The sequence below is a fragment of the Capricornis sumatraensis genome, chromosome 8 (genome assembly GCF_032405125.1).
Source record: "Capricornis sumatraensis isolate serow.1 chromosome 8, serow.2, whole genome shotgun sequence".
NCBI lineage: Eukaryota > Metazoa > Chordata > Mammalia > Artiodactyla > Bovidae > Capricornis > Capricornis sumatraensis.
The window spans coordinates 103,406,128-103,521,610 of NC_091076.1; the positions used below are offsets into that span (position 1 = coordinate 103,406,128).

Here is a 115,483-nt window from a genome sequence, read left to right on the forward strand (position 1 = left end):
ACAGGGTCCAGTGTCCACCGTTCCCACGTTCCCAGCCGTGCCTCATCCATGAACAGCCATGGCTCCAGGTCCCCCCAAGCTCCAGGGGAGTCTTCTTGGTGGTTAACTCTCCGTCTGCCTCCTGGACCAATGATGGTTCCTCAGTGACCACTTGAAGGCCTCCATCCCTTGGAGCACCCCAGGAACCTCTCAAGCCCTCCTTGGACACATCACCACCTGTGTCCGTCTCACCCCTATGAAGCTGCCCCGAGGTCTAGGTTAGGATCAAGTAGGACAACCCTGTGTGGACTTCAGGGCCCTCTGGCAGAGGGACTCTGGAGAGACATGGCCGGAAGCAAGAGCTTCCAGTGCACGCTTCCAGAGAGAGACAGCAGAGAACTCTTGGTACGGGTTGGTGCATGTTGGGACTTGGTGCACACTGAGTTGGGAAATAACTGACCCAAGACCAAGGGTAGAAAGGTCAGAAAAGCAAAATGGCAGATCTGGGGTCAATATTAGTACTCTCTTGAGTCAGAATGTTCCAGAAATCAAGAAGGCTGCCTCCCCCAGCAACAGGCTCCCTGTGGATGGACACTCAAGGAGAGACTGGCTCCTCCTGGGAATACGGAGCCTGCTAGGATGCTTTGGACTGCAGGGACACGAAAAGCCAAGTCCTCCTAGCTTAAACCTTGAGGGGCAGCGATCCACAGTTCTGGGAAGGCTCCTCCACCAGGGGGGCAGCCCTGATAGGTGCCCGCTTGCTGGGAACCCGCTCCATCCTGCCAGGCTCTCCCGTGTGATGGAAAGAGGCCTTTAAGCTGCTCCCCAGGACTTGTGCTGCTAGGTCCAAACCCAACAGAAAAGGAACACATCTGGTGCCAGCCGAAGAAAAAGTCCAGGATCTACATCTCATGGGGCCCGTCTGGCCAGAGTTGGGATCTCTGTCCTGAGTTACTGTGGCCAAGGGGCTGAGGCATTAGTAAACCAATCAAGGCTCACGCCCGGGGGTAGAGCTGGGTCCACGGGGGAAGTGGACAGTGGGGAGGAAAGCAAGAAATGTCCACTCTAAGAGGCGGCTGGGGGGCCACTCTTCCAGGAGTACTCTGCGTCCATAGGCTAAGTTGCTTCAGTCGTGTCTGACTCTCTGTGACCCTTCGGACTGTAGCCCGCCAGGCTCCTCCGTCCATGGGAATCTCCAGGCAAGAATACTGGAGTGAGTTGCCATTCCCTTCCCCAGGGGATCTTCCCAACAGGGACTGAAGCTGCATCTCATCTCCAGCATTGGCAGGTGGGTTCTTTACCACTATTGCCACCTGTGTCTGTATAATAGAAGTTTAATGAACGGTTGTTGAATGAATAAATGAAAGAAACGAAGTACAGAGGGAGCAAGGAAGCAAAGAAGCGGGGGGAAGAGAGGGAAGACAGGGCAGAGCCCAGGGCGTGCAGCTGATGCAGGCCGATTAAGAGCAGAGAGTCCCTGGGACTTCCCTGGTGGTCCAGTGGCTAAGACTCTGTGTTCCCAAGGCAGGGGCCCAGGTTCGATCCCTCGTCAGGGAACGAGACCCCATATGCCGCAACTAAGAGTTCAAATGCCGCAATGAAAAGATTCTGCATGGCATCACTAAAGACCTGACAGCCAAATAAACAAATATTAAAAAAAAAAAATTAGTGGAGGTTCCCAGGGACAAGGAGAGAGTTCCTCCTGAGCAGCGGCTGAAGCCTGCTCTTCCCTGGGGGAAACCAAGCCAAAGGCGGAGAATGAAGCAGGAAGGTGGCAGCCGCGGAAGGCAACTGCTCAGACCACCGAGCTGTGGTGCGGGGCCCAGGCGGAGCGGGCAGAAGCGACCTGCAGATGAGGTGCACTGACCGGGGCTACTCTTGGGAGCCGTGGCCCGACATTCCTCTGACTTCCTTCCTGGCAAACTTGGCAGACGGGAGGTGGACTCTTGAATCAGAGACGGGTGGGGCAGGTGTGAGAGACACCCCGGCCAGGCTGCTGTGTGGGGAGACCAGGTGGGGGATGGGCTCCATTCCCTCTTAGCCCGTGACCGCAGCGCCCCCTGCCCGGACCCCCACCCCTCCGGGCAGGCCTGTAACAGGCGAGGACCCGTGGCACCTGAGGAGGCCTCAGGGACCCCGGGTGGACCTCAGAGAGTCTCCCGCTCCGGCCGCTCTCCTGGCCAGGACACGGCCTGTTCCCAGAACACCGCCTGCCCCAGAGGCCATTCACCCTGGGCGGTCAGGCTCAAGGGCAGGGGCCCAGCCTAGGCGCCAGGGGTGAGGACTGAAAGGTGCCAGCTGGAAGGCCCCGCGTGCCCACTCGGGCTGCCGGAGGGGGATGCCGAGGGTGCTCAGGGACACGGGCCTGCATGCGAGTGAACTGACTGAGGGGAGCACTCAGGCGGTGGCACTGCACGTTGGCCTCGGGGGACCCCCAGGGTGAACTAGGGGGGTCTGGGAGAACGGAGATCCCTGCTAACGACTTAGGGTGGACGAGTGTGAGCTCAGAAATGGCACCGCTGTGACTGGGGGACCCAGAAGTCTTCCACTTCCAGCTCTGGTTTAGGGGGAGCAACTGGCCGGGACGCCGGGTCGCGTGCGTGCCTGAGAAAGGAGGCAGGGAGCTCGCAAAGCCTGGCGAGGACCCGCTCCCCTGTGCCATTCCGTGCGTCCTCTTCTCACGAAGCTGGCTCCTTGCCTGCTGAACTTGATGACACAGGGACGGAGACAGGCGCGCCTGCCCGGCTGCCACATGTGCAGGGCCCTGGGGTCAGAGAGGATTGAGAATTTCAGGGGGTGACAGCAAAGCGTTAAGCCTGGCACAGGGTCCTTCTGGGCACAGGCAGAGGGAACAAGAGGAGAAAATCCATGGTGGGGGAGCAAGGACGGGACCGTGGGCAACTCAGGGCCACACGTGACACAGAGCGAGGCCCTGAGGCCACACGCCAAGGGGCCTAGCAAGCCCTGGAGTCTGCCTCCCTGCACATCCTGTGTCTCAGTTCAGCCTCTGAATCACGCCCTTCCCACACCAGAGAGCTATCATTAGTCCCATCTCTCGGAGGGGAAGCCAGGCTTGGAGGTGCAGAGACTTGCGGAAGGGGCTAAGAGCTGTCTCGGGCCTGTCCCTCCCCAGAGCTGTGGGGTCCAAGCCCTGACTCCCATGCTCTAGATTCAAACATCAGCTCTGGCCTCTCCATAGCTCTTATGGCAAGTTACTTGGGCTCTCTGGGCCTCAGTTTCTTCATCTGAAAAACGGATCTTATATGAGGAGCTCCTACTCTCCATAGGGTTATTTCTCATCATACACAGAACGCTTAGCACGGCACAGGCAGATTCGTTGCCATCTGAGCCACCAGGGAAGCTTTATTATACAGGAAAGGACATGAAAGGACACAGATGGACAGCAAACAGAGAGACACACAGAGGCTGAGGTCAGGGAGGGTCGTGAGCACTGTCACCCTTGGGGTGGTCACAGCCTAGAAGCTCTCCAGACCCTGCACTTTGAGGATTTTTCTGGAGGCTCGCTCACGCAGCCATGAGGGATCATTAACTCCATTCCCAGCCCCTCTTCCCTTCCCGGGGGATGGAAAAGCGCATGGGCATGGAAAAGGCCCCCGTACGTGTCCTCCATTCGACCCATTGTGGTTCTTATCTACTGAACTTCCTGCCCGGGTGCTGGCTCCCACCACACCCCCTAGCTTCTAAGTAGGTCCCGCTGCCATCCAGTAAACAGACCTCCACCTGCAGGAAGCCAGGCCACTGCCTACCACCCAGGTAGGACACACACACACACACACACACACACACACACACACACTTTCTCCTGTGCCGGGCAGCTGCACCCAGTGGCTTTGGAGGAGCCGAAGCTGGGCCATGAAGGTCTCCCTCTAGCGGCCCCAGAAACAATAGCTGCTTGCTTGTGCCTGCCGCCGGTCCCTCAGCAGAGGCAGCAGGAACCGGGCTTGACCCTGGCGCTGCAGCGGGAGGGACCCCAGCTCCCTCCCAGTGCCCAGTCCAGTCTGGCCGGATGTCTGCCTTCTGTGCGTTCATTCATCTGCATGGCGGGAACCTACACTTTCCAGCAGCAGCCCAAGCCCAGACTCAAATCTCAGAGCAAAGCACAAGCTGGAGTCCCAGGCTGGGTGGAGAGGCGGGGAGTGGGGTGGGGGGAGGAAGGGGCAGAACAGGCTGCTAGCAGATGCGGAGGGCCACCCCAGGATCACGCCAGATCTGGAGCATCAGAAGGAGGAGTGCGGTGGCGGTGGCGGGGTGGCGGGGTGGGGGACGGGGGTGGGGGGGAATGGCGTCCCACAGCCCGACATGAGAGAAGAAAAGAGGGAAAAGCCGGCAGCCCCTGGAGGCCAGAAAGAGGAGTGTTGGGGTCTCTCGGCAGCTGGACTTTGCTGGAATGGAAAGGAGGCTGGGGGCGCAGGGCAGGCTGGAGGAGCAGAGTTGCTGCCACACCGAGTGGGCACAGCGTGGACAAGTGAATGAAAACGAGTGACCGGTGGGCTTTGCCATCCTTGTATCACACAAGTGCCTCCACCCTTCCTGACAACAGATTCCTAGGCACCTTCTCCCAACCTGCTGACTCAGACTCAACAGGAAAGAAGGCCATGTGATAACCAGCAGACCAGGGAACTCAGAGATCAAATCTGGAAATCATCTGGTTCCCCGAGGCACCGTTGAATTGCCTGGGCCGGCCCTAGGCCCGAGATGCTAAGACCTCCAGATTCCAGGGCAGAAGGTCCGGCGGTACTGAGGGAACTAATCCAGGCTCTGGTGACCTCAGCCGCTCCCACATTCTCTGGGCCTCTGGTCCCGTTCGGGAGAGAAGGCACTCTGTCTCCAGTCTGCTCCAAAGGTGCTGGTGGACACAGACTGGGGCCCAGGCCGGGGACCTGCAGCTCCTGCCTCCAGCACATAGCAGTCACTTGTCCAGACAGCCCTCCTTGCCTCTCTGAGACTTGGCTTCTGCACAGCCGCATGTGACCGTAAAAGCCTACAGGCTCTTGTGAGCAATTTTTCCCCTCTTCTTTTAAGAAAACTGTGGTAAAATACACATCCCATAAAAGTTGCCGTTCGAATTCAGTAGCATTACATGCCTTCACAATGTTGTGCAAACATCACCACCATTAATTTCCAGAACTTTTGCAACTTCCCAAACGAAATCTCTATCCCCATTTAATACTAACTCTCCATTGCCCCCCTCTCTCAGCCCCTGCCATCCCCCCATCCAGTCTACTTCCTGTCTCTATGAATGGGACTGTTCTAGATGCCTCCTTTTGTTAGAGGCAGATTTCACTGGGTACAATGCCCTCAAGGTTTGTCCATGTTGCAGCCCGTGTCAGAATGTCTATCCTTTTCAAGGCCAGATAGCATCCCATTGTACGGAGGGACCACATGGTCCTCCAAGGTCATCTCTTATTTGATCCCATCCATGGGGCTGGTGCTTCTCAATGTTTCCATCTTACATCCTGGCTGGCAATAATAATGATGATGATGGGACTCCCCTGATGGTCCAGTGGCTAAGACTCTGAGCTCCCAGTGCACAGGGACCAGGTTCAATCCCTGGTCAGGGAGCTACATCCTTCATGCTGCAACCTGGTCTCCAGGTGGCCTAGGAAATAGTTGCTTCATCCCTTTGAAGTCCCCTGGGGAACCCTAACTGCTAGGCTGGGTCCTGACCCTGCCAGTCCCATCAGGGGAGACACAGAGAGACCACTTCTTCTGAGAAACAGATCCCGTGTGCTGCAACTAAGACCCCACACAGCCAAATAAATAAATAAATTTTTAAATGATGATGATGATATTTCTTGAGTTGACCCCTCAAACTATGTCTACCCAGAAGCTGTGAAAGTGACCTTATTTGGACAAAGGGTCTTTGAGGATGCAGTTAAGTCAAGGATCTTGAATGAGGTCATCTGGACTAGGGTGCACCCTACATGCAGTGACAGGCATCGTAAGAGAGGGATGGGGTGGCGGAGTAGAAGGGCCTTGAGCTTACCTCCTCTCATGAGTGTACCCCAATCACAACTACCTGCTGAACCACTACTGAGAAAAAAAAGACTGTAACCTACCAAAAAAGATATTCTACATCCAAAGACAAAGAAGAAAGCACAATGACAAGTATCCTTCAAAGAGACAGAAAAGAAGAAACTCCTCTGGTGATCCAGCGGCTGCGACCCTGTCCTCCCAATGCAGGCGGCCCAGATTCGATCCCTAGTCAAGGAACTAAGGTCCTGCATGCCAAAAAAATAGGAAAAAAAAAAAAAAAAGGAGAAACCGTAATGAAACTCACAATCCTTCTAAGAGACAGAAGGGGAGACAGAAGACGCAGAGGCAGAGACCTGAGACCGCAGAAGGGGCACAGAAGAGGGACGTGGCCACCAGCAAAGCAACCCCTGTGACACCAGGGGCTGGGAGAGATGAGGCAGGATGCTCGCCTGGAGCCTTCGGAGGGAGCACAACGCTGCTGACACCTTGATTTCGGACTTCTGGCCTCCACAACCATGGAGAATCAATTTCCATTGATAAAAGCTGCGCAATTTGTGGTAGTTTTTTCCGACAGCCCCAGCAAACCAATACAGGGATTGTCCAAAGAGAGGCCATTACATGCCCTCAAGACCAACCCTTCTATTTAATAAGCCAGTGTTTTTGTTCCCATTTCACAGGCCGTTGAGGCTCTGAAATGTTAAGTAACTTGCTCTCCAGGCGGCCTGGGAAGAAGTTGCTTCATTCATCCTTTTGAAGTCATCCTGGGAACACTGGGAACGTCCTAACTACTAGGCCCAGCCCTGACCCTGCCAGTCCCATCCAGGGAGACACACAGACACCACTTCTTCCGAGAAGGATGTCTTATGTGTTTTACAAGCATTCTGTTATTATGTTTACTATTTACGGCCAGCTTTGGGGACATAAAATTGCAGCTGTATTGCGGGGAGTAAATTTTATTTCCAGGGCTTTAAAACACAAACAGTAACCTCATTAGTAGCTGAATATTGTCATAATTCTGAAGCATATAAATTTTACTGCAATAATAACTGTGAAATACCAAGAACCCAATTGCATCAAACTTTGGGGGGAATAAATGTTACTTCTGGGTCCCCAAAATGAACAAATAATTCCACTCTGGATGCAAAGGCGCCTCATACCAGAGAGTAGAAAATGTGCTCGGTAGGTAACTATAAAGCACCAACACCAGGGGAATATTTAAAAACTGCAGTGGTGTGACTGGGAATCCATTTTATGCCTCTGACACAAATATAACAAATGATTCCCTTTGTAGTTAAATTTTCAATCATCCTTCTGACAAGAATTTTTTTTTACTGCTGCCATTGTGAAGCTATAAAAGGCAAAAAGAAAAAGTCATTTCAGCTCCGGGAAAGGGAGAATGATAAAAATGCAGCCTCCCTGCAAGAAATCTATGGGGTGGATGGGATTAGGGTTGCAAGATAAAAGACAAGAAGCTCAGGGGTTTCCCTGGTGGCCCAGTGGTTAAGAATACTTCTGCCAATGCAGGGGACACCGGTTCGATTCCTGGTCCGGGAACTAAGATCCCACAAGCTGTGAGGCGACTAAGCCTGTACACCGCAGCCACTGAAGCCTGTGTGCTCCAGAGCCCATGCTCTGCACCGAGAGAAGCCGCTGCATCGAGAGAAACTAGAGAAACGAGTTGCAACTTGAAAACGCCTGCGCATTTCAGGTGGAGAATGAATAACTATCAGCATAAGTATATTCCACACACCCCATACACTTATCCTACAAAATGCTGTTTATCTGAAATTCACATTTACCGACACACTCGGTCTCTTGGTTTATTTTACTAAATCTGGCAACTTTGGGTGAGACCAAAGAACAAGGGTGAATCTCTACCCCCCCGAGCGAATTCTTCTTTAAAAATTATTTTACTTTTTTACTTCGGCTGCACTGGCTCTTCATTGCAGCACACAAATGTGGGACCTTAGTTCCCCGACCAGGGATCAAACCCCAGCCATTTCTGCATTGGGAGTGCAGAGTCTTAATCACTGGACTATCAGAGAAGTCCTCATAAGTGGATTCTTAATGTGAATAAATGCTCCGATGCCAGAAAACACTCATAGGAGCAGCTGTTCGAAGGTGGCCGAGCAGGCGTTCTTGGTCTCAGTGGGTTTAACCGTGTCCCCAAGCTTTGAGTGAGGAGGAGTCAGGGGCGCTCAGGGGGCATCAACATAGCCTTGGCACTGATCATTTAGGTACAAAGGTAAATGGTAAAGAGAAGGTTGGATGGCATCACCGACTCAATGGACATGAGCAGACTCCAGGGGATGGTGAAGGACAGGGAAGCCTGGGGTGCTGCAGTCCACTGGGTCGCAAAGAGTCGGACGTGACTGAGCGACTGAATGACTGAACAATGAAGAGAAGAGGTGTGACCTTGACCAGGATTTAGAGACAGATTTCATTCAGGCCTCCCAACTCTGATGGGGAGTTGGGGGTGTGCTGACTGCTGTTTCACAAGAGGAGAGTCCCACAGGGGACCTCTCCCCTCAACTGCAGGGTGAGGCTTCGTGATGAGTGCTGCAGAGCCTGGTAACTTGGGAGGTTGTACCCTCAGTCCTGAAAGGCTTTGCAACCAGACTTCAGAGCCACTTGAGAAAACCAGCCGCAGGATTTTCAGAGCAGGGGCTGCTTTGGGGTCAAAAGTTGCATGATCCAGTTTTGATCAGTCACTCATTCCCCAAGCCCAGTAGCAAGTGGTTGCTGCAAAAAAAATCCACTTTCAGAGGCAGCCAGCTTTTCCCCCTCCAACAGGTGGAAGTTAGGAGAGGTGAACCCCAGGGACCCCAGAAAAGGCTCCCCCACAAGGGGGCTCCAGGGTCAAGTTCCCGGGCCACTCTTCCCTGTGAGGGCCTGACTTGTGGTTCTGCTTAGTTTGGCCGTGGTGTGTCCAGCAGTGTGCGGATGTCAGCAATGAAGGAAAGCCACGGTCCGCAGAGCCCAGCGACGGTACCCTCCCTCCCCCGGGACCTCTCACGTCCCCACTTTCCATTTCAGCTTGCACGCACAGGCTCGTGTGCTTCTGTGGCACCCATGTCACTGGACACACAGGTCTGTTTCTGCTTTGGGGTTTTGTTCAATGTAAATAACGGGGAAATGTAACATACCCCCAATGCACCCAGAAGCCAGCTGCTTCTCAGCACCTCCACTGGCACCCTTGCATACCACTGCATCTCTGCCCAGGTGACCACTGTCTCTATTCAATGCCCCCCAACCCCCATCAGGACCTCCCCGTGGCTCCCAGGTGACCTACTAGGCCAAATCCCACCTTCCTGCTGGGTCCTCAGGTGTCCTGCAGTTCTGGGAACACACGCCCAGCACATCCTCCAGGGCCATTGTTCCCCAGGGCCCTTGCTCCAGCTGCCCCCCAGGTTTCCTATGTGGCTCAGCCCTCTCTGCCTCAAGGCCTGGCTCAATCACTGGGTCAGGTGCCATTCCAGACGACCCTGGAACTTTATAACCCTGGCCCAACCCCCTTCCTCGTCCATTTAATCTGCTCTCCTTTTCCCTTCAAACACACTGGAATCCTTACTTCCTGGTGGCACAGTGGGTAAGAATCCACCTGCCAGTGGCTTAAATCCCTGGTCCGGGAAGATCCCACATGCTGTGGAGCAACTGAGCCCGTGTGCCACAACGTCTGAGCCCGCTCTCTAGAGCCCACGGGCCGCGACTACGGAAGCCTGTGTGCCTAGAGCCTGTGCTCCACAATCAGAGGAGCCACCACAGCGCGAGGTCCACAGGCTGCAACTAGAGTGGGTCCCCCCCCCGACCCCGCCTTTCTGCAACTAGAGAAAGCCCGCATGCAGCAACAAAGGCTCCTGCAACCAGCCAAAACAAAAAGAATCCTTTGAAAGCTGCCAGCACACTTCCCCTCCGGCCTGGAAGCCCCTGCATCTCTGCTGCCACTGCTGCTGTTGACAAGCCCACAGCTGCAGGTGGGGTGGGGGTGGGGGTGGGGGGCTCTCCATGTCCTTTGCATAAACACTGCCCTGGTGGGAGTTTAAAGTCTGGAGCAGTCAGAGGAAGGGCCTTTTCTTCATCCCCAGCAGGGGTGGCAGGGGGTGGGAGGCGGCTGTGGCCAAGGTGAGCGTCCTCAGGGCAGCCTGCTCCCTGGGGCTGGGAAAGGCTTGCAAAGCCAGCCCGAGGACAGAGGGCCACTGCAGGGCCCTGGAGAAGGGGGACAGCGCAGACCCCCACGCTGGGCCTGGGAAGGTGGGCCAGAGGAGATTGGCCCCTGAAACACAGAGGACAAATGCCCTCCCTGGGAGTGGGGGGGTCCTAGGGGACCGACTCCACCCCAGAGCTGGCCCGTCTCCCAGAGGCCAGGTCACAGGGTGAACTGAAGCTTCAGGCCAGGGAGGGTGGGGATGGAGGCTTTGTCCCCAGATGCAGGGACCTTCCTTCCTCTTTCTGGAAAAGGAGGGGCTGCCCTGCAGGCCCTGGGAACCTGCCCAGAAGTCTCCCCCGAGACCACTCCCTGCACCTGAGTGGCTGGCCGTGGCGGGGGGGGGAGCGGTGGAGTGGGCAGGGGCAAGCAGCACCCACCTCTCAGGGTGAGCCCCAGATCCCAGGGAGTGGGACAGGGAGGGCGTCAGCTCAGTGGGCAGCCCTGCAACCTCGGCCGTGTCCCCTCTGCCGTGTCCCCACAGGGTGGAGGTGAGAGGCCCGGGTTCCCCAGAGTGGAAGTCACAGGGAGCTCCTGTGAAAATCCCTGACCGCCTGTCTGGGAAACACTCTCTCCCCCTTTTATGCCCGACAGACCCTTGGAGGGCGACCTCCCAAGGAGCACCTCCCGCTCAAGGAACACTGGCCCCCCCCACTCCCAGGGCAGGTGGGGAGCTGATTCATGGAGCTGAGCCCAGGCTGCTGGGCCACGTGGGGCAGAGGGGCTAGTAGGTGCTGAGTTCAGGCCTGGCCGGGAAGGCATCTGGGAGGGCAGGGAGGTTGGGAAAGGGGTTCACGGGGCCACTCCTCAGCAGGCTGCACCCACCCGGGCAGCATCCTCCACAGGCCCCTGCTTTTCTCCCCGGTTGTCATGAGAATAGTCTTGCTATACCTGACTAAGCATCACCTTAAAAGCAGGAGTAGCCTGGGACTCAACCACAAGAGGAGGGGGAGGACTGAGAGGAGGAGGAGAGGAGCCAGGCTGGGAGGGGAGCAGGTGGAGACAGGCGAGGGGAGGGGGTGGCCCCAGGCGGGCAGAAGCTGGCACCCCACCCCATGTTCTGTTTTTACCGGAATCGAGGAGGGCCCCTGGGGTCTCAGCAGAGCTGCCTGCCGGTAAGTCCCTTCCCCAGAGGCCCCTCCACCCCTCCCACAGGCCCAGCTGTGCCCGGCGCCCCAGCCCGGTGGGCCCCAGCCGCCGCCCCTCTCCTGGCTCCGCTGCAGGTGGTCTCCCACGGCCCTGAGGCCCAGGGTGGGCATCCACGCCAGCTGGCTCTGGCCACTCATTTTACCACCACCTCGGTTTCCAGGAAGCCAGACACTGATGCCCAGGCTTACGGGACACATGGCAAGCAGTAAAGACCCCAACTGAAGCCTGGGTGGGGCCAGGGGCACTGAGCAGGTGGGACCCAGGGGCCCTGCCTGGCCTGCCTCCTGCGGAACCCCCAGCAGGCAGGCTCTCTTTCCCATCACTTTGGCCCACCAGACCCACACAGCAAGCCCATTCCACAAGGAGTTCAAGAGTATGCTAAGGCTCTATGGGCCAGGCCAAGGAGCCAGGTGTTAACTGCAATTGAGCAATTCATCTGAACACAGGCAGCTTACTGGTGAGCGGGGGGAGGGCAGCTTCCTTCTCAATCCCCCTTCCTGGAAGGAAGGAAGCCCATATCGTTAGATGCCACAGCAGCTCTTTCAGGCAATGAGCTCCTTTTCTCCAGATGTTCTCAGCCTCCAAACTCCTCATCCTGGGAGAGCAGCAAGGAGTCTCAGCGCCCTCTCTCTCTTCCCAGTCTCTCCTGCACCCTGGTGCTGTCCAGGTCTTGGGGTCTCCCTTACCCCAACACCAGTTCTCCAAGTCTGGGCCAAGGTAACAGGCAGGCCTCCTCTGGCAGTGCCCTGGCAATGTCTACCCTACCCTGAGGACCCCAAGGTCACGGCTCAGGTGTAGGCTTGCCTTTGAACCGCAGCTCTGTGCCTCTGGGCAAGTCACCTGTCCACCCCAGCCTCACCCCTACACTGGGCTTCATAAGCAGCCCCCACCTCACTGGGCTGTTGGGGTCTTGAATTGGGACAGTGCTTGGGAGTGAAGAGCCTGGCTTGCAGCACACATTAGCTAGAACCACAGGACACTTGCTGCTGAACCCACCCAAACTAGTCCCAGTTACAAGAAATAGAAACCCATCTCAAAAGAGAGCTGAAGTCAAAAGGAGATAGAAACACAAATCAAAACCACAATGAGGGGACTTCCCCGGTGGTTCAGTGGCTAAGACTCTGTGTTCCCAATGCAAGGGGGCCCGGGTTCGATTCCTGGTCAGGGAACTAGATCCCAGATGTCTTCTCATGCTGCAACTAAAGATCTTGCAAGCTGCAATAAAGACTGAAGATCCCTCATGCTGCAACTAAGACCCGGCACAGCCAAATAAATAAATATTAAAGGAAAACAAAACTATGAGACACTTCTTCATACCCTTTAAGATGGCAATGATGAAGAAAGAAGGAAGGAAGAGAGGGAGAAAGGAAGGGAGGGAAGGAGAGAGGAAGAAAGAAGGAAAGAAAGGAAAAAAGAAAAAATAACAAGTGTTGGTGAGGATATGGAGAGACTGGACCCTTGCGTTTTGCAAACAGGAATGTGAAATGGTGCCAGCACTGTGGAGGGCAGAATGGCAACTCCTCTAAGAGTGAAACGCGGGATTATTACACGGCCCAGCAATTCCACTTCTGGGCATACACTCCAAAGAACTGAAAGCAGAGTCTCAAGCAGATACTTGTACACTCAGGTTCATGGCAGTATTATTCAACACAGTCAAAAGGTAGAAGCAACCCAAATGTCCATCAGTGGATGAATGAATAAACAAAGTGTGGTCTACGCATGCAACGCAATATTAGTTGACCTTAAAAAAAAGAAATTCTGACACACACTACAATATGGGTGGACCTCGAAAACGTCACGCTGTGCAAAATAAGACAGGCACAGAAGGACAAATATTGTGTAATTTCTCCCAGATAAGATACCTAGAATAGTCAGATTTATAGCGACAGAAACATAGTGGTGGTTGCCAGGGGCTGGGGGAGGAGAGAATGAAGGGTTAGTGTCTCATGGGGACAGCGTTTCAGTTTAGGATGACAAAAATGTTCTGGAGGTGGATACTGGTGATAGCCGCAGAGCTGTGGGAATATATCTAATGCCACTGAGCTGCACACTTAAAAATGGTTAAAATGGTAAATTTCATGTTATGTGTATTTTAACTTCAATTTTTAAAAAGCTTTAAGAATACCTTACCAAGAAAAAAAAAAAAGGCAGATCAGGGAAAATATAGGAAGATATTAACAGCTACGGAATCTGGGTGATGTTCCGAAGAGAGTCACTGCTATGCCCCCCTGCCTAGTTTTGCTTTCTGATTAAAAAAAAAAAACTTTTCTCATAATAAAACTAAAGCTAAAAAGAGGGGATTGGGTTATCAACCCTGCCACTTCACTCCCTTCTGCAGTTACGCATCCGTATCCTTGACATTGGGCACTACCCCCCACCCCGCCTCACCCCGCCCCGTATCAGTCTATACAAAGTACCATAGTCTCAGGGCTTATAAACAACAGAAATGTCTCAGATTTGAAGGTTGAAAATCCAAAATCAAGGGTCCAATACGGCCAGGCTCTGGTGAGAACCCTCTTCCTGGTTCCCAGAGGGCAACTTCTCACTGTGCTCACATGGGGAAAGGGGCAGGGGAGCTCTGGGGGACTCTTTTATAAAAACACTAATCTCATTCATGAGGCTGGAGCCCTCATCACCTACCAAAGGCCCTACCTCCTAACACCATCACCTTTGAGGGTCAGGATTTCAACATCTGAATTTTCAGGGGACACAGGCCTTCAGAACAGAGCGCCATATGACTTGCTTTGATCAATGGGATGGCAGTGATATGCAGCGAGCAGAAACTTGAAATGCCTCGCACAACAAACCTGCTCTCCTGCCTGCTGACACAGACCAGGAAAGAACACACCTCGGGTCGCCTGCGGGTCCAAGGAGAACAAGAAACACGTGGAACAAACCTGGACCCAACCCACAACGCGGAGGCAAGCCCAGTCTGGATCTACTGAACCCCAACAAGCCTATTTACATGACAGCAAAAAAGCAATGTTTACTGTGGAACGCCGCTGAGATTGTGGGGCTGTTTGTTAGGGGGCCTGATTATGGCAGTAGCTGACTGATACAGGGAACAAGGGAAGTCACTAGTCCGAACTGCATCTGACAGAGAGTTGCTCTCTGGTTAAGACAAGGAGAATAAGCAGCTTACGGGTGTAAAGGTTAGCATGGAACGGCCTGCATAGAACTGCTGGACCCTCATTGCATGCTGTCTGACCCAACCGTAGCCCCTGGGAAAGCTGTTTGGACACCAAGCAGCCCAAAGCGCAGATGTCTACCACCAGCAGGACTGAGGGGAGGGGCTGGAGGAGGCTCGGGCTCTCAGCTTGGCCCCTGCCCCTGCCTGGGATGCAGACATCATCACGAAGGGCTCCTCCTCCCCTCCTGAGCCCTGAGCACCAGCTTCCCCGGATTCAGCCACCTCAAGGGAGACCTACTTCTCTGCCTCAGTTCAGCATGCTGGCCAAGTGCTCCCAACACTGGGACATGTCCTGGCCCTAGTCCTTGGGGACAGGGAGGTCCCTACTTGCCTCTTGGAAGATACCCGAAGCAGAGCCGGGGCTGAGGGGCAGAACCTGGCAGCAAGGGGCAGGCAGGTGGGGGAGCTCGCAGTCTGCACCCCTCTGGGGCGAAAGGCAAAGGCTGAGCCCTGGTGGTGCCCAGGGAACCCCGAGTACAAATGCCACGTCGAGCCATGGGTCGGTGGCAGGCACGGCGGCTGAGCCTTCCCTTTATCATCTGCAGCAAAGCATTTACAGTCAATAAACGGGCTAATTAATTCTCTTCAAAGACCTCTCAATTATTCATCCTGGGCTACAGAGAGAACAATTAGAGCCCACTGACGGCTCTGAAAGTGGAAGCAGGCTGGGCCGCAGAGCTGAGCCCCCTGGGTCTGCACAGTCTTAGGGGTCCCCAGGGGCCCCTCCCCTGATAGAGACAAAGCAGGCTTTATCCCTGGCACCCCTCCCCCCACCCCCGCAGGATGGAATATCTCTTCTTCCTCAAACTTGCAAGCAGCCTAGATCATTCCCCTCACTTCTCAGGGAAGAAAGCCAAGACCCCAAGTGGTCAGAGACTTCTTTTGTCCAGTAGCCCACCAGAGCAGACCTATGGACACAAAGCCAGGCTGAGGGGCGTGTGGCTTCCCTTGAGGGGCTGCCGGTGCTGGCAGTGGGGCTGCCGGACTTGAGCCGAGCCCTCTCTGCCTCCAGAAAGAGGTCTGCGCTGGAGGAGAGGGACAGAAGGGAGAGGGGAGAGCTGATCCATCAGCAACTGCAGGCCAGGCTGGGGAGACCTGCTACCCCACCGACAGCGGAAGGCACTGTGGGGCGGCTGGCCAGAGCCCAGAGGGGACAGTCGGCTTCCACCGGGAGCAGTCCTGGCACCCCGGCAAGAATCCTCCAGAGTCGGTGGCAGTGGGGCGCTAGCTTCCTTTCTCTCCTCGAACTTCCTGGAGTCCCATCCTGGGGCTGCGAGGGAAACAGCAGCTGGCCTGTCCCCTGTTCACTTTCTCCTCTCCAGCCCCAGGTCCCCCACGGCCAGCTCTCACTCCCCTGACTTCCCCCTACAGTGCCGGCCAGCCGGCAGGCAGAGGGTTAACTCCTGGCCGCTCCCTACCGCGCAGAGTGGGGGGTGGGGGGTCGGGGGCGTGCCTGTCGGGAAGTATGGATTTCTGCAGTGGTTTTACTGGAAAAGCTGTAGCTGAAGGTGGGAGGGGGTCACCATGGCAACTTCTGGCTATGGGAACAGGTTGGCTGGTGGGAACCAATTCTTCCAGGGGCCCAAGGGGGCCCGGCTGGCGTTTGGCACCCGGGGGGCCCCTCGGAGGATCCTCAGCGTTCTACGGAGGCGCAGAGACCCTCCCCAACCTGGAATTGCCGCCTTCCCCGCCTCCCACCCGCAACACTTCGCTGGGCTGGGCCCCAGATTCAACAGCCCCGCCCCCTGTTGAAGCACCCCCCACACCCAAGCTGTTAATCGATGAGCTGATTATCCAGGGCCGTCCGGAGCTCTCGGGAATCTCCCACTCAGAGACAGCCTCGACTCCATGACCTGGGGTGAGACACCCCCCTCTCTGGCCCTACCCCAACCAAGGGAATCTAGATTCCAGGGGGCCCAAGAGCTTGCCCCAACCCGGCCCCCACCCAGCCCCAACCAGGAAGACTCCTCCCGCCCGCAGCGGCAAATTGAAGGAAGTCCTCCCCACCGCCAGCACAAACATGCACACTCTCCCAGCAAGGGGCCAGCCCCCCAGCTCTCCGGAAGACCCCGGTGGGGAGGGGGAAGGCGGCCGGGCTAGGAGGCTCTTGGGTTCACCTCTGTCCCTGTGGAATTCCAAGCAGCTGGGGTAGAGCCCACCCAGGGCCCCATGCCCCACCCCATCTCAGGGGCCCCCTATCCCCAGCCAGACCTCCCGGTGGGACACTGCGAGCCTTCCCCGGGCGCCAATTTCGGCCCCAGAAGGCCTCCTGGGTGCGGGCAGGACAGGGGTTAGGCCAGAGCGCGCTGAGCCCTGCCGGTGGGAGGAGTGGGGCACTCCTGGGCCCTCCAGGCTCAGCTTCCTGGCCCCCTACCCCAGGATTTCAGAGCCCCCTGCAAATCCTGCAAGCACAGGGTGGGCGGGTGCAAGGAGGGGTTTGTGCCTGGGAGGCGCTTCCAGGAATCTCCCGCCTGCGCTGCCCAAACGTCCAGGAAAAGAGGGCATATACAGGGCATATGCAGCTAGGGGGACGTTGGAATTCTGGGGGCCAAGTGAGGGGGCAGGCCCGGCCCACTACCCTCCCCTTGCTCCAGGAAAGACCACCTGCCTGAGTCCACATGGGCACCAATCCCTGCTCTGCTGGAGGTCCCTAGCCCGGTGACTCTCCTGAACCTCAGTTTCCTGGTCTGTAAAATGGACAGGAAATGTCTCCAGGGGGTGGTGAGCATAAAGAAGACATAACGCCCCTGCACGTTAACAGGTGAGGGATCCCAAGGTCAGGCCCAATCTCTCCTCTGGCCACTTCCACCAGGAAAGAGCAGGGAGCCTTCTTAAGGCTTCCTGGGTTGCTGCTGCCAGAGGTCGTTCTCCATCTTCCTTCGCATCCACCAGGGACGCTCGGGGGAGAAGTGGCCCCCCGCGTGGCGCCCCCTGTCGGCGGGACCCACACAGGCCGCCCCAGGTGTTAACTCCCGCAGGCCGGATACCCGCTGCGGTTTCCCAACTTTCATCAGGGCCTGAAAGACTTAAACCGACCCACCGCGATTGGGGTCCTTCCTTCCCTCACCCCCGGGCTGATTTAGGGACGCCTAACCTAGCTCCCTTCACCCCCCCCCCCCCCCGGCTCCCTACTGCTTCCCCTACAGTCTCCTCCCCGCCCCCGCTCCTGCACGGGGCTTCCATCTCTCGGATCTGCCGAATCCCGATAAAACATTTGGGGGAGATAAGTGCTGCGTATAAATAATTAAGACCACATGCATATGCGCCAACAAAAAAAAAAGTTTAAAACCCCCATTCCGGGAACAGCTGCCTGTGTGGGGCCGGGCAGGGCTGCCGGAGGCCCCCACCCCACCCTGCTTGCTCCTTGGGGAGGGTCTGCCAGGGGCTCGCCACCCCCAGAGCCCCTTCCCCCACCCCAGGGGGACTGTCTCCCGGCTTGGCCCAGAGTGGGCGGGGATAGGGTGGCAGAGGAGCCCACCGGTGCGGTGAGGGGGGCTGGCACCACCGTGGGAGTGGCCCTCACACCCCCCCAGAGGCCAGAGTCCAACTCCAAGACAGAGCAGGGTCTAGCCAATCAGGAGTGCCCAATAAACATTTACTGCATAAGCACAAGAATGAGCTGACGAAGTAACTGATCCCGAGCTCCAGGGGAGTGTTGCCCTCAGCTCTGCCACCATGAGGACCTGCTTTCTCTGATGCCAGTGTCCTGTCAACTGCTGGGGAGTCAGGTCCAGGGTGCCCAGCCCTCCCCCCAACAAAGGGCCATCCCCCATCCTCTGCAGGAATGCCAGGGGAAGAGAAATTCGACTAGCTCATCGCCCACCATTCCTGACCAGCTGCTGGCAGACACCGTTCCCAGGTGCAGCTTGAGGGCTTTAGGTGAGAAAGCTGGAAGAACTTCAGGAGTCAGGTCGCAGGCCTGGAGAGTGCAGCTCTTGCCCCTCCCCACTGCAGGAGGGTCAGCATGGGGTGGCACAGGGATATGGGGAGGCTTGCCCTGCCGTGCCCCTGCTCAAGAACCTGCCAGGGCTCCCTCCTGGCAGTGCTGTCTGATGCCCAGGTTGGAGTCGTCCCCTGGCAGACTCTCCCCCCAGTGCATGCAAATCCTGCTCCTCTCTCCGGGGCCATGTCCCATCTTTGGAAGGAAGGCCCTCGCACCCTCTACTCTTGCTTTCCTCATTCATTCGTTTATTCCCTTAACAGCTACCATGTCCTAAGCCAGATGGATGCTAGGATGCTGAGAACAAAGGACGCAGGCCTTGCCCTCAAGTGGCCCGCAGCCCAGTGAGAGGTATCCCGAGTGGCTGGTGTCAAGGGCTGCTCTGAGGTGAGCTAGGTGCAGAGGGGACAGGGGGAAAAGGGTGTGTCTTGGCAGAGTGTTGCAGGGTATCATGGAAAGCTTCCTGGAGGAGAAGGCAAGCTAAACTCCTGGAAGATACACAGGATTCCTCCAAGCGCAGAAGGGGAGCCTCCAGGCGCTTCCAGCACTGCCCCCTGCTGGCTGTCCACACACCTGTGGCTCTCACAGCCAGACCTGGGAGATACGGGTTCCAATCCTGACTCTTCTATTTACCCTCAAGTTAGTCTACTTCCTGGACCTCAGTTTCCTTATCTGTAAAATGGGGATCAGGGTCCCGCCGTGCAGAGCTCCTTGTGATCCATCCTTGGCCCTCCGTCCTCGGCGGGAGGCAAAGCCCCCTACCCCAGCACCCAGAACTGGCTGGTTAAACCTAATAGGTGCCCGGTAGATACTGACTGGTAGATGGACCGACGACTTGGCGTTTTCTTGCTGAGCTTCCTTCCCCGGGAGCAACAAACCCCAACAGGGAGCACTAGCTTCCGCTCACCCAGGACTCTGGAAATGTACTCCCACCCCGGATCGCTGGCATCTTGTACCGCTGCCTGCACACCTGACCAGATGCGTGACGGCACAAGCTGTGTCCTGCCCTTGCCCGGGGCCCCACAGGAGCATGACAAATACTTTGTGGAGTTAAGTGCTCCAGTAACAAAGCTCCTCCCAGGGACCCAGGACTGGAGAGACAGGTGGGTGTGCTCAGAAGGTGCCAGTCCTGGGTGCTGCCCTCAACCCTGAGCAAGGGGGTCTTGGGTTCCTGAGCAGAGGCCCAGCCATGGCTGCCTTTCCCTCACCCCACGCAGGGCAAGCTCAGTCTTGCCTCTTTCCCGATGAGAGCAGGTGCCCACCAGAGACAGCCCGGAGCCCCATCTATGCCCGCGTCACCTGCAGGTCCTCAGACCCCTCCATCATCCCCGTCAAGCCAGCTCAAGACTTTTTGCTGATGCCAGCCCTTCAAGTGCCTGAATGTGGGACCTTCCTTCATCCTGCCATCCTGGACTTCAAACTCAGTAGGAAGGTGCCCAGGATTTAAAATAAAAATCATAAGCGCTAAGAAAGAGTGACCTTCAAACCCTCTCATTGCTTGGGTCATGCACTCTCTCATAAGAAATGCTTGCGCTCATAACTCCATATGAACTCATAACTATATATGTATAGTTATTTATAGATTTCAAGTTTCCGTGACTGTATGAATCTATTACTTGCGTTATAAAATATTCACAAAAGAGAGACATTTTAAAAGGATGAAATGTAAATACTAAGCATAAAAGTCTCCTCCCCACCCTAGTGGATTATTCTGTGTTTGGAGCCCAAAGTCAGACCCCTTGGCCTCCCCAGCTAGGATGGAGTCCCTGGCAGCTCCCCTACTTTGGCCCATGCTCCAGCCTCAGACTCTGACCTTCTTCCTTCCCAAAGATCCCCTCTGAACTCTGCCACCGTGAAGACCTGCTTTCCCTGACACCAGCCATCCGGTCAGCAGCTGGGAAGCCAAACCCAAGGTGTCCTCTCCCCCCCCAAAAAAACACGGGTGTCTCCTATCCTCTGCAGGACTGCCAGGGGAAGAGAAATGAGATGAGTCTGTGGCACAGAGGAGAGAAACAGGCCCACTGCGGACAAAATAAAGGATTGTTGTGCTAAGTGGCTTCAGCTGTGTCTGACTCTTTGCAACGCTATGGACTGTAGCCTGCCAGGCTCCTCTGTCCATGAGATTTCTCAGGCAAGAATACTGGAGTGGGTTGACCATGCCCTCCTCCAGGGGATCTTCCCGACCCAGGGATTGAACACACGTCTCTTATGTCTCCTGCATTGGCAGGCGGGTTCTTTACCACTAGCACCACCTGGGAAGCCCAAAGAAGGATTAGGTAGGGTTCCTTATAAGACAAAATTCCTGCAGCTGGGCACAGAGGGAGGCACTGTTCAGGACTAGACACCTGGGTCCCATCTGGCTACATGACTGATGCAGAAGCTAGGGCTCAAGAACAGATGCGCCATTACTAGGAATACCTTTCCTAGACAAGGTAGGATCCGTGCCCAGGGTGCCTGATGTCTGTTCCTGTGTTCAGAGTCCAGTGGAGGCAGGGCAGCCTTTCTTGCCCCCACCTTACCCTGCGACCTTGCGATTCCTCTGGGGTAGCTAGGGAGGCCCACCCAAGGTGCATAACCCTGGAATTGTGCAGCGAAACCCTTTCCCCTTCTGCAGCGGAAGCTCTTGCCCCTGCAGATAAGGCCGAAGGCCCGATTCTTTCTGTCCCTGTGTGTTCCATCCAGGTCTGCTCTCCAGAACCTGTGTGCCCTCCCTTCTCACACAGGCTCGGGCCCCAGTGCAGGCACAGGGGACCGGGAGGCAGAGGAGGTCAGAGGGGAAGGGCGCCCTTCGTGGATGCTCTGCCCAGCGGAGGGCAAGCAGAGGAGCCTCAGCCACCCACCGTGCAGGACCCAGAGCCGCAGCCTAGGAGCCCATGCCCCCCACATCCTGGGGTCCTGTACCCCCAGCATAGGGTCAGCATCTGCAGAGCTGGTCCCACCCCAGACGGCTCGCCAAGCCCATGAATGGCATCTGACCCCTGTGTGCTCCCTGCCGGGTGGACTGAAGAGCCTGGGCAGAGGCCCTGGGAACAGCCGGGGCCCGGCCAGCTCGAAGCTGACCCCACGCCTCGGCCGGGGCTGAGTAACAGGAAGCGAGAGGCTGATGCCGGTAAGAGAGCAGATTCGAGAGATTAGAGGTCTGCTGCCTGATCAGAAGCTGCCTGGAGCTGGAGGACAAGTTACTGGAAGGAGGAGGAAGCTGCTGCAGTAAATAATGCCAGGCCCTCAACGCTGGCCTGACATGGCTGATGGGGCCCAGCTGGGGCCTGGGGCCAGCAGGTGGGGCAGAAAGTATAAGGGTCTGCTCTCATTGCAGCCAGAGCTGGGGGGGCCTGGGAATGTGGGGTGCCCAGAGGGTTCCCTGGCCCCAGCTGCTGGAGCCTGAAATTCAGAAGGTCTCTAAGGCTATGTCCCCCGCTGTCCCCACGTCTCCTGCCCCTACTGCCTGCACACACCCAGCCCCCCGCCCAGGGGAGACCCTTGAAGTGGGGACCCAGCCCTGGGCTTGCTTGGCCCCCCCACAATCCTCCATGCCCCCACCCCAAAGCAATTCCTGGAAGGCTGGCTACTTCCTCGCAGAATGGAAGGCACCCTGGGTGTACCGTTCCAGCGGATTTCTTTGGACTCCAGCGTTCCGCCCGTCCACCTGCCAGGCTTCACCCTGGGCTGTTCTGCCCCTGACCACATGGACTCCCCAGACCCCTGAAGAGCCCTTAAGACCCAGAGTTCCTTGTGACCCGACCCCGGGATCCCACAGCGTGGGTGCTTCTGTGGAAGGGGTCAGACGCTGACCCAGCACCTCCAATCCCAAGAGGCTGAGCCCCCAGCTTTGCACACTCTGGGGAGGCCTGAGAGGCAGCAGAGGCCACCCACCCCCATGAGGGTCACAGAGCTGAAAGGCCTGTCCAAGGCCACCTCTGTTCTCAAAGCCTTGGTGGCACGTGCCTCCCATCCTCTCTTTCACTTCTGAATAAGACCTTCCCCAGCCTCGCCCAGTCAGGACACTCTGATTCCCACTGTGACCCGGGTAGCCCCCTATTGCCAGCCTGGGCCACCCCGGGGTGGAGAGCACGGAGCCCCCATGTCACACAGGCACCTTTTCTCCGAAGTGCAGTTTCGACATCACAGCGCCAGCAAGTGGTTAAATTTAATGAGACAGCAGAACTCCCATATTTCAGAAGACAGTGAGGAGAGTGTCATCACGACCTTGAGGAAAGGAAAGCGATCTTAAACAAGACATCAATCATAAGGTTGGGGGGCGGATTTAACTACAGAAAACAAAGAGCCTGTGATCGAGCAAGAATTCCATAAAAGTGAAAAGACAGGCCATAAAAGGGGGACTTTTTTTTTTCCCAGCATATAACCCAGCATATGGAAATAACTCTGACAAAGCAGCTAGAGAACTTTATCAAGCTCCTCATAGGAGCAGAATCTGAATGGTTAAGACCTAAGAAAAAGTGCTCAAGTTCGTCACTTATCAGAAAGAGCAGATTAAAATCACAAGAAACTGCCACATGTCCACCAGAATGACTAAAGTTTTGAAGTCTGATGATGCAGAGGATGGCGAGAATAGCAAGCAATGAGAACAATGGCATGTAAATCATGTTGGCCACTTTGGGGAAGGCTCAGGAGGGTCTAGTGAGGAGATAAGGATCGCAGCCTCAGCAGTTCCTCCCCAAGCGTGTGCCCAACAGAAATGTGCACATTTGTGCCCCAAGCAACACCAGGGTGAATGTGCCTGCTCACAGCAGGGCTGTCTGGAAACGACGTCTGAAAACAGCCAAAGGTCCCCAAACAGCAGAGTGGAGAAATCAACCGTGGCACACAGTGGAAAAACCACACAGCTGTGGCAAGAGTGAGTTACAGCTGCAACACGGATGAATTTGACAGTTGGAGCATCAAAAAAGGCATGCGTGCATGCTTAGTCGTGTCTGGCTCTGTGTGACCCCGCTGGGCTCCTCTGTCCATGGGGATTCTCCAGGCAAGAATACTGGAGTGGGTTGCCATACCCTCCTCCAGGGGATCTTCCCAACCCAGGGATCAAACCCAGGTCTCCCGTATTACAGGCAGATTCTTTACTGTCTGAGCCACCAGGGAAGCCCAAGAAAATGGGAGTGGGTAGCCTATCGCGTTTCCAGGGATTTAAGGCATCCATTACCCAAAATTCACAGCAAATCCAAAAGCTAGCAGCGCTAGCTATTAACAAGGAAATATGGTGATGGCAAAACGATAGAGCAAAGCAGGTAATGAGCATAAAAGTCAGGCTGCAGCAAAACTTCTGGCAGAGGGTTGCGCATGGCAAGGAAGCTTCTGGAATCCTGGCTATGTTCTATTTCTTGATCTAAGTGGCAATAATATGAGAGATCATTTTATATGCATTTGTAAAACTGTGCATATATGCTTCATGCACTTTTCTGTATTAGGTTGTGTGGGTGGCTCATTATTTTTTCAAAAACACAAGTGTATCTGAGCACCCGCTGTGCCGGGCACTGGGACTCCTCACACAGACTTGCACCCGGCCTTGTTCCTGGCGCTCATGGTCCAGGAGTTCGTGGAATGAGGATGCAAGTTCTATGGGTTCCCCTTGGCCAGCAGAGTGTGGGGTCTCCCGGCTACCGTAACCTCAAGCTCACTGTGGGCTGTCGGCTGAGCCCGCCTGCTGACTGGTAGGGTGCAGCCTCCCATGGCTCTCAATCTCTCCTGGTCCCACCCTGTTTGGAAATGCAGAGACAGCTCTGAAGGGGACCCCTCTGACGCATGCCACATTTCCTTCCCCAGTGGGGGAGGCACAGGGCTTGAACTGGCTCCTCCCATCCCCCTACCCTCCCTCCCAAAAGCAAACATGACCTTGGCCCCCAGGCCCAGCGCTCTGTCCCTTGCCACCCCCCCAGTCTTCAGAGATGATGGTACAAAGAGCCTTCCCTGGACTCCCAGGCTGTGGGGCTGGACCCAGGCCAGCGCCCTATGGATCATGCAGGCTCAAGGCCAGGGGGATGCGATGGGAAGGACATCTCCCCAACCTGTTTACAGGCCCCGGCCGCTATCTCCAGCTCCAATCTGCGGCCTCCCTTTATCTCAGCAGGGCCAGCCCCGGGTTCCCAGCAGCGGCCTCCCCACTGCTCACTTCCTGCCAGCGGCCCAGCGTTACAGGAATATGCACACTGAACTTGGCTCACGTGCATGTGTGTGTGTGTGTGTGTGTACGCACAAGTGTGTGCCCACACCCCAGAGAGCCTGTCCTTGGAGGGGGGCCAGGGAGCCTGGGGGTGCCTCAAGAGGCAGCCACCCCAGGACTCATATCTCACTCCCCTGAACACCTGCCCACCATCCTCATCCTGCTCGCGGGACAGACACCTCCAGAAGGCCGGGAAGGGGCTGCCTTGGAGACCCTCAGCTTTCCCCAGCATGTGTTCCTCACCCACTCCTGCCTCTTCCTGCACGGGGGCCCTCTAGCCCTCCACGGTCAGAGCTCCCGACAAGGCTCCCTGCTTCCCACGACAGTGTCCATATTGCATGGGGGTCCCCCGGGTCAGGGAATTGGGTCACTGCCCCCCTCATCATCCATTCAACTGAAATCACGGAGTACTGGGGGGCTGCTGCTGGTCTGGGCACACAGGACACTTTGAAGGCCAAGAGTGTCCCCATCTCTCCCCAAACCTGCAGGCAGTGAGAAGAGACCCTACTGACACCCCAGAGGAGAACCACCTCCCTTTCCTGCTGGAAGGGGGTCAGGGTGCTTTCCAGAAGGAGCGTCTCAGCTGAGACAAGAAAACAAAGAAGGTGGTAACCAGAGACACGTGCCACTGGCTGGGGGGCGGGGGTGGCTTCCGGGCAGAAGGCATGCAGGTGCAAAGATCTCCGGGTGAGAGTGAGGCCAGTGCATTTGGGGAATCAGCAAGGGCTGCAGCAGTGTGAGGGAGACAGCTGTGAGGATGCGATGGGGTCGGGGGGGTGGGTGGTGAGTGGGGCTGGTGGTGGGCGGGGTGGGCTGCATCCCGGGGGTGGAGGCAGGGGCAGGAGCCCAATGTGGCCTGACCTAGGGCAGTGGCTGTGGGGTGGGCGGGTCTGCATGGAGGCAGGAGAGGACCCCAGGCCTCCAGGTTCACAGTAGAGGAGGGGACTGAGGAGGAGAGAAGGGGATCAGCCCAGTGACCTGGGGTGCTGGGGAGGGACAAGCAATGCTGGCTGCACCAGGGGCTTCTGGCTTCTCATCCTAGTCTGGGAGCTGTGGACTGTCCTCAGCTTACCAACAGGGTGACTGGACCTCACACACTCCAGGGACACACACATATATACATGCATACAGACATATATATGTATACACCAGTACACACACACGGGCATATATAAACGTGCGTGTGTGTGTGCTAAGTTGCTTCAGTCGTGTCTGAGTCTTTGAGACCCTATGGACTGTAGCTTGCCAGGCCCCTCTGTCGATGGGATTCTCCAGGCAAGAATACTGGAGTGGGTTGCCATGCCCTCCTCCAGGGGATCTTCCAGAGGCAGGGATCAAATCTGTGTCTCTTACAGTGGCAGACAGTTTCTTCACCACTAGCGCCACCTGGGATGCCCATACACACACATACCCACACACAAACATACACACAAATGGACAGGCACACCTTGTTTCATCGAGCTTCGAAGATATTCCTTTTATCTTTTCTTTTTTTTAAACAAATTGAAGGTTTGCAGCAACCCTACATCGAGCAAGTCTGTTAGCCCCATTGTTCCAAGACCACACTCTAACTTTGCATCTCAGCGTCACATTTGGGTAATTCTCGAAATGTTTCGAATTGTCCACCAACAAAAATATTACAACTCACTGGGACTTCCCTGGCGGTCCAGTGGTTAATTAAGACTCCACACTTCTACAGGTTCGGTCCCTGACCGGAAACTAAGATCCCGCATGCTGTGCAGCCAAAAAGGCTCAGATGATGGTTAGCAATTTTAGCAATAAAATATTTTAAATTAAGGTATGTACATTGTTTTTAGACATAATGCTATTGCACACTTAAAAGACTACAGTGTAGTGTAAGCATAACTTATGTGCACCGGGAAACCAAAAAATTCATGCGACACACTTTGCGATTCCTAATTGCAGTGGTCTGGAAGCAAACCGGCAATATCTCTTGAGGTGTGCTTATACACATGCATAACAAACACCAGTACAGTTACATATATCCACAAGTATACACATGTGTGCACAGTGCACACATACCTGGGTGGGCATGCCAACATGCGTGCACACACAAATTTATACACATACATACGCAGACACATTCACACACACGCATGTGCCCACACAACTCCCTGAGACCAAGTCTTGGTCGGAGGGTCTCTGAAGCGCCAATGCTTTGGCCACCTGATGCAAAGAGCCGACTCACTGGAAAGGACCCTGATGCTGGGAAAGATTGAGGGCGAGAGGAGAAGGGGAAGACAGAGAGGACAAGATGGTTGGATGGCATCACTGACTCAATGGACACAAGTTTGAGCAAACTCTGGGAGATGGTGAAGGACAGGGAAGCCGGGCGTGCTGCAGTCCATGGGGTTGCAAAGAGTCGGACACAACTTAACAACTGAACAACAGCAAGCCCCCTGATGAGGCCTCAGAAACAGGCCATGGAGGGCTCCCAGCCTTCTTCCATGGTAGCCCAAGCTTCCTGCTCCCTTCATGCTGGAGAAGCCACCACTGGGCAAGGAGGGGGTGGCCCAGGTGCCCTGGGACAAGACAGGCGGTGATAAGCAGCCACCTGGCAGAAGCAACTTTTGTTGGGGCCAACTTTCCCCAGGAAGAGCCCAGCTCACTGAGGAAACAGCTCTTCCCTGGGAGGAGAAAGGCCCAGTTTGGTGACCAGCTGTTTCACCTTGGTGGCATTTTCGGGTAGCCCTGAGGCCCCTGCCTAATCCCTCTCCCCCAGGGTTGCAGTGAGGATTAGCAGGGAGGTTGTCAGTGGGAAGGTGAAGTGCCTGCAAACAGAAGGCCATTCTGTGGCTCTGCCATGGCTGGGAGGTGCCTGGGGATCCAGCTGTTTGCCCCCTTCTCCCTGCTCCCCCTAAAGTCACCATCGCTGCCCCAGCCCCTCCCTTCCTTCCCACAGAGGCCTCTACTCCCTGCCTCCCTCCCCCACTTCCCAGCAGAAGGGCTGGAGCCAGACACTGAGATAAGGGGCTTGTTTTCTCAGGGCCCGGAATTCAGTGGAGATTGTGGGTCAGGGCCGCAGGGCACCAAGGGGGGAGTTGCGGAGGGCAGAGTGGGCCTTTCCTTCAGATGGGTGTCCTCGGGGCCCCAGATCCTACAGGGACTTGCGATTTCTGCCCTTTCACGATGGCTCTGCAGGCACAGGGAGAGGACTCCATCTCTGCCCCTGCTCCCTTCTCTTCCAGGCCTCAAGTGTTCCAGCTGCCTCTGACCACAAGCCTTTGCTGAAGCTGTTCCCACTGCATGGAACACTCTCCCTCTGCCTTTGTCTGATTAACACCTTGTTCTACCTTCAAAGCTCAACCAGTCACTGCTTCCTCCAGGAAGCCTGCCCTGATGCTTCAGCCAGGCCTGTTGCAACTTTTCCCAGAGCCAACAGGCAGCATCCTATCCCCATCCCAAAGAACTGAACTCCAAGGGCAAGCTGCTTTGCTCTCCTGTATCCCCAGACCTGACCCGGAGCAGACACACGTCAGAGCTCCGATGAAGGTCAGTGTCAGAGTCCTCTTTGCTGAGGGCTGCCCTGATCAGAGCTGTGGGTGCCTCTTCTGGTCACGTTCAGCCCTTAGGGTCCGGTCTCCTCCTGTGAGGAAGAGACATCTGTGGCCCACACTTGGGGAAGGGGAGCTGCTAGTGGAGCTGGGCACCCAGAGAGAGGCCTGTCCTTCCCGGCCGAGGGACAGTCAACCCTGCAGGAGATCCAGTCCAGGCCGAGTCGGGCTGCACCCCACAGCAGCAGCACCAAACCCCAGCGCCCTGGGCTGTGACCAGTAACCACAATAAAACAGCAGCAGTAAGACAGAAAACACTCATCTGTAGCATTTACTACCAGCCAGGCGACAGACTCAGCACAAAAAACCCCTTAAGTCATCAAATCCTGAAAACAGCCCATTTTGCATTTAAGGAGACTGAGGTGCAGAGAGGTTAATTGACTTGTCCAAAACCACCTGCCTGCTAAGCGGGGACTTGAGTCAGTCAGGGCCCTTCACCACTCCCCACCCCCAACGCGACACTGGCCCGGGGTGGAGGCAGCACCCTCTCCCCCACCAAGGGCCAGTGGGTACGGAGGAGGGGACTCTTTGTCACCCCCCCCCCCAATTCCACCTCCATTATGGCCCCGAAGTCGGATGCTCAGACTTCGGGATCATCTTTGTATCCCTCTGCCTGGCACCCAGACAATGCCTGGCACCAAAAGGCGCTCAATAAATCTGTACTGAAAAAAGTAGATGATGGAAAGCTACTTTTTTAGGGGCAACATAGCACAGTCCATTTAGAGCTGGACGCTCCCGGTCAAGCGACCTTAGGCACGTTCATTGGCTCTGTGCGTCTCAGTTTCCCCATCTGTAAAATGGGGTGATAATAATGCTTGTCTACTGAGAGCTGTTGGGGGGCTTAGCTGCTTTAACACTTGTAAAGTGTCTGCGACAGTCCTGGACACACGGTAAAAAGGCACATGAGCGGCTTTGTTTCTTCATGGGTAAGCGCAACCCTTCCTCCCTCTCCCTCAGCCCAAGTTCGCTCGGAGCCGAACTCGGTGAAAGCGGAACTACAACTCCCAGGATGCCTCGGGAGTGCGCTCAGTGTCCGCCGCGACGAAAGCTGAACTACAACTCCCAGCATGCCGCGGGGGCCCTCCGGCTAGCCCGGGTCAATCGCGGCCGAAGTCTGGAAAGCCCTGCCGCTCCGATCCAGCCGAGGAAGATCGGGGCTGGAGGGCCCGGCACTATCCCCGCCATGCTCCGCAGACTGGCCCGAGCCGCGACTCCGCGGCAGCGGGTCTTCTGGGCGCGGAGGTCTGGGAGCCTGGCGGAGATTCCGACGTACGTGGTGGACCTGCGCAGCGACACGGTGACCAAGCCCGGGCCGGCCATGAGGCGCGCCATGGCCGAGGCCGTCGTGGGGGACGACGACTACGGCGAGGACCCCACCGTCCGCGGTGAGCCCGGCGTGCAGGCCAGAGCCGGGGGTCCTCGCGGCGACCCCAGGGCGCTGTCCGTGGTGCTGGCGGGAGCGGCGGCCCGGGGCTCGGGGTGGCGGCTCAGCTGCAGGCCGTGCATTGCGCTCGGTTTCTTTGCAGCTCAGTCTGACCCATCACTCGAGAGCCTGTTAGAAATGCAGAGTCTCGGGTCCCACACCGGCCCTCCGGAGCCAGAATCTGCAAGTTAACAGGATCGCAGGGTGATCTGTGTGCTCACTGAAGTGTGGCCCCAAGACACGATGAGAATGGGTGTTATCTCATCTTGCTGAGGAGGGCTTTGAGAAGCTAGGCCAGGTGCTCTAAGTCCCATGTCGAGTAAACGACAAAACAGGACTCGAACTCAGGTCTTCTCACTCTGGAACCCTTGGCTATTGTCCTGCACCCACCACCTTCCCACAAGAAGACAACAGAAAACCCATCTAGAAAAGGGTTTCTCCACAGGCTGCTCCTCCAGAGGAATGAGTTCTAGAAACCTCAAAAGTGTTTTCAAGATGGTTGAGAGTTGCTGCCCCCCACCCTGGTTTGAGGGTTGGTGCCATAGTGAGCCATTACTATTGCTGGGGTGTGTACAAACCGTCAGCTGTGCCAGGGACAGGTCGCAGGGTCGTGACTTTAGCCCTGAGGGTCTGGATGTGGGGTCAGGTAATGATGGGGCCGATCAAGCATCCAGCAGACACCCGCCGTTGGCCTGGAACTTCAAAGATGTTGACCCACTGCTCAGCATAGACAGTCATCCCCACTGGGTGAGGGAGGTGCTGGGGTTAAAGCATCCACAGAGAGCGCCTTGGGGACTAGGGGTGGGTGAGGAGAAACATGGGACGCACAGGAAAGGGGGACTTGGTGGAGGAACCTCTTCAAAGATGAATGGAATGCTCTACCCCCAGTCCCAGGCAGGGAAGAGAGTGCTGGCTCACCAGGGCAGAAGCAGAGTGGTGAGAAAGGTGTTCAGGATATGCATGGGGAATGTGGCTGGAGCTGGGATGTAGGACAGCACCCTTGTTCCTGGAGGGGAGGCAGAGGCCAGATCCCACTGGTCTTGAATGTCACGGCAAAGGGAGGGGAGCTTTAAAGCAGGAGCCGGAAGCCTTGCCCCCTTCCAGCCCCCCAGAGTCTCCTTCTGAGGGCTCCTGTCCTTGTGTTCTGGGAGAGGAAGTCAGCAGAGAAACCACAGGGCCCCACCTGCAAGGGACTGATGGGAAAGGAAGTCAGACAGGTGTGAGGTCTGGGTGGGACAGGAGGGTTCAAACCACAGAGTTTCAATGTTGAGGGGGGAGGGGTGGAGAACACGGCCCAGGAGGAGGCGGGGGTGGGGGGAGAAGGCGGTCAGAGGGTTGACTGAGGGGCCCCTGAACCCAGATGTGCAGCCACCAAGACCGCAGACTGCAGCTGGAAGACTGGAAGACTGGCGTCCCGACTGGCCACTCACCACAGCCTTGGGCAAGATGTCCTTATGCGGACAAGGGGCTCACGGGGTGAGTTAGGAGAGGACTTTGAAAAGTGCCATTGTTAATGGGGCCCCCACCCCCATCCCTTCCCGCTTCAGACCTGCAGGCCACAGCTGCGGAGCTGCTTGGGGTGGAGCGGACTCTGTTTGTGCCCACAAACACCATGGCCAACCTCATCTCTGGTGAGCGCGGGGCGACCTCCACTTGCCCTCCAGGACCTCCTTCCACACTTCTCCCTTTTGTGGTGGGGGCTGTGACAACATCAGTGGGGCTCTGAGCCATCTGGAACCCGTAGCCACACCCTTCTCTCACCCCTTCCTGCCTGGGGGTCTTGCCCCCAACCTCGAACCTCGTGACTTCCCTGCAGGCTGCCACACCTTTGTAAATTGCCTCTTTATCAAGCAGTCTGGTTTCCCAGTGGGTGCCCTCTGTTTCCTCCTTGTGCCTGACTGATACTGTGCCCTGGGCTGCTGGGGCCTCAAAGGGGAGCATTGTGGCTGGCCTCCCCTTGCAGGAGGTGCTCTGCAGGGGGCTGCAGAGAATGGGAGGGAGGAACAGAATGTGCAGGGCCCAATGATCCACAGGCCTAGACTTGTGGACTTAGTAGGATGCTTTCCAGCACATGGCAGGAAGGTGTCTTAAAGGGGCGCTCTCTCCTCATTGGCATAAGGCACTTGGGAGCTGGCTGTGGCCCTGAGGGTCAGCCTGGCTGAGCTGGGTGGGGACAGATTGGGGGAGGACATGGCCCTGGAGGAGGTGGGGTGCAGAGGGTTGACCGAGGGCCCCCTGGACCCGCATGTGCGGCCACCGAGACCACAGGCTGCAGCTGGCAGATGCAGTCTGCCAACACTTGACGCCAACACTGCCCCCACCCCATCTACCTTAGTGATGTGTCACTGCCGGCGCCGGGGCTCCCAGCTCCTCCTGGGGCGTGAATGCCACCTCCATGTCTATGAGCAGGGCGGGGTGGCTCAGGTAAGCACTCAGCACCTCTCACCCTGGGGCCAGCACAGGATGCTCAACACTTGTGGTGGGAACCTGCTTCCCAGGCACCAGGCTGGGACCTGCAGAGGGAAAAATGGCTGGGCCGGTGGCCTCTCTGGGGGAGGCAGGAAGGAGAGCCATTCCCAGATTGACCACGCAGGGGCAGGCTAGGCTCAGTCCAGCAGCCTGTATGCTGGCTGTATGCCTGCTGCCCCCTAGTGGGCACTCAGTGCACTGGGCGCTCAGGCTGGAAGGACAAGCAAACATGGTGTCTTCCATCCTCCCCAGCTGGGATGTCTGTGCCCAGGTCTACAGCTCAGGCGGAGCCTCCATGGCCCAGAGCTGGGGAGGAGCAGACAAGACAGGGGTAGGAGGTCCTTTTGGACCCCTGGACCTTATCCTCTGCACCCCCACACCTGCAGATTGCAGGGGTGCACTCCCACCCCCTCCCAGACCTGCCCCACGGCACCCTGGACCTGGCTGAGCTGGAGAGGCTGGTCAAACGGGGCCTTGGGAGCCCCTACCACCCGGTCTGTGAGCTCATTTGCCTGGAGAACACCCACAGCAGCTCGGGGGGCCGGGTCCTCCCCATGGAATACCTACGCCAGGTAGGCCCAGCCCCATCACTGTGCCCCCACCACTAGCCAGCTACTGGCTTTCTGTCCCCTGGGTCCCCTGCTGGGGTTTAGTCTCCTCTGAAACATGTGTAGGTGCCCATCAGTGGCCAGAACTGCTCTGGGAGACACGGGTGTGATTCTAGGTGCAGCTGTAAAGGGAATGATGGCCCAGTGTAGACCACCCCCTCAGGGCCCCAACCTTCCTCCAAAGAGCAGAGACCCACCCTTTGGGGCGATTCCCCAGGCAGCACCAGCTTGGCCAGGTCTTACGGCCAGAGTGCGAGGGCTGAGCGCTGTCCCTCTCCCCGCGAGAACCTGAGGGCCAGCTCGCTCTCACCTGGGAAACAGGGCTGAGGGCTTCCCTCCGATGGGACTGTGGCGCTGCTTAGACAGGACGAAGCATCCATAGCCTGGCCTACAGTGAGCCCGCCATAAACAGGAGATAAAGCCCTTATCGTCGACTCCCTTTCACAGAGGACGGCCCAGGCCCAGACCGAGTGACTGCTCGGGTTCCAGATGGCCAAGCTGGTCACCAACTATGCAGGCCCTTGGTGCTCTCTCCAGGAGACAAGCCCGGTGACTCTCTAGTGACCTTTTGGAGACCCATCCTCCCCCCAGCTCCGCCCCTCTGACCCCACCTGCATCTTGCCCGCAGGTGCACTTGCTGGCCCGACGCTATGGGGTCCGTGTCCACTTGGACGGGGCGCGGTTGATGAATGCCGCAGTGGCTCTGGGCATGCCCCCTGCCCGCATCGTGGAGCACTGTGACTCTGTGTCTCTCTGTTTTTCCAAGGTAGGGAAGCTACAGGAGGGTGGAGGTGCCCACTGCAGGGCTGAGCTGTGTCCTGGGGCTCCTGGGCAGGCAGCTGCTCACCCTGGGTCCTCTAACCCCCTCCCCTAACGAGGCCACTGTGTCTGCCCCTCCACATCCCTCTTGCCCCCTCCAGAGCCCCGAGAATGGAGATGCACACCCATGGGCAGGCAGGCAGGACTCCTCTCTTCCTTCAGGGCCTCGGAGCACCAGTGGGGGCCCTGGTTGGGGGACCCAAGGACTTCATCGAAGAAGCCTGGCGCCTCCGGAAAGCCCTGGGTGGAGGGATGCGCCAGGCAGGGGTGCTGGCCGCAGCTGCCCTGGTGGGACTGGCTGACGCCGAGGAGATGCTGCAGAGAGACCACCAGAACGCCCAGAGATTCGCCAGAGGTGCCTGACACCCCGCCACTCCCCTTTGGCCCCAGGGTGGTTCTTGAGGGTCCCCTGTAGCAGGGCCCAAGTCCCCAGCAGGTGTGTCCCTCCAACTCGAGTAGGTGAAGGGCAGCCACCGACCCAGGAGGGCTGGGATCCAGGGAACTCGAGGGCTTTACCAGACCACACCTCATGCAGGGCCTGGACTAGTCGGCACCCAGTGGGGGTCAGGAACTCTCTGCAGGATCCAGCAGAATGTAGCCTTTGACCTAGGCTGAATCCTCACAACAGCCCCACAGTGTCCCCACTTTACAGATGAAGAAACTGAGAGGTTAATTGATTTGTCTAAAGAAAATGTTCGTCACTCTGTTGTGTCCGACTCTCTGCGGCCCATGGACAGTAGCCCACCAGGCTCCTCTGTCCATGGAATTCTCCAGACAAGAATACTGGTGTGGGTTGCCATGCCCTTCTCCAGGGGACCTTCCCAACTCAGAGACTGAATCCGAGTCTCCCACATTGCAGGCAGATTCTTTGGTCACAGCTAAAAAGTGGCAGGGCCAGGTCTGCCCAGGTCAGGACTAAGGCTCCCTCCTTTCTTCCCTCTCCAGTTGGGCTGCCCTCTGCCTTTCCTGGGTGACAAGGCCAGGGTGGTAGGGGTAGCCGTAGAGTCCTGGGGTTGGGCTCAACTCACCGCAGGACTTGGGCCCAGGGCTCCAGGAACTGGCGTCCCCCGTCTGCTCCGTGGATCCCACCGCCGTGGAGACCAACATGGTGATGGTAAGGGTAGATGGGCTGCCGCCTGAGGAGCTGTGCCGGCGCCTGCAGGCCGTGAGCGCTGACGAGGTGGCGCAGACCGGCCACGCGGTGCGCCTGCTGCTCTTCCCCTGGACTGAGCACTCAGTGCGCGCCGTGTGGCACCGGGACGTCTCTGCGCAGGACACGGAGCTGGCGCTGAGAAAGTGGGCGTTCGTGCTGAGGACCCTGCGGACGGGGTGATGGACCCTGTGCCTTGGCTAGGATGGATGCAGGTGACGAGGGCAGGTATCTCCAGCGAGCAGGCGGAAGGAGAGGTGTAAAACGACACCCCTGTTATCTGCTGGCCTCCTGGGACCCCCTCACTTCCGTGACACGTGGGGTGATGCCTTCCACCTGTTCATTCAGCAGACCCCGCGTGGTGCTGTGTCTGGGATGGGGTCCCAAGCATGCCGGGACAGGTGGGACACCCACCACAGCCGGGGGGCATGAGAGCATTTCGGGGACCAGCAGGAGGAAGAACGAGAAGACATGGAAAGGGACGCTGGTGTCGGGTGGCCTGGTGGGGGGCTGGGGCTTGACCTTGCAATCGTCTGACTTTTTAAACAATAAATTTACCTTTTAAAACAGTAAGTTTCTGTTTGCTTACAAAATAATGTCATTACTGCCCATAATTTGGGATTGGATCTCCTTTCCAGTGGTTCCTGGGGTGATTTAGACTCGGTGGTTAAGACCACCTTCCTCTGAGTCCCTCTGCTGTCCACCTGAAACTACCACATTGCCAATCGGCTACATGCCAATATAAAATCAAAAAGAATATATCTATACCACGCTCCTGCCAAGGTTAACCAGAAGACCTGGACAAAATATACTTTTGAAAACTACCTAAGCATAAATACTATTACTATTTTTTTGCATATTTCATTCTGGGTATGTATGTATGTATATATACATTTATATGAAGCTGCATGGGGATTTTTTAAAATAGGGGAGATGGGCCATCACATCAGTGTTTTAGAAAACCCTTGATAGGAATCGTAGGAGGAGGAATAGCTTTGTGAGGGTAGGGGATACTTCAGTTTAAGAACATTGTTTTAGCCCCATGCATGAGTAGTTAGAAGCTGCCAGCAGCAGAAGTGTAGGCATGGCGCTTAGGAGAGGGCCTGGACTGGAGGTACGGAGGTGAGGTGAGCGACAGGAGAAAAGGCATCCGTGGTGGGCCAAGGAAGCCTGAAGCTGAGGACTGGCCTTCTTTGCCTCCCTCCCTTATTTTTATTTATTTATTTATTGGCCATACTGAGTGGCATGTGGGATCTTAGTTCTTCGACCAGGGAATGAACCCAGGCCCCCTGCAATAGAAGCTTGGAGTCTTAATCACTGGACCATCAGGGAGGTCCCTGCCTCCCTCCTTAGAAGAATCTAGATGTGGCTATATTCTGGGAAATGCAGCATCCGGGACTCCCCAAGGCCCCAGAATCACTCTCCTGTGTGAGAAGGTGACAATAACAGAGAATCCGAAGAAAATCAGCACCTCTACACCTCTTCCCTGCCCTGCCCTGCCCTGCAAAAGTGCACTGTAATAGTAATCAACTGAACTGAACTGAATGGGAATCCATTGCTTGGTAACAAATTACTCCCCCACAGCAATAATCCTTTTATTATCATTTGGTTTCTGTGGTCCAGGAATTAGGGAGTGGAGTTCTGGGAGCTTCTCAGGAAGCTGCAGTGGAGACTGGACTAGGGTCCAGGGCCAGCATGAGGCACCCGCTGTGGACTTTCACCAGTCCGAGACTGAGGCCCACCTGGGCGGGCGCCTCTGAATCCCGGCCAGATCTATTCTCGAGGGGGAAGGGGCAAGTGCCCCCCGCCAACCCTAGGGAGTTCTGGGATCTGAGGTTCACCCATGTGTCTGGTTCACCCAGGGTTAACCCCTCACACTGCTGAGCCCTAGCTGCGGTGGGAGAGGAGGGAGAGATCAGGTGAGAGCCTCCCAAGCTGAGAGGACCTGCCCACAGAGCCAGCCCCTGGAACCAGTGTGAGGCCCCGGGGGTCCTCCCTGCCTGTGCCGGCCAGAAATAAGAAAGAGCTCATCGAGTCTGCCAAAGACGACTCTGGATGGACAGACACACAGAGCACGCACAGGATGTCTCTGGATGCACAGACACACACATGGACCTGGTGACAGGGTTTCCCCTGCACTGTTTGTAAGCCATGGGCATGTATTATCTATTCTGAAAGTTTTTAAGTGAATGAAGATTTAACTGCATACAGAACAAGCTGATTTATTTATGGACACATTGGCACAATGTTAAACACTGAAACACAGGTGGGAAGGAAAGCCCACATTTAACACCCTGTTCCCCACCCCGCCCCCGCTCTTTGTCCCTCAGGGGGACTCCCCAGATGGAACCAGCCCCTGATGGCCCCGAGCTTCCTGTAACCACCCCGCCTCCAGCCATAAAGGGAGACTGGGGAAGGGGAAAGACCAAGGTAAGAGAGGCTGCCATGGACCCCCGCACATGCCTCAGACTCAAGAGGGCCCTGAGCCTGAAACAAACGCTGAGTAGGTCTTCAGGTCCTGCTCAGAGTGGAAGGAGCCTCAGTCTTCACAGACCACGATGACACCCACGTGTCACAGGCAGGCCACCCACCTTCCTGTCTGTCTAGCCCTTAGAGGCACACTGGGTCTGGGTCTGCCTCCATTCAACAAGCCTGCGGCCAAAACTCCAGGCTCTGGCCTCTGCGGCCCCCGGCAGCGGCCCTCCTGGTAGAGAAGCCCCTCACTCTCCACCCTGGCATGGCTCCCCCACCCCACAGGACTTCCACACCTGCTTGCCCAGGGGCCCACATGGGATCACAGACATCCCTCTGGGAACTATAGAGGAGGGTGGGGTCCCGGTGCGCCAGCCCCAGGACAAGGAAGAGACCTGAAAACAAGGCAGGCAGAGATATGCCCGACCTCCTCTGCCCCCCTGCACCTGGAAATCCAAGAGGCGCCCCCCGTCCTCAGTCTCCTCCCCACCAACAGCTGCCCTGGGGAGGGGTGGGGGGAGGACAGAACATGGCATGGAAGGCCTGGTGAGGGCCTGGCCGAGTGTTTGACGGATATCTGCTTCTCTTGAACTGCCACCTCCGAGGACTGGGGCAGCTTTTCCGCCTGACGCAGGTCCCTAGGACTGGGGGCAGCTGTGGCCCACCAGGACGGGTGGGGAGGGGCGGGCACAGGCCACAGCCTCGAGGGGCAAGGGGACCCACTGACCAGCCAAGAGCCTGCAGCGCCCCGCCCCCACGACTACCACAGCCGTCCCTGGTCCCTTCGTGCCCACTTTCTGGGTCTCGCCTTTCTCATCTCTAAAAAGAGGCTAAACCAGTTAGTCCCTGAAGGCACAATGGGCAGAGGAGTTCCCCTGAACATCAAGCAACAGGAGCCTGGATTCTCAGCTCTACCCCACCCCCCACCCCCGCCCCGCGCACCCTAGGGCCCGCTCCCAGCCAGGACTCCAGCCCGGCAGAACAGTCAGAACAGGGCTCCCAGCCTCCTTCCCACGGCCTTTCAGGCTTGGCCGCCCCAAACCCCAGGAGGTGCAAAGGGAAATGGAGCCCCTCTCCCCCCACCTGCCTGCCTGGGACTCAGATGACCACAGAGTGGGGGGCGCCCGGCTGCCCGCCCAGGCTGAGGGCTCGGGCCACTGCGAGCAGGAGGACGCCGCTGAGTGACTCCGCAGCGCAGGAGCCCCAGGCCAGGGCCAGGGACCAGCCGAAGCTGATGCGGACGTCCTGCACGTGCTGGGGGCCGTACTGGCGGGCCGTCTCTGCGAAGGCCAGCTGTGAGTAGCTGATGTAGGTGATGAGCCCCGCCAGGGTCAGGGCGCCTGGGGAGGGGGTGCAGAGTGACCACTCAATGCATCTGCCTGCCGAGGGCACCTGCCCCACCGGGGACCCTGGCGCGGTGGTCCTGTAGACATGGCCTCTGCCCACTGGCCTTTGGTAGGATGGAGGTTCCAATTCAGTCCTCAAACCTCAGGACCTCACCCTACAGAAACCCCTTGCAAAGAGCACTACCTACACCCCCAAAACCTACTCACATAGATGTCCCCAAATACACAGCCCCCTCCCATCGCCCCCGGAGTCACACACATACACGCACACACACACACACACAGAGCCAGTGGCCTCTACTGGCAGCCAGGAAGCACGGGCAGAGCTCTGGAGCTCTGGCCAGACATCCTGAGCCAGGCTCCTGGGCTGCTCCTCCGGCCCCCTTTTCCTCGCAGTCCTCCCCCCACTTCACTGGCCCACAGCCTCCCCTCCTGATCATTGCTCAGTGTCCCTCTTCCAGAGGCCCTGTCCCCTCCCCAGGTCTGAGTTTCAGGCCTTCCTACAGATCCCATGACCCCAGTCTGTCCCCAAACGAGGACACCCTCCTCCCTCCAACCCTGCATCTCTGCAGGAAGAAGACTGGCTTTGCACCTAGAGCATGGTGACCCTGGAGGGTCAGGTGCAAGCAAAGAGCTGGGCGCCGGGACATTTGCCTGTCCACCCAGGTTCAGGGGGATCAGCCCAGAGAGCCACCCTCTGTCCCACCGCTCAGGCTGATGTTGAGGCCTGCCTTGGTGCCAGCTGCAGGGAATGTAGGTGGGGTCTTGGGACCCCCAAAGGCACTTCCTGGGTGCATGGTGCTCCCTCTGTACACTGCCCAGTTAAGGCCCGAGGCAGACCTTCGGGGCTGGGTCTGCATCTCACTGGGACCCAGAGAAGGGGGAGACCCTGGGTTCCCCACACTGCCTGCCTCTTACTCAGGTCCTCTGGGATTCCTCACTTGACCAAAGATGGGGAGGACGGACTGGCCTCCACCAGCCTAGGGCTGGGTGGAGCCACCACAGAAGTTATGGGTTTAATTTTGGGAAGCTGTGAAGCCGAATCAACTGCAGGGCTCTGGGACTGGGGTCAGTGCCCAGTTGGGGAGAGGGCGCTGAACACATCTCTCAGGCTTCTTCAGGGAACTCTGTGCAGCTGAGGCCCCAGAAACAGAGGTTCTGTCTTAGCCTACAGCAGTCAGAGCTCCCAGCCAAGTCCTCCTGTCCTACCCCCACCACCCCCACCCAGGCTGCCCCACCAGCTGAGCTCGCCTCCTCAAGCTGCCAGCTACTTCCGTCCAGCCTGGCTCTGGGCAGAACCCACTGCTCTGCCAGAGTAAGCTCCCAAGCTGGACCCTGACCTGGAACACCTGACTCTTCCTGGGGACTGAGGCGCCCAGGTCTGCCTCCTGCCAGACCGCTTCTGAACCTCAGACCTCCTGAGATGACTCAGGCCTCTCCCCTGGCTGGCTCTGGAGCCTCGAGCCAGGTGATGGCCATGGAACTCATCACCCCAGGCTCCATATGCCCCGAGGCCCCTAGCTCAGGGCCCAGCTGGTGGCGACCTAGAACCCTCTGTGTCCCTCCCCCTTCTGCAGTGACAATGGGGGGATTGGGGTGATCTGGCCTCACGAAGGTCCCCTTGGTGTGACAGTCCTGACTCTGAGCCCCTAAAGCTGGGACCCGGGCCCCACTGCAGCCCCCCGGGCAGGCTCCTGACAGTGAGGTCAGGGGATCTGCTTTAGCCAGGAGCCTGCCATGCAAGGAAAGCAGAGGTGTGGCCAGTCTGGCCCGGCGCAGGGGAGCAGACGGGGTGCTCCTGGAGCCCGGCCCACTGCTGGCCCTCCCTGGAGCAGGGGAGTGGCCCTGGCGCTGCCTCCAGGCTCTCCCGCCGCCCACTGGCCCGGTGCCTGGGATCCAAGCGCAATGCCGAGGTTTCCTGTCACTGCCAGGTTACAATCCCACCCGATTACTCCTCTCAGTGGCTTCCCAAGGTCCTCTTAATTGGATTTTGGACACACACAGTCCCTGGGGTCAGGCTAGGGCTGATGTTTCGCTTCTTCCTGTTATTCTCTGAACCACACACCTAGGCGGCTCGGCCCCCTGGCAGCTGGCACCTACTCCCTCCTGAGCAAGCCTCCCAAAGGGCCCAGCAGCCCCTGGGGAGGAAGCAGGCCTGTCCAGGAGGGGGCCCCGGCCAGTGTGGTCTAGCCCTCCTGCCGCAGCCCTGGCAGGAGAGCCAGCCCAAGATGCCAGACTCGGCTCAGGCCTCGGCCCTGGATGGGGGGGGCCCCTGAGGACTGAGCCGAGGCGCCTCCAGCCCACGGTCAATGGTGGCCAGCCTTGGGCAGCTGGGGACACCAGGTGGCTGGCTGGGACAGATGGCCCCGAAAGGCAGAGATGGGGATTCCAGGACCAGCTTCCTGCGGAGCCCGGGGAATCCTCAGACATCTCAGCAGGAAGCTGTGACCCGAGGGTCTGTGTCTGTCGCTGCATCCCTGAGGGAGGGCTGGGCCCAGGGCCTGCGGGCTAGGCGACTGTCAGCGCACGCACTGTCACTAGCCAAAGTCTGGACCCGGCTCAGCTGGGGTCACTGCCAAGGAATCCAAGGCCCTGTGTCACCCTGTCTTAATGCTCAGCCCTGCCCATGTTGCCCCCTCCCCGGGACGGTCTTGGAAGAAAAGGGGAATGGATAGGGGCTGGTGCCACCCTCTTCAGGTCCAGCAGGGCATGTCCTGGGCTCACCTCGGAGATCCTTGTGCCTCCTGCTCCTGGCAGCTCAACTCAGGGCTCCTGACCCCCGTCCCTGGCTCTGGCCCCACAGTCAGCATCCCTGCCCCTCCAAAGGCCCCAGTGCCACCCAGGGCGCCTCACCTGCTACAGCTCAATCCCCAGGGTGGGCCTAGGCTCAGAGCAGCCAGGGGCTGGGGCAGTGAGACAGGCAGCACCCCACTCCCACTACCTGCAGCCCCACAGCCCCCGGACTCACCCCCCAGCAAGAAGTAGCAGCCAGTGAAGAGCAGCAGAGGGATGCTCTGGGCCAGGGAGCTGAGGAGGCCACAGATCCAGCCGCACACAATGAGGACGAGGCTCACGGGCAGGACCACCAAGACGGCTCGGTGCAGCGCTGCCAGGAGAGGGGGCTCAGGGGACAGGCAGGGAACCAGACTGGGTCCCCAAGGGAGGTTCAGCAGAGCACTTCAGAGCCCTGCGTGTCTGGACGTCCTCCTTCGTAGCACACATGGGACTGTTCTGGCCCTGGCCGGAGGAGGAGCTGGACCATCTGATTCCCTGTGATGTCTCCATGGTAACCACCCGACCCTCCCAGGGGCCGCCCCTGGTCCTGGCACAGGGGCAGCAGACACATGCCCCTCAGTTCACCAGGTGGGAGATGCCCACTGAGGAGACCCTTTAGGAACATAAAAGAGAATTCAGAAGATGCACAGGGAGGGCGAGACAGGCTGGGGGTCCAGCATCCGTGGTTATAAGCTAACAGCAGAGCCTGGGCGGGCAGGGGGCTAAGGCCAGTCAGGAGAAGTCCTCAAGCAACTATGGAAATGTCCTCTGGGCAACACAGGGTCTAGCTGGAAGCAGTTCTGTGGGTCTAGGAGGAGGGATTCTGAGCCTTGCCTGCAGGTCAAGGAAGGAGGGCGTGACTCCCACCCTAGCACTCACAGATGAGGTGCTGCACCGAAGTAGAGGCGTCCAGGCTCTCACTGGCAAAGGGGTCGATCAGGGGGATGCAGCTGTTGTGCCCTAAAAAGTAGAAAGAACGCACAGCCTGGTGGGCTGTACATTGCTGGGTATACCCCACCCCCCGTGCTTCTCAGAGATGGGTGGGCTGCCGGCTCTCACCACCCTCCACTGGGCCAAGGGCCCTGTCAGTTTCTCCCCTGGAACTCAGAGTTGGGGCTCAAATGGGTTTGGAGGGCTCAAGACCTTTCATTTTGCTTATATGATGTGCAAATATCTACATGGAGGCCTGCTGAAAAATTTCAAACACTGCAGAGAGAATGCCCTCAGGCCCTCCTTGGGCCTGCTCACCCATGGAGGCTAGGCTATGCCTGCATGAAAAAGGGGCATGCAATATGGGGTCTCCGGCTCTCGTACACTAGGGCTCACACACATGCACAAGCTGTGAACGCTTAGAGCCTTAGGCTGTCTGTGGGGCGGTTGAATCAACTATTCTTCCTCCCCGGTAGCTCTGAGGAAGGCTCTGTCTCTCTCTCTCTCTCTCTCTCTCTCTCTCTCTCTCTCTCTCTCTCTCTCTCTCTCTCTCTCTCTCTCTCACACACACACACACACACACACACACACACGTTTACACATGCTCCCACACATTCCTGCCACCCTGGGGATGTCCTGCACAAGGGAAGCCCCCAGGTTGGTCCCAGCTTGGTGAGGCCCCCAGGTGAGGAGCGTGTGGAAGCCCACCACCCCTCCCTAAATGGGACAGAGCCCTTGCCTCTCTGCATTCAGGTCTGAAGCCACGTGGCGCTCCTGTTTTCTTCCCCATGCCAGGCCGGGGAGTGTGGGGAACAGGGGCCCTGCGCCACAGCCCTGGTTGAGCCTGACAGGGAGCAGGGACCAGACCGAGCCCTGGACTGAAATGAAGAGACAACTCTGGGTCACTGGGATGAGCAACCCTGGTCTTGCCAGGGCCCCAGCTCTCCCCACCCCCGCCTCCCCCTGACACACCGGCTCCCACCTCAGCCCAGGGCCCCTGCAGATAAGTGACAAGCACAGCGCGGAGCGCCCCTGGGTGCCAGGCCTGCCCGCGCCTCCCCCGGCCCCATTCCTCCCACCCCGACTCCCGCATCTCCAGAGGCCTCATTTTCTCCCCATCTGACCAACGAGGCTGAGGGACAAGGTCCCAGGTCACCCCGCGATGTCCTGCCACCTGCCAAGTGACGTGCCATCGCTTGGAACACAAGACCGGCCCCCAAAAGGTGAGGCCGCGGGACTGCGGAGAAATGCTGTTCTGGAAAGTTCTTGGGGTCCTTATGGGGCCACCCTGGCCCCTCCTTTTCACTTCCCACCCTTGGACGGTGGAAGTTGAGGCCTCCTCCAGCCAGACTGTCAGGGAGAGAGTTGGGGGGAAAGGGTACGCAGACAGGCGGGGGAGGGGCTGTCTTCTCAGCGCTGCTCTGGGGGGGTTGCGGCCCCCTGAGTCTGAGGGGCGGGGGCGCGTGGGGGAGGGACAGCCGGTACCTTCGCAGATGCGCCAGAGCCCCGAGTGGGAGGAGAGCTGCCCGTGGCCGCTGCGGTTGCCGGCGTCCGCCACCTCCAGGAGGTACCAGTAGTCGCTCGCCACGGCGGCCGCCAGCAGCGCGAAGCTGAGCAGCGCGCCCAGGGCAGCGGCCAGGAGCAGCGCGCCCAGCCGCGCCATGCGGTCAGGGTACCAGGACCAGAGCCGAGCGGAGCGGGAGGTAGAAGAGCGGAGGGAGCCGGGAGGTGAGGGGCAGCGCAGGAAGCCGGGACTTGGGGAGTGGAGAGGCCCGAGAGAGTCTCAAGAGAGGGGTTCAGGGACCCTGAGGGAGTAGGTCTACCGAAGGGGCACGGGGTCGGGTGGGGGTGGGCGGGGGTTTGGGGAGTCGGGCCGGGGAGGGGGCCCGGGAATGGGGAGCAGGAGCGGCAGGTGGTCTCTTCCGGGTGCGGTGCCCCTCGGGTGCGCGAAGAACTCCCACCTGTCTGTGATCGCCAAGCTACCTCCCAGGGGAAGGAGGAGGAAGCCGGGCCGGCGCAGCGCTGTGTTCAAATCCCAGCGTCCCTGGCTGTGGGTCCCTGGGCAAACACCTTAATTTCTCTAAACCTCTGCTTCTTCAGCTCCCAAATAGCCAAGCTGAGGAGGGAGGGTGGGGCCAGAAAAGCCCGGGAGGAGACTCAGCAGGAAGCTTGAATGGTGGGAAGCAGCTCCCTCCACCAACCTCCACCCCTTACCCTGGAGCACTTGGCTGCTGGTTGGCCCAGCGGTGTGGGTCTTAATCAGTCTCCAGGATCAACCACCAGAGGGTCCTGATAAAGCGGGTGGGCTTGTGAGGGGCTACAGAAGGGAGCCTGGCTTCCTGTTAGTTCCAATTACTAGTGCCCTGTGAGGCAAGGCTAGCCTCTGCCTGTCCATCACTCACTCACAAACATTAGCAAAGCTTCTCTGGGGACAGGGGCAGGTGCTGGTGGGGCAGGAGGCAGAGGAGCTACAAAGGGGCCCCCACTGGCAGCGGGAGGGCTGTCATGGTGAGGCTGTTGGGAGTTCAGCTTTGGGCGATGGAAGGGCCTCCACTCCAGGTCCCTGGACTATCTGCTGCTGCCCCTTCCACCGATGCAGGGCAAAGATGGGGGTCAGAGACCTCACTGAGGGTGGTCTTTCTCAGACCACCAGCAGCTTCTCTACTTAGGGTCATCCCAGGGCTCTCATTTCCAAGTGTTTGTTTATTTTGGCCCCCTTTTCTCTAGGTTTGAGCAGTATCATCAGAAGTAGAAGCAGTCCCAACAAAGTTGTTGAAATAATCCTTCAGGGGGCATTTAGACACAGTGGCTAGAATTGTCTGGTATCCTGCCAGTCACGCATCTTTTTCACACCACACTCAAGACTGGGTTGGGGCACGTGGTGGGGATAGGGTGGGGTGATCCTGGCTGTGACAGTTTCTGTACCCTCTTACCTGACAGCCCTGCCCCCAGCCCCCGCCCTGGAAGCTGGGTGCCAGCCAGGGGCCCTCCTCTCTCAGGGGGCATCGGGCCTGGAGGGTGAAAGAATCCAGCAGGCAGACAGAGAACAGCAGGTGCTTGGAGCAGCAGCAGTCTACAAAGTTGGGGATGGGGGAGGGACTGAGGGAGCGGGGTGGGGGGGGCCGGAGCTGGGAAAGAAGGTAATGGCCCCAGTGTGACAAAGATGGACGCCGCTTCTGTGTGCTTAAGCTGCGATTGAGAGACGGTGTTTTGTTGTTGTTCTTCTGAACATTTATTTGGCTGCATCAGGCCTTAGCTGCGGCCCGTGGGATCCTCCTTATGTCACACGGACTCTCAGGCTCAGTCGTTGCTGTCCACTGGCTGCAGACCACACCGGCTTCAGTACTGCAGGCATAGTTGCTCTGCAGCATGTGGGATCTTATCAGTTCTCTGATCAGGGATCAAACCCACGTCCCCTGCACTGCAAGGATTCTTAACCACTGGACCACCAGGCAAGTCCCGAGACAGTGTTTATTTTAGGGAGGACTAGAGGAACCCTGTGGCTGCACACTCTGCACACTTCCTCCCAGTGCCCCTGCCTTTCACCCGAGCTTGTTTGAAAAAGTTTCCTTTGCATCCCCTGTCAGGGCGTGTCAGGTGCTGTTTGAGGCCACTGTGCCCCCAGAGCCCACCTCTACGTAGAGGAGCAGACATGTATCCCACTCTGTTGCAGTGTAGATGGCCAGGTGAGTAGTCTGCACCCCATCGCTTCAAAGCCCTGGTTCAGGGTTTCAACCCCAGATATGCCAGTCAGAGTGACTGATTGGACTGTCTCCAGACAAAGGGTATCAGTCCTTGAGGGGCTACTCTGATGAATTCCGCCAGTCTACTTCTCTTGAGATGGACTTAAATTATACCCTAGCCCAGTTCTGAAAAGGCGCCTCTTAGAATGATCCATTATTTTTCATTCTTCATCCTCCTTTCATCAACTTGCAACCTCGAACTTGTGAGCACCAAGCCTGTCACCAGGCTGCCGAGGCCTCTTCAAAGCCAGCATCGACCACTTCCACTGAAATCAGGGGCAGATGAGAACTTTAATGGAAGAAATCCCAATTATGTGTGACAGGACAACAGGGCTGCAGCCATGCCTCTTCTTTTTTTATTTGGCTGTGCCCGGTTTTAGTTGCCACACGAGGGATCTTCTATTGTCTTTGCAGCATGTGGGACTTTTTAGCTATAGCATGCAGGATCTGGTTGTCTGACCAGGGATCAAACCTGGGGTCCCTGTGCATGGGAAGCATGGAGTCTTAGCCACTGGACCACCAGGGACGTCCCCAGGCCTCTATAAACTTACATTGAACTGACTCACAGTGGCTGAAAGAACAGGATGCCTGAGACCAGGGATGAACTTCCTGCTCCAGGCTGATGATGCCATAAATGGCCCCCAGCGATGGACTGGGAAGCAGCTGAAACCACTGGTGCAATTACTCAGAGTAGCTCAGCATCAGCTACACTACAACTAATCTCCCTGCATTTGGCAAACATCCTCCAACAGAAAATGAACCTCCCTAAATCGCCCTTCCCTACACGTCAACTCCTTCACTCAGCATGCATTGTGAAGTGAATTCATCCTGGGAGGCTCTCAAGACACCGTTCTAGTCAAAGTCAACCCTTCTAAAGGGCTCTCAAATGGCTGGGGTCACAGCTGGGAAGCACTGACATGCAGGTTGGCAGCCACATGACCGGCCGCTCTTGTCCCCCAGGACTCATAGGCCTAAGAAGGGCTTATCATGAGCCTTGGATGCACAAGCATCTGTCCAGTGAGTCCAGTGACTAAGAGGAAACGGGAGTAAGCCACCCCTCCCCGCATCACAGAATGTACTTGCTGTCCCCAGAATGGACACTCCCGTTCCTCCACAGGGCACATCTGTTCCTTCCTTATCCATCTGGCAGCCTCCTCCTCATTCCTGGACAAGCAGAATGCTCCAAGAGTTCCTTGTCATCTTCTTGCTGCTCCCTTGGATGCACTCATATGGATACTAGGTGGCCTGTGTCTTCCCACCAGAGAACAAGGAGCCTGTGAGTTCCCTGCAGACTTTAAGCCCTGGACGCAGCGCCCGGCAAACTAAGTACTCATGCAAACAGATGCACAAATGTCACTACCCTGGGCATCAAGTGGAAAGTCGCCACAGAAACCTAGGTCCCAGTTTGGTCCCAGTCAGCTGAAAATTGACTGAAATGCTGGAAGCTGAGCCAGTGCAGAGGAAACCTACAGCTCAGTTGACTGACTCAGCTTTAAGGCTAGACTCACCCAGGGGGAGACAGGAACTCCCCTGCTATGGAAAGCCTGGCTCAGAGCTTGCTGGGTTGCACCGCTCACCTCTCAGCTCAGACCCTAGGTGCTGGAAGCAAGTCCAGACATTTTACCAGTTACAACTGGGAAATCTAGGTGAAGAGGACACAGAACCTGTTTTAGCTTTACAACTTCCTATGAACCTTAGTTCAAAATAACAAGCTAAAGTCTGGTACAGTGAGGATCAATGGAATGCTCAGGAGAAAGGTATCAGTTCATATATGTAGTGAGAACCTTTGAAACAAAGTTGTCTGAAAAAAGGAATGGGGATGGTTTACTGCACTGGCCCCCTGGGGCCAGGCTGTTGCCCATAGCCCCAGCCCCCAAGGCTGGAGAGTGTCACTAGTGAGTGAGGGGCCAGCTCTGGGGTCAGACTGCCTGGATTCAAATCCCAACCTGAATGCTTTCTTACTTATATGATCTTGGACAAGCTATTTCATCTCTTTATGTCTCCACTTTTGCATCCAAAAAATGTAGTTAAGATTCCCATAGACTTTACTGGCAATTGTTGACTTTTTTCTAAGTGAGTACAACCTGCAAATGGTTCACATCCCAAAGGGGTGCCAACCTGCAGGTAATGGCTGGCTGGTGCTCCATCTTTCATAGCACTGAGGATGGAGGATCCCAATGCCCCAGGCTGTCCACTGGCTCTGATCTCACCATACCTGACAACTCTCACCACCAGTTACAACCCTTCCAGACTCCCACTGACTTGAAGTATCAGAAAGGCAGACACATATTTGAGAAAAGTTGAGGCTGTTGCCCTTAGTAAGGGCCTAAAGCTTCACTAATGGATGTCTGGTAAACTTTCCGGACATTGGCAGCCATTGAAGCCAGTGATATGTTTTTTTTTTAGAATTTAAAAGTTTCTAGAAGAGGAAATCTGTAAGATGGTCTGAGGGGTCAGGGCCAGCTTAGCCTCGCTCCACAGCATAGCCTGACAACACAACTGCAGCATTACCCATCGTGCAAAAGAAAGAGAGCAAAACCATTTTCTCAGCTTCTACACAGTGCCAGTTTGTAAGGATGTTATTATTCATTTACAGATTGGCACAAATAGGGAAAATAAGCAGCTGAGATTAATATAAAGGCTGAAATGCCTTTTTTCCCCATAACAAAAACCACTGCAACATTCTCCATACTTGGAGGGAAAAATTCATTTTAGTGAGATATGGCAAAAAAGCATGTCTGAGGTACGTTTTTCACAGCTGGTTTATACATGGAACGAGTCCGGATGACACAGATGGCTCTTGTCTCAAGTGGCTCTTGCAGAGGAGCCCAAGGCTGGCTCTCACTCTGCAAGGACTCATCCCTCCCCCGCAAGCACTGGGGTGGGGTCGATCAGTTGGCAAGCCAAGAAGGGACTGCCACGAAAAGCCAAAAGTATTTAAGAAACCCAGTAGGGTCTGCAGTGTTTGAAATGAAGCAGTTTTTATTCTTCAGCAATTACCCAGATGACCCCCAGAGGTTCCAATAGGACAGTAACAATCCACCCTGCAGCTTTACTTCATGAAGGATGGTGAAATAAAATCTATCATCTGAAGATCAGGCCTCAGCCCTGCGTGAGCCGGCCTCGGGGTTCAATGCTGTGAACGCAGTGCAGATGTGGAGCAATGGAGACACAGCCAGTCAGGGCTGACAGATCGCCTGCACGGCGCACCAAGTCCCCACAGCTCTGAGCCAAGTCGTCTAGAAGGGATTCAGGCCACTGCATTGTTCTTGCAGAGGAGCAGCCAGTGTGCGCCCACCAGCTCATCAGGGCTGGCTAACCGTGCAGCAATCTCATGACAGTTTCTGCCAGATATTTCCTGCTATCTTACTTTGTCTCCAAATCCACCTAAAGTTCACACTGGTGTCCCCAGCGACTAAGAAAGGCTTTGTGCTCACTTTTAACTGTAGTTTATCCTGTTATGCAAAATAATAATTCAAACAAGATAAGAAAACAACACTACAGAATCCTAGGAGGGACTGAGGGCTTTGTCCCAATTCCTCTTTACATGAAAATCCTGTTGCCACACACACACAGAAAAGCCAGTTGAGGCCGCACAGCCTGTAGGATCCCCGCATCACTGGTGAGGAAACTGCAGCTCCAATTCAACAGGCACCAGGCCCAAGCCCAAAAGGCAAGCATCCCGTTAAAGGCCAGTTTGGGGCCGGAGTGGGTGTTCCACACGCTTTTTATTTTTTTACAACTGCTCCAACTCTTCGCTTAGTCTGTGCTGGGCCTGAAACTCATACATCATTGCATTTATGATCATGCAAGACTGAAAACAACATAAAAAAATGCTTTTTTTTAAAAAAAGTTTCCCCCAAAGAGGTTTTGCAATCTATTTTTTAAATTAATTTATTCCTTTAGGAAGATTCACATTGGAAAGACAGGAGAATTATCAGTTGCCTAATGCACATCATTAATGGAAAGTAGGTATTTGAAGAGTATTAATACTTAAGTCCATGAACTCCTTCCTCAGATTTTTCATCCTGCCCCTGTGTGCCCCGTCCAACGGATGACAGCTGGTCCACAGCGGGACTCCCCAGGAAGAGTCCACTCTGTGTGCTCTGCTATCCAGAAGCAGAGAGCCAGGCCTCTGAAACATTCCTTTTCCACATGAAAGACCTCCCTGTCTATTGTAGAAAAATGGTGCAACCTTGCCACGAGCCATGGCAGAAGTATCTTCAAGCTGACCACAAAGCAAGAGGCCAGCTCTACTCTCAAGACATCAGTCCTTCTGCATCCCCCTCACCAAGTCACACATATTACAGTTACGGAAAGGGCTCTGACACAGATCAAGTCCAGAGGCAGAGCCTGGGCTCTAATCCCATGGCTACCTCTATGAAACTGAAAATCACAAGATGTGATGGCAAGGAACCCCTAACACACAGGGCATTTTCAGAGGCATGGCAGGGAGGGCCGTACAATTTGTCTGGGAGGAAGGGAGCTGCTGTGACACCACAGACCTGATGGGGTAAAAGAGATGATCACAAGATCTGCAGACATCAGTGTGAGATAATATAGGACATCTGGAACATGATACGTGCATACCATAAATGCAGAATGTTATGCAAGTGAAACTTAAAATGGCATTCTTAATCCTGTTTGTCCAGTCATAACGGACCTATGATCACATTCACGCATCACATTTCAGCTGGACAGCCAGTCACCAGCTTTGTGAAGCCCAAACACATTGCTGTAAAAGGGCTCTACCCACGTGAACAAATGTCTACCCTCACCTTGCTAAGTCCAGGAAGCAAAAAAACGAAAACTACCAAAGAGAAAAGACAGGGTCAGTTATTGTACTTAGCTCTAGCTATATAATAGAAGAAGACCCTGGCATCAACTTCAAGAAAAAAAATTAAAAATACAGTTTAAATATTCTCATTTCAAAATGTTGATGTTCTGCTTTCCTAAGGCACAGTTAAGAGGCTCCAGAGAAAAACTGGTAACGCTGAGGGGTGTGCCCTGGAAACGACGTGTCTGTGTCGCTGTGCAGCAGTGACAGGGAGGTGTCACTCCAAGGCAGCCAGCTGCTCAATGGCACAGCGGACTTTCTTTGCAGTTTCTTCAAATTCTTTCTGCTTATTGTTGGTTTCCTTTGCCTGGAAATAAAGAATACACACGTGAAACTGAAGCTCTAGGCATGCTTGGATAGGGATGCCCAGCTATATGGGGTAAATATTCTCATTCACTTCAAAGGCCTCGCAACCAGGGATCTTGGTTCCCCAACCAGGGATCAAACCCTGGCTCCCAGGCCTAACCATCAGACTGCCAGGGAATTTCCCTCAAATGCCTCTCATCTGAGTTGCCTCACAACAATTATAACAGAAGACACTGGTGGATGGCTTCGCTTGTGCCGTACCATTCTACCTGCTCCACACACGCTAGCTTACTCACCGCTCCATGTCCCATGAGGTAGACGCCACCTTTATCTCCATTATACAGAAGAGGAAGCTGAAGTCCAGAGTACCATTCAGCTCAGGGTTACCCGTTAGTCTGTGGCAGAGCCCTGCTCTTCCCCACTAACCTACATTGCTTCTGAAGCTTCCACAGAAGAGTCCACAGCCCTCCTCTCTTCCCTGTCAAGCATCAGCTTTCTCCTAAAACAGAAAACCTGCCACCTGCAGTTGCTCTTTGAATCTGGCTTCCAATCTTTCATTATGCCAAGTGCTCTCTCTCTCCAGGGAGACAAATGACAATCACATCAGCAAATCCAGAAAGCTCTTTCCCAAATTCATTCTACTTGATTTCTCTGCCATATTAAAAAACAAACAATAGGTTTTTATTGGGTTAAATAAGAAAAACAATAGAGGTAACTTTTTTCGAAAGAGGGTGGGGGTGCAGCAGCAGGAGCACAGAGCACACGGTGTGCTACCGGGTCAGACCCCGAGCCCCAGCTCTTCCTTGGCCGCATGCCAGCCAGCACCCACGTGCTGCCTGACCAGTCAGTGGTCCTTCGAACTGACCAGCAGCATCTCAATTAAATATGGGGTCTCATTAATGCAGAGCATCACGACAGACAACACTCATTCCTTGTTTTCAGTATTTGTAAACTGCAACATGTAATTATCTCACCTGGATAAATGTCTGTCTTAAAACTGTGTACTGCAATCCCATTGCTAATTAAATAAATGGTTTAAAAGATCAGCTGCCAACCTTGTTTCCTATCAGAGAACAGACAAGGTCTGCATGCCAGCCCACTTCCAGGAGCAATGTACTCTAGATGGTTCATCCTGGAGCTCTAGCAGGAAGCAGATGGGCCTCTGGTTATACCCATTCCCTGCACTTGGCTCTGACCCCAAATCTTACTGTCTGCATCCACTCACAAGCATATGCCCATAAGGAAACAAGAGGACCTGAATTTTTGTATCAGGGATATATTATTTGCAACAAACCTCACAACTGGGTGTCACTTTAGAGCAGCCCTATCCAACAGAATCTTTTGCAATGATGAAAATGTTCAATTGTCTGCACAGTTCAATAAAGTAATCACTGGCCACATGTAGCTACTGAGCAGATAAAATGCCACTAGTGAAACTGAATTTTATTTGATTTTCTTTTTATTGGCTGCACCACAAGACTAGTAGGACCTTAGTTCCCTGACCAGGGATCAAATCTGTGCCCTCGGTAGTAGTGCAGAGTCCTAACCACTGGACCAATAGGGAATTTCCCCAAATATATACATTTAAAAATGGTCTGGAAGGAAATATACCAGTTAATGGTGGTTACCACCGGCATAGGGGTGAAGCTTTTGGTTCTTCCTTACAAAAGCTTTATATTTTATACTGATAGTTTATTTTATAATTAAACAAGGTAATAAAAACAAATGCATAGATTTTAAAGTATTTTGACTTGAGGAGAACGAAAAAGCAGTTGCAAACTAGAAGCAAACCGTTTTCTTCCCATCTCCCCACTTTTCTCCTGGTGTTCACACCTGGTTCTGCCCCACTGCTGACACCCAGGTAACAGAGGCCCAGCATCTCCTGGGTCTCCTCCTCCAGTCCTCCTAAGTCACCCTCCTCAACAGGTTAGCCACCTTCTTCTATCAGATCATAGGATCACAAGCACTCAATTTTCTAGGACTGGACTGTGACAACTGTAGTGTGTCTTCCTATCTGTTTCAACTACCAAAACATCTTTGTCTCTCTCAGAGCTCCACAATCTGGCTGCAGTCTCACTGTACTGCCCTTAACATTTCTCCCATTCGCAGACATAGCTTTCCCACAACTGTTCCCAAAGTACACAAGCTGGTCTTTCACTTTGAACAGGGCTGGCAAAATACGCCCTGTGGGACACATCCAATCAGCCCATGGCCTGTTCTTAACCCAGTGCTAAGAATGCTTTATGATTTTAAATATTTGTGGGAGAAAAACAAACAAAGAATAATTTCTAGGGCTTCCCTGGCGGTCTAGTGGTTAAGAATCCACCCTGCAAGGGACACCAGTTCGCTTCCTGGCCCGGGAAGACCCCACATGCTGAGGAGTAACTAAGCCCATGGGCCACAACGACTGCACCTAGAGCCTGCGCTCCACAACAAGCCCCCGCAACGAGAGGCCCATGCACCAAACTAGAGAGTAGCCTTCACTTGTTGCAGCTAGGAAAAGCCCGAGTGCAGCAGTTAGACTCAGCAAAAAATAAAATGAAGAAGTACATTTTTTTTAAAAAAGGAAAATCTAACAGAAACTCTGTGGCCCACGATGGCTAAACACTTACCATCTGTGGCACTTCACAGAAAATGAACTGACCCCTAACCTCAAAGGCCTTTTCTAGCCCTCTTCCTAACTGCAACACAGCAGTTCCCAAAACCTCCGTTGAATACATAGCTTTATTGACCACTGACTTCTCGCTTCTCGAAAAACTTTTCGATTTTGTCCTTAGCATTTGAAAAGTACGATATTAGACAGAATTATGTATATTGATCTCTAAAAAAGAACATGATTTTCAAGTTGAAAAGGATATCAGAAACCATGGGGATCTATCCTCCATTTTATAGGCAGGAAACTATGATCAAGACTGGTCTAAATTCACAAAGTCTGTGAGTGGCAGAGACAAGTGTTATCTCTGGACTCCCTGCCCAGGGCTTTGCTAAAAAGAAATTAAATACCTGAATATTTATTCTTTGTAAAGCTACTGGATTTAGCACATAAAGAGAGAGGATGCTCAGTTAAACGTGAACATCTTATAAACAAGTAATTTTTTAGTAAACACCCACATAAAATGTGAGATATATTAAAAAATTATTCCTTGTGTACCTGAAATTCAGACTTAACTGGGAGTCCTGGTTTTCTCTGGCAATCTTACTTCTCTACAGCGCAGGCTGTTTAGGAGCTGCTTCTTTATGGACTCATGGTTTCACTCTCCCAATAACCTAGTTTACCTGTGCAAGAGTCAAAGTATGCCTGCAAAGACCCCTTCAAGATCCAGCAGGACTGGCACTATTTTCTCCCAACACACGTAATGCCCCTTCCTGACACACTCTCTACTCTGTGTCTCCAAACCCTCTGTTCCCAGCTCTGCTAACACATGAACACACTCCGTATAAAGGAGCTACCATCTCAGTTGTCACTGAAGGCAGGAATGCCAGCCTAGCCCTCACACGTCCCACCACCAGGGGTAACCACACACTGAGGGCACCTCTACCCAGGGCATGCATTTTTTTCTGATTGCACAACCCCAAGGTGACAGTCTAGGTCATATGCTTTTCTGTCCTTTTGTATCTTCACACACATGTCTGAGGGGTTTAGAAAGTGCTGAGGAAAAGTGTCTACGCAGTGTTTGTGGGGGAGTAGGAGTTTAGTACTAAAGATGCTGAACAGGATTTGCTCTTGGTTCTTATTTCCAGTGATACATACGATTTTGTTCTTGGTTCTTTCTTTATCCAGTTTCAAAAATTCACTGAGGGTTAATTCTTCAAACTGCTTCTTGACAGAAAGGAAAGCACAACCAGATGAATGCTTTTTATGTTCTTCTCTAGAAAAAACAATATATGAGCATGTCAACAGAGACAGTGAAGTAACGGGAGAAGAGTTCATTACCACCAGTCTCCCTCCCCACCTCAGAGACACACGCTGCTCTGCGTCAGGAGCAGAGTGTGAATTCTGAAGTGGATGGAACCAGGGCCCAGACCCACATTCCCACATATCTCATCTCAGCATCTTCTTGGTCTGTGGACACCCCCCATCCCCCTCCTATGGCTGTTACATTCTATCTGGAGTCCTTTAGCAAGCAGTAGGAAAAGTGTTACAGAGGGTAAATCTAAAGGTACCACGTCAAAGCCCTTAAAAATCCGGAATCGTCTGCAGTTATCTCATTTACTGGACGTATCACATAATCTGTTGGTTCAGAGAAGGGGCACTACTGGCCTGGTTTCTCCGGTGAATTCCTGTGCCTGTATTATCACTCTCTGCAGACTGCACTAGGACCAGAACAGTCTGGGGACTTCCTGGTGGTCCAGTGGTTAGGACTCTGCACTTTCACTGCTGAGGCCCAGGTTCAATTCCTCCTTAGGGAACTTAAGACCCCACAAGCTACTTGATGCAGCCAAAAAGAACAAACGAAAAACCACCACAACAACCCAGAACAATCTGGAAGAAACAGCCACACAAATCCCAAGAGGACAGCCAATAGCAACTATAATCCAAAGACATCACAGCACTTGGAAATTCACTTCCGAGAAAACAACCAGCATTTCTCCACTGATCCCTGGTATGGTCACCATGCCGTCCCAGTCAATACCGGGTCACAAGAGCAAACATGTTACGGAAACACAGTGATACTCTTCCTACCAAGAAGACAAACAACTCCAGAGATTCTCTAGGGCAAAAAAATTCACGTTCTGGAAGCTACTGGTTCTAACAGGGGAAAAAAAATGGGAGGAGAAAAATGGGGTATTACATTCCAGGAAGACAGCTGCTGTCTGTATGAATATATGCACGCACGCAGGCACACACACACACGCAAACTAGACACGAAGAACAAAATCCAAAACAACACGAGCGTACTACTTCAAGGTGTGGTTTTTCTGCTGTATGAATGATAGTCCAGATAATAAAGCTTCAGGTTTAAAAACTCTAAAACAGGAAAGGCACCTGGACAGCTCTAGGTCACAGCAGGATCTGCTCCAGCATTCTAACTTAAAAGGTATCAAGAACTCAAAGGAAAATGCCTTTCTTTAACAACCATCCAGAAGGATATTCCGCCAAATCGGGTTGGATTAGGTTGAAAGCATCACCAAGGTGCCAGCAGCAGACTCATCCATTACAATAGCTGTTTAGGACACAAAGGAGGTTGGAAAGCTGAAGCTCTTTCACGAATCCTTCAAAATTCAGGGGTTTGTTTTCTTTTTTTTTTTGGGAGGAGCCCAACACAAAACAAAAGGTCCAGATGGAACTGGGGCACCCAGGAAGCCCAGTGAGGCCGGCCTGCGGGACTTACATAGGGTCGTCATCTGGTTCCCAGCCTTCCAACTCCTTGAAGCAGAAGAAACACTGAGCCAAGTCGGGCTCGTTCTCAGTGGGACAGTGGATGAAGCCTGCCGCGGCCATCTGCAAGGGAGAGCTCAGCTCAGGCCCCAGCGCGGAGGAGGGAGCCCACAGAGGGGCCGGAGCCCGCGGGAGAGGTTGTCCCGGGCCTGGAAGCCCACAGTAGGGTTGGGGCCCGAGGGAGAGGTCGCCCCGGGCCTGGAAGTCCACAGAAAGGCCGGAGCCCGAGGGAGAGGTCACTCAGAGCCTAGAAGTCCACGGAAGGGTTGGAGTCCGCGGGACCGGTCGCCTCAGGACGGGGGCGGGACTCTTGGGGCGGGGAGGACCTGGGGACTCCGGGAGGTCTTACCCGCTCCGGGGTGCAGGCGCAGCCCTCTAAGAAGGGCCAGTTCTTAAACGTGGAGACGCGGTGGTCCTTGAGGTAGAGCTGCCAGGCCGGGGGCAACGACTGGGCACCCATCCCGACGCCGCCGAGCGGTGCCGCGATTCAAATCCGGCGGTTGACGGCCTCCGCGAGGCATGTCGGGAACGCGCCTCCCGCTGCCTTCTGGGAAGTGGGAAGCTGTGTGGCGCGGGGCATGCTGGGAGTCGTAGTCCTCTCGCCGCGTGGCTCTGCAGCTGCTCAGCCGCCACCGAGCGAACCCCGCCCCGCGTTTACTTAATCCCAACTAAGAGTGGTGGGAAGAGAAGCTGGGGATGTGCTGAAGCCTCCGTGATAGTTTCAAGGAGTGGCCCCTGCGAGCACGAATGGATTAAGCTCTTTCAGCCTGCAAACTCTATTGCTTTTGTGGGTGTCCCATTCCTGAAACCATTAGTACGAGCTTCCCCAGGCGTTGTACTGGCCAGATCGGAATATGTGCTGAGGCCCGTCCATCTAGAAGGCATGCATCCTCCGGGGAAAGGTGTCGCATAGATGAAGTCTACAGCTTAACCTCCACCCTTGCTGGAGGGAGCTGTTCACTCGTTTATCAAGTCTTTTATCGAATCTTTTCACTGAAGCTTCTTGGAGATCGAGAAACTGATCCTTGTCACTTTGTTCTTCCCTTTCCACCAGAATTCCTCAGGAGTTAGATATCTCTTCTAAGTCCCTGCCCGAGAGATGCAGGTAGGGGTAAACAGAGGTGAAGGTGAAGTCGCTCAGTCGTGTCCGACTCTTTGCGACCCCGTGGACGGTAACCTATTAGGGTTCTCCGTCCATGGGATTCTCCAGGCAAGAATACTGAAGTGGATTGGCGTTTCCTTCTCCAGGGGATCTTCCCAACCCAGGGATCGAACCCAGGTCTCCTGCATTGGAGGCAGACGCTTTAACCTCTGAGCCATGTGTTAAAAGAAATAATGCCCACTGCCCTCCCTCCAGGAGACCTGGGTGTCCTCTCAGAGAGGTGGGAGGGGATAGGAATGTGATTCAAGGAAGTGAACAGCCCAGGACAGTATGCCTGCATAATAGAAATGATTGCCTAGGGAGCAGGCCGCTTAACCAGATTGGGTTCAGGGAAGGCCTGTGTAGCTGGTACCCAGCCTCAGGCAGAGGCCCCAGCCTTCCAACTCTCTGAACATCCTCTTTTGAGAGGTTTTTATGGAGGTTTCACAAGCTTGGTTGATTGAGTCATTTGCCTTTGGTGATTAATTGAGTCACCAGCTCTCCACTTCCTGAAGATTTGGAAGGTGGGGCTGAAACCTCCCACCGTCTTTTAAGCATTGTCTAGGGGCTTGCCAAGAACTGCTCATTACAAGAGACTCTCCTATTTCTTGGGAGATTCCAAAGGTTTTTTTCAGGAGCTGTGTGCCAAGAATCAGGCACAAAGACCAAACATTTATGTATCACAGAGGCAAATTTTCTATGTAAACTTTCTGGATTTTTAAATAGTTGGCAACAAATCCTGGTGGACACTGTGATGATCCAACAAAACAGTTTTGAGATCGTAAATCACCAATGCTAGATATTACCTTATGGCCATCTAGTCTCACCAAACCTTTTGTGAACATGTTTTCCCTCTGTTGTAAGAGTGACGCATCAATGCTGTAAAAGCAAAAACCATGCAACTGTTGTAGCCACGCGTTCCGGGAAAGAAACTCACTCAGAAGGACAATGAAGATAGTGCAGCGCAGTTTATTACACCAGAGGGCCCAAGGCAGAGTCTCCTCTTAGCCAAGGACCCTGACCAGTTTTTGTGAAAACCTTATACACCCTAAGTGTACTTGCTCAAACCCACCTCCCCAAATTCCTTGAAACTAGTCTGGACAAGGTAAAAGAGAGATACGACCAAAGTTAACCCATGATTCATGTGTCACGAGACTAAATAAACAGTGGATATTTATCAATAGGCCTGTGATCATATCCCGATAAACATAATGGGATTTACCCCTTTGTTCTGTTACAAAGATAATTAGCATATTCTTTTAGGCAACGGAGAGTCCAAGTCCAGGTCCTGAGGCTCTTTTATTGGGGGGTCTGGTTTCCCATTGGTCTGCCATTTCTACAGACACTGGGCACAAAGTTCAGAGTCCACTGGGAGGGTGACCAGGCGTGTAGCCTAATGTTCACAGCCTGGCCTGAGACGGAGTCCAGCTCTGTCTGTTTCCTCCTTCACAATAGGAAGGAAGTCTTCCTCTGCCCCAAGACCTCTAACAGAAGAGAACTTTTCAGCAGTTTCTATATGTACTTCTAGGGGTGGTGTGTGTGTGTATCTATCAGTCGGTGTCCTGTCTTTTCAGGTAACAGCACATCTCAGCTTCATCAGCACCCAGATTGCAACTATCTAACGTTTTGTAAAATCTGCCTGGTGTATATTAGATGGTCTACTGATCTACTCTAATTACAATCAACCAGTTTCCAATTGGGTAGCTCCAATTTTTTGTTGTTGCTATTATGAATTGTATTGATACTACAGCCAACAGACACACACACATCCAACTATGCCTGGAGCATAAACATTAGCAAGCAAGATTTCTGGCAGGGTGTATGTGCCTTCAGCATTTTTGATTACAGCCAACTTGCCCTCTCAATCATCAGAGTGGGACATGGTTTGCTTTGCAATCTTGTCTGCCTTTTTCATCCTGCCTATTTTAATCAGAGTTCTACCAATATTGATGGCATCTGTTTAAAAATATGTATCTTACAGAGAATTCCCTGGCAGTTCAGTGGTTAAGACTTGGCACTTTCACTGTCAAGAACACAGGTTTAGTCCGTTTGAGAAACTAAAATCCCATAAACTGCATGGTGCAGCCAAAAAATATATACAATTTTAAAAATAAATAAAAATATACATCTTTTGGACAAACACCATCAAGACAATGTATTTCTGTGATTCATTTTCTATTTAGCACCAAAATGTTCCAACTTATTTTCCATTTAAAATTTTATTTTACTGAAAATTTCAGCTGCTTAATCTTTTCTATAAGGTTTTTTTTTTTTTTTTTTACTTTATTTTGCTTTACAATACTGTATTGGTTTTGCCATACACTGACATGAATCCGCCACAGGTGTACATGAGTTCCCAATCCTGAACCCCCCTCCCACCTCCCACCCCTCTATAAGGTTTTTTTTAAATTATTACTTGTATTTTTATCACAATAAGAGTAACATATATAACATGAATAAGATGTAAATAGCAAAGTTGCTATATGTGATAACATTGCATATACAGAGAAATCTCAGCATTTTCGGTTTTGGTTACTTTTCATTTCTATGCCAACTGAAAGACGTATAATTAAGTGGAAGAATTTAGAATATCTGCATTTTTTCCCTCTATCATTCTATTATGTATATATATATACACACAATTATATATGGTAAAATATACATAATATAAAATTTAGTTTTAGCCATTTTTTAAAATTGAAGTATAACTGACCTACAACTGTCCGTGTTCCAGCTGCACAACATATTGATTTAATATTCTAACTCATTACAAAGCAATTGCCACCATTTCAACCATTTTTAAGTGTACAGCTCAGGGGCATTAAGTACGTTCACTTTGCTATGCAACCATCGCCACCATCCATCTCCAGAACATTTTCTTTCATCTTCTCCAACTGAAACTTCATCTATTAACAATTTCTATAGGATTTTGTAACAAAAGTTTAAATGCATGGATTAGCTTTGGGCTGTATCAAATTTTATCAAAACCAGCTTCTACCATTTTGAGCCTTTGACCTCCTATGTCTGGGGTCCATTTTTTAACATCTAAATTTTTAAATATTTATTTTACTTATGTATTTGGTTGCGCCAGGTCTTAGCTGTGGCATGTAGGATCTTTCAGTTGTGTCTTTAGGATCTAGTTCCCTGACCAAGGATCGAACCTGGGCCCCCTGCACTGGGAGTGTGGAGTCTGAGCCACTGGACCACCAGGGAAATTCCACTTTTTGGTGAAGCCCTGGGATGTTATCTTTGGGACTAACACTTTGGCCAGGTTAGCCCTGGTGGCTGAGTGGTAAAGAATCTGCCTGCCAATGCAGGAGACATGGGCTTGATCCCTGATCCAGGAAGATCCCACGTGACGTGGAAAAGCTAAGCCCGTGCACCATAGCCATCGAGCCTGTGCTCTGGAGCCCGGGAGCCACAGCTACTGAGCTCATAGTACAAGGAATAATCATGTGCCCTTTACTCAGATATGTTTACATTTTGCCGATGTGTATTATCATTCTCACTCTCTTTTCTCTCTCTCTGTAACACACACACACATAGCACACTCATATACACACATATGTATATATTTTTTAATCTGAGCCATTTATTGAGATTTTCTTGAGGCATGGCTGATTTACAATATTATATACATTAACTTTCATGTATACAAACATAGTCATTTACAATTTTTAAACATTATACTCCATATATTGTTGTTATACCGGCTATTTTCCCTGTGCTGTGCAACAAATCCTTGTAGCTTATTTGGGTTTCTATTTTATTTATTTACCTATTTTTGGCTCTGCTGGGTCTTCACGGCAGTGCGGGCCTTTCTCTAGTGGTGGAAAGCAGGGGCTACTCTCCAGCGGTGGCATGAGGGCCTCTCACTGCAGGGGCCTCTCCTGTAGAGCACAGGCTATGCTGTGCAGGCTTCAGTAGCTGCGGCACATGAGCTCAGTAGCTGTGGCTCCCGGGCTCCCCAGCACAGGCTCGATGGCTGTGGCGCACGGGCTTAGCTTTTCCACAGCGTGTGGGATCTTCCTGGATCAGGGATCAAACCCACGTCTTCTGCATTGGCAGGCAGATTCTTTACCACTCAGCCACCAGGGCTAATCTGGCCAAAGTGTCAGTCCCAAAGATAACATCCCAGGGCTTTCTGGGATGAAGCCAGACGTCAGGTGGAGTCCAAGACCGAGCAGACATGACAAAGTGGAGCAAAAACAAAAAAGGGGACAGGGACTTCCCTTAACCACTGGGCAGTCCAGTGGCTAAGACTCCACACTCCCAGTGCGGGGGCTTTTGTGATTCAATCCCTGGTCTGGGGACTGAGATTCCACATGCCGTGTGGTTTGGCAAAACAAAAACAAAAAAAGGAACAAAAACTGGTTTAGAGAGCTCTTTCTCTTCGTGTTGGTTGCAAGTTGTCATTTCTGCTTCACCTTCTCAGCCAGAGGGGTGGCTCTGGGCGACACACATGGACCTGGGCCAGACCTTCCCTGGAGCCCACTTGATCCAGGCAGGAGGAGGGCCATGGAGATTTGTACTCAGGTTCAGAGCAGCTTGAAGAATGGATTCTGGCAACGGGGGTGGGGGGGAAGGTGGGGCGAGCGAACAAACAGAGGCGCTCCTGGGCTCGGGTAGAGCTGAGGCCAGCGGGAGAGGGAAGCAGCGGGGGTCCCGGAGAAGCTGCCCGGTCGGGATACATGCTGGCGGTGGCAGGGTTCAGGTGTCATCAGGACTCCTGGAAGATCGTTTTCAAAATAATCTGCAGCAGGAAGGAAAAAATACAATAGCTCTGGAGTTGGAGAGGCTCTTGGGAGGATCTCTCGGGAAGGAATTTGATTAAAGAAACAGGCTGCCTTTGCGGTCACAGAAATGTAACTTAAATGAGCTCCTTTCCATCTCTCATTTGAAATGTTTCCATGAACCAAACATACACCTCCCTCCGGCTTGCTGCCTGTTTCTGTATGAACCATGAGATAACAATGGCTTGACGTTTTTAAACGGTTGGGGAAAAGAATTGAAACAAGGATTTTTTTTGTGACATGTAAAAATTAACAGAACACTCATATTTCTGCATCCATAAATAGTTTTATTGGAGCACGTGTGTGATAAGTCGCTTCAGTTGTGTCTGACTCTTTGCGACCCCGTGGACTGTAGCCTGCCAGGCTCCTCCATGGGATTCTCCAGTCAAGAATACTAGAGCGGGTTGGCATTTCCTCCTCCAGGGGATCTTCCCAACCCGGGGATCCAACCTGGATCTCCTATGTCTCCTGCATTGGGCAGGCAGATTCCCTACCACTGAGCCACCAGGGAAGCCCACGAGGCAGCTTTTGAGTAGCAACAGCAAGAGTTGGGTAGTTTTGTCAGAGACCGTATGGCTTCCCAAATCTAAAATATTTACTAGGTTTTTAAAAAACAGATGTCATTTATGGCTAAGGTGGCTCAGTGTTAAAGAACCCGCCTGCCAATGCAGGCAATGCGTGTTGGATCCCTGGGTTTGGAAGATCCCCTGATCAGACCCAACCAAGCACATATGTGTACACATTTATGAATGCTTGTTTTTTCCCTCAGTTAAAAGAGTAATACAAGAGATGTGTCCCTGGTGGTCCAGTGGCTCAGACTCCATGCTTCCAATGCAGGGAGCATGGTGTTTGATCTCTGGCTGGGGAACTAAGATTCCACATGCTACATAGCATGGCCAAATAAATAAATTAAATTAATTAAACAAGGAGTATTGATTTTAAAAAGTAACACATGTTCACAGTAGAAAATATGGAAATGGATTTTTTATTTTTTAAAGCACTTGCGATACCACTGGTAAATGCTTTTTTTTCAGATGCATATACATCATGCCTCTAATATCATAAAACTAGGGAGATGCTAGGTTAGTTATTTTTTGTGTTTTCGCTCTAACTTTTGAATCAATTTAACATATCCTAAGAAGTTTTCACAAACTTCAATCTATTACCTGATTATATCAGAATTTAACCTCATTAGATATTTAGGTTGTTTCCAAGTTTTGAACATTAATAAAACTGTAGAGACTATCTTTCAGTGTTTCTCTGATTATCCCGAAAACAAATTCCAAGCATCAGAATTACTGGGTCAGCAGACTTGCATCCGTTTTGCCAAGCTGTACCCTAGAAACATCAAGTCGACGTGTTTCCACCAGAAGGACCAAGGAAGCCTCCCCAACTTTATCACATTCTCATCAGCACTGGACATAATTATACTAGAACATTTCCATCGAGAGGTGGGAGAGGACTCGTTTTCAGTCACATTTTTATGATCCATGTGAAATGAAAGTGAAAGCCGCTCAGTCGTGTCTGACTCTTTGCAACCCCATGGACTATACAGTCCATGGAATTCTCCAGGCTAGAATACTGGAGTGGGTAGCCTTTCCCTTCTCCAGGGGATCTTTCCAACTCAGGGATTGAACCCAGGTCTCCTGCTTTGCAGGTGGATTCTTTACCAGCTGAGCCACAAGGGAAGCCCAATGATCAATAGTTCATTTTAATCTTCCACCATGTCTAGTGGCCATCTATATTTATTTTTTAATTCTCACTAATTCTTTGTTCATTTTTTCTATTTATTTCTGTTCTTAAAGAGGAATAAGACCTGCTCTTATTACACTTAATAAGAAGAACAGACTACTATATGTAAAATAAATAAGCTACAAGGTTATATTGCACACTGCATGGAATACAGCCAATATTTTATAACTTTCAATGGAGAATAAGCTATATAAAAATACTGCACCACTATGTTACACATACTATTGCAAATCACCTAATTTCAGTTAAAAAAAAGAAAAAGAACCATTTTATTGATTTGAAGGACTTCCCTGGTGGCTCAGTGGTAAAGAATCCACCTGCTAATGCAGGAGACATAGGTTCGATCCCTGGGTAGGGAAGATCTCCTGGAGAAGGAAAATGGCCACCCACTTCAGTATCTTTGCCTGGGAAATCCCACGGACAGAGAAGCCTGGTGGGCTACAGTTTAAGGGGTTGCAAAAGAGCTGGACGTGACTTGGCGACTCAACAGCAACTGATTTGAAAGTGCTCTTTGTGTGGTAAGGATAATAACTATGATAATTAAAACTGAATGCTATAGGGTGTTCTCTGGCAGTCCAGTGGTTGGGACTCTGGACTTTCACTTTGGAGGGCCAGGGTTCAATCACTGGTTGGGGAACTAAGATCCCAAAGCAGCCAAACCAAACCAAACCAAACTAAAAATCTGAATGCTATAAAAGTCCTATCGTGGTGGCAGCTAATCAGGGCTGGAGGGAGGGGGAACTGGAGGAAGGTGGTGAAGGGTACAAACTTTCAGTTATAAGATAAATTATAAGATAAATAAGCACTAGGGATATGATGCACAATGTGATAAATTTAATAACACTGCTGTATGCTATATATGAAAGTTGTTAACAGAATAATTCCTAAGAATTCTCATTACAAGGGAAAATTTTTCTTTTTCTTTTCTTTTGTATCTATGAGATGGTAGATGTTCACGAAAACTAACATGGTTCATTTCATGATGTTTGTAAGTCAAATCATTATGCTGTAACCTTAAGCATACAGCTCTGTATGTCAATTTTAACTCAATAAAACCGGAGGGAAAAAGTAAATATTAAAAAAAAGGTAAAGCTAATCAGGTACCCACTTTCTGAGAAAAAGAAAAGAGAAAGTAGTAACTGTATATTTTCTGGCATGGAAAATATCTTCCCCAATCTCTCTCTTGACTTTTTAAAATAATTTTTCAAATTGACGTGTAGGTGATTTACAATGTTTCAGGTATATAGCAAAGGGATTAAGTTATATATATATATATACTCTTTTTCAAGTTCTTTTCCATTATAGATTATTACAAAATACTGAATATAGTTCCCTCTGATACACAGTAGTAGGTCCTTGCTGTTTATTTTGCATGTCTGTTAATTCCAAATTCCTAATTTATCCCCCTCCTTCCCTTCTGGTAACTGTAAGTTTGCTTTCTTGTCTGTGAGTTATTTTGGTCTTGTAAATAAATTCACCTGTATTGTTTTTTAAGATTCCACATATAAGTGAAATCATATGATATGTGTCTTTGACCTCACTTAGTATAATAATCTCTGGGTCCATTTAGATTGCTGCAAAAGGCATTGTATCATTCTTTTTATGGCTGAGTAAAATTCCAGTGTTTGTGTGTTTTTGTATAAAACACATCTTCTTTATCCATTCATCTATGAGTGGACATTTAAGCGATTATAAATAGTGCTGCTGTGAACACTGGGATGCATATATCTTTTCGAATTATAGTTTTGACTTTTCTGGATAAAACAAAAACTCCAGTCCTGGACATAAATCAGGAGCGGAACTGTTGCATTGCTGGATCATATGGTAACCCTAATTTTAGTTTTTTAAGGAAACTCCATGTGGTTCTCCATAGTGGCTGCACCAATTTACATTCCATCAACAGTGTAGAAGGGTCCCTTTTTATCCTTAGACTTTTTTATTATTATCCTTACACTTTTAAAAGGGTTTACCACATTAAATTTGTACTAAACATTCATGTGGTCAAATCCATCCAACCTATCCCCATGGAGCTGGCCTTGTGTCTGTGCTTACACACAAGCGGGCTAATACTTCTCATACCTGCCTGGCCCCATGAGGATCCCATTGGTGTGCCCAGAACCAGCCTCTGCAGATCACCTGGGGCTGTTTCAGAGGGAGGTGAAGTTCAGGAAGCAAGAGTGGCCCTCCATCCTTATTGTCAGGTCCCCTGGATGCCAGGATGCCAAAGAACCAGCAAGGGGACTCCCTGTACCCTCTGCCTGCCCACCCTGACTCATGTGTAAGGGCTATGCCAAGACACATTCTGTCTACAGTGAAGGGATGCACCCTACCTGGGTGAGCATGTAGTCTTCCTGGGTTAGGTTCCAAAGGATTTCAAAGTGGTCCATATCGTGGAGCTCTTCAAAGGAGGCTTTCCACCCTCCGTGGCACAACGTCTGTGTAAGAAAAATGAGGGAAGAGGAAACATGAGGCCCATTGGCAGGGAGGGCAGTGGAGGTGGAGAAGGGCTCTCGCACCTGCTTACCAGGTGCTCACTAAGTATTTGTTGAAGAAATGACTGGTATCATAGGGTCCATTTGGGTGAAATAAACAGGAAGATAATAAGACTGGACAACCCTCAACCCCGAGCCAAAAGAGGGGTGCTTGGGGTACCTGATAAAACTCCCTGGACTGTCGGTGGAATTCAGGGCTGTCGTGTTGGCCCACAGTCACCAGGATGCGGCAGGCTGGATGGCCGGGCTGGGTGGGGGCCGTCTCCAGGTGCCACAGTGGGCTGTTCCTCTGAGCATCCTCCCTGGGGTGGGGTAGGTGTGGTCAGGACGGAGGAAAGCCTTTGCTGCAGCCCTGTCCCTCCTCACTGGCTGCAGGCCAGCTGAGGGGGATAAGGGGACAAGTGACTTACAGGGTTGGGAGGAGGGGGGCATTCTCAGAGGTGTGCATGATGGGCTCCAGGTCGTAGACCCCACTCAGCAGGAAGAAGCCTGTGAAGGTAAAGAACAGTCACTGAGCCAGGCTGCAGATGGGGCCAAGGCCCCACCCAGACTGAGCCTCTTGTAAGCACTGGATGGAGCAAGATGGGCCCAGCCTGCCTTCAGGGCCAGAGGGGCAAGACAAGGGAAGGGGCAGAGAAGAAGCAAAGCAGGCCCTGTTCCCTGGGCCCAAAGCCCCCAGGTCAAGCCGCTCACAGCTGTTGAGATTTCAAGCAACTGGTATAGACCCTCAGGCCCATCAGGGCAGGGTGAAGGCTGCCTAGTCAGACTCATTCCCCGTGGAAACCTTTGAGGTTGGGCGTGACTCCATGCTTGGTCCAGTCGGCCAGGAGCATCATGGCAGCGAGGTGGGCCCCAGCAGAGTGTCCACACAGGTAAATCCCCCTTCAGTGGGTCAGAGCAGAGAGCAGGGTTTGCTTTCAGTGTAATCAAAGCAACAGGCCAGCATATCAAGGGGTCCCCATTTGCCTTCTGCTCAAAGCCAGAGGGGATGGCTGGGCTGCATCCAAGGAGGTGAATCCACTGTCTTCCCACCCAGTCTGACAAAAGGAAAATTTGCAGTGATACCCACTGGTTGCCTGGATACTGCTTCTGGACAAACACGATGCTCTGGGTCACCTGGTCTACCATCTGGTCCAGGGTGCCTGTGCAGAAGGCAGGAGCTGTGTCAGGCTCCATCAGGGGGCTCTCTCCCCTCCAAATCCCAATGGCCCTTGTACCTGCAAGACCACCCTCATTACCTTTGGGGGCAATGTCATAAGCCACCATCACCACGGCCACTCCCTGTGCCGTCAGTGGGTTGACCATGAAGGCTGATGTGTCTTTACTGCAGAAAGAGACAAAGACATAACAACTGGAGGCCACTTGGCCACTAGACTGCTTCAGTGTCTGGTCCACCCAGAGCCCTGCCCCTCTCTGACCCAGGGCGGTAAGGGAAGAAGTGAGGCTCTGTCCTTACCACATCACATGCTAGCTGTGGCATCCTAGAGACTATATTTAACCTCTAAGCCCGGTTTCTTCCTCTGTAAAATCGAGATAATTATGTTCTTTCTCTTCGGAGGCTGTTTTTGAGAATTGAAGGAGATCAGACATGCAAGGAGCTTCACAAGGCAAAGGGTAAAAATGCAATAAATGGAGCATTAAAATGCTGTGGTTGAAGGGCAGTAGATCCTATAATTGGAGAAAGAAATGGCAACCCACTCCAGTGTTCTTGCCTGGAGAATCCCAGGGACGGGAGAGCCTGGTGGGCTGCCGTCTATGGGGTCACACAGAGTCGGACATGACTGAAGTGACTTAGCATGAGATCCTACAATAAGCAACTCCTTAGTATGATCCTAGGGAACCACAGTGTCCGTGAAAGTCTCAAATACCCCTCTGCTTATCTTAGGGTACCCACTGGGGCCAATCCCAGTTTGCCTGGGACTCTCTCTTTGTTTTACTGCTAAAGGCCTCAACCCCTGGGAAACCACTCAGTTCTGAGCAAAATGGGATGGTTAGTCACTGTGGTTTTCCATGATTGGAGAGTGGACTGAACATGCTTCTCACTGAATATAGTGGGTTCAACAGTGTCCTTCCTCAAAAGATATGTCCAAATCCTAAACCCTTGTACCTGTAAATGTGACCTGATTTGCAATAGGGTCTATGCAGATATGGGCTTCCCGGGTGGTTCAGTGGGTAAAGACTCCACCTGCAATGAAGGAGACTCAGGAGATGTGGGTTCAATCCCTGGGTCAGGAAGATCCCCTGGGGAAGGGCATGGCATCCCACTCCAGTATTCTTGCCTGGAGAACCCCATGAACAGAGGAGCCTGGTGGGCTACAGTCCACAGGGTCACAAAGAGTCAGACGCGACTGAAGCGACTGAGCACACGCTAGGCAGACATACTTAAGAATCTTGAGATGGGATCATCCTGGATTTAGGATGGGCCCTAAACCCAGTAACTGGTGATACTGTAACAGAAATGAGAGGAAGGATAGAGATGCAGACACACAAAGACCCTGTGCAGGTGAAAACTCAGTTTCAAGTGACGCAGCCACAAGGTGAGAAAAGCTTGGAGCCCCCAGAAGCTGGAGCCTTTGGAAGGAGCGCGGCCCTGCCCACACCTTGATTTCAGACTTCTGGCCTCCAGAACTGTGAGAGAAGACATTTCTGTCCCAGGAAGCCCCCGCGTTTGTAGTAAGTTGTTGCAGCAGTCCCAGGAAAGGAAGAGGCCAGGCAAAGACGAATCTCCCCTTTTCTCCATTCATCCACATCCCCTGACTCACCTTCCGCTCTGCCAGTATCCTCCGTGAAAAAACACCAGGAAAGGCATAGCTGTAGGACAAAACAAAGGGCGTGTGGGCCAAGGCAGGGCTCCCAGCTGAGATCCGAGGGCAACCACCAGCCCCCGGTTACCTTCAGATACTGCCTCGGGAAGATAGATGTCCAATTTTTCTCCTTCGCCGGCTCCGTAGGGAACATCGAGCAGGCTCCTCCTGGTGGCCCGGGCCCTCTTGGTGACTGTCTCCGGTAATGGACAAGTCACTGTCAGTACAACCTCAGGCAAGCAGCACACTCTATTATTATTTTGCTGAAAGCCCCTTTGGGTTGACCAGTTGGCTCCAGCAGTCAGTGCTTCCCCAAGTCCATACAGTAATTGGGCCTGGGGTCTGAAGCATTCCCCCAGATGCGTAGTTAAAAAGACATCAGACTGACCCATCTGAGTGGAGGCAGTACCATCTCTGATGTCTGTCTCTGGTGAGCTGGCAGTTGACCAGCACCATGTCTACCTCGATTCTATTACATGTTTATTATGGGTGCTACCCTTGGCTACATGCTCCTGGAAGGATAAACTTGTCCAAGTATTTGAAAAAATAATCTTCTAGAAACTAAGATATAAAATCACTTGAAACAGATAATGCAACATTATGAATATATAACTGAGTGCCATGATGGCAGAGGTCAGGGTGATGTGAAAATCGGCTTAGGACTGGGGTTGAGAGAAAGGAGGAAAGGGACTGTAAATAAATTAAATATCAAAGGCGAAGGCGTAGAGGCGGGAGTGAAACAGAGCAGGACTCTGTGGTCCTTGTGCCCCATGTCATCTGCCTGTCTTTTGTCTGTGGAACATTAGCCAAAGAATAAGTTTAATCAGAGAAGTGAGAAAATGCAGAAACGAAGGAAAACAGTCAAAGAAGACCCAATAATAATAATAATGCCGTAAAACACAGGCAAGGACTTTTAGTTCCTTCTCAAGGGCTATAGATTATATTCGGAGCCATATCCTGTGAGCTCTCTTACAGATAAAGCCCCCCACCATGTGGAAAAAGTTAACCACAGGATGACCAGACTACAGCCCACGATGCAATCTGCCACAATTGTGAGAACTGGCCCCAGAGAAATGGAAACAAACCGACTGGAACTGAAGATTAATTGTACCTAAAACAATCAAGACGATGCTGGTCAGACCACTGGTGACCAATTTCAAGATGACTGTCAGAGCTGACTGTGCTCTTTCTCGCTCCGTCTATAAAAGCTCTTGCCCCCTGATTGTCAGGGGGCAAGTCAGCATTTGAACAGGTGTCTGCTTGCCCTCGCCTGCTGAGTTGCTGGCATCCAAAATAAAGCAAATTTTCATTTCCACCAACCTGGCCTCTTTATTGGCTTTTGAGAGGCAAGCAGCCAGCTGGGCCCCACTTTCAGGAACAGGAAGGGACTCTCTATGTTCATGGACTTTCAATGTCCCCCAAAAGCCCCACTTTCATCACTGAAACCCAGGCAGCTCAGCTCCTGCCACCTTTGGGCACTGGGGAGTGTAAACTGGTAAGTTCTTCCTGTGGGGCAACTTGGAAATATGTACCAAAGCCCAAGAAAACCATATTGCTTGATGCATAAGACCTTATCCATCCATTATTATAAGGAAGTAATCAGAAATATTTTTAAAGACTTACTTTAAAGATGCTCACACTAATGCTATTTATGACACCGAAACATTTTAGACACAGCCCAAGGGACTTACAACAGAAAACTGGCCAAATACATTATGGTATAGCCCCTTTCTCTCCTTTATTTTTGACCTCAGCATTCATCCATCCTTCATGTATTTTTATTTACTGTTACCCTCACTAGACCATAAGCTCTGTGACAACAAGGGCTTGGCTTTGCCCACCTCTGTACAACAGAACCTGCTACATCAAAACCACTTAAAAGAAAATTGTGTAGGGAATTCCTGGCAGTCCAATGGTTAGGACTCTGTGCTTTCACTGCCGACAGCTTTCGTTCAATCCCTGGTCTGGAACTAAAATCCCACAAGTTATGCAATGAATAAATATTTCAATACACAGTGTTGGGTCAACTGAATGGGAAAAAAAAACCTTTTTTGATCCCTATCTCATACCATATCAGATCAGTTCCAGATGGACTATAGCTTTAAATATAAGAGCAAAGACAATAAACGTTTTATTTTTATGGTGCTTTTTAGTGATATGCTTTTAAATATTTATTCTTATTTGTTTATTTGGCATCGCACTTATGATAATAATTTGAAATGTATTTTTCAAGACTATTTTTTATTTATTTTTGGCCGTGCTGGGCCTTCATTGCTGCACACAGGCTTTCTCTAGATGCGGCAGGGATCTCTAGATCCTTCACCGCGGTGCATGGGTCATGGCTTCTCTTGTTGCAGACCACAGGCTCTAGACGCAAGAGCTTCAGCAGTTTCGGTGCGTGGCCTACGTAGTTTTGGTCCTTGGGCTTGGTTGCTTCGTGGCATGTGGGATGTTCCAGGACCAGGGATTGAACCAGTGTCCCCGGCATTGCAAGGTGGATCCTTTTTTTGTTTGTTTGCTTTGACACGAAAGTAGGGTTTATCGGTGGACATGAGTAAAGAAGAGACAGCGCCAAGCCTCTCATGAGTGCAGGGCCCACCATTTGTCCAAGGGACCAGGATCAGGGATGTCTTTGACCCCACAGCCATCTGGCATGAACTGTTACTCTGCTTCCATGTTTTCAAATTTATCCAAATTAAACTTGGCAAATTCCCACTTCTGGTGGCCAGGGAGCTTGAACTTGGTCCTGCGCAGGGCCTCAGTCACATGCTCCTTGTTCTGCAGCTTGGTAAGGATGGACACATCTTGTTGATGCCGATGACATGGAAGGGGTGGCACCCCACTTGGATGTGAAAACCATCTTTGCCCTGTTTTCACCATGGACTTGTTGGCACAAACCCGGGCAGCCTCCAGGGCTTTGGAGGAGAGTTGCTCACACTCGTCTGACACCGTGTGGGCACAGAGTGGGAACCCATCCACTTTTGCCTTCTTCTGTTCCAGGTCAAAGATGCAGATCTTAGCATCCGGGACACCCTGGCAGAAGTCAGACTTTGGGTTCAGTTTGTTCTGACAATACCAGTAACACCGGGTGGGGTGGCAACCCACAGTGAGACTAGGATCTTAAATGGGGTGCCGACAGGAAAGAGCGAGGTGGATTCTTAATCACTGGACCACCAGGGAAGCCCTAACTTGAACTGTCTTTTAAGAATGTCACCATATTTTGTAAACTGTGTTGAAAAGTTGACGGGCAGGTACCTGTGAAAGTTATGAGCTATCTGAGCATTAAGTGAGATGCCATTACTTTTTCTTTTGAAGAAACAATCCAATTATAAAAATATACGACAGCCATTTCCATGAAATACCCCTGACAAGGTGACTGTCATTATTAATATGGATATGGAATCTCTCTCTTCTAAATCCAAATGGCAGTGTATGAAATGCATTTCTCCCTGTTTCACTTAATATTTCTTGGAGAGCTTTCCTAATCAGTACATAGACAGCTTCCTCATTCTTTTCTTTCTTTTTTAATAAATAGGTAACTTGCTATTCCATCCTATGGCTGCACCTTAATTTATTTAACCGGTCGTGCCAGTTTTTAGGCCAAAGCAAACCTCACCAGATCATCAGGAAAGTCTCTTGGTTCTCTCTCTGTTTATCCTGAATCCTGAATTTTCTCCCTGCCCCCACTGAGACCACCCTGGATCCCTCTCCCCTCTCCCCTGTTTTCACCAGGGCTCCCTGCAGCCCTGCAGGTGTGAGCCAGGTATAACCTGCATCACATCCCGTTGATCTGAGGTTCCTGTCAGTTGCTGGGGCTGCCCTAACAAAATGTCATACATACACCCAGGGGCTTCGACAACAAGACATGTATTTCTCGAAGTTCTGGACCCTGGAAGGGAGGATCAAGGTGCCGGCAGGGGAGGTGTCTGGTGAGGGTCCTCCCTGGAATGGCAGAGGGCTTTCTGGCTGGGGGCTCCCGTGGCCTCTTTGGGTTTGGGAGCAGCTCTCCCTCTCTCTAGGGAGACGAACCCTCTGTGTCTCTTCAAACAATCCTACTGGATCAGGACTCCATCCTTGACCTCATTTAACTTTTTTCTTCCTTAGAGGCCCCCCTCTCTAAACACAGCCCCACTAGGGGCTAGGACTTCAACGTGTGAGCTTTTTAATAATAATAATTATTATTTTTTGAATATTTATTATTTATTTGGCTGCATCAGGTCTCAGTTCCAGCACTCAGGCTTAGCTGCTCCTCGGCACATGGGACCTTAGTTCTCCAACCAGGGAGCGAACCTGCGTCGCCTGTATTGGAAGGCAGATTCTTAACCACTGGACCACCAGGGAAATCCCAAGTAATTATTCTAATAGAAGACAGTTTTTTCTCCTTTTCTTTTCTTTGGCTGTGCTGTGCAGTATATCTTAGTTCCTCAACCAGGAGTTGAACCCATGCCCCTTCAGTGGAAGCTTGGAGTCTTAACCACTGGACCTCCAGGGAAGTCCCTTCAACACATGAAATCTTCAGTCCATGGCAGCCCCATACTCCCTCCCAAAAGCCCCAGAGCTCCCCTGCTCACCTTCCCTGAGAGGTCTGCCAACCACCTTCCCTCCAGGTGTGAAGGTGTTTGTTCTGGACAAGCTCCTCATACCGCAGGCTCAGCAAAGGGGAGCAATTTAACTAACACAAGAGTTCTGGAAGTACACGTGGACCCAGGAGATTTATGTTGTGCCAAAACGAAGAAAAAGATAATGAAACCTATGCTCTAAGTTGAAGAGCAATTAAAACCAAGCAGCTGTCAAGATTCGTTGTCACGCATTAAAAAAAGTCTCTCTCTGCTATTAAAAAACCCAACTGAGCCTGACAGAGAAGCTGCCTCTCTCCAGGAGGTGGCGTGATGGGCTGATGGCAGGCAGCTGGGTGCAGGGACAGAGACTAGGGTGACTTACTGTCTCCCCCCAGGGCCTGAATACTGCCAGCCCTCCAGGCGCTGCATCTACAGGCCGGGACACAGCGGGGCTTCAACAAGGCGCTCCAGGATAAGCCCAATTACAAACTTCCTTTTTTGAGAAAGCAAAAATTCATTTTCTATTGCTCACAGTCCAAAGTGTCACAGCTCGGACAGAGAGAAACTGCAGGTCTCCGGACCCAACTGAGCACTGTGTGAGAGCAATTAGGAGAGGCAGGGGCCAGAATCCCTAGAGACTAATGCAGGCGTGGGGCGGGGAGACCCATCAGATGGTGTCAGAAAGCTGAAGATCAAGGGTTTATCAGTTGCTGTGGGAGCAATTTAAGAAGCGGTTAGGGTCCACCAGCCTTCTTCTTCTTCTTTTTTTTTTTAAGTTATGCTCTATTTTTATTTATTTATTTTCTGTACACTCTTTTTTTTTGGCCTGGTCACACAGTATGTGAGATCTTAGTTCCCCGACCAGGGATTGAACCTGCGCCCCCTGCATTGGAAGCATGGCGCCTTAACCACATGACCATCAGGGAAGTCCCGTCATCTAGCTTCAGAACTATTCCCTCTCAGTCTTTTAATTCACTTAGAAAACAAATATTTATATAAGCAGCGATCTTGTGCCCATTTTGGAATTTTGCAGTGATAAAATAGGAAACAAAATATCCCGATCATGTGTGGCTTACCCCTTAAAGAGGGGGACAAACAGTTATAAATGTCAGGTTGCAACACGTTCTATAAAAATGAGCCAGATCTGAAAAGACTACACACTGTGTGATTCCAACTATTCTGGGAGAAGTAAAACAGTGGAAACAGTGAAAAGATCAGTGGCTTCTGGGGGCTGGGGTGGGTGGGAGGGAGGGATGAACAGTCGAATACAGGATTTTGAAGTCTGTCTGTGAACACGAATAGGGAGGGAATATCTGGCAGGACCAGTGGACAAGCTGGAGAAGCTCTGGGAGGTTGTGGGGTAGGGGGGTTTCTGGGGTTCAGTCATGTTTAGTTCAAAGTCAGAGAAAACGCAACTTTCCTTCTGATTCTCCACATGTGGGATCTTAGTTCCTCAACCAGGGATCAAACTGAGGTCCCTGCAGTGGAAGCCTGTGATCTTAACCACTGGACTGCCAAAGAAGTCCCAATCATTTTAAAGTGAACAAGTCAAAATTGATGGTGTTATTAAAAAGAAAAAAGTGAACGATTCAGCGGCGCTTAGCACGCTCACAGGGTTTTGCAACCATCACCTCTATCTAGTTCCTAAACATTTTTTTTCAGGGGTTCCCTGGTGGCTCAGTGGTAAAAGAATCTGCCTGCCAATGCAGGAGATGCGAGCTCAATCCCTGGGTCCAGAAAATTCCCTGGGGAAGAAAATGGCAACCCTCTCCAGTACTCTTGCCAGAGAAATCCTACGGACAGAGGAGCCTGGTGGACTACAGTCCACGGGGTCGCAAAGAGTCAGACATGACTTAGCAACTAAACAACAACAAAACATTTTTTTTTTCATCTCAGAAGAATACCCATTAAGCAGCCCCTGTAATCACAGCTTTGTGTCTCTACAGATTACCCTGTTCTGGATGCTTCGCATAAATGGAATCGTACATGTAAATAATGATCATACATATAAATGTGACCTTCTGTGCCTGGCTTCTTTCAGTGAGCACCGTGTTTCAGGGTCCATCATGTTCTAGTATGTATCAGTAGTTCATTCCTTTCTTGTCCCCAAAATAATTCCATTGCATGGACATACCACACTTTGTTTATCCTTTTATCTGTGGATGAATCTGGACTTTTCCCACCTTCTGGCAATTGTGAATAACGCTGCTATGAACATGTGTGTGCATGTATTTGAGTACTTATTTTCAATTATTTGGGGTTAGAATTTTTAAACTGAACTACTGTTGACATTACATTAGTTTCAGGTGTAGGACACAGTGATTCCACATTTTATAGATTATAGTTCATTTAAAGTTATTACAAAATAATGGCTATATTTCCCTCTGCTATACAACAATATATCCTTGTTTCTTATCTACTTTACACATAGTATTTTCTATCTCTTCTAGAAAGAATTTTTAACACTGTTCTACTATCAAAAAAAAAAAAAAATTGCAGGGAGCTACCTTGTGGTCCATTGGTTAGGACTTGTAGATTTCACCGCCATAGCCCTGAGTTCAATTCTTGGTCAGGTAACTAAGATCCTGCAAGCCATGCAGTTCAGCCAAAAAAAAAAAAAAAAAAAACCCACAACAAACCAGGATTGCACACTATTAATACAGAACGCTTTCTTCCAGGAGAAAGTAAAAAGAGACTAGAAGAAACCGCATTACAATGTGAACAATGGGTGGCAGAATTATTGATGGTTTTATTTTCCAAAATCCTTTTCAGTAAGCAAATGCTCCTTTTGTAATCAGAAAACAATTGTTGCCTAAAAATGGCCAGCCTCAGTGGAGGGCGGGACTATTACAATATGGTCTGTGAACACTGGGTGCCTCATAGTGCTTGCTACGGGTCCATGACGAACTAAGTAAAAAGCTGTCTGCAAACATTTATATATTAATATATGCAGTTTGGCAGAATGGCTGTTTCTATTGAAATTAGGGCTAAGAAATTTGGGCTTTCAAACAACTTGTACATGAATGCTCACTTTTCACAATCGCCAAAAGGGGGAAATAGCCCAAATGTCCATCAGCGGATGAATGGATAAACAAAACGTGGTCCATCCACACGACGGAAAATTATTCGTCCATAAATAGGAATGAAGCCCGGGCAGGCTATAACAAGGACGGACCTCCAAAACCTTGTGCTAAGCGAAAGCGGCCAGACACAAAAGATCACATCTTGTAGGATTCCATTTATAGGAAACATCCAGAATAGGAAAATCCACAGAGATAGAAAGCAGTCATTTGTTGCCAGGGCCTGCCTAACGGGTAGGGAGGTGTCCTTTCAGGGTGATGAAAAATGTTTTGGAACGAGACAGAGGAAATGGTGGTACAACAACGTGAATGTACTGAATACTTCTGACTTGTACACTGTAAAATGGTTAAAATGGTACATTTTAAGTTATGTGTATCCTATCACAGTTAAACAAAAATGGGCCTGTATTTTGTGTGCCTTTGTCTTTTTCCTTTGGTTTTATCTGGTGGAAAGGAAAAAGAGCCAACTCAGCCTTAAAAGGCAGGAGGATCCCTCGGAGAGGCTGTCAGTCGCAGAAGCTGTCAATCACGAGGCCCCACCCACATCGCTGGTGATTGGCTCTCCTAAGGCGAGGCGTGGCTTGAGGGACAGAGAGTTTGGAAATGTGCCCACAGCCTGGTTACACACGCACCTTATTTAGTTCCCTGTGCAATGTATTTTTGAGATTAGTTTCTTGCACAATGAGAAGCGCGGGGCTGGAAGAAGCACAAGCTGGAATCAAGATTGCCGGGAGAAATAGCAATAACCTCAGATATGAAGATGACACCACCCTTATGGCAGAAAGTGAAGAGGAACTAAAAACCCTCCTGATGAAAGTGAAAGAGAGTGAAAAAGTTCAACATTCAGAAAACTAAGATCATGGCATCCGGTCCCATCACTTCATGGGAAACATGAGGAAACAGTGGAAACAGTGGCAGACTTTATTTTTGGGGGCTCCAAAATCACTGCAGATGGTGACTGCAGCCATGAAATTAAAAGATGCTTACTCCTTGGAAGAAAAGTTATGACCAATCTAGATAGCATATTCAAAAGCAGAAACATTACTTTGCCGACTAAGGTCCGTCTAGTCAAGGCTATGGTTTTTCCAGTGGTCATGTATGGATGTGAGAGTTGGACTGTGAAGAAAGCTGAGCACCGAAGAACTGATGCTTTTGAACTGTGGTGTTGGAGAAGACTCTTGAGAGTCCCTTGGACTGCAAGGAGATCCAATCAGTCCATTCTAAAGGAGATCAGTCTTGGGTGTTCTTTGGAAGGACTGATGCTGAAGCTGAAACTCCAATACTTTGGCCACCTGATGTGAAGAGTTGACTCACTGGAAAAGACTCTGATGCTGGGAGAGATTGGGGGCAGGAGGAGAAGGGGACAACACAGGATGAGATGGCTGGATGGCATCACCGACTTGATGGACCTTAGTGTGAGTGAACTCCAGGAGTTGGTGACAGACAGGGAGGCCTGGCGTGCTGCAGTCCATGGGGTTGCAAAGAGTCGACACGACTGAGCAACTGAACTGAACTGAACTGAAATTTACTGCTATGCTCACTGCTTCCACTTCTGTAAAGTGGCCTGCTTATTGATGCTCACCACCTCTGCTTCTGTGAACCGGCCTGCTTACCGCTTCAACCAAACTGCATAGGCTGGAAAGTCACTAGGACCCGGAAGCCCAAGCCATATAAAAGATATCCAGAACAAAGCCCGGGAGCTCAGACCCTGGAGGCGACTCTGCTGAGCCCGCACCGGTGCTGAATAAACCCTGCTGTTCCGCATCTTCCAATGTCGCTAACCTCTTTCCGTCGCCACAGCTTCTAAAACATTTTTACTGAGAGTCTTACTAAACCAATTTAATAGCTTCTGGTAGAGGACACAGTTCTTCCAACTTCCCTCTGCCCGTGTTCACCTAGCCTGGGAGAGGCCAGCGGAATAAACATGACCTACTCATTGGAAGAGAACAGTGCCCACTGCAAGTTACTGGTGGAAGATGTTAGGATGGAGTAGATCAAAAGAAAAACAATGTCCTTCTTCCTGGTGCAAAAAAGGAAAAGAGAGTTTACCTCCCTCCCTTTTCTTGGAGAATTTATTTTTAGGAGACATCATCATAAATCCTGTCTCTACCCCTTTGGGAATGCATGTAAATATTTTTTAAAGCTAAATGAGTCTCTTGCCAGTTTTACAACTTAGGAATGTTTTTCTCAAAGACCTGGGAGCTCTTTGGGTTTTTATTGATTTGGACCATTTTTAAATTTTTTATTGAACTTTTTACAATACTGTTTTTTGACTGTGAGGCATGTGGGCTCCCTGACCAGGGATCAAACATGCACCCCCTGAATTGGAGGATGAAGTCTTAACCATCGGACTGCCAGGGAAGTCCTTGGGAACTATCTCTTTGAAACGTATTATCAGCAAGATAATCCATGGGAGGGCAGGACCCTAATTTCAATACCCATCCAGCTACAAGTTGCAAAGCCATTTTTTGTCATAAAGCTATGGGGATTTTTTGTTTTCCTCTGGATAGTGACAATTTGCAAACTCAGATGGCCAGCCTAATGACTAGGTGGATTTAGGAGGGACTAGGGTAGCAGATGGGCTTCCCACCTGCGATGTGGGAGACCTGGGTTCCATCCCTGGGTTGGGAAGATCCCCTGGAGGAGGGCATGGCAACCCACTCCAGTATTCTTGCCTGGGAAATCCCACAGATAGAGGAGCCTGGTGGGCTACAGTCCACAGAGTCGCAAACAGTCAGCTACTGAACAACGACAATGTGGTGGTGCCTTTGGGAGGTAATCAGGTGTAGCTGAGGTCATGAGGATGGAGCCCTTGTGGTGGGATTAGTGGCCTTATAAGAAGAAAGGTGAGCATTTCCTTCTCTTCTTTCTGCCATGTGAGGATGCAGGGGGAAGAGGTCTATCTGCAAGCCAAGAAGAGACCCTCACCAGGGGACCAAATGAGCTGGCACCTTGACCTTGGACTTCTCAGCCTCCAGCACTGGGAGAAAGAGATTCCTATAGTTTAAGCCACCCAGCCCGTGGCATTTTGTTATGCAACCTGAGCTGACCAATACAAAGACAGATAATATGTAAATGCAGTATTTTTTAAAATCAAAATTTATGCCAAAGAAGTCGATGATGAACAAAATGTCAACATTTCCAACAGAGACAGGCTCCACCCCTTGCATGCACGGCTCTTCTCACTCCCCTGGCCTGAATGCCCCATCATCACACTCACCTTCTTCACCAATGCAATGGGGCAGATGCACGGGGGGCACCTCTAGGCCAGCTGGAGCACCGAAAACAGGAAGGGAGGTGGGATGTGAATGTAAAGCTGTCTGCAGGGCTTCTCGGGAGGGATGGCTAAACACAGTCTCCGAGGGCTTACTTTGGAGTCTCAGAGTCTCTTCTTAGCCCTTGCTTCTTATGAGAGACTCCCTTTCTCTAAAGGGTCAGCTCTTTTTTTCCCTCAAGACAATCATGGTAGACAAACAGGTTTGCTACCTGCTCACATAGGTGTCACTGCGCACTCAAATAAATACTGAGTCTATAGAGACATATTTGGTGCAGAGCTAGGCATGGTAGGGAACTCTGAAGAGCCTAGGATACAGCTCCAGCTCTATCAGGAGAGGGAAGGTGCTGATATGTGCTGGAATAAACCCCCACTAGCCTGTCCCTCCAGCTGGGTTATCTCGGTGTAGAGAACATCAATCCCAGGAGCTCCATCTGGCCTGCTGGAACAAAGTGCATTTGCCAACCTCCAACTTTCCGACTTGCAGGAGAGGCTGGCTGCTTCCTCACCCACACATTCTCTGTGGAACCTGCCTGCTCGACCCAGCTCCAAAGGTGGCAGCACACACTCTGGAGACCCAGGACTGGGATGGGAATCAACCTTGAGACTTCACTAGCTTACAGATTCCCAAGCCCTGATTTCATTAAAAAAAAAAAAAAAGCTTCTTTGATTTGGTAAACAGCAACAACATTCCACTTTCAGCAGCTGAGTGGGAGACTTTCCTTTTTTCACTCTACTTCCCTGGGCCACTGCAGCCTTAAGGCCTGGGCATAGCTGGCTGGTTGGCTGATCAGGCAGGGATGGGGAGCACAGTCTCTGAGCCTCCCTCCCCCTGGCAGTCCTGCAGCCAGGGCTTCCAAGCAGATGAGATGCCTGGACTTTGGGAACTGTCTGGAGAGGCTGGGGCTATGAGGCTCCTCCTCCCTGCCCCAGCATCTTGAACCACTGCCACATGCTAAAGTCCACCCAAAGCGGCCACAGAGAGGTCCCCCAGCACCTTCGCTTCCTATCTGTGAATAGGTCCTCATGGCCTCCTCTGCTCCCAGTCGGACGACCCATCTGCTGGGGGAGTACTGGTTATCCAGCTCCTGCGGGACACAGACACAAGGTTCCGTAAGACCTCTGACCTCCATGCAGACCCTGCCTGCTCCCCTCCACGTGCCTGGATGCTCCTCTCTGCCTGGAGTGGCCCCTTCCCTGATATCTCTCATAGATGCCCTCAGCTTCTTTCAAGCTCCTCCAGCCTCCAGCCTGCCCCACTCTCCCCCCACTAATTAACTAGATGTTTCAGATACAACAGAAACAAGATTGCAAGTGCTGTCAGACACTTGCAGGGAGGGCAGTGGCCTTGCTTTTAACCAGAGGAACAGCCTTAAAGGGAAATGAGGACCCATTAAGGTGCCCCAGTGAATGCTGCCACGGGCACCACTTCTACAGCAGCTAAGATCACAGGAAGCCAGATTGCTGGGGTGGTCGCTGCAGAGAAAGTGACGTGAAGCTGATCTTCCCTGACAGGACATAAATCTGACCAAAGGTCACAGCACCATCAGTGGCCCAGAGGTGAAGAGAAAGGAATCAAAGGTCAGATGATTGGAAATGTTGACCAGCCTCAATTGCTGAAACACAGAGGAAGGGGGGCTGGAAGGTGGAGGGTCTTGGATGTCAAGCTAAGACGTTCAGACTTAATGAGAAAGTAATAAGGAACAAGGTTTTGGAGAAAGCACTCAGACACACAACAACCACAAAACAAAAAATGGGAAAAGGCTGGACTGGGAAATTTGAAGACAGGGTGGCCTCATGGAAAGGTCTTAGGCTCTATAGTCAGATGTGCTGACTGCCATCCAAACTCCAACACTTGCAGGCTCTTTTACCCTGGGCCATTTTCTTACAGTCAGTTCAGTCATTTGTATAATGAGCAAAACAATAGTACTTCACTTTATGTACATATCCTATAGCTTTCAGCCCGGTTAGGCTGCACACCTGGTGAGGCTGAAAGCTATAAGGCATGTACATGAAGTAAAGCTAACCACTCAGATGTGGGTTTCCTCCTCGTCCCACTGAACAGGGCTCTTGGCCAGTGGTGTTTCGATCTGTACCATCCGTGCTCATAGGATGTTTGCAGCCATACCTGGCACACTCTGTGATTGCTATCATCATCTTTATTGCTATTATTTATTTATAAGAATGGTAATGCAATGGGTTCTGAGCGTGCTCTCATATTGTAGGGGTTTGTGTGAGAAAGAGAAAGACAAGAGAGAGACTGAGAGACACACACGCACACACACAGAGGATGGAATTTCTTGGGGGCAGTATCCACAACTGTCATCACATTCTTAGATGTGTCCACGATCTGAGAAAGAACTGCTGCTTAAAATGCAGGAAAACTAGTCAGGAAATTATAATTGAATGATAATCATAAGGATTGCTTTGCATATGTGGTGTCCTTCTTTTCTAATGGAGGAGAGAGAAAGAGTGGCTTAGTTCCTTGCCAGGCAAAGGGGGAACACAGTAGGGAGCGCCTCAAGAACTGCGCCCCACACATGGGGTTTCTAACCCTCACGACCATCCTGCAGGAATACCAGCCTTTCTGCTTCCTTCAGGTCTGGCACATTCTCTGCACATTGCATAACCTCAGATTAAGGTTAGGAACTTCGGCCCCAACCTCCTCTGGGTTTATAAATATTAACATAGCCACGGCTTCCATATTCTACCCTTAAAATCAGGCTAGCAAAAGCCTGTCTGTGGAGAGAAGTAAAATAAATCACAGTGCTAAAGCTTTGGGGACCTGCTACACAGTACCAACAGCCCCCACAGGAATGATTCTAAACTTCTCTCTCAACTCTCATGTAATGTCTGAGCTACACTCCTCAGCCCCAGCCTCTCTCCCTGTGATTCTCCTACCTCTTTAGACATCCTCTTCCAGGGAGCCTCGTGCTTGTGATTTCCGCCTGAGACGTCCATCCCCGCTTTGTACCACCAGACGCGTAGGCGCGCGCGCCCCCGCCTTTTTATAGCAGGTGGGCAGGGCTCCGACCAGGCCCCGCCCCTGATGAGCTACGCCCACCTCTCTGGTGACGGACCAGGCCCCACCCCGGGGGAGCTACGCGCCCACCTCTCCGGGGACAGAGCCTGGAACGTGCGTTTCTGATCCCTCCCTCGAGGGGGCGGGCTGAAGCCAAATCTCCCTCCAGTCCCGCGGCCGCGCGGTGATTGGTTCCGGGACGGCGGCCCCGGCTCCCGATTGGTCCGCGAGCCGGGAATAACATGTCCTGCGCGGGAACCGGCGGGAGCTTGCAAGGCGGCGGCAGCGGCGCAGAGTGCTCGGTTTGCCAGCTCCCTGAAGGTGCCATGAGCTGCATCAATCTGCCCAATGTGCTGCCAGGCTCCCCCAGCAAGACCCGGGGCCAGATCCAGGTGCGGGCGCCGATGAGAGGTCGGGGTCGGGGTCGGAGTCGTGACTGGTTGGTGGGTGGGTGGGGTCCCTGGGTATCCGTGCGCCCCGGAGCCCGAAGTGACCTCTCCTTTCCTCCTAGGTGATTCTCGGACCCATGTTCTCAGGAAAAAGGTAATGGCCTTGCGGGACGGGAATGGCCCAGGACCTCCTCCCCTGCTTCCTTGCTTCTCCAGCCCCCCGGAACGCCGTCCACCCCTGACGCCCCCCACCCCGCCCCGAACCTGCGGCCCCTCTCAGAACACCGGCGCCCCCAGAACATCTCCCGCTGCCCGACCCCCGCTTTCCCGCTCAAAACGTCTCTGCTCCGTGGAATCCATCGCGGAGGAGGCGCTCCTCCCGTTTTCGTCAGACCCTTCTCCGCCTGGGGCCATGCAACCACCCATCCTTCCGGGAACTGGTCGTCGTTTTGTCGTCATTGAGCCCCTCTAAAGCCCCACCTGAAGGGCGTGTGCACGGTGGCCGGGCCCTGAGCGCCTTGCAGTGTTTGTCGCTTCCTTCCAGTGTGACTGTTTCCTTAGATGGCCTAGGAAGGTAGTCAGTATGCACACTTCAGAGTCAAGCCACTGGCACCTTCCCTCCCTTGAAGTGATAGACCCAATCCCAGACTGAGGCGGCACCAGTGAGCTCCCAGTAACTCCTCTGACCCCTTCCTATATGGCCCTGAGGGAGAGCCCTCCAGCTCAAAGCCCTTGCCCACGATGGTGAGGCTCAGGGTGGGCTCATGGACACAGACTTGGTGCTTTCCTTGTTGCACCAAAAAGTTCTGTTAGTTCAGGTTAGGTGAAGAAGTGTGGGGTGAGATGATTTTGGAATGGAATCTGGACCCCTCTCCCCTGCATGTGGTCTTTGCCTCTGCCCACCCCTCCTGTGCCCCTAACCAAATCACTCCTCCAGCCTTTTCCTGGACCCCCTGAGGGCCCTTCCTTGACACCCTCCCCATAGAGAATTACTTCCTGCCCAGACATGCTCCTCCCTCCTGGGTCTAGACTGAAACTCTGTGCTGGGGCCCTCTCTCTGTCCTCACAGGTCTTTCCCACACCCTGCCCTGCAACCTTCCCCTCCATGGGTGGGGCTCAGGCTGTAGACCCCCAGAAGGCAGTGGGGAACCCAGCTTGAGCTGATGGGGTCTTCCTCGCCCACATTAACCTTGGGCCTTACCTTGCAGTACTGAGCTGATGAGACGGGTCCGTCGCTTCCAGATTGCCCAGTACAAGTGCCTGGTGATCAAATATGCCAAAGACACGCGTTATAGCAGCCTCTTCTCCACCCATGACCGGTCAGTCCCTGCCTCTTCCATCCTGTCCCCACACCTTTTGTGAGAAGCCTGGTGTAAATTCATAGAACATACTGTCAGAGTTCTTTAGAGGGGATGGTTAATAATGCTGATGCCTGACAACAAAACATTTAAATGTGCAAACTTTCCTAGTTGCTTGGCATGGTACCCTACAAGTTGGCCTTTCTTGGGACTCTAGCCCAGTGGTTCTGTACCCACTGGAGGTGATTTTGCCTTCTAGAGCCTATTTGTAATGTCTGGAGATGTTTTTAGTTTTTAACCACAGGAGGAGATAAGGGTATGATGGCAACTAGTCGGTAGAGGAATGCCACTGAACATTCTATGATGCACAGACCGCCTCATGACAAAGAATAATCCAGCCCCAAATGTCAGTAGTATCTGACCAAGGATACTAGTCTTAACCTCCTGCTCTTGACCTCCATGAAGGGTGCAGGCTGGTTTTGTTGGCCTGCAGAGTGAATTTTATTTAAATTTTTAGTTGGCTTGTCCTCGACTTCCCGTCATCTCGTGGCCTTTGAGCATCCCCCTTTTATGTTTATCTGCCTGCGCCCTGTGGACATTTCAGTCCACTGCCTGAGGTTGGGAGGTGAAATTTAGTACCATTCCTGCCATTCCGTGCAGCAGACTGGGGCCTGATACTTTGGAGCCTGAGACACTGTTGTTGTCTTCCAGACTTGTCCATCTGAGCCCCCAGCAGCAAGGCCATGCTGTGTGGTTTCAGGGTGGGAGCTTTTTTTTTTTATTTTTAAAGGTCAGAGAGAAAACACACACCACAGACAGAGTGTGGCCCATCTCAGAAGGAGAGAGTGGCCTCAACACAAGGCATGGTTAGTTTTTACGGGCTGGGTGATTTCATAGGCTAACGAGTCGGGTTCTGAAGGCGGGCAGGTGCTGAGGCTTAGAGGGCCCTGGACTCCAAGTTAAGTTAAACGTTGAGTGACGTTTTCCCGACCTGCAGTCTGTTGCAGGTAGGTCATTTACATCTCCAGATTTGCCTTCTCATCCCTAAAACATAGGCCTCCGCCGCATGGGACTCGGGGAGCATCAGGGGAGGACAGTGAGGCAGTAGAGGCAACACTGCGGCTAACAGAAGGGCAGCTTCTGCAGTCTGTTCAATGGGGTGAAATCCAAGCCCTGCCCCAGGGTCACAGACCCTCTCTGACACGGGCTCTAGAGGCCTGGACAAGCCGCAGCAGAAGCCGAGCGCTTGGCAGGGTGACAAAGCTCCAGAGACGCTGCTCTTGCTAGAGATGGAACCAGCTTACTGCCTTGCCTGCTCTCTGGTTTTCTTTATTTGGGGAAGGGTGGGGAATTTAAAATGCAGGAAGTAGTTTCACACTCTTCCCAGAGCTTGAAGCAGGATGACCATAAGATAACTGGTAAGATAATCACTACGGCATAGTTTTAAAAGTGAAGTAAAAGTTGCTCAGTCGTGTCCAACTCTGTGTCACCCCTCTGTCCGTGGGAGTTTTCCCGGCAAGAATACTGGAGTGGGTTGCCAGGGATTGAACCCAGGTCTCCTGCCTTGCAGGCAGATTCTTTACGGTCTGAGCCACTCTAGCCGCAAACTGCAGAATCTTCAGGAAGCTCCCAGCCCCTTGCAAGGCTAGTTCACAGGAGCAGGCAGAAATGGAAACAGGAGAAAATAACATTGTAGAAAAACAGACACTTTTTAAAAAGAAGACAAAGAACTAGCTTTCCTCTTCCAGAAGGCCTGGCTGTGGGGGCAGGGCGGGATTCACTGAGTCATTTAATGCACTGGAACATTCCCACATGCTGCCTTTCGCTTTCATACTCTGCTGGGTGGGAATCCGCCCTTAGGACCCACGAGGCAGCAGCATGAATGTGGATTTGAATGCCATCTCTGCCTGTTAATAGCTCTATGGTCTGTAAGAAGTCCTGTAATCAGCCAGAGGAGTCCAAAGGAGGGAATTCTAGGTCCCTGCCCTGCTGGTTGGTGTTCCCAGCTTATCTCTGCCAGCGCACGGGGCTGCAAGTCTTAGATTCTGCTAATGGTCTGCCCCGGGCCATGGTAAGACTTTCATGGGCCCCTTCCTCTATCAAAAGAAAAAAATTATACTCTATGACTGCATTGCTAGAAACTAGACAAAAATAATTCAGACAGAGTCACATTCTGATTTTTAAATTTATTTTTATTTTTTTGCTGGGCTAGATCGCCCTTGCTGTTCAGGTTTCTCTCTAGGTGAGGCGACCGAAGGCTTCTCTCGAGTTGTGGTGAGCAGGCTTTCCATCGGGGTGGCTTCTCTTGCGGCCCACGGGCTTCAGACGCTGTAGCTCCCAGGGTCCAAAGCACAGGCTCAGGAGCTGTGGCACCCGAGCTTCTCTGCTGTGCAGCATGCGGGATCTTCCAGGATCAGAGCTCAAACCTGCGCCTCCTCCACTGGCAGGCAGATTCTTTACCACTGAGCCATCAGGGAAGCCCCTTATTCTGATTTTTAAAAGAGAGTTAAAACATTTCATTCATCCCCAAAGCATCATGGGCCCTGGACACTGTACCTCATGAATTAACCCCTTCTGTGCCCCAGCCCCTCCCCTCACACACACAGCAGAGAAGAGCTTGCCATCCAGGTTGACCATTACATTGGGCATTGCTAATTTCCAGTCCAAAGCGTAAAGTGAAATAGCTCGTGTTGATTAGCTGGTTTTCTGAAGAAAGACCTTTACTGTCCTTCCCAGATGCCTTCCCACGGGCACTAACTTCTCAGAACTCTGGGCAGATGGCTTGACCTGCTTTGCAAGGAGGGGGTGGTCGTGAGGGCTCTTCCCTAGCCCCTCATCTTGGTTCCTGGTCTCTTCGGGCTCCCCTGCCTTGCCCACACTCTGGCTTTCTGTCCCCAGGAACACCATGGAGGCCCTGCCAGCCTGTCTGCTCCGGGACGTGATCCAGGATGCCCAGGGCGTGGCTGTCATAGGCATCGACGAGGGGCAGTTTGTAAGTTGACTTGTCCTGACATTGCTCTTCCTATGAACCCCTTTTTCCTCTGCTTGTTTGGAGGTTATTGGTTCTATTTCTGATCTTTAAGTAGGTAAATATTGTTAAGTTAATTTGCTTTAACTAGTATCTGAAAACACTTGGAATTTCCCTTACTGCTTTCTGTGTTACTGAGTTGTTTTCTTTTTTTAAAAATATTTATTTATTTGGCTGCTTGGGTCTCATTCAGTCTTCATTGCAGCATGAGGGATCTAGCTTCCTGACCAGAGATCAAACCTGGGCCCCCTTCATTGGGAGCACAGACTTTTAGCCACTGGACCACCAGGAAAGTCCCTCTGTTACCGTTCATGGAACTTATTATATCTTAAAAAAAAAAAATTACGATGAACAAAAAAATTTGATTTCTCAATACCAGAAGGAAGGGTTTGGTTTGGCTCAATGATGCTTCTTGCTTTTTTTTTTTTTTTTACTATTTATTTATTCATTTGACAGCGCCACGTCTTAGTTGCGGCGTGTGGGATCTAGTTTCCTGACCAGGGACTGAGCCTGGGCCTCCTGCATTGGGAGCATAGAGTCTTACCCGCTGGACCACTTGCTTGTTCTTGATGGGTTTATTTTTCCTCCTACAGAAATACATCCTTTAGTAGTTCTTACAGCCAAGCTGTGTCGGTGGGAAGCTCTCCGTCTTGATGTGAAAATGGCTTTGTTTTCTAGTTTTAGCGGGGTGGCACGTGCCCAGTGTTTCCCCTTATTGCTTTGGAAAAGCAGCAGCCGTGCGCCTTAGAGCTCAGGAGAAGGCTTCTCTGATCCCTTTCCTGGGCAGGGAGCCTGTCTATTCTTTCTCAGAACAGTGTGGTCCAGAGAGGTCTTGTTTGTATTTATCCTGCTTTATACTGGGTGTGGCTTACTTAACAATCTACTCTTGAGTTTTTCGTTTGTTTTTGCTTTATTGGAGTACAGTTGATTTACAGTTGTATAAGTTTCAAGTGTCCAGCAAAGTGAATCAGTTATATGTGTACATACATCCACTCTTTTTTATTGACTCTTTTTCCATATAGGCCATTACAGAATATTGAGTAGAGTTCCCCGTGCTATGCGTAGGTCCTTACTAGTTATCTGTTTTATATATAGTAGTGTGTATATGTCAATCCCAACCCCCTAATTTATCCTCGCCCACCTCATGCCCCCTGGTAACCATAAATTTGTTTCTACATCTGTGACTCTATTTTTGTTTTGTAAATAAGTTCATTCGTACCTTTTTTTAGACTTCACATATAAGTGATATCATATGGTATCTGTCTTTCTCTGGCTCCAGGTCCATTCACGTCACTGCGAGTGGCATTATTTTGTCCTTTTTTAATGGCTGAGGAATACTCCATTGTATGTACGTACCACATCTTCTTTACCCATTCGCCTGTTGACGGACATTTGGATGCTGTCGTTTAAGAATCAAGAATCAATTCTGTTCCTTCCATTGTCTTTCTGGAAACCTCTTTTTAAAGTCGTTTCCAGCTCACTCTGCATCCAAGTCATTAGGAGTGTGTTCTCTGGCTGAGCTTGTGGGTTGTCTCTTGTGATCTTAGTTTCTCTCCAGCGTTTTTGCAGTGTTTTATTTCTTCAAGTGTGTCTTGAATGGATGAAACTAAAACTCCCGAGGGAGTTTACTTCAACCCCCATGTGAGCTCCTATGATAAATAAACCCAAATTTTCAGTAGCTTACCACGAAAGAAATGTATTCCAAGTCATCAGTGGTGGGATGGCCTGCCAGTGAGGCTCCTGGCTTCACACGTGACTTCCAAGATCAGTCCGGGTAGCTGCATGCTGACGGTAGAGAGGAGACAACCCGGAGGTCCCAAGAACCTAGTCGGGTCCCTGGGTGGTTTCCATGTGCCGGGGTCCGCGTGCGTGCCTTGCCTCTGCTGCCTCCTCACCTCTGGAGTTTGGGCATACGGTTCCCTTATCTGTACCTTTGGTCCAGTGCTGTGCCCTGGAGGAAGAGGAAATAGAAAATTAAGGAAATACTTTTCTTTGTTAGGTGAGTGGTTAGCAATCTGCCTGCCCTGCCTTCCAGGTCCCAGGGCAGGGTAGAGCCAGCGGCTTGGGCTGTAATGTCCTATAGGGGTGTCTCAGGCTCTGTTATGGTGATCACAGCTCCATGCTTCCCTCCCACCTGAGACTGGGGATCCTCTATCCCCACGCTGGGTGTATCTTTCGGTGTGTGCCCTCTGGAGATGGACTACCAGCTGCCCGGACCTGCTCCGGGAGCCGGGCTGCATCCGTCTATTCACCCACCTTGTTGTGACCCCTCCATCTCTGACCTCAGAGATGGTCAGCTTGCTTCTGAACGCAGCTGTGTCTTAGCTGGCCTCTTCATGCACACACACACGTACCCTTCTGTTTTCATTTGTGGCTTCATGGCGGAGGGACTTGGGGTAAGAGGGGCTTCAGGGTGAGAACAGGGCTGCAGCTCTTCCGTTTCTCTTCTAGACTCTGATCTCCAGAAGGCTCTGGGGAGCCTGGGTCGATTTTGGGGGGTGGCTCTCAGAACAAAAGCTTCCCTGGTGGCTCAGAGGTTAAAGCGTCTGCCTGGAATGCGGGAGACCCAGGTTCGATCCCTGGGTCGGGAAGATCCCCTGGAGAAGGAAATGGCAACCCACTCCAGTACTCTTGCCTGGAGAATCCCATGGAGGGAGGAGCCTGGTAGGCTACAGTCCATGGGGTCGCAAAGAGTCGGACACGACTGAGCGACTTCACTTTCTTTCACTTTCTTTCTTTCTCAGAACAAGGAATGTGAGCTTTGGGGAGGCTCTCCCGTCCTTCAGGCCCAGTGTGTGCCTGCTTACCACTCTGCTCCCTAGCTGTAAGTAAAGTGTCTTTTCAGGGCTGAGCTGGATACCCTGGCAGGGACCTTCCTCTCCTGACACCTCCTTGATTGAGAGCCAAGTGCCCTGGTTCGGAGCTGGTGGGCCACCAGACCCCCAGTTCTGTTCCCTGTTTCTATGGCTGCTTCCTCTGGCCAGTGAGTCACAGCTGAGTTTCCATCACAAGTATTTATTAAACGCCCTATAGAAACATCGCCAGTCTTCTGTTCTATCCTCACCCCTGTGGGTCTTGCTTAGCAAGAAGTCTGGAGGCTGTCTGTCAACGTGGGACCCGACAAAAGGACTGCCCTTCCCTTCTTTCATCCTTCCTATGCAGACGGGGTGTCGGGGAGGGGTGTGTGTGAAGTCCCCAAGCTATCAGCTGAGGGTACAGTGATAGGTGGGGAGCTGGCTCCTGGGCACGCCAGCCTCGCGGTGTCACCGAGTGCCGGTCTTATCTCCGTTTTACCACAAGTAGGAAGGGGGGTCATCTAGGAAAAGTCAGGAAGGACTATACCTAAGAAGAAAGTCCATAATTGACTACTAACGTCTTCTGTCCAGAGACCACCAGGAATAGCCCCAGAACTGAACAACTGGGGATTGTAGTTGCAGGGAGAAACTGGCATGAGAACTGGGGGGGTGTGGGTGAGGGCTTGGTTATTAGGAAATGGGGGCGGCGTCAGGTCATTCCTGGGAGGGTTTTGGAGGCCGGTTTGGCTCTTGATTTGGTGTCCTGGGAAGGGTGATGATTCTGACCAGCATCTTAAACGTCACCTGTAGGGAGGGTGGACCAGGAGGCCGAAGCAGCAGGGGGGCCAGGAGGGGGACATTTGGTACCCCATAGCCTAGGTGATGCTTACGTTCTGTCCGCGCTCAGACATGGTCAGGGAGGGGTCTGGTTGGTTTGTTTTGACCATGCCACACAACGTGTGGGATCTTAGTTCCCGGACTAGGGATTGAACCTGGGTCTATGGGAGTGAGAGCTCTGAATCCTAACCACTGGACCCCCAGGGAATTCCCTAGAAGGGGTCTGGTTTTGTCCTGTGTGACTGGGCCAGAAGCTCATGAAACTAACTCTATGAAATTAGTTGTATGAAATTCTGTTCAGCACAGCAACCCCAAGGCCCACTGTGAGCGCAGGCAGCTGCTGCTGCTGGCCTGCCCTTCTCTTTCGCTGCCCAGAAAAACAAAACAAAACTCACAGAACATCTTGGTCTGCATCCTTCTAGTCTCTGTACATATATACCTATTTATAGTTCGGGTTCATATCACGTGTTGTGACCGTCTTTCCACATCAGCAGACACCTATCCTTATGAATGTACCGTGTCTTGCATGACCTGGCCCCTTGGGTATGGCACTTAAAGGCTGTGATGGACGTGTGAGTGGACATTGGGCTGTCATCTGGTGTACTGGGGTTTATCTAGTGTATTGGAATCACTGAAAAAAGGGGGGCTGGAAAGAAAGTGGGGTGAAGTTCCCAGGCAGGAGTGTGTTCCAGATCAGGGGCTTTGGCCTGGTCAGCAGGAAGGACTTCAGCATTCACCCTGGGAGAACCTGGAAGCCGCCCAGGACGGTGGTCTGCTGGAGGGGCATGGATGGACTGCAGGAGGGGGGCGGGGACTGCTGGGTCTCTGCAGACATCCCCCGTGGAGGGCCGGGGGCGGGGGCTGCACACACAGATTCTGTTCTGACTGCCTTTCTCTTTTCTTTCCGGGTGGCTGACGTTTTCCCTGTATTTCTCCTTTTGTAAAGAGCCTCCTCATGGTTTGTCTTTCCTCTAGGTCATGTGATATAACCAGCGCCACTTTGTTACATGCTGTAAATATTTCTTCCTGGTTTATTTGCCTCTGGATTTGTCTGGGCATCTCATTTAGTCTTTACCATTCGTGGTGGAGCGGCTGAATCCTTCACTGTCACATCCTTCGCCCTGTCCCCTCCTGTGGCCTCTGCAATCTTCAACGCCAGCCAGGCTGCTAGGAAGCGAGGTCTCCGCCTGGGCAGGGCCGGGGTGCTTCCATCGAGCGTCACGAGGCTGCCACCTCTGGGCAACATGACGACAAGGGCGAATCTCCTTCCTGGCTGCCTGACCTCCGCTTCCGCCGCTTTCGGTTCTCCCAGCCCTCCTCATACCTTGTTCAGGAAGCGGCTCTCGGCAGGTCAGCCCTGGTGCTGGGCCGGCAGATGAACCACATGGGCAGGCTTGTCAGTGTCAAGAAACCCTTCTTTTCTCGCTGGATCCCCTGTGGTGATCATTTTTGTCTCCCAAGAAAACTCTGCGTTTGCTAGGTCCTCTGAAGTCCCGCTTTAAATGTAACCTGTATTGGGGTTTCTGGCTGCTGTAACGTGCACTGCAGACCAGGTGGTTTAAACCACAGACATTCATTTCCTACAGCTCTGGAGGCTGGGAGCCCAAGATCAAGGTGTGGGCAGGGCAGGTTCCCCTGAGGCCGCGAGGGAGAGTCTGTCCCAGCCGGTCCCCTCGGCCTGCAGGTGGCCATCTGCTCCCTGCCTCTTCACATTCGTCTTCTCCTCTGTCTGTCCTTGGGTCCAAGTTTCCCCGTTTTGCGAGGACACTATTCCTACTGGAGTGAGGCCCACCCTACACGCCTACTTTAACTGGATGACCTCTGCAAAGACCCTCTCTCCAAATAAGGTCACATTCTGAGGTATTGGGGGTCAGGGTTTCAGCATAACGATTGGGGGGGGGTGGGAGGGTTCACAAGTCAACCCATAATATAACCTAAAAAAATGAGTGGCGATAGAAACAAATGTCAGTAACGTGGTTGGTTACCAGTGGGCCTTCTGCAATGTTGCAGACAACCTGGGCAGCTCTGACTGTACCTTGGATCATTCAGGAACCCCTGATGGGCAGCTCTGACTGTACCTTGGATCATTCAGGAACCCCTGCTGGGCAGCTCTGACTGTACCTTGGATCATTCAGGAACCCCTGCTGGGTAGCTCTGACTGTACCTTGGATCATTCAGGAACCCCTGCTGGGGGCCCTGGGTTCAGTGTTTGGGCAGAGAGTGGGGTGGCATGTGAACAGGGCACAAAGTTCAGGTGGAAGAACTGAGCTCTCTGACCGCGGGCATCACTGTAGCAGGCAGGGTGGAGGACCCCTCGCGGTCCCCAAACCCTGGTGTGGAGGCACCATGTCTGAGCAGGGAAGGTAAGATGAAGAAGGTGCTCCTCCCAGGGTGGTTCTGCTCTCAGCCTTCCCCGTGGATTTCTGGCAGTGTCTAGAAACAGTTTTGTTTGTGACAATGGGGGTCGGGTGGGGGCACTGGCCGACAGGTCCTTGCAGGCTGGCGGCTGCATTTCTGTGACCTGTGACAAGTCCTTTAGAGAAAAGGAGGGGCCTCACCTGGAGCCAGGCTGGAGCCTAGGGGTGGGAGGTGCCATTTCCATAGTGCAGGCTCGGCAGACCCTGCAAACCCTGCAAACCCTGCAGAGGCCAGTCAGATCTGGCTTTGGTGAAGCCCGCTGGAACTGGTTTGGGTTCTCTTTAAGCCCTGTCCTGGTCCTCGTCTGGGTGAGCCCTCGGGTCTTGTAACTACGCATCTCCACGAGTAGCTTGGAGAGAGACCCTTTGCCCAAACACTGGAACTCCCCACTTCACCCAGCCCACAGACCAGATAGATGGTTGACCAGTGAAAGGTCACCAAAGGATTCGTTTAAGTAGTGGCCCCTTGGGCCACTTGAAATGAAATTTGATTTACCAAGTAAGGACTTTGCACAGGTGGTGTGTTGAGCCATCCTGCTCTGTAAGTGGCCAGTGGAACTCCTGCCCCTTCTCCAGGCATCACATGGCACATTATGTTTAAAAGAAGAAAAAAATAAAAGCAAACACAGAGCCTGCCTCTCAGCCAGATAGCATATGTAATAAATTATTTGTGTGTCCTTAATCCTTAAACATCACCAGGGGCCATCCTTGCCTTTTCCTGGGCTCAGGAACATGAAGTCATTGCCAGGGTCACAGCTAATGGGTCCAACGGAGAACCTGGTTCAAGCCTGAGGCAGCGGATCCAAGCTTTGGTCCACTGCAGTGGCAGATGGCCTCTCCACCTGGGTTGCATCACCTTGGTGGCAGGTCCAGGTGCCTAGCCTGGAGCGCAGCCTGGCTCTGCTGTGGAAAGTTGGTGCATGGGGGAGCGAGTCGGGAAGCTGTGGGTGTGCAGGCCATGTACCGGATGGGAGGGCTGGGGCGGCCTTGTTCTCAGCTCCACGTGGATGCGGGTAGCTGTAGCTCCTGGGCCTGGCAGCGTGTCTGCAGCTCCCGGAAGGGGCTGCCCAGGGCGGAAGCTCACTCCCTCCTCCGCCTCTCACCCTTTCCTCCAGTTCCCTGACATTGTGGAGTTCTGCGAGAACATGGCCAACTCGGGGAAGACCGTCATCGTGGCTGCGCTGGATGGGACCTTTCAGAGGAAGGTGAAGTGTCTGGTCCAGGTCTTGGGGTGGGACTGGGGACAGAGGCCCAGGCAGCACACAGAAATGGACAGCCCAGCGCGCCCTGGATGCCCACACCATGCCTAAGTCCAGGCACTCGGGCCAGCCAGTCCCAGCTCCCTGGGGTGCCCCTGACTCCACCTGCCTAAGGCAGGTGCTCTGGGGAAAGGCAAGGTCCAGGCTTAGTTTCCTGGCTTCAGGGGTGTGAGTCAGGGTCTCCAGGAAAAGCCCACCCGGCGAAATGAGTGTGCACTCCTCTTCCTGTGGATTGTACAGGCTTTTGGGACCATCCTGAACCTGGTGCCCCTGGCAGAGAGCGTGGTTAAGCTGACGGCGGTGTGCATGGAGTGCTTCCGAGAGGCCGCCTACACCAAGAGGCTGGGCGTGGAGAAGGAGGTAGCTGCCCCCTGCCTTCTCCAAGGGATGGGCGGGTTGGGGGCAGGGAGGGGCGCCTACACCTAGAGGCTGGGTATGGAGAAGGAAGTAGCCGCCCCCTGCCTTCTCCCAGAGGCGAGGGGTGGGGCGCTGCGCCCCCGCCCCGCTCAGTCCAGGCGCTTCCTGTCGCCGTCAGGTCGAGGTTATCGGAGGAGCAGACAAGTACCACTCCGTGTGCCGCCTGTGCTACTTCAAGAAGCCCTCGGGTCAGCCCACCGTGCTGGACAGCGAAGAAAATAAGGAGAACTGCCCGATGACGCGGGGAAAGCCCGTGGAGGCCGCGGGAGTCCGGAAGCTGTTTGCCACTCATCAGATCTGGCAGTGCAGCCAGGCCAACTGAGGCACTGGCCCCTCCCTGGGGCGGGCGCTCACCCGCCACCTGCTCCCCCCACTCGCCCGCTGTCGCCCCCTGGCGGATGCCCGGCCTTCTTGGAGGAGGAAGTGGCGGGGGCCGGGGTTGGGGCGGGTAGAGGTTTCACCACTAGCAGTTGGCCTGCTGCTGCGCCCTTTCCCAGGCCAAGGAGGTGGCTGGTGGTCTGCACTGCACACTTCCCTCCTTGCCTGCCCACCAGCTTTTCTCAGTTCCCATCCCGGCTGCGGGGCGATCGCAGTCTCCCCAAGCCGGAGCTGGCCGCCCTATGGGGCGGGGTCTGGCCGCTGCAGCCATCCCTCTTGGGGTGAGGCCAAGCCGCAAGCTGCTGTGACATCGGCGTCGCCAGCTTCTTCCCCGTTTGTGGCGTTTGCTGTTGAGTTTCTGTTCTCACTGGGAAGTCCATATCCCAGCACCTCTGGCTCAGCGTGGGCCTCTTCCCACGCAAAGACTTGGTCCCTCTGCCTGGGATGGGCTCCTGGCTGCCCCTGGGGATGGCTGGACTTGTTCTTATTTCCTTTGGGGCTGAAAGCCCTTCCTGATCTGGCGATCATTTTCTCCGGAATTACAGCTTCTCCCATGTGGGTGACACTCACCCTGCTCTGGGGCTCAGCTCCCACGGGCTTGTCTTCTAAGGAGGTGGGGGCTGTGTGTATGTGGAACTGATAACTAATATTAAAATCTATTGGTTGGTAAAAGCCTATTTCTCTTTGAACTGTCTGGGATTCCCCGGGTCTCACTATAGACACCTCTGACATGATTCAGGTATGGGGATTTCCTTTCAAATCTTTTTCTAGTACTCCTGACCCCTTAACCACAAATCTTTTTAACCGAGAGATGAGCATCAAGTGTTCTAAGAGGCATGTTTGCCTGCTCTTCTGTCTGGGAGGGTTTCAGGTCAAGATGAGTGGATGCAGGAGCCTGGGGCTTGGTTGGAAAGATGAAGCCTTGGTCTGTGCTGCCAGCTGGGGCTGTGAGGTCAGGTTTTATTTTGTGAAACAGACACTTGACAGTTCAGGAGCCAGGAAGACCAGCTCTGCCGTGCCTTGGGAAACGGGCTGTGGGCAGCTTCTGGGAAGGTGCGGGTGCTCCACGGTGGGGTGGGCCTGGGCTGTGGGTGTGTCCCACGCAGATGGGGTCCCAGTTCCTCACCCTTATCCCAGCCTCTCCCTCCCACTGGCTTGTGGCTGGTCCCAGGTTACAGAGGTGCAGTGCCACGGTCAGACCATAATCCCCAAACCCTGTTAGTTTTTACTTGGGGTTTTGAAACTATTGGGGTCGACTTTTGACAGCTCCCTCTCACTGCTCGAAAGGGGAAGTCCAGAGTTGCCTCGTGGGCCCTGGCCTCCTGCCTGAGGGGAGCTCATTCCCTGGCGTGGGCTGGGCAGTTAGGTTGGCTCCCCAAGGGTCTGAGATGGGCTGCAGGGGTTCTGAGTCCTGTCTACAGGAAGCAGAGGACCCTTGCCCCTCCAGGGGCATGCCAGGACCCTGGCAAGGAGGCCCAGAAAAGCTGTGTTGTTTACAAGCTGAGCACAGTTGCTATTTTAAGATGCTGATGGAGGGCAGCGTGAGGCATGAGACCCCAGGCGGGGTAGGGGTGGGGGGAGTTGCTGGGCAGTGGAGGGGCAGGTTGCCACAACTTAAGTTCCATAAGGCCTCAGCTGCAGCTTGCACTTTGCACCTCGGTGGGAACTGGGAGAGGCCCCACTAATGACAATGGAGACTATGAATGAGAAAACCATTTATTCCATCTCCAGAATTAGTCTAACAGAATCCAAGGGTGCTGTGCGTCCTTCTCCCAATGCTTTGTAATATACATTCAGAGCAGCCTGGGGGCTGTGGGTGCATCCGGCACCTCCTGACAGACCTGGGATATTTACATAAAGCTGGGTGTTGTCAGGCAAAGCCCCTCCCTGTGGCCACAGGGCGGGATCAGAGACAGGGTCCCCCGGGGTGGGCACCAGTCCTGCCCCTCGGCTGCCAGGAAGGTGACCCAGAGGCACTGGCACAGAGTGTGACCACAGGTCCAAGCGAGCACACACTTCAGCAGTGAGCACGGCCAGCCGCCCACAGAGCAGGCAGGGGGCTGGGGCGGAACAAACCTGAGTGAGGAGGGGAGGAGCCCCGGCCCAGTGCCCAGCAGGAGAGAGAAGGCCCCGCAGCCTCATCTTTGGCAGAGAACCCGAAATGGCTGCCGCCACCGGTGCCTGGACATAGGCCCGGCTCCCGGGCTGGGGAGAAGCAAGGCACTTGTCAAAAGCGCATGCCGGGCGCCTGGAGCTATTCCCGGTGGGGATGCCGGTCATTAAAAGCAACAAAAGGTGTCTAGCTAAAAGCCCTTTCCTAAAAAATGCCCTCGAGGAGTGGTGGGTGAAGCCCCTGGGGCACAGGCACTTCCGGGCTCTCTCTCCAGGCCCTGTGTCAGTTCGGACAGGCGCCAGGTGCATAGAGAGGGGCCACAGGCTCTAGGAGCCAAGCCCTGGGGGAGGAGCCGGGGAGGAGGGGAGGCCCCCCAGGCACCCTCCTCCCTCCCCAAACCGTCCTGGCTGCAGCTCAGTACACAGGGGGCGGCTGGTAGCCCTCGGTGCTCTCGGCGTTCTGGGTGAAGGGCGGCTGCTGGTAGGTGTCCGCAGGCATGCCTGGGTAGGAGGCGTAGGCCGTGCTTGGGTCCGGAGTGGGGTCCACGTAGTTCTGGATGAATTCGTCCACTCCAGCCTTGTAGCGCTGGTAGGCCAGGAAGGCCAGCAGGCCCTGCAGGGAGCCCCGAGGTTTGGGTTCCTCAGCCCTGCACCACCCTTCACCAGAGACACCAGGACCCTGGGTCCACTTACCCAGGAGAAGATGGAGAAGAAGCTGAAGGTGATGGCCGCCCGGGCTGAGTTGGCTCCTACCAGCACATCGTTCACCTTGGTGGCCGCCCACTGATTGGTGAGGAAGCAGAAGCCAACGAACCACAGGAAGGTCCAGAGAGCTGGGGCGAAGGCCGGGGGGGGGAGGGTTAGCTCCACAGAGCGGCAGGAGGACAGGGGCCCCCTGGGAGCGAGAAGCCTCCAGGGGTGTAGAAGTGCTGATTCAGAAGCTGGGGTGGGGACAGGACGCTATCTCTGGGGCTCTGCTCCAAGCCCCACTCAGCTCCAGGGGGTTTCAGCAGACGGTGAGAAATCCTTGTGTGCCAGCCTGACCATGGGTGAGGTCAGGAGACCTGGGGCTGCTCCCACCCCTCCCCAGCCTGCAGTCACAGCCCCCTAGAGCTTCTGGGAACACTGCTGCTCCCGTTCACCCCAAGATCAAGTGGAGGTGCAGCCAGCTGACCGATACCTGAGAAGAGCAGGTCACCGATGACCAGGTACTTGCGGTCAGTGGCATTGCTGATCTGGGGGAAGTAGATGTCAACCACGAAGAAGAAGGCTGAGGCCAGGAAGGCCAGCACCCCAATGGCGCTGCCGTAGCGGCACGCGTCCTCGTTGCGGTTGAAGATGCAGTACTGCTGCTGGGACTCGTGGGTGTTGCTGTAGCCCTCACCGAAGATGCATGAGAACACGATCAAGGCAAAGACCTGAGGAGGAGGCAGGGGAAGGGCTGAGTGACTGCCACCCTCGTGGGCCACACCCCCAGGCAGCACATGGAGCGGGACCCTGATGGGAGGGGACATTGGCCTCCCCGCTCCTGCTGTTCCCCTGCTGGAGGTCGGTGACCCAGCCTTTCCTAAACTTGGGGAGCGAGTCCCCTCCCCACTCCCTTCTCCGGACATCTGTTATAAGGGGCATGGATTCCTGGGGATTCCTGGACTGAGGACAGTGGGGAGTGCAGGGGGATCTCCTGGGAGGGCACTGCCCACCCCTCTGTCTGCCTGGGGGACGGCTCTGCCTGACCACTCCCACTTGTGAGTTTTAAGCAGGATGGCTCACAAAGTCAGAGTAACCCAAGCTTGGAGTCTCACCCCCTGGTCACCACCTGCCTGAGTCACCTCTCCAGCGCCCAGCCTCTGCCTGAACACCCAGTGACGGAGAACTCCTCCCACTTCAGGAAAACCATGCCTCTGAACTGAAACTGTGTCCCCAGACTGCCAACTCCCACAGCCCCCTCCAACTCTTCCCTGCTCCAGGCTGGGCTCCCCAGTTTGACCAGTTTCCCTCCTACAAAGAATTCTGGGCTCTTTGGCATCCTGGCCCCTGGCCTCCCAGGGAATCCCTGTTGGCTTCTGCCCATAGCTGGTCCTACCCACACGGGCACCTCAGCTGGGTCTGCCCAGCAGGCCTGTGGACTTGGCTCTGTACTCAGACCCTGGAGGCACGGGGGTAGGGGGTCCAGAGGGTGCAGCACCCACAACTCTGGGAGGGGCTCCAGGCCCTCGGGAACAGCCTCACATCACCTGTCTCCACCCCAAACTGAAAGGCTACTGCCCAACCCCGCCGTATGTGAGTCTGGACACCTGGCTCCCTCTGGGACTAGCCCAGACCTCTCCCCCGCCTGCCCTGCCTGTCTGCACAAGGCCCTCTCAATAGGCTCCAGAGCTGGCAGTCACAAGCCCCACCCCCAGCTGGAGATGAAGCCGGAACTCTGGATGCTGGGAGCAGTGTGCCAGCCTGACTCCTGGCACTGCCATCCCGAAACATGGGCATCTGCTCCTGGGGTCAGGCCCCCCAGGTCAGGCAGAGTGCGGAGGCTGTCACCAGGGCAACTCACAGGGCTCCAGCCCCGGGCAGGTGCGGGTGGCTACCTTAGGCCCAGTCCTCTCCCTGTGGGCTCCCTAACACCTCGTCCAGCTTTGAGCTCTGGTTGTCCAAGCGCAGGGGACCTCCCACCAACCCCCTGCCCCAGTAACCTGATGCTGGAGCCGCTCACCCAGCTCAGGGGGAGGGGCACAGACTAGGGTCACTTGACCTTGGATGGGGAAGCAGACCCATGGGCTGCTTTTGAGTGGAAGACAGGCTCTGTTTCAGGGCGGCCAAGCCTTCCCCCGAAACCCCCTGCACCCCACGTGGCTTCGGAAAGCCCCCCTCCGGATGAATTCCCCCAGGCTGGGAGTCGCGGCATGCTGGCCACCTGTCCCGGAGCCGCCTCAAACTCCTCCCACTGCCAGCAGGGCGATGGGCCTGCTCCCGGCGGCGCCTCCCGGGCCACCCGGTGCCCGGGCCCGGAGGTGGGGGTGGCAGGGCCCGGGGTGGGAGGCGGCAGGGATCGGAGTAGGGGGGCCGGCGGGGCCCCAGGGTGCGGGTGGTGGTGAGCGGCTGCAGGGTCCCGGGCCCCGCTCGCCCGCCCCGCGCGCGCCGTTCCCACCCCCGGGCCTCGGCCGCTGCCACCTGTCGCGCTCTCAGGCGCGCGGAGGCCCCCTCGCCCTCGCCGCCCCCGGCCTGACGACGAAGTAGGGTCCCCGCGGCCCCGCACCCCGGCTCACCAAGCACGCGGCGCGCACCAACACCTGCGGCTGCGTCACGAAGCGTCGCAGGTCAAAGGAGCCGCCCGCCCTGGGCGCGCCGTACGCCCCGCTCTCCATGTTGCCGTCGCCGCGGCCGCCGCCGCCTCCGCCGCCGCGGACCGCCGAGGAGCCAGGCGGCCTCCCCGCCCCCGACTCGACTCCTCCCCGGGGGCGTGGCCAGAGCCGCCCCAGGGACCGAGGGCAAAGTGCCGCCCAAGGCGAGCGGCGGTGCCGAGGCGGCCGCGGGGCCCCGACGGCCTGGCCTAGCCTGGCCTGGCCTGCGCTGCCAGCGACCGAAATCAGTCCAGCGGCCGCCGGCTCATTGTCCAGCCCATGTCTCGGCCGGGGTCTCGTCCCTCTGCGATGCTGGCCCGCAGAGCTGCTGGAAAGGGTTCAGAGAGTCCCTGGGAAGAGAGGGTCGCAAGGAGGGCTCGCCCCTCTGCTCCAGCCACTCTTTGCCCTTGCATCCCCGCCTCCTCCTTCAGGAATCTCCGCTAGACGTCCGTCTGGGTCCCACCTGTCCACGACCCAGGCTCCTATGCACCCTCTTTCTTCTCCCCTGTTCTACCCCGGCCCCGGGGCCACAGTCTGGACCCCTCCCCGCCTGGTCACTCTTTCCTCCTCTCTGGAGCTAAGCCTGCGAGGGGGTCGAGACCAAAGTTCAGTTCAGTTGCTTAGTCGTGTCCGACTCTTTGCGACCCCATGAACCGCGGCACACCAGGCCTCCCTATCCATCACCAACTCCCGGAGTTTACTCAAACTCATATCCATTGAGTCAGTGATGCCATCCAACCATCTCATCCTCTGTTGTCCCCTTCTCCTCTTGCCTTCAATCTTTCCCAGCATCAGGGTCTTTCCAAATGAGTCAGTTCTTCGCATCACGTGGGCAAAGTACTGGCGTTTCAGTTTCAACATCAGCCCTTCCAATGAATATTCAGGACTGATTTCCTTTAGGATGGACTGGTTGGATCTCCTGGCAGTCCAAAAGACTCTCAAGAGTCTTCTCCAACACCACGGCCCCTCCCAATCTTCCCGGACCCAGCCCAGCCCGGAGGCTTTGTAGGGAGGGCTTTGTGTGGGCCGACTTCCAGGCTCCAAGCTGGTGTGCGGACAGAAAGGAAGTTCCCAGGGTGACGGGCAGGGGGCAGAGTTTAATCCAGTTCTTTCCGGAAATGGCTCAGAGCCTCCAAACTGGAATGACTGTCTGGTGAGTGGGTGGGGAGTGGGGGTTGAGTTTGGGGGTTGGGGGCTAGTTCTCCAGGGGCCTCAGGCTGACTCGTCAGGGAGGAGTTCCAGCCATCCTGGTTGCAGGTAGGGCTTAATGAGGGGGGTACTGGCCAGGTGGGGCCCGGAGTCTTCCAGGTGAGCTGGACAGAGGTGGGAGGTGGGGCCAGATGCCATCAGGAGATGGGGCGCCACTCCAGGGAGGAGGAGGGGGGGAGGCAGTGGCCCTGAGTGTGTTGGTGCCTCTGGGCCTTCACATTCCACCCTACCCTCTTCCCAGACCTGGATGGAGGGTGACAAGCAGCTGAGGCAGGGGCTCACGGAGCCCCTTCCTCCTAGAACCTCCCTTCCCCCGCCACCGCCCCCATCCCATCCTAAAACCCTCAAACTAGCACCATGTATGTTTGATGAGGAACCCCAGGGCTGCAAGATCCAGGCTGGTGGGCTTTTCCATCATTCTTTTCTTCATTTCATTTCTTCAAATGAAGGGTCCTTCCACAGGGAGCAAGGCCCAGGGCTCTCTCTCCTGGGGGCTGTACCCAGCCCACATCTTCTGGTCCCAACCTTGATGACAAAGGGGCTGAGCCTCCTGGTGAGGCTAGCACACCTCCCAGCCATCCCCTTCCCAAGGCCTCCAGAGATTTTATTGGTGCCAAGTGCATCAGTGCCCTAGGCAGGAGGAGGGGCAGGAGGCTTAGTCACCCCACTAAATAAAGGGGGACACTGAATCACTTGGAAAGTAAGCACTGGCCCCTAGTCTCTACACCTCACATAATAAAAGGGGAAACAGGCTCAGAGAGCCGACATGGCCCACCCATGAGCCTGGGGTCTGGAAAGCACAGATTTGGGAAGAGGATACCTGGAGGTAAGACAAGGAGAGTTTCAAGGACAGACTTCTGGAGAAAGCCCACTGAAGAGGCTGACCAGGTATTACCAAATTGGTCAACCAGGTCCACACTGGGGGTCCTAGCCTGGGCTGAGACCCCCCTATCTCAGCCAGGGAGCTTCTTTTATTGATTAGGTTTGCACAGACACTAATAAAACCAGTGCTGTGACTGGAACAGCACAGGCTTTATTCAGTGGCCAAAGACTGATGAAGTGGGAACCTGGTTTGTAAATCAATTCAAGCCAATTCAGATGGAGACACTAAATATATAGGAGGGTTGGAGTAAAAGAGAGGGTTTGGAAAGAGCAAGAGGATATTTTATCCAAGAACAGGGGTGTGGTTTGGACCTGAAACTGATGCAGCTCTCCTCTTCAGTCCTTGTAGACGCTTTTCCAGTGATCGTCATGGTGATTGTCAACCGTCCTAGCGCTGGTGGGTGTGTCTTCTAGGTAATGTACAGAGCATATAATAAGCTCTAGATCTATTGGAAGTCTAATCCTCAAAACCCATTGTGGGTCTTGTTGGTGTTAACTGGTTTTTTTTTTTTTCTTTGCCGCTTCCTCCTGAGACTTAGATAAGAGTAGTTGGTTGCTGTTCAAGAGAGGGGCAGGGGTGTGATTCTAGGGTGACAGGCTTGCTAACACAGGCGTGGGGAGGAGGACCAGGAGGCAGCAGTGTCTTAGGAACCACTGGAGGCGACAAGCTCAGGAGGCAGAGGTGATCCCTGCCAAAGGCCAGGCAGGTGAAGCACACAGACTGGCAGCGCCTGGGGTTGGACAGCACAAAGGTCATGTACATGGGTTTTCTTACAACAGGAGGTCCCGGTAAGGAATGCCGAACTAACAAGTTACTGCCAGCCCAGAGAATTCGGCAAAGGTCAAAAGGAGAAAGGAGATGACTCTCCATATGTCCTGCCAACCTCCCAGCATCCTTCTCGCTGGCGTCCGTCTTGGCTGAGTGACCCACACACCACCAGGAAGGACCCTGAGTCAGAGGGATTAGCCAGACACAACCCAGAAACTAACCCCATCACTATAAAACCCGAGACTGCAAGCCCAGTGGCAGAGCAGTCCTCCTGGGTTCCCTCGCCCTGCTGCCTTCTTCCCGGGCACTCCTTCCCAACAAAGTCTCTTGCTTTGTCAGCACAAGTGTCTCCTTGGACAGTTTATTTCCAAGTGTTAGACAAGAGCCCACCTTTGGGCCCTGGAGGGGGTCCCCCTTCCTGCATCAACTTTACAAGTCAGTGAAGTCATGGCCTTGGAGAAAGGGTTCCAGGAAATCCAGCCCCTGTCTCCAGTCACCAGCTGGAAAGACGGACAGGGTTCCCATGGAGGGTAGAAGTCACTGGCCCACCCTGGTCCCAGGTGGCCTCATCCTCCTCAGATGGTTGGCAACATGGGAGAGTGCCCCTACCAGAGGCCGCAGACCCCACTGTAAAGCGGCTAGAGCATGATCAGGGTCAGATAAAGCCGCCAAGGTGCTTCATGGGCACTTGACACACGCTCAGCCCTTAGTAAGCTTTTGCAAGTCACGCCTAAGCAAAATGGCCCTTTCGTTGCCCGGACGGTGTTACGTGTGCCCAATGCACACTGAGACCAAACAAACCAAGATGTCGGAGTTTGGAGCAAAGAAAGGTTGATTGCCGGGCCATGCAAGAAGAAGGGAGGAGGAGGACCATGCCCCCCGCCTCCACCCCTGACCCTGCCCCAAACCCTGAACTCCTCAGAGTTTCACCAAACATTATGGGCCACGGGGAGGGAGAGGGTCTCAGGAGGGTATGTGATGAGTTCTCTGATTGGCGAGGCTGAGGGAACAGGTTGGTGTCACAGAGGTTAGCCTTATCAATCCTTGGGCACCAGAAGGTCCCAGGGTTATGAGCCCATGGTCATCACATAATTAATTTCTTCCATGTGGTGGTGGGTTTTAGCATCTGAGAAATTTCTCTGTCTGAGATGTTGGTTATGTGGGTAACTTATGTGGGTTTCCCATGTCTGTTATGTGGGCACTTCAGAGAGGAGCTACAGCAGAGTAGAGATGGGGGAGGGGTCTGTCCCAGGAAGGCCCCAGAGGGTCCTGCCCAATCACAGCGGCAGCCCTGCCCTACCAACCCCCAGCAGCTCTGCCCAGCCAGGGCCCCCCGTGGGTCCCCTCAGGCCACCAGCAGTGCGCTGCTCCCCCACATCCAGCACCCGTTTCCTACCTGCTTTGCTTGGTCCAGATCAGTGTCCAAGAAAAGAAGGCTATGATGGAGATGAGGGTGCCAACCAGCACGAAGATGGGTCCCTGGTGCAGCTCTCCTGTGAAGGAGGCGGGGGCAGCTGGGCTGGACCTGTGTTAGGCCAGGCCAGGGTAGGCATGGCCACATCAGGGCCCCCTTCCCTGCTCTCGGCACCTCCCACTGACCTACCAGAAATGGCAGCTGCCCTTCTAGAAACCAAGGGGCCCTCTTACCTGGGAGTACCAGTGTGAAGGGACTGTGTTGGACATCGATGTCATTTTCAGCCTGGCACCAGAACTAGTCTGACGTCTGCTTTGGTGGGAAGAAGTTGGCAGACTCCCCCCGGGTTCAGAGTCTGCAGCGTGTGGGTGAGCCCATCCCTCCTGACCAGTCTGTACGTGGGCTGCCCGAGGATGCCCGCAGAACACCTCTGCCCTGAGGCCTGGTCTGCCGTCCAGGAGGGTGCAGTCAGCCTGCAGCTGGGGCACCAGCTCTGGCAAGGTGGGAGAGGGCAAGAGCACAGGTGAGGTTGGGAGACTTTAACACCCTCTCCCCAGCAAATTGCCTTATTACATAATGCCTAATAAGGTGGTAAAGAGTCCGCCTGCCAAGCAGGAGATGGGGGTTTAATCCCTGGGTCGGGAAAGTTCCCTGGAGAAGGAAATGGCAATGCCAGTTGAAGGAAATCCCACTCCAGTATTCTTGCTGGGAAAATCCCATGGACAGAGGAGCCTGGCGGGCTACAGTCCCCGGGGTCGCAAAGACACGACTCAGTGACTAAACAGCAACAGTGAGCCTAGAGGCCGGACTGATTACTGTCTCTTCCAGGCAGCGGTCTGGATTACTCCCTCCATCTTGTATCTGAGCTTCTACCTACTTGCAGTGTATACCATACAGTTTCATATTTGATTTTATTCTCGTGTGGTATATTCTGCGTTGCCAGATTTAGCAACTAAAAATGCAGGACACTCAGTTAATTTTGCATTTCAGGTTAACAATGAGTAAAATTTAGGAGGTCTCTTCAAGATGACTTCTGGGAAGTGAGACAGTCCAAAGAGGAAGAAGGAAACCAATGTTTATCAAGAAAATGCTGGTTTGGCAATTCCTCAAAAAATTAAAGAATTACCTTGAAGTGAAGTGAAGAAGTGAAAGTCGCTCAGTCGTGTCCGACTCTTTGCGACCCCATGGACTGTAGCCTGCCAGGCTCCTCTGTCCATGGGGATTCTCCAGGTAAGAATACTGGAGTGGGTAGCCATGCCCTTCTCCAATTACCACATGACCCAGCAATTCCACTCCAAGAGATATATGGAAATAATTGAAAATAAGGACGCTAACAGATACTTGTACACACATGTTCACAGCAGCACTATTCACGACAGCCGAAAGGTGGGAACAGGCCAGATGTCCAACAGTGGATGATGAATAAACAAAGTGTGATCCATCTCTAAGATGAAATAGTATTCAGCCATAAAAAAGGAATGAAGCCGTGACACCTGCTATTAATACACTAGGAATGAATCTTAAAACATTATACTGAGCGAAATAAGTCAGACCCAAGAGGCCGCATATTGTATGACTCCATTCATGTGAAATAGCCAGAACTTTAAAAATCCCCAGAGAATTTCCTGGTGGTTTAGTACTTAAGACTCTGTGGTTCCACAGGGAACTAAGATCCCGTGTGCCACACAGTGTGGCAAAAAAGAAAAATTATTATTATTATTATTATTAAAATAATAAAATAAAAAATCCCCAGAGTCAGAAAGCTGATTAGTGGTTAATAGGGGCCAGGGGAGAGGCAATGAGGAGGGACTGCTTGACGGGTATGGGGTTTCCTTTTGGGAAATGGACTAAAAATGCTACTGAATTATTACTTTAAAATGGTTAACTTTGTGTCAGGTGAATTTCACCTCAATTTTTTAAAGAAAAAAGAAACTGCTGGAGAAAAAGTCCACCCCTTGGGTTTCGACTCTTTCTGCTCAGAACATTACTACAGAAATTAAATGAGAACGTCAGTAGGAAACATGGAGAAATCTGGAACGCGGGTGGGGAGGGCTGACACTGGAGTCAACTTCTGGAGTCAACAGTTTTGTCCGCTCTTGCAGGGGCCGGGTGCCCTGCCAGTCCTGCATCTCACTGCCTCCCTGGACTGAGGCAGGGGACCAGGAGGGCAACTATCTGTTGGCTGAACAAAGCAGTCGCTCTCGGCTACATGCTGGAGGGTGGCATCTGCTCCCTGCATCTGTGATAAAGTGGTGAACCTTGAGTCGTGTGGTCTCGGTGTTCATTGAGGACACCCTGAAGCTGGGGATTTCCTCCCAGGATGGGGACAAAGGAGGTACAAAGTGGACCAGGCACCTGACAAGCTGGCCCAGCATTCAAGCCTGATCCTTGGCAGTGGCCTGGAGGTGTCGAGGAGCTGTCCACCTTCTGAGATCAGAGATCAGAGGTTTCTTCATCCAGATCTACTCTGGTACCTTCACGGTAAACATCTCCGCCATACACGTCTTTGCCACGGCCACTTCCACTACAGACATTTTCATTTCATAACAAATTGGCCATAGGGCAATTCTGCCATAAAAGATAAAATAACTGATTGACACTGGGTTTCATTCCTCTGTTGATACAGGACTCCCATGTTTATATTACATAAATCTTAGCCCATGTGACTATACAGTGACAAGTATAGATGTGATGGTCTTAAAGTAACGGATGATAACAGCTATGTAATATTGACTTGACAGAAAATGCAGTGGTAAAACTGAAAGTGTGAAATGAGAGGATAAAGCCAGATGGCATATTATACTAGAAAACGATAACATATCAGTTTGCAAATCCTTTGGTGATTTGAAAGCACAGAGTTAAACCCCCATTTCCTGTAGAACTTTGGAACGTCTATCAACAGACATGTGACAGTGTGCCAAGAGTACACAACAGTGTAAAAGTTCTCCCCAGCACAGTGCAAGCTCTGTTACAAACAGCACCCTCAGTTCAGTTCAGTTCAGTTCAGTCGCTCAGTTATGTCCAACTCTTTGCGACCCCATGAATCGCAGCATGCCAGGCCTCCCTGTCCATCACCATCTCCCGGAGTTCACTCAGACTCACGTCCATCGAGTCCGTGATGCCATCCAGCCATCTCATCCTCGGTTGTCCCCTTCTCCTCCTGCCCCCAATCCCTCCCAGCATCAGAGTCTTTTCCAATGAGTCACCTCTTCGCATGAGGTGGCCAAAGTACTGGAGCTTCAGCTTTAGCATCATTCCTTCCAAAGAAATCCCAGGGTTGATCTTCAGAATGGACTGGTTGGATCTCCTTGCAGTCCAGGGGACTCTCAAGAGTCTTCTCCAACACCACAGTTCAAAAGCATCAATTCTTCGGTGCTCAGCCTTCTTCACAGTCCAACTCTCACATCCATATGTGACCACAGGAAAAACCATAGCCTTGACTAGATGGACCTTAGTCGGCAAAGTAATGTCTCTGCTTTTGAATATGCTATCTAGGTTGGTCATAACTTTTCTTCCAAGGAGTAAGCGTCTTTTAATTTCATGGCTTCAGTCACCATCTGCAGTGATTTTGGAGCCCAAAAAAATAAAGTCTGACACTGTTTCCACTGTTTCCCCATCTATTTCCCATGAAGTGATGGGACCAGATGCCATGACCTTCGTTTTCTGAATGTTGAGCTTTAAGCCAACTTTTTCGCTCTCCTCTTTCACTTTCACCAAGAGGCTTTTTAGCTCCTCTTCACTTCTGCACCCTAGTGTTTGGAAACTGATACCTCTCTTAATGAATGAAAACATTTTAGTAAACAAGAAAAAGTGTGATGCTGAATGAGGAGATGAATCAATGGATAGTGGAGAAGGGGAGGATAAAATGTTATGAACGAAAGGCTTGGAAGACAAGTGCTTAAATACAACCCACAAAATAAAGTCAGTTATTTATGCTGCCTGGCCATGAATCTGCTGCTGCTGCTGCTGAGTCACATCAGTCATGTCCGACTCTGTGCGACCCCATAGACGGCAGCCCACCCAGCCCCTCCGTCCCTGGGATTCTCCAGGCAGGCATACTGGAGTGGGTTGCCATTGCCTTCTCCAGGCCATGAATCTACACACATTTGAAAAAAAATTTCTGCTGCCACATGGCATGTGGGATCTTAGTGCCCTAACCAGGGACCGAATCCTTGCCCCTGCATTAGAAGTACAGAGTCTTAACCACTGGACCACCAGGGAAGTTCCTACATAAGTTTAAAATATATTAAAATATTCTCTATTTCATACCAAAGTCTTTATTTTTTCATTTTTCATGGTTCATTGTGTCCTTTTAAATGTCCCTCTTTTATTTACTTTTTATATTCATGTGGCAAAATTGCCTTCTGGCCAGCTAGTTAATTAGGTATGTGGTGACGATGCCTAACACAAAGATGTTTACTGCAAAAATAACTGGACACCACCACACCTACTCTGGGGACATGGGCTGTGGGGGTGGTGGCCAGGCTCCTGCTCCCAGAGGGTCAACATCTGATTCAAAAGGACAGTCAGAAGGCAGGAGGCAGGTGGATATGATCCAGACCACAAGCGATGCTATGGTGGACGGATCCCAAACTCAGAGAGGAGGGACGCAACTAGAGAAACAGGCCACTTTAGGAAAGGCAAGGACTTTAGAAACGCAGGGAGAGCAGATGCCCACAACACCCAGAGAACACTCCTCCCTGGACCCAGGACCAAAACACACCCTGTAGCCACTCGCAGCAGGCATTCATCCATCCACACAGCCTCTCTGCTTGCGAGTAACTTCTCTGTTTTGTAGGTAGATCCTAAAGTTGATTTTGATGTAGCAAGCATCTTGGGACTTCCCGGGTAGTCCAGCTGCTAAGACTCTGGGCTCCCAGTGGAGGGGGCCTGGGTTTGATCCCTGGTCAGGGAACTAGATCCCACGTGCTATAACTTAAGACCCAATGCAGCGCTTCCCTGATGGCTCAGACGGTAAAAGAATCTGCCTGTGATGCAAGAGGCCTGGGTTCGATCCCTGGGTTGGGAAGATCCCCTGGAGGAGGGCATGGCAACCCTCTCTAGTAATCTTGCCTGGAGAATCCCCACGGACAGAGGAGCCTGGCGGACTGCAGTCCATGGGGTCGCAAAGAGTCGGACACGACTGAGCACAAAATCCAAGCATCTCTGAGATCTTCCTTTTGACCTGGGCTTGCCCACATGAATTCTCTGACAGTGATCAGGATTAAACAAAGATGCCTTCTGAGTCGGGGCTTGGGAGAGAGGGCTGGATGATGCATGGTGGGTACCTATCAGACTTTTCGAGGAGAATGTGGAGGGGGTGCTTGGGCAGGGGTAGAGATGGGTGTATGAAATCCAAATATATACTTCATACATCATCTTCATCCTGCCAGGAACGTTGGCTCTGGAAGTGCTGTGATCAGAAAACTACTCACGGAGCAGAAAATTGGAAGAAACTAGAATATGATGTTCTTCAGAGACATGTTCTAGGGATCCTAAAGTTTCTGACCCCTAAGTATATTTCTTTCGCCACCAGTGGTTCTCAACCTGGAGTGATCCTGCCTCCAAGGACATTTTTGTGTCTGGGGACAGTTTTGGTTGTCACCAATGAGGGGCAGGGTGCTCCTGGCATTGAGCTGGGGAGAGGCCAGGGAAGTTGCTAAACCCACTACGATGCACAGGGCAGCCCCTATTAAAAAGCTACCCGGCCCCAGTGGCAATAGTGTCAACGCTGGGAAACTGAACTAGACCACCAGCAACAGGCTCGCTGAACCAGGATTCTCCCCTTGCCCAGGGTTGCTCAGTCATCACAAATTTTTTCCCGTCTGAGCCTCTTTCTAAACTTCATGAGAACCCTCAATTTTTTCCCATACTTTTTTCCAAACACTCTTTTGTGCAAAGAAAGAGTTAAGTAAAGCGCTATCTAGAGTTTAATCTACCCTCTGGGGCACCAGTTTACCGACTGCTACCAACAATTTCATCAGTGTGACTTGGGTCAAACTGCCAACGGCTCTCTGCCCAGAGACGCTCTTGGGGCCAGAATCTTCCTCCCTGGGGAAATGTGGGACCAGGCTTAAAGGTGATGATATTTTTCGCCCCCTTCGTTGTGAGGAAATTACCCTGACTTAACAAAAGTGGAAAGAAAAAGCTGGCCCAGCTTCATTTCCATTTCGGTGGCCATTAATAGAAGCCTGATTTACATAACTTCAGAGACAGGAGCCACTTTCTATTTTCGTTTCCTACAGATCAGAGGTTTCACTTTTTATTCTGACAAGGCTTGTGTCCTTCTCCCCGTTTGATTATTTAATTAACGCATCTAGCCCACCCCCACAGATAATGAGTGGCCTATCACTTAATTAAAATTCATCAACTGTGTCTGAACATCTGAATGATAGGATGACACACTCAGAATCTGGTCGGGTGACAAGGATACCCTGGGGACTGGGACCGGAAGTTGAGCCTGGCCAGGGCAGGGCTAATCCAGTGGCTCTGCAGAGCCTCCCACTGTTGCTAAAGAAAGAAGGACCCTCTCAGGGCTGTGCCCAGGCCAGGGCAGTGGGGCTACTGCCCAGCTAGGCTCAGAGGCCTTGGAGATCGACCCTGCTTGTTTCTGTGGTCGCCCAGATGCTTGGAGATTGAGGCCCCAACCCTGGAGGCCCAATCCGTTAGATCTGAGCTGGGGCCCACGGATCTGACTTTGGATAGGCAGCCTACCTGCTGAAAGTTGAACTGAGTCCTCCAAAAAAGATATATTCAAGCCTTAACCCCAGGTACTTGTGAACGGGACCTTATTTGGAAATGGGGTCCTTATAGATGGACTCCAGTAACCCAAGCTGGTTTAGGGTGGGCCCTTATGAGAGAAGGGGATTCCTTGGTGGCTCGGGTGGTAAAGAGCCTCCTGCAATGCAGGAGACCTGTGTTCGATACCTGGGTGGGGAAGACCCCCTGAAGAAGGGAATGGCAACCCACTCCAGTATTCTTGCCTGGAAAATTCCATGGACTGAGGAGCCTGGCGGGCTACAATCCATCCGGTTGCAAAGAGTCAGACATGCCTGAGTAGCTAACACACACACACAACAAGAGAACAGACAAAGACACATACACACAGGTCTTGTAAACACAGAGGCAGAATTTGGAGCGATGCTGTCACCAGCCAGGGGATGCCAAGGACTACCACAGCCCCCACGATCAAGGCTTCAGACTTCTGCCTCCAGAACCAGGAGAGAGTCATTTTCTGCATGGTGCTTCCTTAGAGCAGCCCCCTTCCAAGTGATGCTTATGAATGGTCCAGAGCCTCATCCTGGGAATTTCGAAGTGGGTTTTAGGAGTGGAGAAGGGAGGGAACAGTCATCAAGACTTCTTTGTGTGTGCTCTGTTCGAATCTGTCCGTCAACCAGATGACTGCCTCCAAACATTGTCCTCTGTTCATGGCAGCCCCACGGAAGACTCCAGGCTCCCGGTCACCCTCATTTTCCTGGCTCACCCTTTCTAAGGCTCTGAAAGGCTTCCCTTGTGTGCCACCACCCCTCCTGAAGGATGGTGGACTCAGCACCAAATCCTTTAGCGTTCCTCCCACGTCTCACCTTCTGCGCCTAATGGGCACCAGCCTCCCCTGCCCTGGGCAGTGCTTGCACGCACTTACAGCCTTCCCCGCACTGGTTGTGGATGGTGAGGGTGGGCATCCTCTCACTATTCCTAGACCACTCTCCCCACTCCCTCCCTAAACACCAGCCTTGAACTCGTGTCTGCCTCTGAGTTCCCATGACCTAGAAAACGCCCACCCTCCCTTGAAGACTCTTGCAGCTGGTTCCTGCTACAAGATCCTTGTGGCAAGGACCACCATCCTTGCCACGATTCCTGGGGAATTCAAATACACAGAGAGAACCTTTCCAAACTCTTGGCTCTTCCAGTCCTTAACATCCACTGTCTCAGGCCCAACCTCTTGCTTCCCACTGATAGTAATTAGTGATTGTAAGGCTGTCCTTGACTTCACCAATCTTTCCGTTGCTCAGACCCCAAACCCGGAAGTCAGCTTCCACAGCTCCCCTCTTTCCCACCTGCTCCCATCCGTCAGCAATGGCTGTTGGCCTGACCATCAGAATACATCTTGACCCCTTGGCCAGGCCTCCTGGCCATCACCCAATCTCTCCTCTGGATCCCAGGACCAGTCTAATGACTCTCTAGGATTCTACCCTTGATCCCCATCCCCTCTCTTCTCAACACAGCAAACGACCCTCTGAAGAGTAAATCAGGTCAAGCCTTCTGCTGCCCATCCCCTCAACGCTCTGCCCACAACGCCATGCCCCTACTCAGCACGGCCACTCCACTGCCTCCCCTCCCCTCCCCTCCTCCTGCTTTCTGGGCTCCGGCCACGCAGGCCCTTGTCTGGACACATACTGCTCCACCACCTCCTTCGTGTCCTTTCTGTGTGTCCCCTTCTCAGAGATGACTTCCTGGTAGATGGTACCCTCCCTCCCCGCCCCCACCGCACCCGCCCTTCCCCTCTTTCCGGCTTGCTGTTCTCTGGAACCCACCACATTCTAGAGCGCTGTAGACTGTGCTTTTGCGGGGAGGGAGCTGCACCTCCAGAGGCGTGTGGGATCGTAGTTGTAGTTCCCTGAGCAGGAATCCAGCCTGTGCCCCCTGCAGTGGAAGCGTGGAAGTCTTAACCACTGGACTTCCAGGGAAGTCCCAAATGTGCTTACTTTTATTATCATCTGTCCCCCCGGCCCCCCTAGAATGGAAGCTACTTGAGGGAGAGGATCTGTTTTTGTTTTTTAAGGGATCTCTGATTTGTTGCTCCACCTTGTATATCCATCCTGGGGCCCCGAGTAGCACCTGGCACCAAAAGGTGCTCAACCAGTAGTTGTTGAATGACTGAATGAATGACTTGTCAGTTGGTCCCTTAGGAGTTCAGTTAGCAGGGCTTGTGGCCAAGAGTCTGAGCAGAAGTCAGGGGCTGGAGGGGGATGGACTGGGTCTACCCAGGTACTTCCCGGAGGCCCAGAGGCCTGGGCGGAGAGTCGTTCTCCTTTTATCAGAAACACCATGATGTGTTTGTTTTTAAAGCAAATGAGGAAATGATAGTTCAGCCTCTGCCTCATTCAAGTGAGACCTGCCCTTCAGTGGAGCAGAGGTGGCCTTGGCCACGGCCCTGCGACAGGAGAAGGGACGGGGCCAGTCGACACCAGAGGAGGGCAGCCCCGCTCAGAGACATGGAGAGGAGCAGGTGACTGATCACCTTGACCTTAAGGGTCACAGGGACAGAGAGGGGCATAGGAGAGGGCAGGAGAAGGGAGGGGGAGCAGAAAGGTGGAGGGGGAAAGCGGAGGGGCGGAGGTGGTACCAGGAGCATCTTCTCTCCCTGACTCTGTACCGTCAGGCGGCTTTGTGGGGAGCGGGGTGGTGGGGGCGCTGACACCCTTCTCCTCCCACTGAGAGTCGGGCAGCTTCCCCTTTGCTGGACCTCAGGGCAGGGGTGTGGTGGGGGGAGCCCAGACTTCCTCATTCTCTCACTACCCTTATCCTAGGCCAAGGCACCCCAGCGGAATGCCCCCCGC

The 115,483-nt window shown here is 53.0% G+C and overlaps 6 protein-coding genes, 1 long non-coding RNA gene, 1 other non-coding gene and 1 pseudogene across 19 annotated transcripts; 4 read left to right on the forward strand and 5 right to left on the reverse strand.

Annotated features, from left to right (window-relative positions):
* The first annotated feature begins 16,294 nt into the window (after positions 1-16,294).
* Positions 16,295-20,490, forward strand: LOC138084035 (uncharacterized). Of its 4 annotated transcripts, none has more exons than XR_011145195.1 (6): positions 16,295-16,377; positions 18,302-18,398; positions 18,723-18,846; positions 19,257-19,562; positions 19,714-19,891; positions 20,290-20,490. It is a non-coding gene; the product is annotated as an uncharacterized lncRNA (long non-coding RNA). The 4 variants fall into 4 exon arrangements; XR_011145196.1 differs by having other exon boundaries at positions 19,765-19,891; XR_011145197.1 differs by lacking the exon at positions 19,714-19,891.
* Positions 20,491-29,326: 8,836 nt separating this feature from the next.
* Positions 29,327-35,201, forward strand: LOC138083860 (uncharacterized). Of its 2 annotated transcripts, XM_068977816.1 has the most exons (7): positions 29,327-29,594; positions 31,180-31,263; positions 31,968-32,056; positions 32,488-32,673; positions 33,338-33,475; positions 33,691-33,883; positions 34,575-35,201. In XM_068977816.1, exons 1-7 carry the CDS (start codon positions 29,393-29,395, stop codon positions 34,859-34,861), a joined length of 1,179 nt encoding a protein of 392 aa, XP_068833917.1. In that variant the 5' UTR covers positions 29,327-29,392; the 3' UTR covers positions 34,862-35,201. The 2 variants fall into 2 exon arrangements, with proteins under 2 accessions (XP_068833917.1, XP_068833918.1); XM_068977817.1 differs by lacking the exon at positions 32,488-32,673.
* Positions 35,202-38,248: 3,047 nt separating this feature from the next.
* On the reverse strand, positions 38,249-43,864 carry TMEM235 (transmembrane protein 235). 3 transcript variants are annotated; one of them, XM_068978927.1, is made up of 4 exons: positions 43,687-43,864; positions 42,151-42,231; positions 41,465-41,602; positions 38,249-38,490 (listed from the first exon to the last, which is right to left on the reverse strand). In XM_068978927.1, exons 1-4 carry the CDS (start codon positions 43,862-43,864, stop codon positions 38,249-38,251), a joined length of 639 nt encoding a protein of 212 aa, XP_068835028.1. The 3 variants fall into 3 exon arrangements, with proteins under 3 accessions (XP_068835028.1, XP_068835029.1, XP_068835030.1); XM_068978928.1 differs by lacking the exon at positions 42,151-42,231; XM_068978929.1 differs by lacking the exons at positions 41,465-41,602; positions 42,151-42,231.
* A 7,051-nt stretch (positions 43,865-50,915) lies between these two features.
* On the reverse strand, positions 50,916-56,937 carry BIRC5 (baculoviral IAP repeat containing 5). The gene is made up of 4 exons (XM_068978304.1): positions 56,817-56,937; positions 56,421-56,530; positions 54,839-54,956; positions 50,916-51,088 (listed from the first exon to the last, which is right to left on the reverse strand). Exons 1-4 carry the CDS (start codon positions 56,925-56,927, stop codon positions 50,999-51,001), a joined length of 429 nt encoding a protein of 142 aa, XP_068834405.1. The 5' UTR covers positions 56,928-56,937; the 3' UTR covers positions 50,916-50,998.
* A 4,267-nt stretch (positions 56,938-61,204) lies between these two features.
* Positions 61,205-83,323, reverse strand: AFMID (arylformamidase). 3 transcript variants are annotated; one of them, XM_068976494.1, is made up of 12 exons: positions 83,264-83,320; positions 81,360-81,450; positions 80,309-80,359; positions 69,538-69,642; positions 69,408-69,456; positions 67,884-67,969; positions 67,715-67,787; positions 67,430-67,527; positions 67,056-67,134; positions 66,806-66,947; positions 66,484-66,588; positions 61,205-62,361 (listed from the first exon to the last, which is right to left on the reverse strand). In XM_068976494.1, exons 1-12 carry the CDS (start codon positions 83,273-83,275, stop codon positions 62,329-62,331), a joined length of 924 nt encoding a protein of 307 aa, XP_068832595.1. In that variant the 5' UTR covers positions 83,276-83,320; the 3' UTR covers positions 61,205-62,328. The 3 variants fall into 3 exon arrangements, with proteins under 3 accessions (XP_068832595.1, XP_068832596.1, XP_068832594.1); XM_068976495.1 differs by lacking the exon at positions 80,309-80,359 and having other exon boundaries at positions 83,264-83,323; XM_068976493.1 differs by lacking the exons at positions 80,309-80,359; positions 81,360-81,450; positions 83,264-83,320 and having other exon boundaries at positions 69,538-69,945.
* LOC138082765 (large ribosomal subunit protein uL16-like) lies at positions 72,030-74,090 on the reverse strand (annotated as a pseudogene).
* Positions 83,324-83,636: 313 nt separating the features above from the next.
* On the forward strand, positions 83,637-96,768 carry TK1 (thymidine kinase 1). Of its 2 annotated transcripts, none has more exons than XM_068978245.1 (7): positions 83,637-83,776; positions 83,896-83,927; positions 84,982-85,092; positions 87,970-88,063; positions 95,264-95,353; positions 95,648-95,767; positions 95,943-96,768. In XM_068978245.1, exons 1-7 carry the CDS (start codon positions 83,711-83,713, stop codon positions 96,144-96,146), a joined length of 717 nt encoding a protein of 238 aa, XP_068834346.1. In that variant the 5' UTR covers positions 83,637-83,710; the 3' UTR covers positions 96,147-96,768. The 2 variants fall into 2 exon arrangements, with proteins under 2 accessions (XP_068834346.1, XP_068834347.1); XM_068978246.1 differs by having other exon boundaries at positions 83,657-83,776; positions 95,648-95,770; positions 95,859-96,768.
* Positions 90,619-90,690, forward strand: TRNAS-GGA (transfer RNA serine (anticodon GGA)). The gene has a single exon. It is a non-coding gene; the product is annotated as a tRNA-Ser (tRNA).
* Positions 96,769-97,945: 1,177 nt separating the features above from the next.
* Positions 97,946-101,695, reverse strand: SYNGR2 (synaptogyrin 2). Of its 3 annotated transcripts, XM_068977911.1 has the most exons (4): positions 101,575-101,695; positions 99,495-99,732; positions 99,008-99,147; positions 98,593-98,927 (listed from the first exon to the last, which is right to left on the reverse strand). In XM_068977911.1, exons 1-4 carry the CDS (start codon positions 101,671-101,673, stop codon positions 98,730-98,732), a joined length of 675 nt encoding a protein of 224 aa, XP_068834012.1. In that variant the 5' UTR covers positions 101,674-101,695; the 3' UTR covers positions 98,593-98,729. The 3 variants fall into 3 exon arrangements, with proteins under 3 accessions (XP_068834011.1, XP_068834010.1, XP_068834012.1); XM_068977910.1 differs by lacking the exon at positions 99,008-99,147 and having other exon boundaries at positions 97,946-98,927; XM_068977909.1 differs by having other exon boundaries at positions 98,517-99,147.
* Positions 101,696-115,483: the final 13,788 nt, after the last annotated feature.

Coding starts and splice junctions, on each gene's coding strand:
- LOC138083860 (XM_068977816.1), top strand. CDS start 29,393: ATGCTCCGCAGACTGGCCCGAGCCGCGACTCCGCGGCAGCGGGTCTTC. Junction 31,264..31,967: donor CATGGCCAACCTCATCTCTG/GTGAGCGCGGGG, acceptor CATCTACCTTAG/TGATGTGTCACTGCCGGCGC. Junction 33,476..33,690: donor TGTCTCTCTGTTTTTCCAAG/GTAGGGAAGCTA, acceptor CTCTTCCTTCAG/GGCCTCGGAGCACCAGTGGG.
- TMEM235 (XM_068978927.1), bottom strand. CDS start 43,864: ATGGCGCGGCTGGGCGCGCTGCTCCTGGCCGCTGCCCTGGGCGCGCTG. Junction 41,603..42,150: donor TTCGGTGCAGCACCTCATCT/GTGAGTGCTAGG, acceptor CTCTCCTGGCAG/CGCTGCACCGAGCCGTCTTG. Junction 38,491..41,464: donor CTGCTACTTCTTGCTGGGGG/GTGAGTCCGGGG, acceptor CCCCCTCCCCAG/GCGCCCTGACCCTGGCGGGG.
- BIRC5 (XM_068978304.1), bottom strand. CDS start 56,927: ATGGGTGCCCAGTCGTTGCCCCCGGCCTGGCAGCTCTACCTCAAGGAC. Junction 54,957..56,420: donor GAACCAGATGACGACCCTAT/GTAAGTCCCGCA, acceptor TGTTTTTTCTAG/AGAAGAACATAAAAAGCATT. Junction 51,089..54,838: donor AAAGAACCAAGAACAAAATC/GTATGTATCACT, acceptor CTTTATTTCCAG/GCAAAGGAAACCAACAATAA.
- AFMID (XM_068976493.1), bottom strand. CDS start 69,841: ATGGGTCAGTCTGATGTCTTTTTAACTACGCATCTGGGGGAATGCTTC. Junction 67,135..67,429: donor AGTCACGCCCAACCTCAAAG/GTTTCCACGGGG, acceptor TTACCTTCACAG/GCTTCTTCCTGCTGAGTGGG. Junction 62,362..66,483: donor AAGACTACATGCTCACCCAG/GTAGGGTGCATC, acceptor TTCCTGCTGCAG/ATTATTTTGAAAACGATCTT.
- TK1 (XM_068978246.1), top strand. CDS start 83,711: ATGAGCTGCATCAATCTGCCCAATGTGCTGCCAGGCTCCCCCAGCAAG. Junction 88,064..95,263: donor GCATCGACGAGGGGCAGTTT/GTAAGTTGACTT, acceptor CCTTTCCTCCAG/TTCCCTGACATTGTGGAGTT. Junction 95,771..95,858: donor TGGGCGTGGAGAAGGAGGTA/GCTGCCCCCTGC, acceptor AGAAGGAAGTAG/CCGCCCCCTGCCTTCTCCCA.
- SYNGR2 (XM_068977909.1), bottom strand. CDS start 101,673: ATGGAGAGCGGGGCGTACGGCGCGCCCAGGGCGGGCGGCTCCTTTGAC. Junction 99,733..101,574: donor TGGTGCGCGCCGCGTGCTTG/GTGAGCCGGGGT, acceptor CCTCCTCCTCAG/GTCTTTGCCTTGATCGTGTT. Junction 99,148..99,494: donor CGGTGACCTGCTCTTCTCAG/GTATCGGTCAGC, acceptor CCTTCGCCCCAG/CTCTCTGGACCTTCCTGTGG.